Raw genomic sequence first — 128,089 nt, 5'->3', positions numbered from 1 at the left:
TCAAGGGTTTGTCATCTTGGGGGAACCTTCGTCTTGAAGACTAATTATAGATTTGGTAAAGAACTTGACGTTAGGTGAACAATATCAATAAGAATATTGTGGGAAGAGAAACCTCCTCAGTTGGACAATTTACAATTCCAGTGCTGTCGGTGACTCTCTAAGGCATCTAATACGGGAAGTTGGTGTTTGTGAAACAGTACCTACGGCTTTGCTGTTTGCTAGCAAACGTCTCATCTCACTTCCTTGCTAACTAGAAATTAAAGAGAGAAAGGGTGGTGAAAAGCATAGCCACTCTTTGAGTATAAGGAGATGTTATACAATTTCCAGAGCACTCCATGTGTTTATCTGTTTCTTTTGTTCTTTTTTTTTTTTTAAAGTCAAGAGGGAGATGTGATGAGTTCCCATTATCTTTTGAAGGGACAAAATATGGTTGTTTTTTAATCACTTGGAAGAAAATTATAGCTACTCTTCACATTTCAGTAACTTCTTTAACTTGTAAACCAGTCAGGCTGACTCTCTCCGAGAGATGTAATTATGAATGATTGCCTCAAGTGAGAAAAGTAGTTTGAGGGTGTATTTGCACAGGACCTATGTTATATCTATGCCAACTTTTGTTCTTCTCAGATATTTGCAGAATTGAGCTGGGCTTTCCCCACCTCTGAGGAATTAGAGTCTTCTCCCTACCAGGAAGTGTTTAGAAATGGAAACTATAAGTTCTGAGAAGCAGGACGGAATCCTTGATGTTTATCTTTGGGGCCTGGCCAAGGATGATGAATCCCTTTTAAACTTACTGGGAGATTTGCTTGCCTGTGAGAACATGGAGAATGGCTGTTCCCATTCCCAGATACACCCCTGGGAGCGATGACTACATCCCTGTGGAAGCAGGATACTCGTGGTCACAGAAGAAGAATTGCTTCAGGAGTGAACGGGCACATCCTTTATTCAGAATTGAAATGAGCTAAACAGCTATGCAGAAGTCTTAAGTATGTGCGTATTAGTAAATGGAAAATAATGTAATCTGGTCATATACACTGCAATTCAGGGTAATAGCATTTCTGATCAGGCAAACTGTGGATGCAGTGAAAAGAAGCAGTGTTTCAGGGAAGTAAGGAAGCAGGTGAAAGAAAATGGGTTGAGGTCCTAGAGCTGTTCTCATATCATTAGGATGGATATGTTTTTCTGTACATCCGCCAAGCAGATGTCTAACACCAAGACCTTTGGAGTAATAACGATATGTCAATGTTGCTTTGTTCTTGTAACAGGAGCAGGACTCAAGAATAGGAAAAAAAATCTCTTAAGCATTCAGTGAACCCCAAACTTCTTTTAAATAGTTTATTTTTGAAAGCGATGCAATGCTAGAGATCTTATGTAAGGAACAGTGTATAAAATAACAGAAAGTGACTCATACAGTAGGCTTTCTAACACCAGGAGGTAGAAATCAGCCACAGACAGGCAGAAATCCATGTTATGAGTGATGAGATTGATCTTCTTTGGGCCAGGAGATGTGTAACAAGTACCTCGGGGGATGCTTTCCAGGCTCACTCACCATTTATTTCACATGGATCCTGTAGTGCTCGGCATGGGCAGAGTTTTTCAGCATCAATATACCTGCTTTTTGGTAGTCTAGCTAGATTTACTCTGAGGTCCATCTTCCGTAGCTAAGAACCAGTTGCATGGAAATGACCTTCATTTGGGATATAAATGGGAAATACAATATAACATTGAATATGTTATAGATGACTTTCCTCTATCAGTTGTGCAAACGAGAGTGGTTGAGAGAGAAAAGTAAAACTATTCAGAAACAAACGAACCAGCAGACATGTGAAAGCAAAAGTCAGTATGTTTTAGCTGTCCCTTCCTGGCATTTCCATTAGCTGCCTCTGCCCCTTTTGTTGCTCTAAAGAGGTTTAGGTTGGTCTCAGTTAGCTCAATCCCGAGTTACTTCTTCTCTTAGGTAATTATCAGTTCGTGGTCTTACATTTTCTAATGCCCTGAAAACAGTATTACCGATATATCAAGACTGCAGAGTCCAGAAGCGTCCAATAGTATTCAAAAGGAGGAACTTGATATGAAGCCAGATAGAAAATATATAATTATTGTGATAGTCCCTATTGCTGTTATCTTGTTCCTTACTATTGAAACGTCTCAATGTCAGTGCAAACTGCCACTTAATTTCAACATTTCATGATTATCCACAGAACAAAAATATGTGTCGAAATGTGTAAGCCCATTTCAAAAGCAGATATTTTATCTTTTTTAAAGGGGAACGTAAGTATAAGTGGACTGGATGGTTGTTTTCCTAGGAAAATGACCCCCTATGCTGTATTGATGTATGCAACAAGGTCTGAAGAAGCTTGTCAAGAAAGAATAGGAAGACGAACCGCCAGATTTATATATTGTAGCTATTACATAAATGGATCAGATGGTGAGAGCCAAGTTTCACATCAGTGAGAGATAAATTTAAATATGAGAAAAGGCTAGAATGAGCCCAGTGGTGATGGATTAGGTTTGAAGATGTCAGTGAAATTTCATGCTTAGTTGAATGCAGATACACAGAGTCAAAAATGTAAAGATAGTTATTTAGAAACATGTTAACCTAAGTATATTATTATCTCACTTGATATATATACATAGATATTATGTATAAATATATAATATACATATATATATATATTAATAGCAGCATAGCAGTTAGCATATCCTCACATCCTGGCACAGGCTCTCAAATGTCTAATCCTATTTTCTACTTAAAGAACCAGAGAAACAATGGGATCTAGAAGTAGGGGCAGGGAAAGTGTGGGAAAGGTATCTTGCATTGCTGAAAAGAAGGAAAGTGTTAAGTAAAGTTTACCATGTGTCTAAGTCAAGGTTTCTAGTGTTGTGATGAAACACTATGACCAAGAAGCAAGTTGGAGAGGAAAAGGTTTGTTCAGCTTACACTTCCGCATTGCTATTCATCACCAAAGGAATTCCGGACTGGAACTCACACAGGACAGGAACCTGGAGGCAGGAGCAAATGCAGAAGCCATGGAAGGGTGCTGCTTACTGGATTTCTTCCCCTGGTTTTCTTACAGAGCCCAGGACAAACCAGCTCAGGGATGACACTACTCATAGTGGTCTGGTCCCTCGCCCCTTAACTGCTAATTGAGAAAATGTCTTACAGCTGGATCTCATGGAGGCATTCCCTCAAAGGCTCAAAGGAGGCTTCTTTCTCTCTGATAACTAAAGCTTTTGCCAAGTTTACACATAAAACCAGCCAGTAAACAATGTTGATAAAGAATAGCAGTGAGTCATAGAAGATATCGAAACATTTGTCCTACAGCCAACGAGAATATAATTTGACCTATAAAATAAATGACATAGTCCTAGGTTTCAGAACACAGTATAGAAGAAGTATGCACATTAATACGCACTGATCTAAGTTATTCAAGTAATAAACAGAAAGAAGATAAATCGTGTATGATAAGAATTTCAAAAAGTCATATAGGTACTCTGCCAAAAGCATATCTCATCCCTTTCTATGTTTGGGCTGAGTAGATTGCTTTATTCCAAGTACAGTATGGGAAGAACCAAAGGTAGACAAAAACAGCATCATAGTCAGAAGCCATGTACACATGAGATAGGATAAAAATGCAAATTAGTCTCTGCCAAGACTCTTCATGAGAGCATTATTTTTCAAATGCCATTTTAGGTTTACTATGCAAAATTATGTCAAAATAGTAAAAAATGGTCAAAAACAGAATAAAAATCAGAAAGATGGGAATGGCTTTTTTTTTTTTGGTAAAATGCCTGTTGTGGAAACAAGAAGACCTGAGTTTGTTTTCCAGAACACATGCTAGCTGGGAAGGCAGAGACAGGAGGAGTCTGTCCAGATTTTCTGGCAATCATCTAATAGTCTACCTATCCAATATGTCCTAGTCAATTAATCTATTAACTTTGAGGTTCAAGTAAAAAAACCCTGTAACAAAAAAAAAGTGATGTTGCCCCTAGAGGCATTGCACGGATGGCTCCTTTCCTGAGTTACTGTGTCACATGCATATTAATAGAGGCCATAGAGGAGAGAGCCTATGTGTATGCTCAGTGTTCTGACCTATGAGCATCTGGATGATTAGTAGCCTAACATTGCCTGACAAAAGCAAGCTGGCGCCAGGGGTCTCTGACAGTGAGCTAGTCTGAGACAACTACCAGGATAGGATAGGCACCCACGGCAGGGTGGTCTAGAAGAACCCCTAGTGGTGCTACAGGCCCTGGTCCGGAGGAGTGAGCCTCCGGACCACAATCCATTATGTGACCATAGGATCCATGTTAAGGGACATGGACTGTCCAGCATGGGGGAGCTGACTGGACTGAAATGACCTCTGCCTAGTGCCGTAATGAACGAGTGGGGCGTAGCACTCCTAGATGACCAGATATTCGGATCCCAGGTAACAAGAAAGTGGTGGAGAAGTGGAAGAGAAAGAAACTGAAAAATGTGGGCACAAGGAAGAGAGGCAGGGCCGGAGACTTGAGCGTAGTGAAGAACAGTTTGATGTGAGTAGCTGGTTGGTGCCACCTGAGACTATGGTGGGTTGACAACCTGTGCTGCCACCAGGGGTCGCTTCTGGGTACATGGCCTCGCCGCAACAGGGCTGTTACTACTAAAGGCCAAGCAGACATCCTTGGTCTGGGCTGTCAACCAGGGACATGTTGATGACTGACTGCTTTATAAAACTGGCTCCCCCCTTACCTGGGCATTGTGGGAAAGGTGGCCCTGGGGGTATGGGGTCACGAGAGCAGGAGAGTGGTTCAGACTCCTCCCTCAGGAGAGCAGTCCCTGCCCCTTGCCTAGGCAGCAGAGCTATACTGATGGAAAAGAATACCCTGGAGAGATTGAGAGAGGAGGTTTTAAACTAAGGGGAGAGGCATGGAGCTCAGATCTATCTGAAAATGGCCAAAGGACTTGCAGTAAACATGCTAGGTCGGGAGCATGCTTTGAAAGTCCTTGGACGCTAAAGAGCAGAATGATAGACTGTGACAGGAAAGTTAAACAGGATTGACCTTTCAGCACGTGACTAGCATGTTCTTCCTTCATCGGACTGTTTTACTCCCCACTGAATAATGCCTAAGAGCCAGGTGCTAAGAATCACGCTGGAAAGGTTTTTATATTCAGAAGGCCAGTCGTCTCTCTTCCTGTAGATTGCCACAGTGCAAATTCATAGCATGTCTTGAGCAAAATGTAAAGACTTTGGAGTTGTGTATTATATGTCTACTGCTTTCAGGAGGATTTCCTCTACTTAATTATAAAATTATATCTAGAAATGAAAAAAAAAGAAAAGAGGAGGGAACTTTTTCACTTAGTATGCATACTAAGCTTAATTCATTGTACAGAACCCAACTCAAACTCTTTGGTAGTTGGCTCTCCTCAAGCTGCCTGCTCCTCCTCCACCTCTTTGGCTACACGGCAAGCAATTTTTCTTTCGTCTCTGCTGAAACCCATGAACTACTAACCACTGTGGTATTTATTAACACTGAAGTTCATTTCCACTACATTAGGTATTTTTTGTCTCTGCAAATACATCTCTTGAACAATAAATAGAAGAGTATAGTCTCGCTATTAAAGAGAGTCTCTCACTATCAGCAAACACATCTCCACGCTGATTAATTCCAAGCAGAGTTCTAACAGTGCTCCCAGACTGCAAAATAATGTGGCAAATTTATTTTCAGGAAACAAAAAAATTATGTTGATGAAGGCAAGAGAAAACATGTTTTTGGGGGGTCAAGCTTGACCTACACTGAGATCAAAGATTGTAATGACCCAAAATGTTGACAGAATGTCTTTTTTTTTTCAGATCATCAGATAACTAGTTACTGGTGTAATTACTGCTAAGAAACAAGCTGACTGAGGTGGCCATCCACAGTCTATATATGGAGAGGAGAGGAGAGAAGGTTGTGTTGTTTATTTTAACTTATATGGCTGTGTCTTGGCTGAAGAGCCAAGTCAGTTAAATTATAGTTTCCTTGGTTTGTTGGTAGGCCACTTAATAACATCAACATATGTGTATTTTAAGGACCACTTGGCAAAAACTCTAAAGGCTTCAGCTACAATGTCCTTTGAGGATATAATTTAATCTCATGGTTTTAGGTATCATAATTATAGAAATGTTTCCAATTTTTTTATCTTGTTATTGTTCTTTTCTGGGAATAGCACTAAATCTGTAACACAAATTCAGTACCTTTCATACCTTTCACCCCAAAGCACTCTTTCTATGGGGTAGATCGTACTTACAAAATTGCTGTTAGAGCTCTCTTAGGAACTGGCTTAGCTCCTAAGTGGATGCTCTAACTTACCCCAAATTCTTACCACTCACAGGGTTCTTTTTTTTTAATATTTTTTTATTTACATTTCAAATGTTATCCCCTTTCCCCCATCCAACCACCCACCCCTTCTCTCCTCCCCACCCTGAAATTCCCATACACTGGGGTGGGGGGGGTCCAAACTTCACAGGATCAAGGGCTTCTCCTCCCTCTGGTGCCCAACAAGGCCATCCTCTGCTACATATGCAGCTGGAGCCATGGGACTGTCCATGCTTACCACCCACTTTTAATTAGTTAAATTATTAAATCTTTACTTCATCTTTCTAATTTCCCACATTGTGACTTCAGATACCTGGAATTTTAGTGCATCTATATAATATTTAAGATTTTTAAAATCTAGCCTGCAAATTTTAGGATGTTTTTGTTTTTAATAGCTGAGCAGTATTTCACTGTGTAAGTGTACCACATTTTCTTTATCCATTGTTCATTTGAGGGACATCTGGGTTGTTTCCAGTTTCTGGCTATTACAAATAAAGGTGCTATGAACATAAAAAAAGATTTTTAAAATCAATTTCTGTTCATTTTTCTGGAGTTTCCTCAGAATCTCATTGACTATATAGATTGTTTTTGTATGATGCTCAATGTTGCATTATTAATCCTATCAACTTATGCCCTTGGTAGGTCCTTCCCTCTTCTGATATCTTCAGTTTCTTCAATTCTTTAAAGTTGTCATTATACAATCTATGACTTGCTTGGATAGATTTATATCAATATATACTTTTGAGGCTACTCTGAAAGGTAACATTTTCTTAATTTCTTTCTCAATATGATTGTCATTTGCATATACAACTCTTGTAATAGAAAAATTTGGTGTATTAATTTTGTATCCTTCTACTTTGCTTGAAGTAATTATTATCAACTGTAATTTCCTGATGGGTCTTGTGTGAACAAAATAATATCTGCAAATAAAGATATTACTTCTTCTTTTCCTATTTGTATTGTTTTGTTCTCCTATAGTTGTCTTATTACTATTGCAAATATGTCAATTACTCTATTTAATAAGTATGAGAAAATGGACATACCTGTTATATTCTACTGGAAGTGTGCTGTATTTATGTCTATTAAAAATTATATTGCTATAAGTTTGCTACAATAGCCTTCATTATGTTCAGATATGTCCCTTCTATACCTAGTCTTACCAAAATATTAACCTGAAGAGGTATTGGATTTTGTTAAGGGTTTTTTTTTTCCCTAATGACAAAATCATGTGGTTTCTGCTTTTCAGCCTGTTTATGTGTTAGGCTAGATTTGCTGATTTATCTATGTTGAACCATTCTCTTATCTCTGGCATGAAACCAGTCTGATCATAGTGGATAATTTTTCGAATGTGGTTTGTGAATATTTGAGAATTTTCCCATCCGTACTCAGAAGGTTGTTCTATAATTTTCTATGTTATATGTTCTATAATTGTTCTATAATTTTCTTGTTTTGTTGGATCTTTGTATGGCTTTAGTGTCAAGGTCATATTTGCTTCATTAAAGACATAGAAGATGTTCTCATTTCCATTCCCTGGAATAATTTAAGGAGTATTGATGTTGTTCTTTCAATGATACTAGTCTGTATTGAGTCTATCTCGCTTCGGTTTTTATTGGTTGGCAGAATTTTAATTACTGTTTCTATATCAATAGGAGTTATGGGGCTGTTTAAAATGTTTACTTCAACTTGATTTTAATAATGTAGGTCATGTTTATCAATAAATCCATTTATTTTTCTAGAGTTTTTTTAGTTTTGTGGAACATATAATTTTTAAAATATGTTCTTAATATTCTCTGAATTTCCTTAGTGTCTCTTTTAATGTCCCTCCTTTGAGTACTGACTTTATTAATTTGGATCCTTTCTGGGTTTTTTGTTTTTCATTTTTTTTTTGCTAAAGGCTTATCAATTTCATTGAATTCCTTTCAATGAAACAACTCCTCATTTTATGATTCTCTTGTCTGTTTATATTTCATTCATTTAGTGGAATTTAATTATGTATTTTTCATCTTCTTTTGGGTATTATTTCTTCTTGTGCATATAAAGCTTTCAAGTGCAATGTTATCAATAAGGAATCTGCTAGTTTTTGATACAAGTGCGTACGTAGGGTTATGACCTTGCCTCTTATTACTGCCTTGAGTCCCATAGGTTGGGGTATGTTATAGGCTTTCACATTTGTATGTTTTATACAATTTCTGATCTTGTCGATATCTAGCTTTAATCCAAAGTAATAAGAGAACATGCCAGGTACCATTCAATTCTCCTAATTCTACAGTGACTTTCTTTGTCTTTCTATTTATGATGTCTTTTCCTCCATTGGTGAGGCTTTTATTTTGTGGAATAGTTTGGATAATATTGGTATGAGGTCTTCTATGAAGGTTTGATAGAATTCTGCACTAAACCCGTCTGGACCTGGGCTCTTTTTGGTTGGGAGACCTTTAATGACTGCTTCTATTTCCTTAGGAGTTATGGGGTTGTTTAACTGGTTTATCTGTTCCTGATTTAACTTCGGTACCTGGTATTTGTCTAGGAAATTGTCCATTTCCTGTAGATTTTCAAGTTTTGTTGAATATAGGCTTTTATAGTAAGATCTGATGATTTTTTGAATTTCCTCTGAATCTGTAGTTATGTCTAACTTTTCATTTCTGATTTTGTTAATTTGGACACACTCTCTGGGTCCTCTCGTTAGTCTGGCTAAGGGTTTATCTATCTTGTTGATTTTCTCAAAGAATGAACTTTTGGTTCTGTTGATTCTTTCTATGGTTCTTTTTGTTTCTACTTGGTTGATTTCAGCTCTGAGTTTGATTATTTCCTGCCTTCTACTCCTCCTGGGTGTATTTGCTTCTTTTTGCTCTAGAGCTTTTAGGTGTGCTGTCAAGCTGCTGACATATGCTCTTTCCTGTTTCTTTCTGCAGGCACACAGCGCTATGAGTTTTCCTCTTAGCACAGCTTTCATTGTATCCCATAAGTTTGGGTAGGTTGTACCTTCATTTTCATTAAATTCTAAAAAGTTTTTAATTTCTTTCTTTATTTCTTCCTTGACTAGGTTATCATTGAGTAGAGCATTGTTCAATTTCCACGTATATGTGGGCATTCTTCCCTTATTGTTATTGAAGACCAGTTTTAGGCCGTGGTGGTCTGATAGCACGCATGGGATTATTTCTATCTTTCTGTACCTGTTGAGGCCCGTTTTTTGACCAACTATATGGTCAATTTTGGAGAAAGTACCATGAGGAGCTGAGAAGAAGGTATATCCTTTTGCTTTAAGATAGAATGTTCTATAAATATCTGTTAAGTCCATTTGGCTCATGACTTCTCTTAGTCTACGTCTCTGTTTAATTTCTGTTTCCATGATCTGTCCATTGATGAGAGTGGGGTGTTGAAATCTCCCACTATTATTGTGTGAGGTGCAATGTGTGTTTTGAGCTTTAGTAAGGTTTCTTTTACGTATGTAGGTGCCCTTGTATTTGGGGCATAGATATTTAGGATTGAGAGTTCATCTTGGTGGATTTTTCCTTTGATGAATATGAAGTGTCCTTCCTTATCTTTTTTGATGACTTTTAATTGAAAATTGATTTTATTTGATATTAGAATGGCTACTCCAGCTTGCTTCTTCTGACCATTTGCTTGGAAAGTTGTTTTCTAGCCTTTCACTCTGAGGTAGTGTCTGTCTTTGTCTCTGAGGTGTGTTTCCTGAAGGCAGCAGAATGCAGGGTCCTCGTTGCTTATCCAGTTTGTTAATCTATGTCTTTTTATTGGGGAGTTCAGGCCATTGATGTTGAGAGGTATTAAGGAATAGTGATTATTGCTTCCTGTTATATTCATATTTGGATGTGAGGTTATGTTTGTGTGCTTTTCTTCTCTTTGTTTTGTTGCCAAGACGATTAGTTTCTTGCTTCTTCTAGGGTATAGCTTGCCTCCTTATGTTGGGCTTTACCCTTTATTATCCTTTGTAGTGCTGGATTTGTAGAAAGATATTGTGTAAATTTGGTTTTGTCATGGAATATCTTGGTTTCTCCATCTATGTTAATTGAGAGTTTTGCAGGATACAGTAACCTGGGCTAGCATTTGTGTTCTCTTAGGGTCTGTATGACATCTGTCCAGGATCTTCTGGCCTTCATAATTTCTGGCGAAAAGTCTGGTGTGATTCTGATAGGTCTGCCTTTATATGTTACTTGACCTTTTTCCCTTACTGCTTTTAATATTCTTTCTTATTTTGTGCGTTTGGTGTTTTGACTATTATGTGACGGGAAGTGTTTCTTTTCTGGTCCAATCTATTTGGAGTTCTGTAGGCTTCTTGTATGCCTATGGGTAACTCTTTTTTTAGGTTAGGGAAGTTTTCTTCTATGATTTTGTTGAAGATATTTACTGGTCCTTTGAGCTGGGAGTCTTCACTCTCTTCTATACCTATTATCCTTAGGTTTGATCTTCTCATTGAGTCCTGGATTTCCTGTATGTTTTGGACCAGTAGCTTTTTCTGCTTTACATTATCTTTGACAGTTGAGTCAATGATTTCTATGGAATCTTCTGCTCCGGAGATTCTCTCTTCCATCTCTTGTATTCTGTTGGTGAAGCTTGTATCTACAGCTCCTTGTCTCTTCTTTTGATTTTCTATATCCAGGGTTGTTTCCATGTGTTCTTTCTTGATTGCTTCTATTTCCATTTTTAATTCCTTCAACTGTTTGATTGTGTTTTCCTGGAATTCTTTCAGGGATTTTTGTGTCTCCTCTCTATGGGTTTCTACTTGTTTATTTATGTTTTCCTGGAATTCTTTCAGGCATTTTTGCGATTCCTCTCTGTAGGCTTCTACTTGTTCTCTAAGGGAGTTCTTCACGTCTTTCTTGAAGTCCTCCAGCATCATGATCAAATATGATTTTGAAACTAGATCTTGCTTTTCTGGTGTGTTTGGATATTCCATGTTTGTTTTGGTGGGAGAATTGGGCTCCGATGGTGCCATGTAGTCTTGGTTTCTGTTGCTTGGGTTCCTGCGCTTGCCTCTCGCCATCAGATTATCTCTAGTGTTACTTTGTTCTGCTATTTCTGACAGTGGCTAGACTGTCCTATAAGCCTGTGTGTCAGAAGTGCTGTAGACCTGTTTTCCTGTTTTCTTTCAGCCAGTTATGGGGACAGAGTGCTCTGCTTTCGGGCATGTAGTTTTTCCTATCTACAGGTCTTCAGCTGTTCCTGTGGGCCTGTGTCTGGAGTTCACCAGGCAGGTCACTTGCAGCAGAAAAGTTGGTCCTAACTGTGGTCCGGAGGTTCAAGTTTGCTCGTGGGGTACTGCCTAAGTCCTCTCCGCGGCGGCAGCAACCGGGAAGATCTGCGCCGCTCTTTCCGGGAGCCTCCGTGCACCAGGGTTCCAGATGGCGTTTGGTGTTTTCCTCTGGCGTCTGGATGTGCGCAGAGTGCAGTCTCTTCTGGTTTCCCAGGCGTGTCTGCCTCTCTGAAGGTTTAGCTCTCCCTCCCACGGGATTTGGGTGCAGAGAACTGTTTATCCAGTCTGTTTCCTTCAGGTTCCGGAGGTGTCTCAGGCACAGGGGTCCTGCCACTCCTGGGCCCTCCCCTACGGAACCCAGAGGCCTTATGCAGTTTCCTCTGTGGGCAGGGGTGGGCAGTGTTGGTGGTCTCCTCCGCTCTGCAGCCTCAGGAGTGCCCACCTGACCAGGCGGTGAGGTCTCTCTCCCACGGGCTTTGCTCTCTGAGATTTTTTTTTTCAGAGTCTATTCCAATAAAGTTGCTGGCTTCTGAAATATACAAATCGTCTTGGTTGTTCATGTTTGCTCTCATGTTGATAACTAGGCATCTGGGATGACCATCCACTGTTGTGTTTCTTTGTGAAAATACCTGGTTTCACCTTGCTTGAGTTTTGTATATCTTATTTAGATGTTGCTGCCCACTCTGGATCTGAGACAAATATGATGTGGGGTCCCTAGAAAAAAACCAGTTCTTTGTGTGATTTGAAAATCACAAAGGAATAAAGTTGGTTTAGGCAAAGTTTGGAGGAGAGCCTGAAGGAATGGCCATTCAGAGCCTACCCCACCTGGGGATCTAGCCCATATACATACATACAGTCACCCAACCCAGACAGCATTGCTGATGCCCAAGAAGAGCCTGATACAGTTCTTTCCTGAGAGGCTCTGCCAGAACATGACAAATACAGAGGCAAATGCTCACAAACCAACCATTGAACTGAGAATGGGGTTCCCCAATGGGGGAGTTAGAGAATTGGGGGAAGTGAAGGGGATTTAAACTCCATAAGAACAACAATACGAACCAACCAGAACTCCCAGGGACTAAACCACCATCCAAAGAGTACATATGGAAAGACACATGGCTCCAGCTGCATACCTAACAGAGAATGGACTTCTTCTTGGGTGCCAATGGAAGGATAAGCCCTTGGTCTTGCCAAGGCTAGACCCCCCCAGTGTAGGAAAATGTCAGGGTGGGAGGCGGGAAGGGGGTTGTGGTGGCATACTGATTTTGAGCAGAATATACTGCATTGATAGAAGAGTATATTTTATTTTTTGTGAGTCATAATCCAACTAAATGGTACCAAAACCCAGACTACCTCCATTTTTGCAATTTCTAGGTCAAGCATATAACATTTGTGAATAATATGCTGTGAATTTCTGTCAGAAGAAAAGTGATAATGTCTAGTATCTCTGTAAGGCATTGCTGAACACTGACTACTACTTACTAAAAATAACTTTCTCAATGACCTGGTTTAGTATTTTAGGGTTTTCTCTTTTGTGTGAGCAGTTGGGAGAGAATTGAATTTCAGTCAATGAAAAAATCAAACTCTCATTGAGTTTACAAATTAGCCATTGGAGGAAAATACAACATTTTGCAAAGGGATACACATATTGTACCATGTTCAAAACGTGGGGAAAAATGGTATCCATGTCAAATTAGAATGTCATTAGCAAGCATAAAATAGGAAAGTCAAGAAATACTTCTTCAACTCTGAGTTGGGAAGTCAAGAATATATTCTATATTTGGAAAGAATGCCACACGGGGTTGATTATGCTAAATCACTGACTTAAATTTCTGTCTGGATAGTAATTAGTGAGGATTGGTATTCATTATTCCCCTGGCTATGTTAAGAAGATCTGGATGGAAAGAGAGTTTTAATGTCAATGGCTCTTAAGGTCAGCATGAATTGACAGTGCATCCAAGGAGAGGATCATTATAATACAGATGGCTGAACCTTGTCTCCAGAGTCTTGACTCAGTTGGCCTGTAACAGACATCTAGAATTTCAACTTTTAAGGTCATAGGTAATATTTATGGCTTAGTCTCAGAAAATGCATTCTGAAATCCAGGTCCCTTTATTCATGATGGGCTTAAGAGTTTTGAACACTTTAATAATGAAGATATGATGTTGATAAACATTCATTGGAAAATGAAATAAATTATGGGACAGACATTTTTAACATTCCAGATTATTACATTCTCAATTTTTACTCCAAATGGCAGTATTCCTGGACAAAGATAATTTAGGAACCAGTATAGTATAGACACAAAATGTTTAAAAGCTGAAACATATATTGTCCTTTTTTAAAATCTATTCAAAGGCTACTTTGATAGAATCATTGATGGAATGTATAACTATTTATATTTAGCTGCATTTTCAAAATAGTTAAAGATGAAAGAGATCACAAAACATATTAAAAAGTTTCCCTCTGTCCTTTCAAAAACTGAGCAACAAACTAAGATTTTTAAAATACTGCTACAGGCTAGAAGCAACAAGAATTGCTAGAACCAGATTACAGAGCTTGGGGAAGTTTAGTTAACCAAAAGCTGAAGGAGTAAGACTAGAGTTTTCTTTACACTTATACTTATAATTGGGGATTAATTAACATTCCCTAAAAAGCAAAGCTCAAGACTTTCCAATTTTGTGGAATACAGGCTTTTGAAGTAAGACCTTATGATTCTTTGAATTTCCTCAGTGTCTATTGCTATGCCTCCCTTTTCATTTATGATTTTTGTCTGTCTGTCTTTTGGTTAGTTTGGCTAAGGGTTTGTCTATCTTGTTGATTTCCTCAAAGAATTAGCTCTTGGTTTCCTTGATTGTGTGTTTTGTTTTCTATTTTGTAACTGATTTCAGCCCTAATTTAAATTATTTCCTCCCCTCTAATCCTCTTTGGTGTGCCGCCGCCTCCTTTGACTCTTCTTCTTTCCTCCTCTTCCTCCTCCTCCTCCTCCTCCTCCTCCTCCTCCTCCTCCTTTTTTTCTAGAATTTTCAGTTGTACTTTTAAATTGTCACTATGAGAACTTTCTAAATTCTTAATGGGAACACTTGATGCTATGAACTTTCCTCTTAGTACTGTTTGTGTTGTGTCACATAAATTTGAGTACACAATGGAATATTATTCATATACTAAAAAACAAAGATATGGATTTTGCAAGCAAATAGATGGATCTTGGGACTATCAGCCAGTCACAAAAGGACATGCATTGTATACACTTGTAAGACTCATGTTACACCCCACAGACCTGAAGAAACTAAAGAAGAAGGAAAGCCCAAGAGAAGAAGCTTGAATCTCACTTAGAAGGGGGAATAAAATCGTCATAAGAAACAGATGAAGGGAAGGAATGAAGTGAGAGAGGAAATGGGAAAGAGAATTTGGGAGGGGTCACCATGAGATGTGGGGAGGGATAGGAAAGATAGCTAAATAGCCATGAGGGAGGCACTGAAAAATCAATGGGAGTGTCTGTAGCTATGACTCATAGCACTGGGGATATGAACACTGAAGAGTCTATCTCATGTAGCCAGGCAGGAACCCCAATAGTATAATAGGGACACCAAGACACCCACAAAACTTTCAATCCAAAATGTATCCTGTCTACAAGAAAAGCAAGGACGGGATGGAGCAGAGACTGTGGGAATGTCCAACCAATAACCAGCCCAATTTGAGACCCATCCCATGGGCAAACACCAATCCCTGACACTATTAATGATACTCCGTTTTACTTGCAGACAGGAGTCTAGCATGGCTGTTCTCTGAGAGAGTCCATTCACCAGTTAACTAAAACAGATGCAGACACCCAGAGTCAAACACTGAATGGAGCATGAGATTGTCTTAGTTAGGGTTTTACTGCTCAGAACAACACCACGACCAAGGTAACTCTTATAAGGAAATGTAATTGAACTGGCTTACAGGTTCAGAGGTTCAGTCCGTTATCATCAATGCATGGCAGCATCCAGGCAGGCATGGTGCAGGAGGAGCTGAGAGTTCTACATCTTCATCCGAAGGCTGCTAGGAGAACACTGACTTCCGGGCAGCTAGGAGGAGGGTCTTAAACCCCATGTCCACAATGAGGGACAACAACAAGGCCATACCTACTCCAAAAAGGTTGCACCTCCTAACAATGCCACTTCCTGAGGCAAACATATTCAAACCAACAAGGATATCAGGGAAGTATAGAAGAAAAGATCATGCTCATGCAGGGGATAGGAGCTCCATGGGAAGTCCAACAGAGCCAAATTACCTGGATCCTTGGGGATCTCAGACTGAACCATCAACCACCAACTTACAGGTGCAGAACCTAGGCTTCCCTGCACATATGTAACAGATATGCATCTTGGTCGTCAACGACAGTGGTGGGCAATAGGGCTATCCCCAAAGTTATTGCCTATAAGTAGGATATGTTCCTCCAAGTTGGGCTGCTTTGTCTGGCCTCAGTGGGAGAGTATGCACCTAGTCTCACAGATACTTGATGTGCATGGGTGGAGGGTTGCTTAGAGGACAAGGGGGGGTTGGGATGAGGGAAGGATTGTGAAAGGCAGTGACCAGAAGGAGGCAGACAGTGGGATATAAAGTGAATAAGTAAAAGAAAGAAAGAAAGAAAGAAAGAAAGAAAGAAAGAAAGAAAGAAAGAAAGAAAGAAAGAAAGGAAGGAAGGAAGGAAGGAAGGAAGAAAGAAAGAAAGAAAGAAAGAAAGAAAGAAAGAAAGAAAGGAAGGAAGAAAGTTTAAAGATCCAATGAATGATTTTCAGCTTCTCTATGCCTCCAATCCCACTTATCACAATTGAGATCCTATGTCAGAGATAGCTGTTCTTGAAATTCCAGTATGCTCTAATCATGCCCTCGAAGTAGATTTAGTAACAGTGATCACTGCTAATAAATATTCATCATGGGTAGGAACTTACTAACTCTAATTTTAGCCATAGGGATTGGGCTGAGATGAACACATTTCCTTTAGGAGCTTTCCTGAAAGGGGGAGGGAGGAGTTTATATTTCAAGTGAGATACAGTCAGCCAGTGTCTTTGCTGTAAGTATGTAATACTGTAGCATGTAAATGAAGCAAAGAAGAGGTTAAATAGGAGGTGGGCAGAGGTATAAAATCCTGTGTGTTGGGATAAGGCACACTTTAAAGCAACAAACGAATGAATAAATGAATAAATAATCTAGATAACAGGAGGTGAATCTTCTGTATATTGTGAACAAAATACAAGAATTCTTGGAACCCTGGGTATCCAACATAGGTTAAGGGTCATATTTGCCACTTAATATGTAATGAATACATGTTTGGAAACATTTTTGGTGTTTATTCTACCCAGTAAACTGAACTCAGAATTAAGCTTAGAGCACACATTACTGAGTATTCTCAAAGGCTACACATATAGAACATGATGATGCTGGTACAGTGGCACTACACTGCACATACCTTCAGAATTGTGTTCAACTTCCTAGAGAGTTTTGATCCATATAGTATGACTTAAGTTTAGTTAGAAAATCAGAATAAAATGACAAAATGTCTGTATGATTCAAGTTCATAATACTAAATGATTATTCATTTTGTAAGATAAAAAGGATTATCTCCTTTAATTTTCAGTTTTATAAATCGTTTCAAAATGCGGCTAGTAAAGAGACATCACTTAGGATGCCACAATGTAAACATTGTGGCCCGAGTAATAGACTTGTTCTCCTAAGCTGCTCTGATGACTTCAGATGCTTGGTCTAACAGCTTTGGAAGAAAAGCAGAACAATGTTTGTAGAGCAGCAATATCAAGCGGGATAATTATTTTATTTTTATTACATTATTTTTGGAAAAACAAGAAGGAAGAAATTGAAGGCAGAGAGGTGGTAACCCATGTGAGAGTGCCCTACAGCTCATGTTAGAACAAAGGTATAAAAGGAGACTGAGGCACATACATGAAAACAGAGGTATGGGTTATAACCTACGTGAAATGGCTCTTACTTTTCTTAAACATTTGGGATATATAAGTAAAAAGCTGAGTGCTATTAGATACTAGGCCTCTGATGTCAGAAAAGAAATACTACTGCTTTATTGACATCCTTTTAGACTGTTGGTTCCATCAGAATCAATCACTCTCCAAGTTATTTTGCTATTCTAATCCAAGCAAATAGTACAGGAATAAAAGGCAAACAAAAAGACCTCATGGGGAATTCTTACGTCTCTGCTCTGGAGAATACTTCTCAAAGAGTCTAAAGTGAGTTCTACATTTACTCCTAAGTTAGTAAAATGACTCAAGACTGCATTTTGTGAGTCTCCGTTGTCTTCCTTACAGAACAGCAGGGAGTGCATAAGGACCTCGAATCAGATCAAGAGTCAGCTCTTGAGCCTGTAAAGTACTTCAAGAAGCTGTCTTGGTTTTGAAGTGAAAACCTCTTTCTACAAGGTACTCTTAAGCCTTTGCTCCACAAGGCCATTTCTCTAGTATCTCTGAGGGAAGTTGAAAGACATGGGGAACAGAAGAAGTGTATGTATGTGTGCCAAGGTGTGGCCTTGTTCCATAGTCTCGACTTCATCTTATTATCTCTCCCTTTCGCTCCCGTCACGGGACTATTTCTATTCCCTCTCCGGATCTAGTTAACCTCCCTCACCTGGAACTGGGTCAGCCGTAGGTTGTGCTCCCAAAAGACTATTCGGCATCAACATGATTCTATTTCTTATCTCCTGCTCAGGCTGTGTTGAATAATATAGTTTTTCTCTCTGGAATGACTTTCTGTAATAAAACTTATTTTCCTTGGCTCGCTTCCCATGGTCTTAACTCTATTTTTCTCTTTTCTAGGTTTGAGTTTTAAGATTCTTACAAAACTGACGATGTGGCTCAGTGGTTGACTGTTAGTCTAGCAGACATAATAAGGCCACAGGCAGTAAGAGCAAGATACAAAGGATAAGTGTGTGTGTGTATATGTGTCTGTGTGCGTGCGTGTGTGTGTGTGTGTGTGTGTGTGTCTGTGTATCTGTGTATTTGTGTATGTCCTATGTATATAGACTATACTATATGGTCATACTACACACACATATATATATATATATAAAATATATACATAAACTGTATTTGTGTATGTCCTATGTATATAGACTATACTATATGGTCATACTACATATATATATATAAATATATACATAAACTGTATTTGTGTATGTCCGATGTATATAGACTATACTATATGGTCATACTATATATATAAACTGTGTATTTGTGTATGTCCTATATATATAGGCTATACTATATAGTCATACTACACACACACACACACATATATATATATATAGAAACTGTGTATTTGTGTATGTCCTATATATATATATAGACTATACTATATGATCATACTACACACACACACACACACACACACACACATATATATACATATATATATATATAGAAACTGTGTATTTGTGTATGTCCTATGTATATAGACTATACTATATGGTCATACTATATATATATATGTAAACTGTATATTTGTGTGTTTGTCCTATGTATATAGACTATACTATATGGTCAATATATATATACATATGTATACATATGTATATATATCTCAAAATCCCAAAGTCAACTACCAAATGAGTTAACATTAAAAAAAACTACATTATGTAATATTAATATTCTTACCAAGTCCATCAAGGCAGGCCTAGTTCATGTTCCATTCTTCTTTTTTTTTTTCTTTTTTTGTACTGATACCTACAGATATATCTTAGCCTTCCTTCCTAAGCTGAAGGTTCTAAAGTTTTTTATTTTTTATTTGATCTTATTTTTCTGAATGGCTTTCCCTCCAGACCTGACCAATGGAACTTATAATGAAACTCTGTGTTAAAAATCTTCCAGTGGGCCTTTTTCCAAACTAATTTTTTCTTTATTTTATACCGTGGCACACCATCCTTTATTTCAGATGACGAAATGTCTCCACTCTGTAACAGATATAGATGTCAGGTGTAAGGATCAGCCTGCCTGCTAATATAGGAACTTCCAGTGGCCCTCCAGAAGCAGCTGGATAACAAGTATAGAAAAATTACTAGGTTATTACTGAAACCAGCAAACAAAAGAACCAGACACCCGCAATGGGGGCTTAAGAAGGAAAAGCAAGAATGTGTTCAGTGCCTTATCCCTCACCATGTACTCATTTCTATGGCCTTTGCTACAGGCTGCATACTTATCTTCCCAGAATTCATCTGCTGGAATCCTAAATGCCCAGGCCTTTACAAGTCTGGAATTTCAAGATGTAATTGGATTTTGAAGTTGGAAACATCACTATGGGACTTGTGTATTCTAAGAGACTATGGAGATACTGTAGAAATGGCTCAGTGAGGTTCAGAATCAGAAAAGAATGAGTATATTTTGCTCTTCCAAAGGATCTGAGCTCACTTCCCAGCACTTGAATTTACAGCTTGGAAATACCTAGAACAATAACTCAAGAGATCTGGTGCCCCTTTCTGATCATAAGAGGTACCTGCATTTGCTTGTATGTTGAAAAGACCAGTATTGGCAAAAGAGATCACAAGACCAATGCTCAGCCCAAAAGAGATTTTTATGTGCCCCCAGAGAAACAAAAGGCAGAGAAAAGTGACAAAGAAAGGAGAAGGGAACAGAGGACAAGGGGAAGGAAATATTGCCCAGAACGGATAAAGGACTGCCACTAAATAGAGAGAAGACAGGCATGGCCCATAGGCAACTGTCAGTTTATAAACTGAAGAGGAATCCTTGCGTTAGGATGCGATGTTTAATCTTAACAGGGCATTTTAGATACAGAAGGAAAGGTGGCCTTTTCCTTGCAGGACTTCAATGCTTTCATAGCTGGACCTTAGTAGTCAGCCTCAGGAGGACAAAAGAACCAAATAAGGAAGTAGACGTTGGTGGCTGGCTTTGAGAATGTAATCTGTTTGTTTTACAAAGACAGAGGAAATTGGAGAGAGAGGCATGCCTGCCAAATGATGTTTACTATTCCTAGACCAGCTAGAGTCTCTTCATATATACTGTCATACAAGACATAGGCACATATACAGTACTGTTTATGTAGTTAGGAATTTAATATTCTAGTCCTAAACACACACACCAATTAATGAAAGAGGAGGTTCCAAATTTGAGAAAGAGCAAGGAGGGGTTTATTGGAAGGCTCAGGCAACGAAAATGGAAGGGGGATATATTGAGACTATATTATAATCTCAAAAATATGTTTTTTAAAAAAATAGCTAAATCTTTAAAAAGAGAGTAATGCAATAGAATGAGGATATTGATCTTGTCTTCCCTTCCCCCATCGTGTTTCAACATACCAAGGACGATAGCTTTCTTCACAACAGGAAAATGGTACTTCCGAGACCTAAAATCTACAGGTGCTTGGATGTTGAACTTCCCAGTCATTAGATTTAAAGACTAGGCAGAAGCTAGAAAGAACCCAGATGCCCTTCAACAGAGGAATGGATTAAAAAAAAATGTGGTACATCTACACAATGGAATACTACTCGGCTATCAAAAACAATGACTTCATGAAATTCATAGGCAAATGGAATGAACTGGAAAATATCATCCTGAGTGAGGTAACCTGATTACAGGAAAACACGCTTGGTTTGCACTCATTGATAAGTGGATATTAGTCCAAAAGCTGAACTACCCAAGATTCAATCCACAGGAAGCTCAAGAAGAAGGATGACCAAAATGCAGATGCTCCCACTCCTTCTTAAAAGGGGAAAAATATCCATAGGGGGGGATGTGGAAGCAAAGTTTAGAGCTGAGACTGAAGGAACGGCCATTCAGAGCCTGCCCCACATGTGGTCAATATATAGACAGTCACCAAAACTAGATAAGATTGATGAAGCTAAAAAATGCATGCTGAAAGGGCCTGGATATAGATCTCTCCTGAGAGACACATCCAGAGCATGTCCAATATAGAGGTCAATGCTAGCAGCAAACCCCTGAACTGAGAACAAGACCCCTTTGGGGGAATTAGAGGAAGGACTGAAAGAGTTGAAGGAGCTTGCAACCCCAAGAACAACAATGCCAACCAACCAGAGCTCCAGGGACTAAACCACTACCTAAAGACTATACATGGACTGACCCAGGGCTCTAACTAAACATGTAGCAGAGAATAGCCTTGTTGAGGCACCCGTGGAAGGGGAAGCCCTTGGTCCTGCCCAGGTTGGACCCCTCAGTGCAGGGGAATATGGGGGTGGAATAAGGAAGATATATAGGGGAATACCCGTGTCGGGGAGGGGGAGAGGATGGGGAGCTTATAACAGGAAACCGGAAAAGGAAATAACATTTGAAATGTAAGTAAAGAAATATATCTAATAAATAAAAACATAAATCTTTGCTATTTAGAGCACTTTAGTTTTCTAGAGCATCTTTAAGTTTGTTATGAAGATGAAATGAATGGTTAGTTATTAAGAATTCTTACCTTGGAATTGGCAGAGCTTAGGAGTGTTCAAGAAGCTGAGCAGAGTAACCGTGCTGGAAATAAGTGCTTATTGTTACAGAGAACAGTTACTGAGTAAGTCTGAATGTTTGGTTATATTGCCTTTTAGCCATGAGTGTGTCTAAGTGGAAACATTGAATTGAAGGTCATCTGGGATTCAAAGAGACAGGTGCTGAGTGTAAACTAAGTGATCTTCATACATCTTGAAATGACTGCTCTCCTCATGATAAGTCATGAGCCATGCCTGTTGAAGTCACGTAGACCTATGGAAACTGGGAGTTTGGGTGTATGACATTAATAAAATGAACTAAAGAAGAAATATGACGGAGGAAGATGAAACTAGTGAGTCTCGATCATGCAACGTGGAATGTGTATATACATTAAGTTAAGGAAGAAAGGTTTATTTTAGCTCACAGCTCAACAGGCTCTTAGTGGGGGATGAGTGGCAAGTGGGGCTTGAGGCAGCTGTTCACGACAGATCCACATCAGGAACCAGAGCTGAATGGAATGCCCAGCATTCTTTCTCCTTTATACGCTGTCCAGAATGTCAGCTAACATATTTAGCATCTCCTGCATGTAGAATGGGTCTTCTCACCTCAGTTAACTCAATCTAGAAACTCTCACAGACTTGCCCAATGTTTTGTTACTCGGTGATTCTGAGTCCCATCAAACTGATCACAGTATCTTTTCATTTTTATTGATATGATTAAGCACGATCTCAATCACCAGCGATATTTCCCCCATCACTGTATTTGAATCTCTTCATTTTGTTCCTCTCATGTTAATTTACATCACAGTAAGCGATTGTGTTAACCTTGCAATTCCCTAGATTGTAAATTTGTCAAGAGAGGCTGTGTTGTGCATAACTTACCACAGCTAAGAGCAATGCTCGCATTGGCACGTCAGTGACTATCGCATTCATCTGACTGGATTGGATTTGGCCTAAAAGCATGTACTTTTCCAGCCTGCACTGCAGACGCTCTCTTACAGATGAGCCTGCATCATTCACTCATGGTCTTTTATGCCTTTGCTCATCATCGCCACCGCATCCATCAGTCATTAAGGTTGGCTGAATCTTAAAAATGCAAGGCAGGTTCAACACAGTGGATGAGTGTATTTTAATGCACATAATAACGTTTACTGAATGTCATTGACTACAGTGACCAAAATTAAGACGTGGTTGGCAATGCTGGCAACAGACAAGATCTGGAGATGATGTCTTCCCTACTCTGCATATTGATATAATTTACAGGTATGGGTACCACCACACTTCTGTTTGCAAATTTATCTTACTTCTAGTTACTCTGGGATTTTTCCCTGCTCTCTTCTTTACCAGCTGGCATATTGCACAATGCACAGTTGTTTTCATTATTCATGGTAGTTATGTTCAATAAGTAACCAAAAATGCTGAATGAGGAAATAGTGAGCCACTGCTCTGAGTCGTTTCTGCCAATCACTTGTCACAGGATGTTTGACAATTGGTGGGTATGTAAAGCTGGGTGTATGTGTGTCTGCTCAAACATATCTTATTTCAGATGTATGTCTGCCTCATTAATGTGGAACTTGCTGCATGATAACCCTTGCCCGAGGAAATATACCTAGCATTAGTGTTTTCTCCACCCGACATATCGCTATCATCTTGTGCTTAGGTCACTAGACATCATTTCAGTTATATGTTTTTGAACTGGCCTCTCCTAGGAATGTACAAGTTGGACAATTATACTCATTAGCATTCTGTGAATTATTTGAGTGATCACTGAAATGCTGGTGGTGTCATTTCTAACATTATGATTTATCATGCAGATGGATTAACAATTGGGATATATTTATTATGTGAAAAAATCAATCTTAATGAAAATTATTTTCAACAAAAGAAAAACAACAAATACGGAATCTGTGTATAACGTTGAAACCTGTATATAATAAAGATTGGTTATACTAGAAATTCCACTGGAGGCGAACAGAATACATTTTGTTAGTTAATTAACAAGGTTAAATATTGTTTTTAATTTCCTCATTATTCTATCCACTTTTGGTGTGTGTGTGTGTGTGTGTGTGTGTGTGTGTGTGTGTGTTAAGAAACAACTTTCAAACTTTTTAGCAGCTCTGGGAAGTAGCCCAGTGTTTACAAGAATTTACTATTCTTACACAGTAACCTGGTTTAGGTTGCAGCACCCACATAGTGGATAACACATCTTCAATTCCAGTTTCAAGAGAACCAACATTTCACTTTGAGTTTCTACAAGCACCAGGCCTACACATAGGTTGTACACAGACAAATGCAGGCAAAATACATGAATATAGTTTTATTTTTAAAAAGAAAATTTTTAGTATTGCTGCATACAATTGTTATTGTTTACCCTAGACTTCCAAATGCATAGTTTCCTCTCTCTGGGAAGCAACACTCCTGTGTTCTGCATTAATTAATTCACACTTAACCTAAATAAGCTCAACTTAGCATCCTGTCTATCAGCAAGGCTACCCTCTAAGCCTCACTCAACAACCTCTCTCTTTTTTAGTTTATTCTCCTATCTTGGCCCTTGGAATTTAGTCATGTCTGAAATAATAATACCTATATTTATATCTTTGCCATCTTCAGTATGCAGCACAATTTCTAGCCTGTCAAATAGGCAAATGGGATGGACCAAAATAAAATGTGGGCAAGAAATTCATCTCTAACTTGAAGAAGAAAAATATTTAACTCAAACAGGAAGGCAAAGAGCTTGAACAACCTAGAGTTTAGTACAACTAAGTAAGAAATTAAAATAAGCAATAAAGTCCAGAATTGACTTATTTAAGAAAGAAAAACTTCTGTGTGCACAAATTTTAAGGAAGCAATGCTTAAACTTTTCATGTAATAAAAGTTAGATGATTCAGCAGCCTAAAGCAATTATTTTAAAAGCTAAAATCATGCTAGATTTTATTAATAGAAGCTGGTCTAGTTTATCATAATAATCTTGCTTCCATATTTGGCAATAATCAAGCCTTTGCTGAAGAATTTATGTAAGTTGTAGAGAATTGGATTTCATTCATGGAAGAGCAACAAAATGAATATGAAACTATAGAAAGATGAAAGGGAGTCTGGGACACCATGGGGGTCAGAGGTCACCAAAGAGGACCATGGATTAAAAGTTGTCATAGAGTTCAGCCCAATACTTGGCACAAGAATCAGTACAGCATCACTTGATTAATTAAAGTTCTTAAATGAATGTTTAAAGGCCAGAGACTAATAGTCATACCTTATTAGTATACTGGCCAAAACGGTATGAAATAAATTAAAGTTCTAGAAATACATTAGGGGTAATTTAAAAGAGTCTCTTTGCTCTTGCAAATGATAAAATGCTGTAACAAACTTCAGTGATAGAACACGAATTGCATTCCTTTTTAGGAGAGACATTTAGAAAAGATGCTACTTTGAGCTGCATTAGTCCAACCTACCCATGGATATCTGGGTTGCTTGCCCAACTTCTTTCTTTCTTTCCTTCCTTCCTTCCTTCCTTCCTTCCTTCCTTCCTTCCTTCCTCTCTCTCTTTCTTTTCTTCCTTCCTTCTTCCTTCCTTCTTTCTTCCTTCCTTCCTTTCTTCCTCCTTTCTTTCTTTTTTCTTTCTTCCTTCCTTCCTTCCTTCCTTCCTTTCTCTCTCTCTCTCTCTCTCTCTCTCTCTCTCTCTCTCTCTCTCTCTCTCTTTCTTAATGATACAGATTTTTCATTTTTATTTAATCTCTTTTTGTTAATACTCCCGGTTTTATCCCCTTCCTGGTCCACCCTCTGACTGTTCCACAACCCATACCTCCTCCTTCTACCACCACATAATCTCCAAGAGGAGGACCCCCATGCCCCACAACCCCAAGCCCACCAGACCTCCCCACTCCCTAGGGCCTCCAGTCTCTTGAGGGTGAGGTGCAAACTTCTCTGACTGAACCCAGACCCTACAGTCCTCAGCTGTATATTTGTTTGGAGCCTCATATCAGCTGGTTTATGCTGTCTGGTCTGTGGTCCAGTGTCTGTGACATCTCGGGAATCCAGGTTAATTGAGACTGCTAATCCTCCTACATACAGGGTCACCCTCCTCCTCAGCTTCTTCCAGCTTTTCCCTAAGTAACCACGGGTGTCAGTAGCTTCTGCCCATTAGTTGGGTGTAAGTATCTGCATCTGGCTGTTTCAGCTGCTTGTTGGGTCTTTCAGAGAGCAGTCATGATAGGTTTCTTTTTTTGAGCACTCCATAGCCTCAGGATTTGGTGCCTCCTCCTGAACTCGATCAGACCTTGGGCCTGTCACCGGACCGCCTTTTTCTCAGGCTCTTCTCCATTTCTGTCCCTGCAGTTCTTGGATTGTCCTTAACCAGACTTTCAGAGTTTATTGGTTGAGACCTTAGCTACAGTTTTATTTAAATTGTTTAAACTGTGAACATCATAATTATTTTTATATTTCTTACTTTTGCCTCCACACAAAAAGTGTGTCCGTTTAAGATGTTTCATAGGACTTTTGCCTGATGGATTTTTGAACTAAGCTACAAAAAATATTAGAAATAGAGAAGTTGATTCCATTTCTTGAGCCCACAGTAGCACTAACAGTTTCCTAATACCTATTTTTAACCTAAATTACAAGGATGGAGATTTTAAATGTTTAATATCATATACCTCTTCCATTCTTTATTCTCCCACAATTTAAAAAAGAAATGGCTGTTGGCATTTCTTTCACAGATGCACACCATTGCTGCTTGCTGTAATTCACAGGAAGAGAAAGAATGGGAATTCAGGAACATTTCTTCTTACTCACAGATTTTAAATTATTACTCTATTGCATTTATCTAGCCATCTGTTTTTTTTTCTAAAAGGTACTGATTCACATGCCTATTGAGTGCCATGTTTTTCTGTGATACTGGGGCCCAGTTGAGTTTCAAAGGGAGCAAATATGATTTTCTTACAAGGAGCCTGCTGGGAAATGCTCTTGGGAGTAGATTATGGCAATATATAAAAGAAATAGAATTCAGCACTAGGAGGAGCTGAATTATGAGTGAGTAGCAGAAGAGACAATCTCATCAGCCTAGGTCTGAATGTGAATGTCTAAGGTGCACAGGGCTTCGTCAGAGTTGTGCCAGACTGGGGCAGCATGACTTGATATACAGGAAAAGTAATTAACTTGATGAGGCAGATACCTCATATGTGGAAGAGATTCAACTGTGGGCCACAGCTCAAATGCAGTGATGCACACTAATGTGTAAATACCTCATAGTTACTTAATGTTGAAGAAATAGGAGAAGCTATTACATTTTACATTTTTAAAATAATAGATGGTAATATGCATAAGAGAAAACTAAAACAGAGAGAGAGAGAGAGAGAGAGAGAGAGAGAGAGAGAGATCTAAGGTATGAAAACAATTTAAGCAAAGCCTCACAGAGGAGAAGACAGATGAGAAGATGATCCAGGTAACTTTACTGTGAAGGAAATAGACTCACACAAAAAAAAATCCTGAAAAACACTAATAGAACACCTGAGGTATTGCAGAGACTCAAGGCAGGAACCTGGGCAGTGTGGCTAGATCATAGCCTGCAGAGGACAAAAAGACAAGACAGAGAACCCAAAGACATACTAACAGATAGGAAAGCAGATGCTTGCTTCATGGGATCTATAACACATTAAGCATTTTGACATTTCTTCTGAATGAGTTAGAAAGTATTTAAAACTTTTGAGGAGAGGCGTGAATTAGCTGGCAAATGTCCCAGGCTCCTCTTCTGGGCTAAGAACAGACTCTAAGGAGACAAAGGCAAAAATAGGATAAAAGTTAAATTACCAAAACAGTCCAGACAATAATTGGCGTCACTCAGGTGGAATGGGTACACTCAGAGTCGGCTGGAGAGCATTATCAATTAAACTCGCTGACAAGCTTTATCTATTTACTTTCAAGTAGTTTACTATTACAATTTAAACAGAGCATTCTATTCGCCACAGTCTTAGTATAATTTGTTATTTAAGGACACTGCACACTACTGAACAGGCTGTGAAGGTTAAATGAGAAGTGTGGATGAGGTGTAGGCATAAGGATGCCAAGCAAACACTATTTGGCTCCGATAAGATGCCTTCCCCATTTATCAGCATGTTTTGCTCCTTTCTCATCTTCTGTAAGAAAACACATACATTCTCATACTCTTACCAGTCATGTCTAACATGGAGCCTATAGTCTGAATATGTCTCAGAACATCTACAAATGAGCCCAACACCTTGGTAGAAAACAATATCCCGTCAAAAGGCACCTGTGCAAGTCAAATGCAAACACAGCAAAGGAAATTATTTTTATTAAATAGGAAAATACAGTCTCATTAATCAATTGCAATGATATAGGCAAAGGTTTATCGAAAGATACTGCCAACAGCCTTTGACTTTATTATTAATTGGATGTGTCTTCAAGTTCAGAATGAAGCTTCTCACTTGTTGACTCCTGAATCCTTCCAGATATTCTATAAAAGCTGATAACTTACCCGGGTGCGTTTTGAAAATGTGCTCTCTGAAATTTAAAAGTTCCCTTTAAAGAAACATATGCTACCCCAGCTGACTATGTCTAATAAAGCAACCACTGACAGAAGGGAGTAAAAAGAAATGGAATATAGCATTTCAGAGGTGCCTCACACACACACTGAGGACTTTGCCACATGAATGCAGCTGACTATGGTTAACAGGAAAAGTGGGGAAATGAGAGCCTCTACCAATGTGTGCAGGATTCCCGTCTTCTAAGTGCAATACTATTTACAACACATAAGTAGGAAACCAGAGAAGTCATAGGTTGTTAAAGTAAAACAAACTGGGTAGTTTGCAGTTATGGATAAAGCATTGGTAAGAAGTTTTTGTAAGAATTTTCAATGTTTGGTGTCTGTTTTACACAGTTGTTTGTGTGTTATGTAGGATGGTTTTACATGAGTGTTACCTGTTCAAGAACAAAGTTAAAAGTATTACAAAAGTTTGTACTGTTCCCACTTGAAATTTTTTTTTATGTAAGTTCTGAGTGGTCTAAAGTGGTGAAAAAAGAAAAAAGCATCAAACCTATTAATAACTAACAGAGTATTCAAATTGGGTTGGTAACTTAAATAAAACATCTTTTTCATATAACACCTGGTATTATTAATTGTATGATTTACCTTTTAAGATCAGTACGCTTTTAGACACAGATAATTTCCATCTTACTTTGTCATAAATACGACAACCTTAACAGGGCTATTGGGACCCCTAAAATGGAATATAGATTCCTCCACCCTATCTTGTCTTTCTAGACAAACTTCCCTAAACCAGGCAATGTGGGAGTAAGAATATTAAAATTCTAGAAAACTTTACTAAATGTTCCTTTGGCAATCCTCTGCAGAGTTGGTTTAAAATACAGTTTCCTTTGCCATATGTGAACCCTCCCACCTTCTGAGTAGGACCCAGAAATCTCACTTCAGATCTTTGAATGCTATTTTTTTTTACAAAGATAATTCAAAAGCTACAGGAGATAATATAACCTTACATAGGAGATAACATAAACAAATAATTCAAATTATTATCTTTTGCTCTGCTTGCATGCAAATTGTGTGGACTTACATTCCTATCCCTGGGTCGTATTGTGAGGATCATGTTAGAAAAACCTAGATGAAATACGTAAAGATTTGAATCACTATTTTTGACCCATCATTTGTATTTTTTTTCTGGAGTATTTCAAAGGGGAGACAAGACACAGGAAAGTATTTCCAAGAAAGCTGTTCCAATGATATATTGTGACCTTCAGACCCAGTACTCATAACAGTGAAGAAAGAGAAAGGTCAGCATGAAAAAACAAACGAGTAAAGGGTATGAGCGTTTCTGTGAAATCAGAAAAGGTTTAGCGAGGTGACATTACCCACTTGGGAATAAAATGTGTGTGTGTGTGTGTGTGTGTGTGTGTGTGTGTGTGAATGTAAGAGATAAATTACCAAAGAAATAAAAAGCTTTCTCCCCTTGTTCTTTTATACACTTTTATACAGCGCATTTCTTGCTGTCTGGGTCTGGATCCTTATATGAAGAATCCATGTCTCACGAGAAGAACTTGGAAGGTTGGTGCTGGTGAGCAGTTAGAAAGCACATCAGGGAAAAGACAGAGGATGGATGAATACATTAGGTTGTGGGGGCTGAGGAACTTTACATTCTGAGCAGTTGCCAAGGTAGCATTTGTGAGAGACAGGGAGGGTGTCCCATCAAAATTCCAAATGGAACCAGGCCGAAGTTTTCATGATTGCACTCAACCCAGATGACTCCCTTTGCTGGCAAAGGCCCCTGCTCAGGCTACCAGAAGGAAGCAAAGTTCATATGAGTTGGTAAATCCTCTCCAAGTGTCTATTTATAGAAAAACCAGTTCGAATCTGAAGCAGCTTCTTATGTTGAGTGCAGAGGGAACATGAGGGGATGGCTAGGCAGAAGGAGCCACAGAGTGGCAGTGACGAGCTTAGGTCACATTTTATTGTGTTCTGCTTTTGTTTTATTATCTTTGGCTTTTAGACAGAACCTTAAGTTTCACTCCAGAATGGCCTAGAGCTCACTGCTTGGCTGGGAATGGCCTTGAACGTTTGACTGTCCTGCTTCTACCTCCCTAGGGCTGAGATTACAGACAAAGATGATTACTCCAGGCTGCCTTTTCATTCTATAAAGCTGGTTACGACAAAAACCTATGGAGTTTTCAGCAGCAAAGGAAACAGCTCTCGGGGCTCCATTTTCAGTCACCAACTTTTTAACTGGGGTGAAAGACCTGAGTTTCTTTTATGCTTTATCTAGAAAATGGGGTTTGTACTTTTTGCTTCCTAGATGCTTGGGACACAATGCATGTTTAGTTCCCTTGCAAATGACTATAATAGTGCTGATACTTTAATTCAAATTTTATTCCCCCCTTTCAGAGGATTATAGGATGAATCAAAGTGCCATGTACTGGGTGTAGGGGAGGAAGTTATAGTCATGCATCTTCTTGCCCAGCCCCACCTCTCTTGAACCTGAGAGACTTAGGTGGAACAGTGGGAAATTCAAAAACAAGGCAATCAGAAATGGAGAATTTACAAAGTAACTTGGGAGACACAGGGGGTGAGGGCGATGAACAGCAAGGATGTGGGATGTTGAGGGGAGACGAGGATGAAAAGGAAAGAAATGTTTTATTTCTTTGATTTCTATGCAGGTTTTTATTCCACATCACCTCTGCTTCCAAGTGGTTTGGCTGTTGTATGTACTGTTGTTGAAGCCTAGTTTAACCATACCTCAGGGTCTCTCCTTACTCACCAGAAAATTGAGCATGTGAAGGAAGGGTCATAAAAGAACACTAGAGGACCTGGTGAAAGGGCTCAGGAGGTTAATGTGCTGCCCGGTAAGATGCCCGCAGTTCTGATCCCTTAAACCCATGTGGTGGAAGGAAAGGACCCACTCCTTCAGGTTGTGCTTTGACCTACACATACAAGCCATCTCTCTCTCTCTCTCTCTCTCTCTCTCTCTCTCTCTCTCTCTCTCTCTCACACACACACACACACACACACACACACACACACATACATACACACTTACTGTAATAAAATAGTTTTGAAGGCTGAGAGCAAGAGAAATCCATTGTCAATCTAAAGAGTAATAATCACTGAAGGATTATAAAAAGATTCTCGGTTGGGCATTTAGCCCAGAAACTAACATCCAAGTATAAAATTTCACAGCCTTTTCCACAATTAACAAAAAATCGCAGAGTAAAGCCTACTGACGTATCTTTTCTTATATGTACATTTAAGGTTTTAAAGCAAATCAAATGCATTCCTATGGTTTCAGGAAATCGAAAGAAGACCTTAAAATCATGTTCATATTGGGTCTCAAAATTTGTACCCCACCCCACCCCCAAGACCTGAAAGCAGTAGTTAGTGTAAGGTTTATGTGCTAACACCAACTCGATTAAAAAAAAAAAAAAAAAAAAAAAAAAAAAAGCGGCTGTAACTTCTTAGAAAACAGCGCCACCTAGGGGAAATTGACAGACCCCGCATTACATCTGCAATGCACCACCTTCCTACTTAATTCCAAGGACAAATAATAAAGGGGACAAAAGGAAATGATTACCACATTGCAGTCAGTGAGTTCATCTAGAAAGCAATACCGGTAGGGTCTAGAAAGATGATGTGTACACCGTTTTACTTCAATTCCTCTCGTTAGGCTTATGTATAGTTTTTGTATGCAAATTAGGAGTTGAATTCCCATTTATTCTTCGATATCAAGAAAAGCGATTAAAATAGATATTTTTAGAAAGAAGATATATATTGGTACAGGGCTAAAACTTATCTGGGGAAAATTTTGCAATTTAACCACAAAAAAATTTGTGAGTACCCAGAAGGCTCTGAAGTGCTAATGTGTATGAGGGTTTTGTTTTGTTTTGTTTGTTTGTTTTTGTTAAAAAAATTGAGTAAATGAAAGCTTGGAGTTATCTCCTCCTTAAATGCAGAGTCTAGGATTTGTGTGTGTGTGTGTGTGTGTGTGTGTGTGTGTGTGTGTGTGTGTGTAGGTTTCCAAATAATAGCAAGTAAAAGGCAACATAATTTACTTAGGTGTTTAAAATCAGACTATATAACTTTGATTTAGTTTCTAGAGATTTTTTATAACTATTTCAGAGAGTCCTGAGATTTCTGGAAGCATATTAATCATATTTGTATACTAACATTAATGTGATTCCTCCGGTTAAAAAAATTTGAAAGAAATTTACAAAACATTGGGGAAGCTTAAAAATACCTTACCAGATCAAAGTTGAATGCCCTGTTTGAATAAGTTACTAATCTTAAAAGTTGAAGCTTTCTACAAAATCCTAAAGATAATTGTTCATTAAAATCTTATGATTTATAGGTAAGAGTTTTTGGTCAATCACATGGCTGCGAATTTTTCTGTTGTTATATATGTAGGTATGCATGTTCAACTGTATGCACATGTGCATGTGAGGGTAGTATGTGAATGTGGAGGCCTGGTTTCATAATCCAGGTATTTGTCCCAATTGCTCATGAAGATAGCTTTTGACACAGAATATCTTACTGAAACTAGAGCTCACTAAATGAGCAAAGACAAGCTGGCCAAGGAGCTCACACACCTATCTCTGTATGCTCAGCCACAAGGCTATCAACACACACCACATGTGGCATTTTACACAGCTACTGGGAATCTAAACTCAGCTTTCTTATGTTTGTGCCATAAGCACTTTATGGACTAAACCATTGCCACTTTTCTTGGACTCTGAGTTTTCAGTAGTTCAAGAATGTTAGAGTATATGACACATCTCTACTACCCCTGAGCATATACCATAGGATTTTCTAACCCACCGTAGTAGTTTGAATATGCGTGACCCATAGCACTTTTAGGAGGTATGGCCTTGATGGAATAGGTGGCCTTGTTATAGGATATGTATCAATGCATAGGTGGGCTTTGAGGTTCTTGGTGCTCAAACTCTGCCAAGTACAGGAGAGAGAGAGAGCCTCCTCATGGCTGCTTGTGAAAGACAGTCTCCTCCTGGCTGCCTTATAATTAAGATGTAGAACTCCCAGCTCCTCCTCCAGCCTCCCTACCTGCCTGCCTGTTGTCATGCTTCCTGCCATGATGGTAATGGACTGAACCTCTAAAACTGTAAGTTAGCCCCAATTAAATGTTTTCCTTTATAAAAGTTGTTTAGTCATGGTCTCTCTTCATAGCCATGAAACCCTAAAACACCCACTGGCTACTGATACTGCGCTTTCCTGTTAATTATGACTCAGGTCACAACAGGTAGTAGGTAAAGTCAACCAAGATATCTGTCAGCAAAGGAGTAGATAAGGCAAATGCTGTGCCTGTACAAGACGGAATATTACTTGGATGCAAGGAATATGGAATCCAGATAAATGATGTCCCTCAAAAAATATTATACTGAGTGAGATCACCCAGGTTCCTAAATACAAACGTATCATGGTCTTTCTCGTATGTGAATAATATTTTCAAATCTTTTGTATATTTGAAGTGGAATATATGTTGAAGCCAGGAAACTAGAAATGAGCCACTATGCGTTCAGACTTTCATTAAGGAAGAGGAGTTGGCAAAATTAAGCAAAATAAATGTGGAGAAGTAGAATGTACCAGGAGGTGCTGATACTAAGGTCTAGTTCCCCATTTTTTTTTAATTTGGCCAATAAAGGAGGCCCCGAGTCAGGTGCAACTTCCGGGTCCCAAGAGGAAAAGAAAACCCAGAGAAAGAGAAGGGGCTTTTTCAGCCAGGCTTTGGAAGGAGAGGCATACTACCATCATGTAAGATCTTGGGGAGCTAGAACCAGCAGCCTTCAACCATGGGCAAGAGTCTAGGAGGTTGGCGAGGGGGGTGGGGGTGGGGGTGGGGGTGGGGGATAGCTGATATAGGCTAGGAGATACGGGCTAGTTGATAAGTTTAGGACAGGAGATTCTGTGCGTTAACCAGGCAAATTCTAAAATAATAAAGCACGTGATTTTTATCTGTGAATTAAAAAGGGCTGGTAATGGTTGGGGATTTAGCTCAGTGATAGAGCGCTTGCCAAAAAAAAGAAAGAAAGAAAGAAAGAAAGAAAGAAAGAAAGAAAGAAAGAAAGAAAGAAAGAAAGAAAGAAAAGGGCTGATAATGCGACCTCTCCAGGAGCAAAGACAGGTAGGAAACAGAAGTTGGGTCAGTGTTGGTGGCATGGAGGAGCATAGCTAGGAGGAACAAGAGAAAGCAGGGAGAGGATAGAGTATGTGCAACAGCTCACTGGCAAGCCAGGTCAATGCTGATGGCAGCTGATCCAAAACTAAGTTGGGCGGGCCTGGGAGTGCGATCTTGCTCCAGGATGGGGGGCGGGGGTTGTGGTGGGGGGAGGCGGTAGAGATGTTTTGTTTTAAACACATGCCACAGTGAAACTCTGGGGTCAAAACATTACAAACATGGTGGGGATGGGAGAATGGAGAGTTTGGATGAAGAAGTGGTTTGGAATCTACGATCTTTTAACCCAAGAGGAAAATAATTAGGGGCACTATTGGAACACAGAGACATGGAAAGGGAGAATTGTCTATGAGAAACGTTTAAGAGAAAGAGCATGTTACTAGGAGGAAAAGATAGGGATGGGTTGGCCTAAAGTGTATATGAGAAACTTTACAGAAATCCATTTGGTTTTAATATAGTAAAAACATTATACACAAGAGTTTAACTATCTTGGATGGCTAGACAGAGATGCTCCCAGAAGACATGAGTTATTTTATGAAAATCTCAGAGCCAGACAAGCAGTGGCTTCTCTCCTTATTTTGTAGATTGATGTTTCCAAGGTCTTTTAGTCTTGTTTTTAAGCATTTTGATAAATACATGTATTGTGTCTTCTCTAATTTTGTGATTACAGAATTCCTGCAAATATATTCTGATAGGTAGATAGTACATGTATTTAAGTTCATTACACTATTAAAAAGTAATTATGAAGTAGAAAAAAAGTCTAAACGAGGGAAACACAGGTGTGAATTATTGAAAGGAGTGTGACACAGGCATGTTTACTCTCATTAGGTCACATCCACATCCCATGCTGGAAAGGAACTTCATCCTGCTCTAAGGTCTTCCCTACTAAAGGGTAAGCAGCCTATGTCTGTTTATTAATTCATCCACTTCTGTGGTACTGTTTACTCACTGTTCCGAGCATTTTTTGTTCATATTATTAATGGTAAGATGTTCTAGACATAATCCCTAGCTATACCCATAAATTATAAACTAATGCCTATCATTTATTATGGAGCTATGGAGTGTGTGTGTGTGTGTGTGTGTGTGTGTGTGTGTGTATGCATATGTATATGTATATATGTATATTCTATAGTATATATACACTATACTATATAATTCTATATACTATATACATATACTTTGTAACTATATACTACATCTCTATATATACTATATAACTATATATGGATGTATATATGCACTCCTTTCTCTTTCTCATATATGTGAATATATGTGAATCTGTGTGTGTGAGAGTTTGAGAGAGGGGGTGCTTATCTTAATCTATACTGACAGTAGCAAGATTTAAGGTAAGATGTTTAAGACAGAACATAGATATGCTTTTGACTGAAAACTACTTTTAAGAACAGTTTTGAGGCCTGCCAAGAGTAAAACCTGTGTCTCTGGTCGCATCCTTGTATCTGGTCTGATTGTCTGATGGGTCATCTCAATGAACCAGGAAGAAAGGAGCATTATTCAGTTTTAATCCAAAGTTATCTTCTAAGTTAAATCTGTGCTTGAATTTGGATTCTTCCCACTCTGATTCTTTCCACAGGCCAAGCTTACCCATTTATACACTTTGACATTTCTTCATGCTCCTGCTATACCTTTTCCTGGCCTCCTGATAATATATGTTGGATTTTAATTTTTTCCAGCGGTGACCACATGTGGCCTCCCTTAGACTCCTTCCCTCTGGCCGTCAGCAATTCTCCATTTTCGTCCACTTTCATCAGCGGTGGCTGATTCTTAATTTAGACATTAAGGACTACACAGCCACAGTGTTCCATCTCCTTTCACCCTAGAAGACAGGAGAAGGGGCCAGGAAACCTCTCTAATGATGTGCCAGGACAATTTGGCACTCTGCTTTTTTTCTCTCTCTCTTTAAAATATCTCCTCCTATAAATAATTTATCACAAAACCTTTGGACTCCAATTACTGAGACTCAGCACTTTGCAAAGGCAGCATTGCCATGTGCAGTGTGACTAAAACCCCATGGCTTTAAATATTGAATGAAAATTACACCCCTGAATGATCTGAAGTGACTGCAACATTTTATCCACAACCTCCCATCAGAGTGGAACTAATGGCAGCAGCAATAGAGTAGTGGCTTCCCATCTGATATCTACTAGCCATATGGCTGTGACCAAGTCTTTTAGTAGTTGATAGCTTTGGCCTATCCTTTGGTGAGCTTAGAATATATATAAGTAATATAAAGTTCTTCCTAGGACAAGTGTTTGGTAAACGGAACAAAAAAATAAAGTAAGTGTTGATTGAAAGTTCTGAACCAGGACCTTTACATGCATTTTTAATGCATTATGCACAGTAACGTTTCAGTGAGCATTTTCCAAGTGGGTCGTTCTCATGAAGATTCCATGGTCAAGGATCACCAAGACTGTGGAACTGAGAATTGCTCTTTGCATTAACAACTTATTTCTTTTTTAACTTCCCATGAAAATGTCACTTCCAAGGACCATACTAAGAGAAGAGGCTTTGGGATGCCAGAGAGGTGGTGGGTACCCTTGCTACAATTTCCTCTGCTTCTGTACCCTACCGAAGTGGATTTAGTTTACACTGGAGTTAAGTTATTTTGCTCCTTGGTTAGAACTAGCTAATAATTAGCATTCATTTCATATATTTATTTTAGTGTCTCCATTTTCCACAAACACTGATACCATTACAGAATTCTACATTGGAAATAGATGATTCAGTTTTTGCCCTACACACTTTGCTAGAAGGAAGAGAATCATCCACAACTCAGCGTGGCTTACACCGTGAAGTGACCATCCATGCAGTGGAATATGAGGCTCATAGAAAGCTAGTATCTCTTCCTCGAGGGACTCTATGCTACTCACGAGGGCGTTGCTAATGAAGCTGTATGCACAGGGACCCCATCTCTAACCAAGGCAGAGTTCATTCTCTGCCTGCATGTATGCTCTCCTAACACCACCTGGACAGCTACAAAGAGCTGAAAATAGGCGAGGAATAAAAATGTCAATTATTCTGTTTGTCAGACCAGTAACAAACAAGCCAGTTGTTTCGTCCCTTAGAAATGTATTGCTCTAATTGATGGCTGAGACCATTAATAAATTAAATAATGTTCAAGTCCCAGGAGTAGGTCAAGGAATGAGCACATATTTTTAGGTTGTTGTTCTTGGGATTAAGGTATTAAACATTATTTAGCTTAACAATTTGGATTTCGTATTTAAACATATAAATCACAAACTCGTTAACTTTCTTCTGTACTGGCACCATTGAAAGAAAACAAGTACAGTTAGTGAAAACCATAATTAGTGGCTCGCATGTCACAAGGAACTCAGCAGATTCACTGTGAGAATGCTTTTAGATAAAACAAATATTTATTGTAACCACAAAGAAATATGCCCAGAATTCTAAAATACATGTAAATCTAAGGATTTCTTAAACATTTATTTTCCATCTATATCTTAGGGTTATGTATAAAAATCATAGAGAATTCCATAGCAATGCATTCAAATATTATAGTGCTTTTTGCCAATGAAATTATATTCTTACGTGTATGAATGTGCTGTTTTCCTATTTTAGCATTTTCTGAAAGAGATGTTCATTAAATAAAATTGAATGAGACGATGTACAATTCTCGGAAGCTTATACTGTGGCAATTTCTCAAATTCTCGGAAGCTTATGCTGTGGCAATTTCTCATTATCTTTATGTATGGCTAACGAGTTAGTTAGTGGTGACTTTCGGATGCTTAGGGAACACATCCAATCTCAACTGTGCTTTCTGTCATCCGCAGGACACGTGTAACGTGGCCACTAGGGGGCAGCTGTACATTAAGCTGAGTTTCAAGTTTTTCAGAGCATACAGTGAGAGAAAGAAGAGTCAGTTGTATTAAAGTCACTCTCTATTTAAATATTTGTGAGGAAAGTAGTTTGCAACCATGCAACATTTACATGGAAATTTACAAGAAGAGTGGAAATATTAACATTTTAGTATTTTTTTAAAAAAATGAGAATATCAGCTTTAAAAAAGCTGCGAGATGTGCAAAGAGACCGCCGATAGCCATTTTGACTTCATCTCCCAGTTCAAGGCAATTCTACCATCGATAAAAAGTTAACCAAAGTACAAAATTCTTAGCTGCATATGGAGCATTGAGTTGGAAAGTCAACTCAATGGACTTTGGTAGTGTCGGAGGCTATAATGTGATTAAAGCATTTTTGAGAAGTAATGAATAACAGAGGTTAACATTAAGTTAATAGAACCAAAAATATGCGTGACAAGTATAAATATATCAATCGGTAAGAATTATCAGTCATAATTTTCCCAGGGCAAAATGCCCAAGCGTGTCAACATCAATAGAATAAATTGTTCCATACATGAAAATTAACGTCGGTCTGAAATGTATAAAAAAAATATAAAGCTCAAATTGTATATGTTCTAAAAGTATTCGAATTAACTATCCTGGGATATTAAATGCATCCAGTAGTATTTGAAGAAGTTGGAAAAGCACATGTTAGCAATCACATAGCTTGTGTTGCAGGAATTCCTCCCAATTTCCTCTTATAAGGCAAGTGCTACATTACAATTCGTAAAATTGCAATACTGACCACGTACAACATTCACTTAGGAGGAAGTAGCAATATCAAGCCAGCTCGAAAGTAAGCATTCTGATTACGAGATGTGTCTGTGGGAGCCTGGAATCAATGTCTGAAATCTGGAACAATCCATTTCTATAGTTGTTTGCTTGAGAAACTCTTTGCAGCCTTGTGTGCAACAAACTGAAACTCAAAAGCAGCATAAAAAGATTTCAGAGTGTAGAAGCTTAGCTGGATGGTACAGGAGTACATGTAAAAGAAGCAATAGTATACAGAGTTCATGGTGTGCCTGAAAAAGATATTTTGAATCCTTCACCATCTCATCTTATTTAACATATACTCTGTTTTGTTTTCCTATAGAGAAAACTTGGAACAAATTGGTGTACAAAGGACCATTGAATTTATTAAATTATGTGTATGCATGTGTGTGTGTGTGTGTGTGTGTGTGTGTGTGAGACGAGAGAGAGAGAGAGAGAGAGAGAGAGAGAGAGAGAGAGAGGATTGTTATAAACAAACTATTTCACCTTGGGAGCTCATCAATGGCTGGCTGGCTGACTGCGACCTCCAGTTCTCTGCCTCTCTTCACTTCCCCAGTCCTGGGGTTTCAGGTGTGTACCTACGGTGCGGTAGGCACCTGCACTCGGGCCTTCATGTTTATCAGGCAAATGCTTTACTGCCTGAGCCATGTACACCACCCCTGGGATTTCGTTAATGGAAACATGACTATGCATTTCCACAGGTGAGTCCTATCTCTGCAAGTGTCCTTCACATGGAAAATAGCTGGACGTGATTTATGTGAAATATGATCACAGAGGCTTGGGGCTGTGACTTTCCAACTCAAGCATCTGTAAACCTTTGACTTAGGGTCATGTGTGTTGTAAAAATTTACGGTCATGCCTCCATAACTAGAAAGGAAAGTGATCAGTGCTTTCATGGTCTACACACTTGAGGTCAGCTTCTCATTTGGAAGATTTGCTGAGGTAATCATCTACCATGGAGGAAGGGCCCTTGGGCATTACTGAAATGCTTTAGAGGACAACAATTATAAGTCATTGGAGCTAGTGTTCATAGTCACAGAAAGTTGCTATTCTGTAACATTCCATAGCTCTTTACTACCCTAAGAGATCAGGCCTTCATCTTGGACCACCTTCTCAAAGTGCCTTCTTCCCGTTCGATGAATTTGGCTATGTGAGTCTCTTCATGCATGTACCTGTATGTAAATGATATTTCTAAAGTAGTGAACATCTACTTGCTAAATCCTGAATATATTTTGAAGTGAAATCATGTGTCGTTAGATGAGTTCCCAGAAAATACTTATAGTTTGTTCCAGCAATAAATTTGTCTCTATCTAATTGTCGATTGCTACCCACAAAAGCAACAATAAACATCTCTATACCACAGGAATGCAAGTAGAGAAATACAGTTTAACGTTTTTGCCTGTGTCCTGATGATTTCAAATAAATCACCTCTAATTCATTTTGACTGTCTGAGAAATATATCTACTCTAGCAAATCGATACCTGACTAGCAGCCTGGGAAGAGTCACCCTTGCACATGTCATACTACGTTTGTGTATGTGAGCAGAGGGCAGGGGCATCGGCACACCCTCCTTAGGTCCTTTGCTATTGGTCTCGTATTGAAGAGACCATATTTTGCTACCCAGAATGCAGACCAAAATCAGATTACTTCTGAAATGTTTCCTTACCTCCCCCATCAATTTTATTCTTTCTTTCATTTCTTCTCCTCTCTTTTCCCCCTTGTTTATCTTTTATGTTTTAATGCAATCTCATTGTGTGTGTGTGTGTGTGTGTGTGTGTGTGTGTGTGTGTCTGGACTAAAGTTTGCTATATGGATTCCTGATAAAATTCTAAATTTGCTACAGGGAAGTATGTTCAAGTGAGAAAGCATGCCTACAATTCTGAACTAAAAGGAAAGAAACTGAGGAATGGAAACCATTTTTCATTAGAATTTTTCTACACATGTGTCTGGTGTGTAAAATGTACATTGTGAGAGTGGTTATATGGTTAAAATTGATAATGTATGCTAAGAACCTTGCATATACCCAAATGGGTTTTGTAATCTAAAGCACATCTTCCCACAGCCTTATTCTGGATATTGGTATTCTTCAGGATTTTCATTGTATTTTCATTTATAATAAATTTTATTATAGTAAAACATGTAAAAAATTTTCAACTAATAACTTAAAAATGATGTTGTCATATTGCAAAATTCCAAGATTACCCATTAATTCATGAGTATTTAGGTGAAACTTTGTTTTAATTTTTAATGGGAAATAATAAAATTAGACTAATTTACCTTGTTTGTTCTTTTCTACCCTTATTTATTTATTGAAGTATATGTACATAATATATATATATGAACAAGACAACTGAACACATTAACAGCACAGTCTATACTATAATATGTATATATGTGATATATATATATAGTATATAACTACATATTGCTAATGGAATCCATTATCTTGATATAACTCATATAAACCATTAATGAGTATTAATGAAATGATTTCTTCAATTATATTAGCATTTGGAGTATTGCTTCAAATATCTTGGTTTTGAAAAATAAAACATACTAATATCTTATGCTTACTAAAAGGTATAATGGGTAATTTTTAGCACCAATCATGATATAATGTCAGCCCTTAAAGTAAAGGGCACAGCACTGACTGGGAGAAAAGCGAAATTGCACAATAAAGAACAGGAAATATTTGGGGGAAATGGATCCAATTATGGAAATATGAAGGGTTTTTTATTTTGTATTATGGTATATGAAGTTCTGAGCAATACATCTGCCTGAGGTTATACTAGAGAAAGTAAGTCAATCAACCATTCTGTTCATTGACAAATGTTATATTGCTTATCTTAATAAGTGACAAGTACTACCTAGATGCTTTGTAAATACTATGTCAATAGTATCACTTAGTTTGAATAATCTCACTAGATTTCATGAAAATACTAGAAATGAGGAAAACTAAAAGCCAAAATTGTGGTAGCCTCTCTGAGATCACACTAATAGTAAATGACAATTTTTATAAGCTTGAAATATGAAATTCCTCCAAGCTTTCCTTGGGATCCAACTGCAGTTACTCTTCTGTTTGTTCATGAAGTTTACTTTAAAACATCAAAGCACTCGGGATTTTTTTATTTGTATAATTTTACCAAATACTTAAACATGATGTCAAGGTTAAGCATGTTCATGTTTAATTCAGGATGACTGACTACTTGAGTACCATAAGATAGAACAATATTTCCTAAGCTTTATTAATAAATCATTCTGATGTAATGTTCAAAATTCAAGGGTCATTACTTTCACCATGAAATTTAATTCCATACATACTAATAGACAATGGTTTATGGTTCACAGGAAAACTATTAAATCTGGGGGGTATTTATAGTTCATAGTCTCTGTGATAGTGGAGTGTTATCACTACACTATGGAATATAAAAAAAAAAGAGGTGTTATCCCACTTATCAGCACCTATCGTAGAGCACCAGGGCATACACTGAGGAATTCGTACCATGTGTCCAATTCTTTTTCATGTATTAACTAACTTTAATTTTGAACACTTTCTTGTTAATTTTGTAATACATACACAGCCGCTAATAATGAAATAGGTAAGACACAGCCACATTCTGAGTTTGTTTAGGGTATATGAATAAGCCAATACAGTGACTCAGATGTATTAAATACATCTGTAAATTCACTGTGGAATCCTAAAAATTTCCAAATTTTATTTAAGTAAGCCTCTTCCTCAAAGAATACCTCTTTATTTGTGTTTATCATTTCCAAGATTTCTGTGGCTAATATACCTTGAAAAACTTTTGTTTTTTCTGATTTGGATTGAAACCAAATGTGTTGGAAATAATGTCTTCTTTATATTCAGAGGTGTACATTTTTATGAAGTCATATTTAGGGCTCAAAGTTGACTTGTAACAAGTGGATTTACCATTCTCTGAAAGCCAGCATTTCCACAGAAAGAATTTCATATCTCCAGTAGTCTATGGCTAGAAAAGTAAAATACTAGAATACATATGTCTAATTTTTAATGAATATTTTTTTTAAATTAAGAGTTTGATGAGAAGTAACATTAAGGCCAATTTCGCCTCATTGAGCATTTTTTCTCACAAAGTTCATTAGAACCTATATATAATCATGCCATCCAATTGTCATAATATAAAGTATATTAGCTATTTAATGAGTATTCATGGAACATATGTCTGTCTGTCTATCCATCTCAAACAGACAGCAATGATACTTATCAAAACTAGGCCTTCTAAATGTTTTCTGGTATTTTGCCTCTATCCTTGAAAGTGAAGGATAAATGGCAGCTGTAGGCAACCATGACTACCTGATTTATTTTCTGCCATTGTACCTTAACCTCCAAACATATACACTGGGTCTACTTTGAGTCACACTGATGCTCAACTCTTGTGAACCATCCCTCAAGTTCTCTGAAGAGGCTGTGTACAGTTCCTGAATGGAAGGTAAGGAGTAGGTTCAACAACCATGCTAAACAAAACTCAACACACTTCATCGTGTGACAGTGTGTGGCCTGGTATATGAAATGTGTAATGGGGGGTAGATAGTGGTGCCAATTTCTCCACCTCGTTATTTTATTCAGTCTACAGTATCATCACAGTGTCCAGTTACAAAGCAAGCTTAAGGAGGGACTCAACAATGACTATTAAGATTTGCTCATGTCTTTTAAAAGGTACAAATAAACACAGGAACTAAGTAGATAATGACTTTTGCCTACCTCTTTGCTTCTTATTGGCTGCTTCTTGAGATTCTACTTCTTGGTCATTCCTCTGTTCCTTGGTGTCACAAAGCTCCTCCCAGCTGTTGGTTATCTTAGACTCTGTACCCTTCACCCTCACACACATAGGAAATATCCCAGTCTCAACCTAAGGTTTCTTTATGATCTGTGTCTTCTTTAATAGTGTTCCTCCAGACAGAAGGGTTTTGGTGGACCAACACAATTACCCTTGACATTGCTTAGTGAAGAGTAATAAATAACAAATTCTAGTCTAGTTAACTGTTGAATGATAGTCCCTAGAGTAGAATATAAGTTGAACAATTGCTTACATTTCTGTGGTAGTTGGTTAAGAATGGATCCCATAGGCTCATAGATTTGAATAGTCAGCAGAAGTAGCACTATTTGGAAGGATTATAAGATCCAGCAGATGTGGCTTTGTTAGAGGAAGTGGGTCACTGGGGATAAGCTTTTTCAAAAATTTATGGCAGTCTTGGACTCCCTGTGTCTGTGTATCAGGATGCAGCTCTCAACTACTTTTCCAGCATCTTGCCTGTCACCCTCCCTGTCATGATGATAATGGACTAAGCCTCTGAAACTGTCCTGTCATCATGATAATGGACTAAGCCTCTGAAACTGTTACAAGAATTGCTTTGGTCATGGTCTCTGCATAGCAATAGGTCTGTGATGAAGACATCCCTAGTAGTAATGAAAATGCTTTAAATATGGATGAACTTAAAGTTTCAGAAGCCACAAAGTTGGGAAGATATGATGTGTTGGGAGACCCAGGGAGAATGCATTAGGGTAAACATTACCATTGTGTTCATGTATAAAATTCACAGTGAATAAAAAATAAAAGTATCGCTCACAAGAAAAGTGAGAACTGTCCAGGTATGAGATGTGTAAGACCTGCGAACGTAAATAGATATCTTGAATTGAAACCTATATACATTTGACAGTGAATTTTGTATTTTGAGTTTTGGGTGAAGCATGATTGAGTTTTTGATGTGTACAGAATGACCAGGAGCATCAGGTGCAAAAGGTTTTGTTTTCCTTATATATACATACAGTAAGAAGGCATATGATAGCCACTTTTATATAGGACATTTAGAAACTGGATCATACAGAACGTAAAACTTTCTTAGCTTACAATGAAATGTTTGTGATTTACTCTTGTAATTGGTAGTGTCTGGTATGATTTCAGAATGGTACTATTTTTTCATCTTTATCCTGTTGGACCCTAGAATATAGTTGAATAGATTTCTGATATTTAAATATAAATGAGGACAGTTTTAATACTTTTATTACTTAATAGCTTATAGTCCTGAAAGTAAATGTCAATATACAAGAGCGAGAGCAACACAAAAATATTCTGATCAATAAATACTAACTCCTGTTTCAAGTTAAGAAGGGGGGCTGACAACATGTAACTCAGACATTGTCTTCGAATCTTTCATCCAGGATAATTCTGGATGTATGCTATCAAGGGAACTTATGCAACCAGGGAAAATGTGTTTTTCCATCTTAAAATGTTTGAACCCAAATTGGTGTTTGGAATGATGGGTCATCCTTGGGTAATTGCTTAACAAGTTATCAGAGATTATTCACACAGGCTCATACTTACACACCATTTTTACTCTTCATTTTAAAGAAGACAAACTGGGAAACAAAATTAGACATTCCACCCCCCCAAAGGTCAACATTCTTTTCTTTAATCCACTCTGCAAAACTATGTTTCTATTTCCTCTGAACGTATGGAAGGAATATATGCAGGAACAAGGCTTGACAATCTAAGCCATGTGCCGCTGTTTGCAGTTACCTTGGATCTTAACTAGATGTGCAAGTTGACTTCTGACCATGGGGAATCCTCTCCATGCATGGATTATGGATTGCTGAGGCCATGGCAGATAACCAGTTCCACAGAAGCAACTTCATGTTCTTCTGAGGAAGATCCATAGCACTGTGGAACAAGGAATATAAATGAGCGATGCCACAACAGACTGCAAACGGGGTTACCAAAATACAGCCCTCAAAAATGACCTCTGAAGGCAGAACACCTACACCTGCAGAAAAATGCTGTTCTGAAGCACCCTCAGTTACAAGAGCATTGGCAGGGACTGAGCGGCCATCATACATCCTCCTTGAGCATGTGACAATCAGAAACCTGTTGACTTCAAGCTCATAAACCTGTGTAATTCAAATGGTTTCCAACATTGCAAAATTTTTGAACTACAAAATCTCAGTTGTCTGAAGCAAATGAAAATATTCAAACTGTAGTAATAAAATATTTGGCCTTTAATCATTTCCAATAAAATATATCTGCAATCTTCCCTTCCCCCACCCAGAGTCATACACAAACACACCAATGTTTAAATATTTTATAGTGGCCAACCAAGGTGTTTACATTGATGTTTATTAATGGAACTCACTTTTGAATTTGTTTTTAACAAGCTGTTAATCCATATTAGCCTCAAATCAGTTCCATTTTGTTTCTCAGTTCCCTTCCTGATGACTAATGGCTAATGTCCGGTACCATAAATAGATCTGCCTCTGGCACATTGGGAATTATTTGCTCTTGGCTTAAGTAATCATAGTTCATAAAGTTCTCTCTCTCTTCTTCGTCCCCTACTAGGATTGACAAAGGCATTCCCAGAGGCAAGAATTTGTCTTCCTCTCTCTGTTCTCCCTCCTCCAGCCCCGCCTCTTCCGATACATCCTCCTCCTCTTGGTCCTCTTCCCTTTCCTCCCCATTGCCAGCCTCTTCGACTTCCTCCTCATCCACATCTTCATCCTCTGACTCTCCATCCACTTCCTCCTCCTCGCTCTCCTCTTTTTCATCACAAACCTCTTCGTCACACTCATCATCATCAACATTTTTCTCCTCTTCCTCTACCAACCCTGGGGTGGGAGACTGGTTTTGTTGCCCTGGAGCAGGACTAAAGGTTAGAGAGGGATCCTGCATGAAGCCATACAGATCTTCCGGCAACTGCGAATCTTCTTCGGCGCCACTTTGGGGCGCATCATTGGTAGTGGAGTCTCCTGGGGAGATGCCACCGGCCTGGGCTTGATGTGCCCGCAACGCTGCCTGCTGGCGCTCCAGCTTCTCTTGCTGCCTCATGTCTTCATAGACCTGGTTCATGATGAACTGGGTGGTATTCCGTGGCGCTCTCATCCCTGGTGCCCGCCACCCGTACAGGTTGACCGGGCGCAGCATCTTGCTCAGGTCTATTGGTGGATTCCTCGGGAAGGAGCGACGAGGGTGGCGGCGCAGGCCACGACCCCTGCGCCCCCAGCGCTTCTTTCTACCGGGAGGTCTCTCCCAGCCGGGGTTCCAGGGCCCGTTCCAGCAGGAGCAGCAGCAGACACAGAGCGGGTGCAGACCATAGGCCCGGATCATCTGAGCTGGGCACAGGGGGCTCTGGAATGCTACGAGGGGTGGGCGCCAGGGCCCTCCGCAGCGCCCCCAATTGGAGTACAAGGCCCAATAGGGCCCTCTAGGTGGTTGGAACCAAGGACCAGGGATATGCTGTTGCTTGGGTTGTTTCCTGGGAGCCTCATACTCAGTTTTGGGCCCATCACGGTAGCGCCGCTTGGACATCGGAGCGCCCCTCTGCCTTCGATGGTAGGAGGGCCAGGTGCGCAAGGGAATGGAGGATGCCCAGCCGCCACCGCCCAGATTAAGGGGGTCCTCCCTTTCGTTGACCGTCTGGGTCATGGTTCAGGGATCTCCACCAGGTCTCAGTGGTGGCGTCCTAGGAGCAGTCACTTTGGCCTGATCTGGTCAATCGGAAGCGCCGCTTCAGCTGGAGTCCCTAGTGCCACGTGCCTTTGACCGTGACCTCTTCACGAGGATTCCCCCTCTTTCTTCTCCACTTGCTCGCTCTTTCGTCAGAATCACTGTCTTTCGCACCTGGGTTGTCTTGCCCAGGTGGGTTGGGTGGGGTAAGGATGGTGGGGGAGGAAGGTGTTGGTGGGCAATGAGATGTGAGAGCCACTCCCGGGTCCCACACACACCCGCCTCCGCCGAGGCTAGGGCTGGGGACGGGAGAGGCAGTGGTCGCTTGTTACCTTGCTCCTCCCTCTCAACCCAGGTGCTTCACCGTCGCCGTCCTGGCCGGACTGAGTGGGCACCGGTGGTGGCGGTCTTTAAATACTGGCTGGGGGGCCCCCGCGTGCCCCCTGCGTCCTTGGTTGCCCAGGACGACAGCCAATTAGGGTGGACATGGCTCTCTCTGTGAGGAGGAGGGGTTCCTCCCGGAACTAGATAGCCCATGAACATTCGCAAGGGTTCTTATGACGTAGGATTTGAGGCAGAGAGAAGGCTGGGCAATGCTCATACCCCGATAACTTTTAGGGGAGGGGGAGTATTAGAAATTTCTATCTTAAGTCTAGTGGAAGGTATTGGAAGGTCGGGCCTTCGTCTCAACGGGAGTGGAATGGGGAGAAACAATTATATTCCCTACAGCTCTGTGGACAGCTGTGGTAACAGAAATTGGGCCCCATTTTCCCCACCCTACGTTCAAAAGCTAGACTCATGGTACATGAAACATGAGCACAGACATTTATTGTGTGTACCATCTCGAACGAATAATGCCCTGCCTTCTTTATGAGATGGCTACCAGTTTCACAGATTCCGGGACTGAAGTTTCTGTCTGTCTGTCTTTCTTTTCTTTTATATATTCAATGTCCTGGGGACTGATAGACTTTACAGCTAACTAGTCTTTAAACACAGACGTGTTTGACTGTAAAAGAGATAAGCTCACAGCACCACTGAACTAAGAACATACATGAGAAAGCACCTAATTCTAGTATTCTATAGGTGAGTCTGTTGACTTTGGTATTATCATGGACTTGATTTTCAGAATAGGAATATTCTGATTCTCTTTGCTTTGTTCCTACACTGACCCTATGATTCATGCACTGGGTCCATTTAAGTTTCATAGTAAGACATGGTGTTTGACTTAGGTAAGTGACTATGAATTAGATTTATTTTCCTTCATAAGCTCTTAGAGAGTCTGGAGTTCCTCATCCATTCTGTAAGCATGGTTCTGGTTTATGTAGTATGCATTCCCCAGGGTTGGGAAGAAGACTTGATAAAAAACAAATAACAGGTACTCCTAAATGTTCATAACAACCATCATTTTCATATTGACTTCTCATATAGTATATGCAAAAACACTGATCATACCTCTTATGCAACAACACTCATACCCTGAGCCTTGAGCCCACTTTTATAGAATCATCAAGGAAGCTTCCAGGCATCATGATCACACATAGATCCGAAAAAAAATCTTAGAATATTACTCTCACATTTTTGTGGTAAACAGAATTGCAGAAAATAGAACACTCCCTATTGGGAACATCAATCAAGTAAATGCTAGAGCAGCAGCATGTTCAAACTCCCCTCTGAATACTGAGGCCAGAATGAGTCTTCTCGAGTTAGGACTCCAGTTGCCTTGAGAGTATAGGCTCCACAGGCTTCATTCAGCATTGCTTTTTCAGTGGTTTGCTTAGAGCAGTCTACTAAACATAAAACGCAGAATAATGGCTCCTTGGCTCTTCAAGGCATATTCATAAGGTTGGCAGACACTGTAGCCATTTATTCAAAATGGATCTATGCTAACCAAGATCTGTTTCTAAAAGGACTCGGTATGGGCTTTAAGGCTGACAATAGTTTATATTATTTTAGTGAAATCCCCCTCTCCTAAGTTTAAAACAAAGTGTATCTTTTTACCGACAGTCTGCACTCCTGACTTTAGTGAAACAGTATTAGCATTTCTAAGACTTATCGAGTCAGTAACATTTGCCCCATTCTTAAGAAAGCAACAGATTGTAATTGAGGATTTATACAAATTTCTTTTTCTAAATAAATTATTTTATTTTAATTTAAATGTGTTCCTGTGTGAGTATATAACACATGTGAGCACGCACCTGAATCAAAAGGTGTGGGACCATCTGAAGTTTCAATGACAGGTTATTGTAAGCAATGCCATCTAGGTGCTAGGTGCTGAAATTTTGTTCTCTGGAAAAAAGACCAAACACTCTTTTAAAATGTTTTTTTAATTGTATCTATCTGTCTGTCTGTCTGTCTATCTATCTATCTATCTATCTATCTATCTATCTATCTATCATCTATCACCTATCTATCATCTATTTATTTATTTACTTATTCACTTTACATCCCACTCACTGCCCAATCCCAGTCACCCTCTCCCACACTCTGAGTGATCAGGAGAGGGTGATCAAACACTTTTAACCACTGAAACAGCTCTCAAGCCCCTGGGTTTTGATTTTTTAAATAACCTTGGGACTGTAATATAAGTTTTTTAATATACTGGCAGACCAATGCAACTATGGCTTTAGACAGTTTACTGTCACAGTCAACATTACTCCAGGAGCATGATGGGAAGTTTTTAAAAGTTTTTACTTGATTTGTGTACATTACATGTTGACAAATAAAACTCTCCAATTTAAGCTTCAAACAAGACACATTTATGACGTCCATATATATTGCTATAGTTTTTGTCCTTGAATAATCAATTATGGCAAATGAGATTGCTTAAGGCAGCATTTATTGAAATGTCAGCTTCTAACGGTTAGGATCCCAGCAACAGCATAGCCTTCTCTTCACTAAGTATTGACCCAAGCTGGGCAGAAAGGACTGCATTAAATTGTCACCTGAGAACCCAAGCACAAAATTATTTATGTTATTGCAAGAATTCACTCCTTTATAACTATGCTTGGGGTAACTAACAGTTTTCATTGGAAGTTACCTTCATCACTCAAAGGCCACCTGCATAACCCAAGACCTTGGAATCCATGTTACATGACACTGAATCCTTTTGTGCAGTGTCTCAGTCCACTAAAACAGCAAAAACAATCACTGTAGTTCTTTCTAGTAAAACTTCCCTTGTATGGTCTCTCTCTCTCTCTCTCTCTCTCTCTCTCTCTCTCTCTCTCTCTCTCTGTGTGTGTGTGTATGTGTGTGTGTGTGCATGCGCGTGCACACACGCACATGCCTATCTGTTATAATAATGACCATCACATTAGTGGAAACAAAATCACCAATAATTTTGCTTACAAACTGTATTAAGTTTATGTTGGACTAAGTATATTAAGAAAATCCAGAAAAATGTTTTTATCGATTCTCTAGTATTTTTTTTTAGACAGTCTTAATGACACTGCTGACATTTGGAAATTCCAACAGATGCTATGTAGTGAAATAGCTTGATATGGCTTATGCTATATTTTCAGTAGAAAATATATTTCTGAGTTGTAATCCTAACACTTGGTGGCAGTAGTAGTTCATCCAAAATTCATTCAGAATGAACAGAGACTCAAATCTTCTTTTAAGATATATATATATATATATATATATATATATATATATATATATACATTTTAAATCACAGTAAAATCATGACATTTTCCTCTTCTTTTTCTCCCTCTTGCCTTCACATAAACCTACCCTTCAACTCCACAATGACCCCCCTCAAACTGATAGCCTTTTATTTGATTATGATGGTTGTACACATATGTTTACATATGCAGAAATATACAAAAACTACCCGCTGAGTCTGCTTTGTGTGTGTATGTCTCTGTCTGTCTCTCTGTCTCTCTGTCTCTGTTTCTATCTGTCTGTCTCTGTCTCTCTCTGTGTGTCTCTGTCTCTGTCTCTCTCTGTCTCTGTCTCTCTGTCTCTCTCTGTCTCTGCCTCTCTCTCTCTCCACCCCCCCCGTGTCTGTGTGTGTGGGGTGTCTCTCCTCCCCCCCGTGTCTGTGTGTGTGGGGTGTGTGTGTGTGTGTGTGTGTGTGTGTGAGTGTGTGAGTGTGTGTGTGTGAGTGTGTGTGTGTGTCTGGTTTAAGGACGAAAATAATATATTGCATTGAGTGATCGATTGAAGGGGTCAAGCTCGGAAAAGATTAATTCTTCTGTCAAAATCCACTAGTTGGCCATGTTAGGAGTAGATCTGCTACTAAACTATCCGCCTTCACACTACCACCACTACTGGTACTGACATGGTTCTGGTCTTCATTACGTAGCCACGGCACAGTAGGCTTTCTGGTGTTCTGACTCTTACAGCCTTTATATCCCCTCTTCTGTGGTAATCCCAGAAGCTTTTATATACACGTATCCACTGGAGCTGTACTCCCCCGTATCTGTCCATTACTGAATAGTATGCAATTATATTTTTCTTTGATGATTTCTGTGATGGTTTGTATATGTTTAGCCCAGGGAGTGGCACTATTTGGAGGTATGGCCTTAATGGAATAGGTGTGTCACTGTGGGCATGAGCTTTAAGAACCCCCATCTCAGCATCCTGGAAGCCAGTGTTCTGCTAGTAGCCTCAGATGAAGATGTAGAATTCTTAAATCCTCCTCCCTCATCCCTGCCTGGATGCTGCCATCTTCTTGCCTTGATGATAATGCACTGAATCTCTGAACCTATAAATCAGCCCCAATTAAATGTTGTCCTTGTAAGAGTTGATTTGGTCATGGTACCTGTTCACAGCAGTAAAGTCCTAATTAAGACAGAAGTTGGTACTGGGAGTAGAGTATTGCTGTGATAGGCCAGACTATGTTTTTGTTTGGAAGAATGTGGATTTGGGGACTTCAGATTTGGAGAGCCACGGAATGTTTTAAGCAGGACTTAATGAGCCATCCTGCTAGGAAGATGGAAGGCTCTGTTGTTTGGAGTCATTTGAACTATACAGATCTGGCCCAAGAGTTTGCAGAGAATAATTTCAATATGTGGCCAAGAGCCTGTTTTTGTGGTATTTTGGTGAAAAATGTGGTTACTTTTTGACCTTGTCTAAAGAGTCTGCCAGAGATGACTCTAAGGTGAAGAGATTCAAATTAATTGCAGTGACAATGAAAGTCACACACACACACACACACACACACACACACACTCACACACACAACCAGCAGAGAATTTGTTTTCTGGTTGAGTCTCATGAAGAGCATTTTGAACAAGCCTAACAAGCTGAGAAGGGGAAAATATAAAATATAGGTTTGAGTATTAAAAGGGTACCAGAAAGTGAAATGGAAACAAATCCCCCGTTCTAGGAGAAACCAGATAAAGGGAGTGGAACTTTGGGGCAAGATTCTACCCAGCTAAGTTTAGATTCAGGCATGGTGGTAATACCTTTAATCCTGGCATATCTCTGAGTATACGAAGCAGATCTCTGAATTCAAGGCCACTCTGGGACAGAGCAAGTTCTAGATGAAGAAAAGCTGAAGTCCATGCATGGTAGTATATATTTTTAATCCCAGGAGACAGGCATGTGGATCTCTGAGTTCAAGGTCAATCTATAGAGCAAGATCCAGGACAGTCAAACTTAAGACAGTGAAGGAGCTGGAAAACAGAAAGCTAGTGAAAATGTAATAGAACAAGGGGGTGGTGGCCATGTTCCAGCTCCTGCAAGCAACAGCTTCTACCATGTAGCTTTAGAGGGAAAAATAGAAAGGACTACTAGGACAATCGATGCTAGTTAACTGGTGCTAAGAAATTAGCAGTGATTAAGAAGAGACCAGCATCATTCAGGTGAAATCTGGGAAGTGTATTCTGAAGGCACAAAGAAGCTATATTCTAGAGGTAGCCAAGGTTGCATCTCATGCTGCAGCTGAATTTGATAATGTTTAAGGTTACCCAGGTGGTACTGTTTTTGAAGGTCATGAAGAGCAGCTGAGGAATGGCACTGTGAGAGGCCCTAGAAAGCCATTAGTGAAAGTGCGGCCTCTGTTGCAGTTGACAGCCCAGAATTGAAGGGGTCATGAAAAGGATTTGAGGCTTGGCACCAAGACGAGAGCCCATGAGAGGCTATTGGTGAAGCCTAGTTGCAGCAGAAGACTAAATGTATTGGAGATGCCAGTACCATGGGATGATCACCAAGAAGTGCAGCAGCAGTGGAGTGAATCAACCTGAGCTTAGAGTGCTACAGAGGGAAGAGTTGGAGAAGTGACATCAACCCTTTGGAGGAGGCCAGAAGATCATGTGTCTAACCCAAGCAAACGCTGTAACATTGAAGTTGCCTTGGAGACCCCAAGATGTTAGAGATGCTAGAGGCTTGGGATATCTGCTGAGGAGAGCTGCTAACAGGAAGTGGAATCAGCCCAGGGGAAAGAACTTTGTTGCAGTCAACAAAGATGAAAAAGGAGTGGAAATCTGAAGACTGCTTTGACATCACCATGGAGATGCAGCGTTTGGAGACTGCCCAGCTGGTGTCCTGTCTTGCTTTGGGGATTATGGTTAAAGTGATTAGATGAATCTCAAAAGAGACTTTGAACTTTGGGCTTTTAACAATGTTGAGACTGCTGCAGACTATGGGAACTTTGAAATTTGGACTAAATATACTTTTTATTATGCTGTGGTTTGGTATGACCCACATAGACTCATGTTTCTGAACAAGCCTATGGGGGTCAGAGATTTAAATGTGATGGTTTTCCTATGCTTGGCCCAGGGAGTGGCACTATTTGGAGGTGTGGCCTTGTTGGAGTAGGTGTGTCACTGTGGGCATGAGCTTTGAGACCCTCATCTCAGCTGCCTGGAAGCCAGTATTCTGCTAACAGCTTTCAGATGAAGATGTAGAGTCTTAGGTCCTCCTGCATCATAGCTGCCATGTTCCCGCCTTGATTATAGTGGACTGAACCTCTGAACCTGTAAGTCAGCCCCACTTAAAAGTTGCCTCATATAAGAGTTGCCTTGGTCATGGTGTCTGTTCACAACAGTAAAGCCCCAACTAAGACAATCTCCATGTGCTGTAAAGAGAAGTTTCTTTGATGAGGGGTGGTAGCTATGGCCATCTGTAACTATAAGTGTACATGTGCTGTGTAAGCTGTAGATTGTAGGAAGGAATTGTGCTACTCTAGAAGAGCTGTGGTAATAGATTCTCTTCTAGGGTCCCTATCTTAGTCAAGGAGTCTGTTGCTATGGTGAAACACTGGATCAAAAACAAGTGGTGAAGGAAAAGTTTATTTGAATTAAATTTTCACCTCTCAGCCCATCATTGCAGGAAGTTAGGATAGGAACTTATACGTGCAGTGGCAGGAACTCCAAGGCAGGAGCTGGTACCTAAGCCATGGAGGAGTCCTGCCTGCTGGCTTGCTCTCATGGCCTTACACAGTTTGGGCTTTTTTTTTATTCAACCCAGGACCATATACCCAGGGATGTCAAAATCCAAAATAGGGTAAGTCTTCATTATCAATCACTATGTAAGAAAATGCTTTACATAAAAAAGAAAAAAAATAGAAGGAAGAAAATGCCTCACAGGCTTGCCTACAGCCCAGTCTTAAGGAGGTTTCCTTCTCTCAGACGGCTCTAGTTTATGTTATGTTGACATAAAACCAGAGAGCACAACTGACCTTTGTCAACTTTACAAATACACACGATTCTTAGCCCACAAACTTTGTTACATGTTTATTTGCACAACCACACGTTAATATCAACACTATTATAAGCATTCTAAATATTTAATGCCCCCTGGTCTTAAAAATTCAAACACTTAAAAATTCAGTCCTTTAAAAAATTTAGTCTCCTTTAAAATTTAATATCTCTCAACTGCGGACTCCTTTCAAAATAAAAATTAAATTGGTTAAGTGGATTGTTCCTTCAAGAGGGAAGAAGCAGGATACAGTCACAATCTGAACAAAGCAAAAGCAACCTCCCTCCTAAATCACTGAAGAGGAGGGGACAGGAAGAACGCAATGTCCTAAGGTAATGAAAAACTGTAAGGGAACATTGCAGTATCTTCTGTACACAGCAGGGTAGCTGCTCACAAGAACTCACAGTATTTTTAATAGCATGTTCAAACCCTGTGCAAACCCATGCCAGACCAAAGCCCAGTTGGGAGAAGAGATGGACAAAGAATCCTCCCCCAGCCATAGAGTTACTCGCAATTACGATCTTCACAGAGAGGAACATACAGATAGTACTCTCCAAAAGTGTAGCCCTTGGTAGAGTGTGACCCTTGACTCTGCAGTGGTAGACCATCATCCAAGAATCTTTGAGCAGCACGAACTTGTTTTGAAGGATTACAAAAAATACTCATTGTTATTTGGATAGAGAAGGGGTCAGTTGGTCATAGGGAATTGGAAAATACTTTCAGAAAGGGAGATGGGTGGAAATGATAAAAAAGTATGAGTCTCAAAAAACTAATAAAATACATTTTAATTGCTGGCATACAGGTCATTATGAAGGAAGAGATGGAAAAAAATGAGTAGGGGATGGCTTTAATTCAGAAGAGGGAGGAAGGACAGTAGAGAAGGAGACAGAAGCAAGAATCAATAAGGATGTTTAGATATAAGTATAGTTTTTATATACTTAAAATTACACATACACACACACAGACACACAGACACACACACACACTTGCACATATGCATTGACGTTAAGCCACGTGGGAAGATAACATTCTTTCCAAGATCTATAGACTAACAAAAACCCCAGTACCAGGCATACAAAATCTTTCTTCAAATTGTTAGTCAGGGGAGATGAAGAGATTTCCAAAACATCATAGGCTATTGCTGCTAACTTTGGTTATGTCCTAGAACTTCAATGTAGACATTGAAAACACCTATTTCAGACATAGGATTCAAAGAATTCATGTTGGATCTGATGTACCAAACTTCTCTGTTAGAATTAATTTCATAGTACGGGAAGATGCTATGTAAGCTGCAATGACAGGGAAGCAATCAGTAGTACTTCCCAGATGTGGCATTTGTGAACCCCAACAATGTCCAGCATGACAATATATTCTTTTAAATGTAATAGTGGCATTTATAACCTGTTGGTATAGATATAGATAGATATAGATATAGATATAGATGATATAGATATAGATATAGAGATAGATATAGAGATAGAGATAGAGATAGAGATAGAGATAGAGAGATAGAGATAGAGATAGAGATAGAGATAGAGATAGAGATATGTACAGAGGGACATAATAGTTGATGCTGGAAATGAATCAATTAACCATGGCTGGTGATGCCATGGGTCACTTAGAGAAGATTGTACTACCACAGTTTTACAGATAGCTACAACTTTCAAGATATTCAAAATGCAATGAACAATGAACTCAGGGCTACCTGGCCCAAGTTGATACAAGTACAACACAATCTTTATTCCTAAGGTTCAAGGAATATTGAAGATTTCTTGGGAAGATCCAAAGACCCATGAGCCTAGACATATAGCAGGGGAGCTCTACATATGGAAGCTCAACAGTATGACTGTTTAAAAGGACTTGAGTAATGCTAACACCAGTGGACCTCCCAACATCGATGGGGTAAATCTCATGGGGCCCCACCCTAAATAAAGAGCTATAGACCATAATTTCTGAGAGAGGGAGAATCAGTCTTTCTCCCTGCACTGGGTTAACTAAATACCAAGTGGTTAACCCTAAAAACATGAATACATGAATAACTCTAAATGGACTTAGTAGGTCGTATGCATGTTCATATGTATATATCTAACGGAAAAGAAGCTATCCATTTTTTGAGGGAAATCTGGGAAGATACACCACTTTTAAAAATTGGTGAGGTATGGGGAATCTCATCTATGAGCCATTAAGTCATTTTTCTATGATGAAGAAAGGCTTAATTTTCTGTTACGCAGAATGTGTTTCTCTTCCTTGTAAGACAGGAAGGATGTTGGCTTTGAATTTATAGTAGTGTCATATTTAGAGTCTCACTCACTCTCATCTTTAGAAACTGCTATTAGTCATGCAACAACTTGGAAGTTTTCAAAAAAAAATTAAGAAAGCAGAGAGTAGTAATAAGACCAGAAAAATGTGTGCTTTATTTATGCAGGAACTCAGGAGAGGCCAGTGGATGCAGTAACCATGGAGGAAAGGTTTCTTATTCGTCAACTCACTGGCTCCTGCTCCTCAAGTTTTGTTATCTGATTCACACCATCCTGCCTAGAAACCGTGCTATGGTGCTACCTAAAGTGAATTGGATTCTCCCACATGAATTATAAATTTCAAGACAGTTTGTCACAGACATAGCCTTAGGACAGTTAGATCTGGCCAGTGTTTATTTGTGATTACCTCAGATAGGTTGTGTCAAGTTGAACGTGAACACTAACGAGGGCAATATTTACAAAGTAAGAGACACATTAGAAAAATCCTCTTTAATTTGAGTTATATTTATAATGCCTGTGGTATTGGCTTTACAAATGATATGGACAAGAAAAAAATGAGTTATTAGAATATCTTTGAGGAGTGTGGATAAGAACCTACTACAATTATGTTGTTAAATGCACATAGTATCAAGTTACCTCCTAAATGCTTATTTTTTTATACCTAAAGGTTGTTGCAGTTCTCAGCCCTCCACAGAGAAGTTTCTTTTTGCGGCTGACAGAGATATTACAGACCCACAACTGGTCAAAATGAGCAAAAGTGATGGTGAGGTACCCAGCCCTAACCTTGGCATCACACTCCAGCGCCCCCCCCAAAGGCTGAAGGAAATTTATTTAGTACTCTTTAAGGAAATGTCATAACATTAATTAATAACTTAAATGATAATTTACTCAGAATCCTATTTCTATGACATTATCCACAGAGATACTCTCAAGCTTATGGAGTTATCGATTGTCAAACATTGGGCATTTGGACAGTTGTGATATATGTGCAACATTCACATATCCCCAGAAGGAAATGACTTTTCAGGATGCCAGGAGCTGTACTCAGTGGAAATGTCCCCAGGGAATGTTTAAACGTATGCAAGCAATTTTCGGTATACTTAGTATCCTTTGCACTTAAACATAAATATTTATGTGTATACATATGTAATGGTGTTCTGCATATATATCTAACACATTTGACAGACATACATTTCTAAGAAAAGAGAAATTATTTTTACTTTTGGTTCAGAGGAATTTTTCATGTAGTTACATAGTAAATCACTGTGTTGAACTTGGGGTCTTGCATCTGGAAAGAAAACTTTTGCATTCTGTCAGCTTTTAAGCATTTACTTATATTTATTCATTTTGCAAAAGATTTCAAAAGATATATTATATTATTTATAACCTTTCAACAGAGCCGTGGATACAGAAAATGTGGTCCATTTGCACAATGTACTAGTCAGCTATTAAAAACAATGACTTCATGAAATTAGCAGGCAAATGGATGAAACTTGAAAATAATCATCCTGACTTAATGGTCTTAAAAATGATAAATTTTATCAAGAAACTGAATGAATGTGTGTTGCTATTGTATACAGTTACTTGCAAACTATGATTATAAGAAACACTTTTTCACAAGACCACATATTTTTCAAACACATTTAATACTTTCCTTGTGCTCTTAAATGAATCAGGTGGGAAACATATATCAGTGATAATTAAGGTTAAAGAAACTTAATTACATGTCTACATCTTAGCAACGTTTCTAAACTATTCATTTCAACTGTTTTATTTCTTACATATTTATCTTGACATGAACATCTACAATTTTCAAATTGTATGAGATTTGATGACTAGTTCAAATATATACCTAATTTACTGTCTATATCTTTTGTTAATTTATACTTAATCATGTTTAGTTAAGTTATTGAATTCTTATTTTATCTTAACACCCTTACCTTATCGTTTATATAACCATGCCACATTTTTTAACACATCGGAAATATACCGAGTTTGTTTCTGAAGAGAGATATGCTTCACTTGGCTACAGAAAGCATCACAATGCTGATGTTTGCCTAACATTCTAACATTAGATAAAACTACCAATGGGCAAACGAGGTAGACACATGTATGCCTGAGGAGTTTTGCTGAGGTTGATCGGGTTTCCATCCAGTCGAATATCCTCTAGCGCCTTACGAACATAAGTTAAATTTTTAACGTTACAGAAAGTGTCCTCATGCATCTCCAGAATGTCATTATTCTAAAAGAGACAAAAACAGTGAAATGACAAAACATAACACTCCAAGGTGCTGAGTGAAACAGTAGTACATTTTGAGTCACCCCTTTTGATTCTTTTATTTATACCACTAGTCAAAACTGTTTATTCTATCATTATTATATACCAAGCACTGTTTGTTCCATAAGTATGCAATTAGTTAACAAAGCAGACATGTTCTTACCAGTATGGGGGTAAGAACATGGGATATATAATGGATAATGGGATACATGTTAAAAGAATATAAGTGGGTGAGAGGAACTGTTGACCAACTTCCTTTGCCATGTATGTGTAATTATTAATTTAATTTACTTTTTCTCTGTTTCTCAGTAGGACTGTCAAACACAATATTTAATGAGATACTAAGAATAAAGATTCCCCATCTTGTTTCTGAGTTTGGAATGAATATATTGAAGTACCTTTCTGTGGGTTTGGAATGATTGACTTGATGAATGTCCTTCTATTCCTAGTTTTGTTTCTTTAGAGAATTTGTAAGAAAGATATATTGAATTTTCTCAAATGCATTTTCGGTATCTATTTAGACAATGAGGTAGTTTTATTTTCTATTCTGTTACTATGGCATATTGATGTCATTTCATTGATATGGGTTAAATTATTCTTTTATTCTTGAAATAACTACTACGTGCTAATAGCATGTCATTATTTTTACATGTTAGTGGATTTGGAATGTTGCTTGCCATGGTAGATTAGGTTTATAACATGCATTGATCTATAGTTTTTTTTTGATAGATTTGGCTACTTTTGTTACTGAGATAATATTAACTTTTGTTAGCACATACACTTACATTCCATCATTTAGAATTCTTTTTAAAGGATTAAAATGTATGAAGGAAATAATGGTGGTCAGAAAAATTCAAGAGACCCAGAAGTTTGAACAATCCTGAGACCACAGGACAAAATGCCACTTCTGCCCTCCTCTCCCACATCCCTGGCCCAAGAGGAAACTGCATAGTGCCTCTGGGAGGAATATAGGAGCAGGCATGGGCAAGAACCTGCTGGGTCCAGCCTGCACCCAGAACAGAGCTGAATCGGTCACACAGGTCCCTGCACCCAAATCCCATGGGGGAGAGAGCTGGACACTCAGAAGTGCGGACACTCCTGAGAACTCAGAGGAGACTACTCTCTGGCCACATCATTCCCAACACAAGTGGAAATTGCCGTGTGCCATCTGTGTCCCCTGGGTATAGGGACCTAGGAGCAGCCAGGGGCAGGACCTTTCAGTGTCTGTCTGTGCCGAGAGATGATATCCAGTCACTAGGAGTATCTACACACCTGAGAGCAGAGCTCACTGTTCCAAGATCTGGCTGAAAGAAAACAGGTCTACAGGAGTGCTGACACACAGACCTACAAGAGGGACAAGTCACTGTCAGAGACAGGAAGACAAGCTAACACCAGAGACAAACTGATAGCAAGAGGCAAGTGCAGGAACATAAGCAATAGAAACCAAGACTCCTTGGCATCATCAGAGCCTAGCTATCCCAACAAAGCAAACACTGGATATGCAAACACACTGGGAAAGTAGCATTTAGATAGAAAATCACATTTTATGATGATGATGGAGGACTTTAAGAAAGACATAAAGAACTCTCTTAAAGACATGTAGGACACAAGTAAAGAAGTAGAAGCCCTTAAGGAGGAAACACAAAAATCCCTTAAAGAATTACAGGAAAACACAACCAAACAGGTGAAGGAATTGAACAAAACCATCCGGGATTTAAAAATGTAGAGAGAAACAATAAAGAAAGCGCAAAGGGAGACAACCCTGGAGATAGAAAACCTAGGGAAGAAATCAGGAGTCAAAGATGCACGCATCACCAACAGAATACAAGAGATAGAAGAGAGAATCTCAGGGGCAGAAGATACCATAGAAAACATTGACACAGCCATCAAAAAATAGTGTAAAATACAAAAAGCTCCTACCCAAAACATACAGGAAATCCAGGATACAATGACAAGATCAAACCTAAGGATAATAGATATAAAAGAGAATGAAGACTACCAACCTAAAGGGCCAGTAAATATCTTCAACAAATTTGTAGAAGAAAACTTCCCTAACCTAAAGAAAGAGCTGCCTATAAACATACAAAAAGCATACAGAATTCCAAATAGATTGGACCAGAAAAGAAATTCCTCCTGTCACATAATAGTCAAAACACCAAACGCACAAAATAAAGAAAGAATATTAAAAGCAGTAAGGGAAAAAGGTCAAGTAGCATATAAAGGCAGACCTATAAGGATTACACCAGACTTCTCAACAGAGTGTATGAAAGACAGAAGATCCTGGGTAGATGTCAAACAGACCCTAAGAGAACACAAATGCCAGTCCAGGCTACTATATCCAGCAAAACTCTCAATTAACATAGATGGAGAAACCAAGATATTCTATGACAAAACCAAATTTACCCAATATCTTTCTTCAAATCCAGCCTTACAAAGGATAATAAATGGTAAAGCCCAACACAAAGATGGAAAGTACACCATAGAAAAAGCAAGAAAGTGATCTCCTTGCAATGAAACCGAAAGAAGAGAGATACACAAACATAATTCCACCTCTAACAACAAAAATAACAGGAAGCAACAACCACTATTCCTTAATATCTCTTAGCATCAGTGGACTCAAATCCCCAATAAAAAGACATAGACTAACAGACTGGATACTTAAAGAGGACCCTGCATTTTGCTGCCTACAGGAAAACACCTCAGAGACAAAGACAGACACTATCTCAGAGGAAAAGGCTGGAAAACAACTTTCCAAGCAAATGGTCCGAAGAAGCAAGCTGGAGTAGCCATTCTAATATCAAATAAAATCAGCTTTCAACCAAAAGTCATCAAAAAAGATAAGGAAGGACACTTCCTATTCATCAAAGGAAAAATCCACCAAGATAAACTCTCACTCCTAAATATCTATGCTCCAAATTCAAGGGCACCTACATTCATAAAAGAAACCTTACTAAAGCTCAAATCATACATTGCACCTCACATGATAATAGTAGGAGATTTCAACATCCTACTCTCATCAATGGACAGATCATGGGAAGAGAAATTCAAATGAGACATAGAGAAACTAACAGAAGTTATGAACCAAATGGACTTAACAGATATTTATAAAACATTTCATCCTAAAATAAAAAGATATACCTTCTTCTCAGCACCTCATGGTACCTTTTCCAAAATCAACCATATAATCAGTGACAAAACAGACCTCAACACATACAGAAAGATAGAAATAATCCCATGCATCCTATCAGATCACCACAGACTAATAATGGTCTTCAATAACAACAGAAACGACAAAAAGCCCACATATACATGAATGTTGAACAATGCTCTACTCAATGATAACTTGATCAAAGGAGAAATAAAGAAAAAAATTAAAGACTTCTTAGAATTTAATGAAAATGAAGAAACAACAGACCCAAACTTATGGGACACAATGAAAGCTGTGCTAAGAGGAAAACTCACAGCTCTGAGTGCCTGCAAAAAGAAACAGGAAAGAGCATATGTCAGCAGCTTGACAGCACACCTAAAAGCTATAGAATAAAAAGAAGTAAATACACCCAAGAAGATAGAAGGCAGGAAATAAACTCAGGCCTGAAATCAACCAAGTAGAAACAAAAAGGACTATACAAAGTATCAACAAAACCAGGAGCTAGTTCTTTGAAAAAAACAACAAGATAAATAAACCATTAGCCAGACTAACAAGAGGGCACAGAGAGTGTATCCAAATTAACAAACTCAGAAATGAAAAGGAAGACATAACAACAAAATCTTAGGAAATTAAAAAAAAATCATCAGATCCTACAACAAAAGCCTATATTCAACAAAACTGGAAAATCTGGAGGAAATGGACAATTTTCTAGACAAATACTAGGTACCAAAGTTAAATCATTAACAGATAAACCATCTAAACAACCCCATAACTCCTAAAGAAATAGAAGCACTTATCAAAAGTCTCCCAACCAAAAAGACTCCAAGAACAGATGGGTTTAGTGCAGAATTCAATCAGACCTTCATAGAAGACCTCCAAACTATTCCTCAAAATAGAAACACATGGAGCACTACCAAATTCCTTCTATGAAGCCACAGTTATGCTTATAACTAAACCACACAAAGACCCGAAATAGGAAGAGAACCTGAGACCAATTTCCCTTATGAATATCCACGCAAAAATACTCAATAAAATTCTCACAAACAGAATCCAAGAGCCCATCAAAATGATCATCCATCATGGTTAAGTAATCTTCATCCCAGGGATGCAGGGATGGTTCAATATAAGGAGATCCATCAATGTAATCCACTATATAAAGAAACTCAAAGAAAAAAGCACATGATCATTTCATTAGATGCTGAGAAAGCATTTGACAAAATTCAACACTCCTTCATGATAAAAGTCCTGGAAAGAACAAGAATTCAAGGTCCATACCTAAACATAGTAAAAGCAATATACAGCAAACCAGTAGCTAACATTAAACTAAATGGAGAGAAACTTGAAGCAATCCCACTAAAATCAGGGACTAGACAAGGCTGCCCACTCTCTCCCTACTTATTCAACATAGTACTTTAAAGTCCTAGCCAGAGAAATCAGAAAATGAAAGGAGGTCAAAGGGATAGCAATAATGATAAAAACTCCATGGTATTGGTACAAAGACAGGCAGGTAGATCAGTGGAATAGAATTAAAGACCAAAATGAACCCGCATACCTATGGTCACTTGATCTTTGACAAAGGAGCTAAAACCACCCAATGGGGGAAAAATAGCATTTTCAACAAATGGTGCTTTTTCAACTGGAGGTCAGTGTGTAGAAGAATGCAAATCGATCCATTTTTATTGCCCTATTCAAAGCTTATGTCCAAGTGGATTAAGAACCTCCACATTAAACCAGATACACTCAAACTAATAGAAGAAAAAGAGGGGAAGAGTCTTGATCACATGGGCACTGGGGAAAATTTCCTGAACAGAAAACCAATGGCTTTTGCTCTAAGATCAAGAATTGACAAATGGGACTTCATAAAACGGCAAAGCTTCTGTAAGGCAAAGGACACTATCATTAGGACAAAACAACAACCAACAAATTGGGAAAAGAACTTTAACAATCCTACATCTGATAGAGGGCTAATATCCAAAATATACAAAAACTCAAGAAGTTAGACTCCAGAGAACCAAATAACCCTATTAAAAATGGGGGGCAGAGCTAAAAAAAGGATTCTCAGCTGCAGAACATCAAATTGCTAAGAAGTAACTAAAGAAATGTTCAACATCCTTAGTCATCAGGTAAATGCAAATCAAAACAACCCTGAGTTTCCTCACACCAGTCAGAATGGCTAGGATCAAAAACTCAGGTGACAGCAAATGCTGGCGAGGATGTGGGGAAAGAGGAACACTCCTTCATTGTTGGTGGGATTGCAGACTTGTACAACTACCCTGGAAATCAGTCTGGAGGTTCCTCAGAAAATTGAACATTCCACTCCCTGTGGACCCAGCTATACTTCTCCTGGGCATATACCCAAAAGATGCTCCAACATACAACACACTCCACTATGTTCATAACAGCCTTATTTATAATAACCAGAAGCTGGAAAGAACCCAGATGTCCTTCAACAGAGGAATGTATACAGAAAATGTACATCTACACAATGGAGTACTACTCAGCTAGCTTCATGAAATACCTAAGCAAATGTATTGAACTAGAAAATGTCATCCTGTGTGAGGTAACCCAATCACAGAAAAACAAACATTGTATGCACTCACTGATAAGTGGATATTAGCCCAAAAGTTTGAATTACCCAAGATACAATCCACCGACCACATGAATCTCAAGAAGGATGACCAAAATGCGGATGCTTCACTCCGTCTTAAAAGGGAGTACAAAAACATTCATAGGAGGGGTTATGGAGGCAAAGTTTGGAGCACAGACTGAAGGATCGGCCATTCAGAGCCTGCCTCACATGGGTATACAGCCCATGTGTATATATATATATATATATATATATATATATATATATATATATATATATACACACACACACACACACATACATACACATACAGCAACCCAAAACTAAATCAGATTGATGAAGTTAAGAAGCACATGCTGACAGGAACTGGATATAGAAATCTCCTGAGGGACACAACCAGAACATGTCAAAAACAGAGGCGAATGCTAGCAGCAAACCACTGAACTGAGAATGGGACCCCCATTGAAGGAATTAGAGAAAGGATTGAAAGAGCGGAAGGGGCTTGCAACTCCATAAGAACAGCAAAGCCAACCAACCGGAGCTCCCAGGGGCTAAACCACTACCCAAAGATTATACATGGCTCAACTGCATATGTAGCAGAGGATGGCTTTGTTGTGCGCCAGTGGAAGGAGAAGACCTTGGTCCTGCCAAGGTTGGACCCCCAGTGTAGGGGAATGTCGAGGGTGCGGGAAGCAGGTGGATGGGGAGGGGAACACCCTTATGGAAGAAGGAGAAGGGGATGGGATAGGGGGCTTATGTCTAGGAAACCAGGAAAGGGAGTAACATTTGAAATGTAAATCAAAAAATATCCAATAAAAAAAGTAAATGAAAAAAAAATTCAAGAGACAAATTAGCCATATTTCAGATCTACACAGAAATACAACAAAAGTATCAGAATATAAACACTAGCAGGAATAAGAAAATGGAGGTGTAAATAGTAACAATGTACAGAGAAAATCATAGAAACCAGAAATTACTTCTTGCTTGTACTTCAGCAAGTAATGGATATTTTGTCTATTTATTTATTCCACCAAAAAATAGAATATACCTGAGAAGCCTGATTACTGCTGTAAAGTAAGTTATAGCCATGTAGGTATGAAGTAAATTATCTACCATTTTTTCAATAGCTAAAATTTTTCACAGAGCACAGTGTAATCATATGGAAAGCAATGAAATATGCTTAGAAACTAGTAGATCATAATATTCGTGAAAATGTGTTTTTCTTCATTCCCCCAAAATCAGGTTCTGCTTAATGGGAGTAGAAATAACTTTGAAATGTTTTTCTATTGTTGTTTTATTTTGTTTATTGTTTTTGTTTTTCATAAGAGAAGAAGGTAAAAGGGAAAAACTGAACTCTCTTTTACTGAAAACATGGAGACGTCATTTTGTCAGGACATGTGGATGTCTTTGGACTTAACTTACTTCATTATAAAACATGATTTTCTTTTTTAAAAAAGGAATGAAAAAATAAAAAAAATAAAAAAAGGAATGAACCTGAAAAGTTTTTTCTGAAAACTATAAAGCAAGCTAGATTTTTGCCTTCCCTTTATGAACCTTTCAATTTAAAGGGAAATCTTTATTAACTAAATTTTATTTCTAAAAGAATAAAAATAACGACTGAAGATACCATCAATGTAATAGAGTAGACAGAACCGTGAAGATACCAACACTTTATTAGCATGACTAGTAGAGAAACAGAAGCAAGGAAATTGATGCACATTGTCAATAGGTCATGATGGATAAATTTGTTAGTCTTGGCTTCCTTTTATTTGTGTTTGATCATCCTGCAGTGGGGGCTCAATTTACCATGAGAAACCTACCTGGAGGTGAAGAGCCTGCAGATTTTCTGGGAGTGGCAGAGGAATGTGGTCCAAGCTGTTATCCGTTATATAGAGATGGTGTAGATCATACATGTCCTGTAAACAGCCATATGGAAGACTGACTTCCTTCTATATGCAACAAATTTAAGCTAGTATGTCCCTGTCAGGACCCTGGCTCCTAAATTACTAGACAATTCAATCAACCTTGAAAAATTTTGTCGTAAGCACTCTGTCATAGAAATGAAAATTATGGTTTAATCATTTAGAAAAAATTATTACTTTGGATATAATTTCTCAATTTATTCCATTGGATATGTTTTGAAATTAGATCTCAAAAGGGAGATATATATATATATATATATATATATTTTTATAAATTTAGAAAAATGAAAATTTCTTTTAGCCAATGACTAAATGCTTCATAAGAAAAATTGTATTGTGGCAAGACAGAAAACATTTAGACAATAGCTGGTATATACTAGCCAAGTACCCCAGTGAAGCAGTGACTCATCTCCACTCATGCCCTCTCATTTCAACCCTTGCCAATGTGTAGGATGAGATGCCCTAAACTCAGCCACCATTGACTTCGGAACCCTTCAGACGTTCACACTTCCCACCACCAGCTACCTGAGTACAATAATTTTCCCTTCAAAGACCAAGTAAAAACTTACCATTTAACCTATATCTGCAGGAGAGATTCTAATGGAATGGGGGAATGCTAAGAAAACTAGCTAGCTATTGTTCTTGGAATACAGCCATTGTTCCAAGCAGGGCTTCCAAATCCAGACTTGTTTCCTTCAACTTACAAAAGAAATTCCCAAAGGATAACTCAATCTAGACTCTTGTGTCCTTCTATCCTCAAAGCCATACTTCCTTCCTCCCTTCCCAATCACCCAACAACTTTAGATCTCCCCATTTGTGGATCTCTAAGAAAAGTTACATGTTCTGTCTTGTCTTCTGGGAGCTTTTTGCCAACATGTGTCCCAAGTACCATTGACTGCTAATTCAAGCCCCACTTTGCATTCATAGGGCCTGACCACATTCAGAATGAACCAGAATACACTTTATTTTCAGTTTCCACAGATAGTGGAGAGGAGCTTCTTTGAGAAGGTAAAGTTGCTGTTCCATGAAATCATTTTGGAGATGAGCCAAGGCTAGACCATGACAGAAGAGAAAGTAGAAACTGGAAGCTACTCTGTGCAGGTAGCATCAGAAGCTTACTTTAAATGCTTCTTGCTTAATGCCTTTCCTTCCGAGTCTGTTGTTGCTGATATCAATAAATGTCAAAGTGTTTGGCAATTCTGGAAGCTGCTTTATCTTATTGTCTCGCAGGACCAGCTCTTGGAGGCGAGGCAGATTTCGGAATGCATCTTCATCAATCTCTGATATTAAATTGGATGTCAGATCAATCCTTTTTAAATCACCTAGAAGAGAAATATGGCAATAGCTAAACATTCTTGAATATGGTTGACTCAAACAAAACATGAATAAATACATAATAATTATAAATATGAATATTAATCTGTATTATATCTGTGATAAGATAATTATTTTATCAAAGTGCTTTTCAAATGAGATCTGTGCTCATATTCCTAGAGAAAATTATCATTTTACTAAATAAATGGTGTATTATATTTTAAATAGCTCTTCTTTTCTTTACATTTTTCATAATCTTTGTCTGGAATTTTCTCTTTAAAGTGTTTTCCTTGAAAACAAAAGTGCTACATTTTTCCTGACAGTCCAAAATACAGACATTAGAAAGAAATATTTATATTGTTGAAATGCTTTATCAAGACAACTACTAAATTGCTTCTAAGAAAGCAACTATTCTAAAAGTAGAATAAGTTCATATTCTTCAATCATAAGTCAACTGTTCTTTAATGGAAACATATCAAAGAAGCCCAGAACATTTGTTAGTTTAATACCATGTCAGCGCACCCAAAATTACAATGTGAAAATTAGTTGTAGCTTATGAAGTAAGCTATTTATAATTAAAGTTAGTCAAAGTAGCTTGAAAATTAATAGCAATTATGTAATTTTCTTGCCTATGACTATGTGTTCTTCCATTTTACCATTATTGAAACATGCTTTCAAATATTTAAGCAAAATGAGGAACTAATTTTAGAAATTTTTAAGATCAAAGTTTCATTCTAGATACCAACATCTCACATAATTAAAAATTCAGGGATGTCTATTAGGAAAGATGAATCTTTATGTCCATACTTAAACTTGCAAAGTCATTTTTGTTGATCTTTTTAATTCTGTTGAAGCGTGAATAGAAATACGTAGTCTTCTTGGGCAGCGGAGGGATGGCATCAAGTTCATGGTCATCACAGTATACAGTGGTACTTATACAAGTACACAGGAGGCAGGTTGGAAAGTCTGGAACACATGATAAATGACTATACGTCAGTAAAAACTGAAGGGAAGAGAAAGAGGAAAATTGTGTAGAGGTGTTTCCTGAAAGGAAAGGTGAAGAAAAGATGGTCATAACTCAGAGGGAGCTGTGTGTCTTGTAAAGCGATTGATCTAGTTCAATTTCTACAGCTATGATAAAATAAACGGACGAAGAAGGATTTGAGGAACCAAGGGTGTACGGCTGTTCACAATTCTAGGTTACCATGTGTACAGGGAAGTCACAGTGGCAGGAGCTTGGGTAAGCTTGTCACATTTCATCCACAGCCAAGAGGAGAGAGGCATAAATGCATGCATGCTTAGTGCTTACTTTGAATTCTCTACTCCTATCCCGGTCAGGATCCCGAACTGGGCAATAGCATCAGCCACTTCCGTGCTGTATCTTCTACAGTTACTTAAGGTAATCAAGGCAATCTCTACAGATACACTCATGGGAGGACCCTGATCTAGGCAATCCCCTCACTGAGCTTTTCCAGGTGGTCCCAATTTATTTCTAGTTGACAGTTAAAAGCCAACCATCACAATAGGTAATCACAATGGGGGAATTGGAAGAAGACAGCCTCATTGCAGATAAGGAGAGGTTGGTTGCTGAAGGGAAGGTAGAAGCAATTAGACCTTGTTGCACAGTAAAAAAATATACCAACATCTCACAAGTAGGAAGACATGCAGTCTCTCAGTTATCCTAGCAATAAACGAGTGGAGTGCATGATTGTTACGATAGGTGGATTGTGAGTCTGGTCTGGCTGGGAGACTGCGTTTTATCTGTAAAGTAAGGGATTGGATGATGAGGTTCATGGTTAAGAAAAACGATGTAGACAAGAGCAGTGAGGTGTGAGGTGAACTGAAGATATGAATTAGCTTCAGTACAAGGTGTAAGGCTATGAGGTAAAGTGAGTTCTATCAAGACAAGGAGAGGAAATGGTGGTAGTGGGAAGGAACCTGAGGACTGTTCAGTCACGAGTTTGTCTACATTTACCTGGAACTTTTCTGGAATACTCGTACTGTGGCTAAGAGGAATAGTTCATCTCTAGGTTGAGGGTTCCTTTGTCATTTCTGATTAAGAACTAAAATATACCTATTAAGATCTTATTGGTTTCATTTAAAAAGGTATACTACACACAGTAACAACTCTGGGATAAAAATCATTTAGTCAAGAAAGTAAAGAGAGTTCTTTAAGGGGAATCTGCAAGGTATTTAATCTTTGATATGTTCTCTAGTCATTATAATTTCACTATTACCGCTGATAAGTTTTAAGTGAGGGTATTTGATTTTGTACAGTGTTAGTCTTATATTTTAGCATTGATTGCACAGAATAGTTTATACACATTCACTTGGATTGTGATTAATTTTTGTTTTAGTACTCATAGATTGTGACCATTTGAATTGAATTAACTTTGAAAAAGAAAATTTTGAACTTTAATATTCTAAAATTTTCTGAGCTGTTAAACATGCATGAATGTATGCTTCTTTTCTGGAAATTAAAATGTGATTTACATTTTGACTTCATTATATACCCTCAGTTGACTCAGTTATAAAATATAAGATATTTGTTGATATTCTCTCAAAAATTAATTAACCCAAACTTCACAACAAATACTTGAAGGACTGCGCCCAAGCTATGCAGACAGGGTTATGCTTGGGAGACTAGGGAAGGCATGGGGAGGGAAGATCCTGGTCCTGTGCACAGGACACTTGGCTAGTAAATCTAGCCAACTACCCATTATTTTGGACACTAGAGGAGAGCCTACTAAATCTAATACCCTAAAGCGGTAAATTTCTATCTGTATTCTAAATACCCATTTTTTTGTTTCCACACATAAGAGTAGGTCTCACTCAACCTCAAAAAAGTTCCTCTTTGTAATAGACAAAGAATATTATAGAGATCCATATCTGGTCAAAATGCATAGACTGTGAGGTACCCAGCTATGACAGATACATCTACAATATAACTCCTACATCTCAGTCTTGGGTAATATCATGAAAGAGTATATGAAAATGTTTGTAAGGCATAAAGGACTAGAGAAGCTGCTGCAATAGAGAAGACAGGAAAGTGACAATGATCAAATCTCAACAACACAGTTGTCCAAAAAGTACCTGCATAATGAGCATGCTAGTTGACACAGCAACGTGGCTATGGGAAATGTTAGACCATCTGACTCCTAGAATAAGAACTACAGTTAGTCAATGGCTGCTGAGAGAGGTGAAAACAATTTCCTTCAGGAACAAACTTCCAGGGAGCTTATCCATCCCTAAGTGGTCATTCCCAAAGACTTGTGAGCAACATTAAATGGATTTGGGGAGATATGTATACATACATATTCTCTCTCTCTCTCTCTCTCTTTCTCTCTCACTCTCTGTATGTATGTATATGTGTACACACATGAATTTATGTTAGTCAATAATTATTAAAGAAAAATATATATCAAATTGACAAAGACTTGGAGGAGACATAGGAATAGAATGAGTCATGGAAATTGTGTAAATATAGTAATCATAAATAAAATTCTTTAAAAAGCAAATAAATATAAGATTGTGTATTATGTTTCTGTTTCCTCTGCCCCAACTGAATGCCATGGATTTGAGAGAAGTCAAGGAGGCTTGTGTAGATTTGAATGGATGGAAGAGGAGGAAAAAATGATATAGTTTTATTGTAATCTGAAAAAAATCTGTTTGCAGCTTTCTATTACATAGAAATTTAACTATGTGGGAAGAACATGATGTGTTCCTTAAAGAAACTGACTTGATATTTTGTACATGTGTCTGTACTCTATACTCACTAGCTCATTTCGATGACTTTGCACAGATTTACAATATTTGGCATTTATTTTTCCTGTTTATCAAGGAGGTGACAGTTCCTACTCCGAAGGTATGTGGTTTTGCCAGGAGTTGCCATGAATCACTGTCAATGACTGGATAGCAAGGATGAGATTTTACAACTCAATTGTAATACTTTAAAATGTAGACAGGGAGTTGGATGTTGTTTGCCAGGAAACAGGGTAATGTAAAAGGGGAGCTGACATATAAACACGTTGTTATATAGGATAAGTTCTAGAGACCTATTTCCTACAGTGGAGAGATGTGGGAGAGAGGACCAACATTTTCCTACAAATACAGTCTCAAATCTTAATAAATTGGCTTTCAACCCCAAATCAGTATCCTTTTCAATTTAAGACTTTATTATTGAAATGTAAAAGAAAAGTATTATTAACAATCTAGAAAGACTATAAGGGGTAAAAGAAGGCTGCGGTATGCTGTTGGTGTGGTCCACAAACAGAAGGTAACCAATCAGCACAAGACATTGTCTAGTCAGCCTCCATTGTGTAGAACAAGTTTGAACTGTGCTGTGTTGATCTCAGAGGAGGACTCTCCATCCGTTCATCCAGTGCTGTGTTTTGGAAATACATGGCCCAGAAAGATTTCAAGTAAAGATGCCAGGCAAATATTTCCATCCTGAGTCTTTGGTTATTTGATTCTTTCCAGCAGGACAAAGGTGCATTATAAAGGCTATTTGATATCTGAGTACAAAATACACATGTAACTCCACGCTTCAAAGTATATTCCAACATTCTAGATTTTTCTTTTGGTCTTTGGGTTATTCACTTCTTTTCTGGAGTGAGGTTGACAATTGGCAAGTTCTTCTAACTTTAGGTTTCTGTCTTCTTTGAAGATTTCATACATTTATACCATGCATCCTCATCATGTACACCTCGTACTCTGCATAACACCCTCTCTGTCTTCTATCTCATCTCCCTCCTAGCTTCATATGTCTTCATTTGTTTTATTTATTTTGACACATTTAGTTTACTCAGTATGGCCTATGTGCACACAGTTGTGAATCTGTCCCTTGAGGGACTGGGGAGCTATTTGCTCGCTAGCTAGTAGAGGAGGGGTTTCTGTCATCCATGCTGGAATTTTTACTGTCTTGATCACGTGTAGGTAACCAGAGCAGTTATACATTTATCTGTGCATCCTTCCCATCCTCGAGGACCTTCAGTTTTGAGTCCCCTATTTCAAGATCTTTTCTGAGTCCTTGGGTGTGGTAAATACCCCGTTTATGGCTGAGTACTCACAGGTATTTATGATCAGCATTCTATACAGAAATAAGTCTACATTACCATTACCCACTCTAACTCTGACCAAGGTTGGGAATAGCAACAACCTATGGATAAAAGAATAAATATTTACAAGGCTGAATGACAACATAACTGTTTAGCAATACAACACCTGTAAGTCCTCCTCTAGGACTTATGACTTCTTTTGCCATGGGCAAGGTTGACTCCTTGTGGAATGAGTTAAAACTTGATAGTTTTGAGAGATGACCAAGTGAATTTGTTTATAGTTCAATATTAACTTTTCTGACCTTCATTGGTGTGTGGACCCAGAAGTCCTGGGAATTCTGGCTCCTGTGGGGAAGATCCATCGATCAGTCTGGGAGTAGATTCTTCATCCTTGTCTTCATCCTGACTGTCCCCTAGCTGTGGGCCTGGAGTGAGGAGCTCTCTGTTCCCAGAAAGCCTCTCTGCCACTTTCTCAGTCTGAAAACAAACAGAATTTCACAGTAACCTCAATCACCCTCTATGCCCATGGTACAAATATAAAATGTGTCCCTCTGTGCCACAAGATGTCACTACTGTTCTTACAATCAACACAGTGTACCTCCCCCACAAATGTTTCTCAGAAATACAATTATTGTTTTCGAAGGTTGTTTCTCAAATCTTAGGAACTGGTTTCAATGCCCCCCTTTTTGTTGCTATTTCCTTGGGCTTCATTTTTTTTTTCATTTGACAGATTTAAAAATATTTCACTTTTTAAATGATACCATTTAATATATAGTTATTAAAATCACTTTAATCAAAAGTATGCAGAACAAAATTCAAAGGTCTCCTCTTCACTCCTGAGCCCAGTTCACTTTTATCATCCCTCGAAGATAACAATTGAGATGCAGACTAAAATTTCCTTCCTTTAGTGTTTTACTTCAGAAGATCAAATCTTCTCCTCCTCACAATTATTTTGTGGTACCCACAATGGCTCTCCGTTAATTTTTATTGTAAATTAATCTTCCCACTGAGGCAAAACCTACAGTGGCATGAAAACTACATAATTTGATTATGGGTGTCATTTGCTATAGATACCTCCACATGGATACTAAATACTCCAACAATATTTGATTATATTAAAATTGACATTATTGAGACCTTTGGCAATAGGAGCCATTTAAAATGATAAATCGTTAATTTTTTTCAGAATACTTTTTCAAATTTCACATTCTTTTGGCCTTACATTTTTTCTCCTATGAGTTATTGCTTCTAAAGTTATTTAGAAATCCCTCATTTTCAATTCCTTTCCCTTATGCTAGGGTTTATTCCTTTCTATTTCTTGATGAGTGTGTTCTTCTCAGCGACCTTCTAAGCCTCAGATGGAGATCTGCTAAAGACATTTGGAGCAGCAATACCCTGACCCCACTCCTTGTTTCTGCTATTCCCAGGATATCATCAGAAATCTCACATTCGTGATTGATCACACCAGCATGCACCCATCTGCATTTATTTGCACTCATTAGAAAAGCAAAACCACACAAATTACTTTTAATTTATTTATTACCTGAAAGGCAATTTCAAAAACAGGAATATAAATTAGATTAGCTATTTACTGCTTGTCTTATAATAACCATGTGATTTTTAAAGATAGACATATTTTTATACTTTTGATAGAATTGAGTACATTTCATTACTTATTAAAAATAGTATTAATTTAAAAAATTTAGTTTTTCTAGGTCCTCTATTTTAGCCCCTTTCTGCCCTACATGTATGCCCATTGGTTGATTTCATACTCTGGCCTATTTGTAAACACTGAATATACCTCTGTCTTTGTACTTTTATGCTCAAGCATAATAAGCAACTGATAAGATTTATGGAGTATACTCTTTAAAAAAATCCTTGTCTAAGATGCATTTAATTCATATATGCATGTGACTCTAAGAATTTTGTGCCAAGACTCTGTGAATGGGTGGACGCCTGCTTTCAAACATGAATCTAAGAGTAGATTGCTTGATATTGCAGAAGGTGTCCAGAGATGCTAAAAAGGCCTGGCCAGAAATCTCCAGCGGAGAAGCTGGACTGCAACTACAGAAAGACACACGGTTTCCATCAGTGTGGTCATAGTGAGGCAGTTTCAGTGGAATGGCTTTGCAGAGAGACTAAAAGTGGGCTCTAGAAAGAGCGGAAATTGAGACAGATGTTTCAGGGAATAGAGGGGCCTCCGAAAGGGAGGAACACATTCCAGACACATTGCCTCGAGTTTTTAACTCTGTAGGAAAATGTTTGCCCATCTTCCCCCTACCTCCCCGAGATAATTGTTTTTCCACTGATGTGATGTAAAACTGTAAGGTCTTGTTTGTCATTCAATGAGGCCAAACAGCTTTTGGTGCTTTGTTCATGCTTGCTTGCAAATAAATAAGAGCGACTTCTGAAGCAAGGAGAGGCAGGGCCTTTTCATTTCAGCAAAATTGCAGAGCTCTAACCCCACTGTACTGTGCCTGGAGAGCCTTCTGCATGGTAACACATTTATCCTGGTGATTAAATAAAAATTGTTTGGGCTTCCATCTTTTCCCTTTCTCTAACAGTCTTCAAACTGCAATATGAAGTTAGAAGCAATTCAGTTTAAAAAGCGAGGCCAGGGGATTGTGGACACCTGTCTGTCAGAATGATGAACTTTTTTTCCTTATGCTTCAGAAACCTAAATGTGGACCTAAGCACAACCCCCCCTGCCCCCCACAAATACTCCTCAGCTATGACTGGTTTCTCTCTAAGGAAAGTACAATTGAGTCTGTCACGTAAAAAATTCGTTGATGATTTCATATCCGTCTCTATTCTTTTTGCTTTATCTCTTTATTCAGATTTGCTTTCTGTGACTTTATGATATGTGCATTATGTCTCTCCCAGCTTTACAAATATTCCAAAACATAATCACTGTACTTGAAGATAATAACCTAGTGCCGGGGAACAACACAAACTATATCATTTTTTTCTTTTTTGGTTGGTTGGTTTAATTTTGGCTTCGCGGTAACTTGTGTATCCCTGGTACCTCGATTCCTAACCTTGAACTACAATATTTGTCATGGTAGACTGTGTTTGGGAGTATATTTTATTTCTACAGAAGAGTAGATACCAGAAATGACAGCTCAGACACGGCATCACGGGTTTGGGAGAACTCAGCAGCTGTTGCCATGGGAGATGGGAGAGGAAACTCTCAAGTTCATAAGGATATCCTCAGTGTCATTCACTGTCAGCGCCCTACACAGCTGGAAGTCCAGGTGTTCATCTTAGCACACACTGCTGTCTCAGGGCTGGACCGATGAGACGCTAACATGTGTCTGTAAGCATCTGCTCCCTGAAGGAATCTTCTTAAAAAACTAAATGCAATCCTGTATTTTTTATATCAAAGAGTACTGGGATTTATACAAATATGCATATTGATATGAATAATCTTAGAAAATATTTAAGATTCGCAAGTCTGGTAGTACTGTTTCTATATGGAAAAGCCTTGTTGTAAAAGTATGTTGTGCTATTTTAAGTGACGATCATTTGTTAAAATTATTTTGAGCAACTATAGGTTTATCTTGAGAAACCACATCTGACTGATCTGTGCAATTATACTAATAGTTGTAAAACTGTGTGTGATTTATTTGGCTTAAATATGGGGGATAATATGAAAAATTCTAGGTTGTTTTTCTTGGTAGAGTCTTTCTAATATTCTTTTAAAACACCCTCCCCCTGAAAAAAATAAAGAAAAACTAAACATACAACTTCCATATGGGCGGAGGCTCTGAAAGGAATGGAGGAAGGGGAAACTGGGATAGGGAAGTGATGCATGAGAGAATTAAAAAAGAAAACAGAATAAAAAGTGAAAAATAAACCTGAAAAGATGTAATGAAGAAATAGAAGGAAAGCTTGCCCTGCCCCCTACCACACAATACTGAGCAAACTGAAGAGACAAGGAGGACATGGGTGTATCAAAGGGATGGGTCTAGGAAAAAGCCATAATGAACTGTCCTACCACAGAAGCCAAGCCAATAGAATTATATTTGTAGGGACAGTAAATTACCTGTGATATAAAAAGAGAAGGACATGGAGTTTAAATAATTCATTAGGAGTGAGGTAGAGAGATAGCAAGGCAAAGAGTTAGAAGAAGATGGGCTAATGCAAACCAAGGATGTAAGAAAAGCCTTATGAAAATCCATTAGGTAGTAAATTCATTTCAGAATACAAAGTTTTAAAGAGAAGCATTTGAATGGATGTGTCCTACATTACTGGCACTTCCAGAGCACATGGGTATTAGATCAAAATCACAGCTCAAAGCATAGCCTACTCGCAAAAATGAAAGACCCCAGAGGTCTGCAGAACAACAGAGGCCATTGTGATTGCATTTAGTTTCCCACCAAAGCTACAATGGAAGACCTCCTTGCTCACTTGCTGAGGACAAAACACATCTTATACCCTCTGTCTGCCAAGCCAATTTGGAAATCTTTTCCCTCCTGGCTAGTTTTCATTGTACAGAAAGCGACTATATAGGTTGCTGAGGGGAAAAGACCTGTGTGGTTTTACCCTGTCCTGGACCCAGCAAGCCACACTATCAGCCTCCCAGGGTAAATGTTCCCTTTGGGTCCATAGTGGCAGGCCTGTTATGAGGTAACCAACTGTATTCTTGTAGATGAATGTTCCACAAGAAGTCTCATGATTTGAGATTTTAATAGTGTCTGAAGCCTATGCCAAGCAGGTCATAGAGCTTAGAGTAGAATTTGCTATTTTCTTGTTTACCTAAGTGTTCGTGCTGTCAAATTACTTTCTAAATATTTACATTTATAACAACAGGTGTGGGATCCTGTTGAAGTTGATCAGAAAGGCTTCCTTTATGGTGGGCAACAGTTAATGGAAAGATGCATATGTGGTCATACTTAGAACAGGAGACAGCATGCTCAGGTATAAATGGGTCTTGCTTATCACAGCCCCTCAGTTAAGGCTCAAGAAACATTGCGGAAGACAGAGTGGAAAGATCTGGAGGATGAGAAAGAATGTTGGAATATGCTGTCTACTGGACATGATATGGCTATCAACTTTTAGAATTCCCCCAAGTTGTGTTTCCTACCAGAGGTGATTGCTCTCTGACTTCTACCCCTTACTAGGCAGTTGTGAGCAGTTGCTAGATGCTGGGAGAGGGGGAATCATTTTTTTGAGGGTGTGGCCACAGATATGAGCATCACAGATTAGATATAATGAATTATCCAAATTAAAAATGCAGACATGGAGAGGAGAAAGAGGTATTTGGGGGAAGGACAGAGGTGGAGCGTGAGGGAGGGAAATAAGGGGTGGATACAATTATAGTCTATTTGAATTCTCAAAGGAGAAAAAGATTATGTATGAAAGTAATTTAAAAGTACAATGCAAATCCCCTTGGCAAAAAAGACAATAAAAGTACCTCAACATGGAACCCAAATTCATTTGCCAACACATTGAGTTCAGTGTTGTGAGTGTATCTTCCACACTGGGCAATTTTAAAGCTATAAAAGTCATTCAGGCCTGACCAGATGGGTTACTTAGTAAATGACTTATTATACAAGTAGGGTACCTGAGTTGGAATTTCAAAAGCCCATTAAAAAAACTACACATTTAGGAGTATCTCTAATCTTGGAGCTTATACTGGGAGATGTCCATGAACCAGCTAAGCCCATAACTGCAGTAGAAAACAAAAACAGAAATGAGACCCTGTCTTAACCAAGTAAAAAATGAGAGTTGATACCCCAGTTAGTCCTCTAACCTCCCCATGTGTGCACCTATGTTCACACACACACACACACACACACACACACACACACACACACAAAGAAAGGGGATAGAGGGATAGACACAGAGAGAGAGAGAGAGAGAGACAGAGACAGACAGAGAGACAGAGAGACAGAGAGGAAGAGACAGAGAGAAAGAGACAGATAGAAAGAGACAGAGAGACAGAGAGAGAGACAGAGGGGGAGAAAGTGACAGAGAGACAGAGACAGAGACAGACAGTGAGACAGAGAGAGGGAGACAGAGAGAGAGAGAATGAATTCAAATGTTAAATCAGATAAGAGAATCAGAGAATCCCTGTCCCAGAGAAGCGTTTTCTCAAATGTAACAGGTGTAACAGCAGGCAGGAAGGTTAATTCAATCCTGGGCAGTTGAACGGCTGAGGTAGAGTTTGGCTTTCACTACTCAACCAAAGCTTTATGAAATAGCTATAGAAGCTTCCATTGAAGAATACGCTGAGGTTAGTTCCTCAACTAAAACTAGAGGAAGTGCAAGTCACTGGCAAACACTTCCAGAAGCCACACTGTGTGAGTTTCATGGAAGGATGGGAGGGGGGAAGTGATGGATAGCTTCTTCAAGGGTATTCATCCTTGAAACCTATTAGAAAAATCCTTCATGTCACCTAAGAGTGGCATTTGATAGAACACACACTTGGTACAACATCAAGTATAATAAACACAAGGTTTGGGTGGAAAATGGGAATGTCAATTCAACAAATCAGCAGAAAGTAAAATGAACTTCAAACAAGTGCTGGTGCTTGAGCTTGCCAGCCAGTGTGCCACTAAGCAGAGAGAGGGGGGAAATTGCTTTGGCTAGGGTATGAGTTTCTTCCAAGTTCTTTACAATGACCTTGAATGAAGGTTACTAGAAACTTCACCACAGTTTCTGATTCCTTGGAGGCATACAGGTCTTTCCTATCTTTGCTTCAGTGTGTGTCTTTGTGTGGATCTTTTCAAATGGGTTCTGGTGCCTGCGGAAACCAGACACATCATATCCCTCTGGAGCTGGAGTTACAAGTTGTTGTGAGGCTCCTGAAGTGGGTTCTGGGACTGAACTGAGCCCTACTGCAAGAAGAGTACACACTCATAAACTGCTGGGCTGTCTTTCATTACATTCATTTATGTAAATGACCTGAGACACTGATCAGATTCATGATGATAAGGAATTCATGGAGAAATTATGTGCATTTTGTGAATAGAATCATACAAATTTACATCTCACTCCTGCAATGCACTCATATGTTTTCCTTTCCTCTGGTGTGTTTACATTGTTTATTTATAAGTCTACTCTTTTTTAATTGGATATTTTTAATTTACATTTAAAATTTTATCCCCTTTCCTGGTTTCCCATTCATAACTCCCCTATCCCATCCCCCTCCCCTGTCTTCTATTAGGTAATCACCCACCCTTCCTACTCTCCGCCCTGACATTCCCCTACATTTGGGGGTGAGGGGTCCAGCCTTGGCAGGACCAAGAGCTTTTCCTCCCATTGGAGACTACCAAGGCCATCCTTTTCTACATATGCAGCTGGGGCCATGGGTTTGTCCATATGTACTCCTTGTTTTAGTCCCTGGGAGCTCTGGTTGGTTGGTATTGTTGTTCTTAGGAGGTTGCAAATCCCTTTACCTCCTTCAATTCTTTCTCTAACCCCTCCAATGGGGACCCTGTTCTCAGTTCAATGGTTAACTGTGAGCATTAGCCTCTGTATTTTTCATGCTCTGACTGAGCCTCTCAGGACACAGCTATATCAGCCTCCTATCAGCATGCACTTCTTGGCATCAGCAATATTTTCTGGGTTTGGTGGCTGTATGTATATGGGATGGATGCCCAGGTAGAACAGTCTCTGAAAGGCCATTCCTTCAAGCTCTGCTCTAAACTTTGTCTCCATAACTCTTCCTCTGAATATTTTTGTTCCCGCTTCTAAGAAGGACTAAAGCATCCATACTTTGGTCTTCCTTCTTGAGCTTCAAATGGCCTGTTTGTATCATGGGTATTCTGAGGTTTTGGGATAATATTCACTTATCAGTGAGTGTAGATACCATGTGTGTTCTTTTGTGACTGGGTTACCTCACTCAGGATGATGTTTTCTAATTCCATCCATTTGCCTAAGAACTTCATGAAGTCATTGCTTTTAATAGCTGAGTAGTATTCCTTTGTGTAGATGTACCATATTTTGTGTATCCATTCCTTTGTTGAAGGGCATCTGGGTAATTTCCAGCTTCTGGCTATTATAAATAAGGCTGCTATGAACATAGTGGATCATGTGCCCTTGTTATATGTTGGGGCATCTTTCGGGTATATGCCCAGGAGAGGTATAGCTGGGTCCTCAGGGAGTACTACGTCCAATTTTCTGAAGAACCTCCTGACTGACTTCCAGATAAGTGTTGAGCAACAGAAAGGGTGGCCTGATCAATATGTGCTCAAAGCACAGTGGAGGTTAGCACTAACTGTTACTCAAGGTCCATCCTTCCCATGAGGAATCTGTCATGATCGTATTCTTAGAAGTTTCAGTAGAGTTTCTTTGAATAAGCCCATTATAAAACTAACTGCATTTATTAGATGTGCTTTATGTCCAAGGCTCCACCTTAAACAATTATCATGTTTATTTTACCCAATTGTCAAAAGACATACTAGGAGTAGAGATTGAGACAGATGTAAAGACTTTGCCTAAAGTCATATAATTGGTAGGACAAGTACACACCCAATTTCTAGGCAATCTCACTCCTATTATTGCACACGGTGACAGAGTGCCTCCTGGGTACAGAAATGGGTTTATAGTGGATAAGATCTCCTGCCACCTTCAGAGTATACATGTTCAGTCTAACACCCCAGGAACACAGATTCAGAAACAAAACCATTTAACTGTGTAGTTATTTACCTTGCCTTCGTGCTTTGTCAGTTCCTAACTAGTAAGCCTTGGTCCTCAGCAATCTTATTTAGTATATGGATTTCCCTTCTTTTCATTCTCAGAAAAAGTGTTTGGAAATAAATGTCATTTGGAGATTTACTCCATCACTGATGGTTTTATTGATAAAAATGGATCCATGAATTTACCTGTCTCCCCAAATATATCTCATCGTTGAGCAAATAACTTTTGGCACTACCTAATAGCCACTATGTCAACGACTGAATTCCTCGGTGTTAAAAGGCCCTGAGCTTTCAGCCTATGATGCTAATGATGTATTCAGATGAATTTGACACACTGGCATGAAGATATGCTTGGCAATGTGTAATTTTACTTTAAACCTAATATAGTAATCTATATTAATTATTTAGAAGTGGTGATTGTGAACACCTGACAGGAAAAGCTGTGCTTTCCTCTGTCTACCTTGGAACGGAGTAAGAGAGAAGTGTGTGGCAAGCCCTTCCTCGAATTTCCATGAACTGAATTTAGGTCAGAAAGATACATTTTCTCCTCGTTTGAGCTTTTAACAACATTGACTCTCATTGTGATACTGCACCAATTGTAATCACTTGAGAGCTGTTATTTTTCTAATGACTTAATTTCACAGGACATAAAGCACTATTTGGACATAGTTAAAAGAACTGAAGTATGGAGATCAAGCTGAAAAGTAACAGAGGTGGTTAGTGCCAATGGCAAGGAAAGAATCCAGCTTAAATGTCACTCTGAAACTTTCTGGGTAAATAACCTTGAGCAAAACTCTAGTCTTTAGTTACTATATTTATGCAGTACAATAGTATCTTATTGTCATGAATAGGCTGAATCAATTTATGTGTATAATCTCATAAAAATATAAGACAGACAAAAGGAAATTATTGACAATGTTTATCAATATACTTTCCCATTGAGACACCGGGAATCTGACATTTCCTGGCATTTCATTTGTACAGTTTTATTGCATCTTAAAATAAGAATTAGATTGTTCAAAACTCTATAAAATAAATTTTCAGAGTATTGATCAGAATAATTCATTGTAAGCTCATCTATGAAACACTCCCCGTCCCCTTCAACCAGAGGCACTATAGGGAAAAGGTAAGTTCACTTTTATTTTTCATCAAACCTAGAAAAGAATGTTTAACTCAGGCTGATGAGTTAGAATCTCTCTTTTAATAGAAACGCGTTGCTCATGAAATCCTCATGTTTAAAATGCTGATGTGCACTGTAAACTTGGCCCAAATGTAGCAGTAGTAATGAAACATAAGGATTAAATCAAAGCATATATTCTGCTACCCAGTGAAATGACCAGTAATAGTAACACTAATCTAAATATTATCAGAAAAGCTGAAGAATATTTCAATACAAAATAACCTAAATAAAGAGCTACAGGCAAGTAATGCTGAGGGAATTGAAGTTCCCCGTTTCCAAGGTTGAGTGACCTGATTCACTATCTAATATGAAGTGGTCAGCCCTAGAATTATATGTACAGAAATCAGTTGCACATAAACAACAGAAATGGCAGACTTGGCAGGCTGCATTTCCATGTCTGTGTATCTAGTTGTAAGAATGACAATATAAGAAAATTTATAATTTGAGGAGATGATGGGAAACAGCAACTCTGGAGTGGCTGGAGAGAGTATAGGGAGGGAAGGAAATGATGTAATTGTATTCCAGTTAAATGTATTAGATAAAAAGGCTGTTGATTAATTTTCAGTTTTGAAAATTGAATGTAACTTTTACTGTCTAAAGTGAAATTTCATTTCTATAAAGAGAGCAGAAATACTCTGACGTCTAAAGGCTGGATCTTGGGTCACTGCGCATAAGCATCTGTCCTTAGATCACTGAGTGACATGCTATGATCATGACAGGAGAACAAAAGCCTCCTTTCCATTGTTAGCTAATAAAGTTGCTCTCCTGGCCTTCCCCATCCCTACAGCCTCACTGAAATAATTTCACTCCTTCCAAGAATCTTACAGCTTCATCATCTCTAAATGTCATTCTCAGACTTAATTTATTTAAAGCTTGAAACAACTTTGTAAGAACAAAATCATCCCGATACATATTTTTCCTGTGTTCGTTGTTTGTTCATCTTTTAATGACTTTTCTGAGATGCTCGGTGATGCTATCAACTGTGTTTTGTTTGGAGATGATGGTAGAAGTGAACATTTGAAAGATTCACCTAACTTTTCTACAAGTATTTTTCAAAAAGTCAATGCATGGCAGAATCAAACCATTTACAAATAAGTCACTCATCCAAAGTGAAGCTAGACAATGGGTCTTAGGGTACAGTGTCAGAAAATTCATTGATGAGGCTTCAGATTCTACAACACAATTAATATCTGCAGTGAGACATACTGAACATCTCTAGACTAGCAATGAATATTATCTGTAGCTCTCTTAAACCCTTACTAAAATACTTCTGCCCTTTGTACTGTGTATCTATGTCAAGGTGGACTTTTTCAGAATCCAACCAAAACATCCTAACACACTGAAAACCAAAGCAGCTACAGAGAGAGGCTTTGTTATATTAGACTAAATACTAAAGGGATTTACAAAAGCACAAAACAGTGCCATTGTTCCACTGTTACTACTTGAGTTTTGTCTTGAAAACTCATGGCCTTTTCATTAAAAAATATGTAACTTATATTTAAACATGCTAGATGAACTGAGCTATTAAATTCATACACTAAATAAGCATGAAATATTCATTAAAGGAAACAAAACACACATTTAAAAATTCATGGCAAAAAAGACTGTCCTCAGCACTGAAGGAGAAAAGCAAAAAGATCATTCCTAAGAAGGAAATTTTGCCTACATTTCTTTCTGTTGCTGTTTTCTTAGTATTTATATATGATCGCACATTTCAGACATTGTAAAAGGCAATGTATAATTTAAAACAATGTATAATGAGGTTTCCAAAAATCTGCACAATGACTTTGGACAACTGGAAAATAAAGATAAAGGAAGTTACAAGAAACTAAGGAAGAAGACAAAAATCTAGTTCCAGAATTGTGAGCAGGCAAAACAAACTAACAGAAACACTCATTTTAATGGTTTATGGTTTAGCAAAGGAGCAAAGTCACACCAATCAAAATGGCTATGATCAAAAACTCAGATGACAGCCCACGTTAGTGAGGATGTGGAGAAAAGGGAACACTCCTCCATTTCTGGTGGGATTGCAAATTGGTACAACCACTCTGGAAATCAATCTAGAGGTTCTTCAGAAAATTGGAAATAGATCTACCTGAAGACACAACTATACCACTCTTGGGCATATAGCCAAAAGATAGCCCATCATACCACAGAGGCATGTACTCCACTATGTTCATAGTGGCCTTCTCTGTGATAGCCAAAAGCTGGAAACAACCCAGATGTCCCAAAATGAAAGAATAGATACAGAAAATGTGGTTCATTTACACAATGGAATACTATTTAGCTATGAAGAATGAGGACATAATGAGTTTTACAGGCAAATGGATGGAACTCGATAATATAATCCTGGGTGAGGTAACTCAGAACCAAAAGCACATGCATGGTATGTACACACTAATAAGGGGATATTAGCCAAAAAGGGACAGAATACTCAGGATACAATCTACAGAACTCAAGAAGTTTAACAGGCAGAAGGGCCCAAGTGAGGATGCTTCAATCCCAGTTGGGAGGGAAAAGAAAGCAATCATGGGAGGCAGAGGTAGGGAGGAATCTGAGTGGGAGAGGGGAGGCAGAGGGGAAAGGGGGAACATGATCAGGTATTGGGGAGGGAACAGGACAGAAGCCCTGAGGACCAGCGGAGTGAATGGAAATAAGCAACCTCAGGGGGAGGAAGGAGTTTGGGAGGACCCTCTAGAATTTACCAGAGACCTGAGAGGAGACAGACTCTCAGGACTCTCAGGTAGGGTACCTTAGATGAAATGCCCAACTGTGGAGAGAGGGAACTTGTGGAGTCCATTTCAAGTAAAAGATAGGGCATCAAGTGGAGGGATGAGGTTGCCATCTCACAATCAAAATCTCTGATCCAGAATTATTTCTGTCTAAAATAACTGCAGGGAAAAATGGAGAAGAGACTGAGTTAAAGGAGGTCCAATGACCTCCTTAGGATCCAATGGCCCAACTTGGGATCCATATCAAGGGAAGGCTCCAAGATCTGACACTATTATTGATGCTGTGGTGTGCTTACAGACAGAAGCCTAGCATGACTGCCCTCCTTCAAGAAGCCCAACAAGCAACTGACTAAAACAGATATAGATATTTATACCCAACCTAATGGACTGAATTTGGCAACCCCTGTGGTTAAATTAGGGAAAAGTTGAAAGAAACTGAGGAGGAGGGTGACCCAATAGAAAGACTAGCAGTCTCAACTAACCTTGACCCCTGAGATCTCTCAGACACTGGATCACCAACCAGGTGGAAAATACTATCTGTTATAAGACCCCAACATATATACAGCAGAGGACTGCCTGGTCTGGCCTCAGTGAGAAAAGATACACTGAATCCTAGAGAGACTTGAGCCCCAGGGAGTGGGAGGGGGGTCATGGGAAGGGTGGGAGGTGGGTGGGGACATCCTCTTGGACACAAGGGGGAGCAGGAATAGGATGTGGAACTGTGGGGGGGCAGACCGGGAGAAGGGTAATGACTGGACTGTAAAAAAAAATAAAAGTAATAAAACATTTCAATTCCTATGACTGAGACTGGAAAGATGGTTGTCCTATGAAGAACCCATTAAGATTTATATATTCATAAGAACACCATGTGTCATCGTTTGTTGTGTGTTTGCCCCAGAGTTATCTGTATTTTGAAGCTAATTCCACTCCCTCAAGAACAGTTGCCTTGTCACATACTCAGGACTCAGGTGACTTCACCGGAACCTTCTCCCCAATGAATTTGTAAAATACAGCTGAGGGGCAGGTTCAGGATAGAAGGAGGCCTGTCATTGAATGAAAGGAAGGATGGGTGGGAGAGAAGTTTGAAGGAAGAGGAGGAGACTGGAATGGAAAGGAGGAAGAGACAGGAGAGAGAGGGAGAGAAGTCATGGCAGGTGACGTCATGATTCCACTCTGTGTATTTACAGGTTGTTATTAATGTTCTTAAGGGATGGACGGTACTGGGCTTTGTATGTTTAGGTGGGCAATTATATCTTACCAGTTGGATCTAAGGTTATTGTGTTGTGTGTTCTTTCATGTGTAGATTTAAGTGTAATAGACTGTGGGGCAACTGGTCTGGGCTGCCACGGAATTGGAATGTGTGCTTCTGGCAAGATATCCAGCAGATATCTTGGGGCACCACCATGTCAGACCTAGTGGGGATAAAAGACAACCATTTTTTTTAATTTTTTTATAATTTTACGACAACAATCATTGACATTTCACAGCAACTATAGCAACAACCCCTCTTGAATTCTCTAGGACAATGTTTCTTCTTATTGGAGACCTGGGATCCAGGCAGATCATATAAGAAAAGTTAAATGCATAGGACTAAGTAATCTATTTGGGTGGAGCCTTATAGATTGCTGATGAAGGATGGAAATGCCTCCAGCACCACAGTTGCTATGGAATATATTCCTAGAAATAGATATCACTCACAGGTCAGCATTCTCTTTAAGACAATTTGGAGTTCCCTTTACCATAAGAGAGATAAACTACCCATAACCTAAAATTTAGACAGAAAACATTTAATAACCATGGTCATTGGAAATAGTTAAGCTACACAAAGACTATCAGATTCAAATGCTACACTCTTTGATGAATCATCTAGGCAAGTACAAAAAAGTTTTTTCCTAAGAACCACAGGAGATATATGTTACCTATGTGATAGAAACATAATATGACATCGCATGTAAATATATGCTCATGTTTATGTGTTTAGGCTGTCCTCGAGAGCATTCTACAATTCATACATTGTAGAATGTCTATGCTCAGTCATTCCTTATAGTCCTGAGACATTCTTTTGTAGAGAAATGGGTTTATAGCCAATGCTATCTACAACATAGGTGAATCCCTTTTGGGCACTTTTAGTGATGTCGGAGCATTTGGAATCCAGTTCAGTTAAAATCAATATCAAGTCAAACAAATACTTTGGAAAAATGTAGGAAGCAAGGAGAGGAATTGATTGATGGAATTTGTGGTTGTTGTTTTAAGGTAATATTGTTTGTAGATGCAGCCTTGCCATTAAATCTTAGGCAAGTTCTTTAAAGGCTTTGTCTTTAAAGTTACATCTGTCCAATGGAAGTTGTTAGGGCTTTTCAAAATTTCCTTGAGGAATGAAATGAGCTTTAAAATAAAATTCTATCACAGAGCAGGGATATTAGCGTGAGGCAATAGTTGAGGCATTTACCACATGGTAGGCATGTGGGAATTTGTTCATTGAGAGGAGGTTGTATGCAAGTCATCTTTATACAGGCATATCCTTAAACGACTTGACAACAGGAGATACTCCACTTACTTCCCTGAATATCTGGGGGAGTTGGGACAGTGTGCAGGATTCTGACAGCGATGACTAGTTTTAAATTTTATATAGAGACTGTTATCTCCAAAAAAATATTTTTCACAGTCTTACCTGAAAGACTCAGAACTAAATAAGTATTTCTTACACCATGCATTGGGTTCTTCTGAAAGAAATGGACAAAGTTCTTACTCTACTCCTCAGAAATACTCAAACAGAATTCTTTGGTGATAATAGTTAAATGTTTAGTCCCTGGGTTCCTTTCTTTTCTATTTTAAAATATGCAATGAATCAAACATATCTGAGCTAAAATGTTTATCTTGGCAGATAACTGCTAAGAGACTAAAACTTTATTAAAAACAGAAGAAAAATGAGATAAAATATGGGAAGAAAGTTAGGCTGAGATTGTAAGAGAGAAATGTGAATGTTTTGTTTTAAGTTCTGATTCTTATTTCATAGAGCAACATGAATTGTATCATATTTTGGCATCTTAAATTTTATATAAGTTAAATGTCTCATCTTGTCCTGATAGTTCGTAGTCATGGCCATAAAAAGCAACAATTCAAGGATTTACACTCGAAACAGAGTTTAAAATTTACAATAATCCTTTAAGGCTAATCTGATTTTCTTCCTTATTTATTTATATCTACATTTTTGCCAATGTTGCAGATTAATCATCCTTCAAGGTCTGTTTGCTTTCTGACTCATGAGAACTAGCCTGTATCCTTTAGTTATGTGAAAGTGTAAGGGAGCCCAGCCTTTAATTAGAAACATGTCATATTAAATTTATGTAACAGACTGTAACCTTGCCAAAGCCTCTTCTACTTGTGGGGAGAGAAATTAACCACTCAGAAAGGCACATTTCCTTCTGGTACCCAGCACAGTTCTAAACAAGAATGCTCTCTTTCTTTTTCTTTTTGCCAGCTTTTGTTTTTCTTCTTGTGCGTCTTAACCTCACATATTTCCTTCATATTTTCCTCAGCATTGCTGATTACATTTTTAAAATGTACCTGTTGTAACTAATAGAAAACGCTGTTGGTTTTATTGGGTTAAGGAGATGGCTAAACATAGAAAGGCCCGCAGTTACCTGAGTTTGGTCACCAAAACCCACATGGTGGAAGCAGACAGACAACTTTCCCAAATTTTTCTCTCTCTCACACACACACACACACACACACACACACACACACACACACACACACAAACGGTGCCATTTTTGTTGTTGTTGGAAGCCAAAACACTGTCCCCTAATTCACATTGGAAAAGTTGCACATGCGGTATCCAAATATTTATGGGAAATTGAGATCCAACCTTTGTTTAGAAGTAAGCAAAATCTATTGCTAAAAAGTAACTGATTAAATAAATACATTTTACAAATAAAAAATGTAATATTTGACAGTAAAAAAAAGCTTTTATCAGTGATCAAGCAATGGATTTAAAAACCTCAAGTATGAGATGTCATTACCTCTACTTGGTTGTCAGGTATGTGTTCATAGTTATAAAAGGTCCCCGTGTCCTCCAAGATGGCATCGTACACTTCTGAGTCATAGTTAAAGAGCTCTGTGGTTGGTGCAGCCAATGTAGCATCAATGATGATAAGTACCAGGACAATTCTTGCTGCCATTCTCATCTTTTGAGATTTCTTAAACAGAAAATGTAAAAGACAAAACATGATATCTCAGAAATAGTTTGTAGTAAATAGAAATGATTGATCAATGTCGGAATTAAGAAAACTCAAGCTGGTATCTTTCTTTAAAGCATAATTTAAAAAACAACACATGCAAATTGGTAATTTCAAGGAGCCAAATGTTCCATTCACACGCATCTTCATATTTCTATAATGTAAACTACAGTGAAAAATGCCTCACGCTATTCATGGGGAAGAATGTGCTAGGATGTGAAATGTTTGCAATGCACTGATTCCCAAAGCCTTTGGTTAGCTGATAATTATAAGCATTAGAGCTCTCTGTACCATGTAAGAAGCCCTAGAACTCTCACTGACTTTGGGGTACAGATGTGTGATGAGGGTGTTGATGAAGATGGAGATTGACCATCTTGCCATTGTATAGATGAGGAGACTCAGAGGTCATTACTGAGCTACTGATACACTTCCTGTGCACCCAAGCCTAAGGCTTTTCCTTTTCAAACAAATTAATGAAGGCTACTTCTCCTATCGGTCCTTTGTTGACATGGAAATCTGAATGCATATACAATTTGATATATTTCAAAATTAATATTTTATGCAGTAATTTCTGATGTTTTAGCAGAGTATATAATGTCACTTTCATGTCATGGTATTTTGTTTTAATTATCTATAACCGAGATGTTGACTTAGAAACAACAATGATACATGTCAGAAAGGCAATAGTTGCCAATTTCCCTCTATGAGGGGGTTTGCACACACATAAAAGGGACTCAGTATTTCTTTCGTAATTGTTGAGAAAGCATAATTTGTTTCTCGTTATACTATAAGACTTTGGAATGCCTCCAATACAGTCTTAGCATAATTGCTTCAAATGTTTTTGTTCTGTGTGTTTATATCCCTTAGATTATAGAATTTTAAGAATAAAAGAATAAAAATAATAGAAATTTAAGAATAAAAGATAAATAACTCCTCATGCTTAATTTTGAGTGTTTACATTGGTAATATCAAGAATATTCACTAATGATCAATGCTTACATTGGTAATATCAAGAATATTCACTAATAATCAATTGTTCACCATGCAAGACAGTAGATTTTCTTGCTCAATGGGAAATATGAAAAGATTTTATGATCTGAGACTCATTTTCTAGTTTAAGGACAGTGTCTGTGGTGTTACTGCCTCTGAGCGCACTTGCAGAAGGGGATCTATCACTTTTGAGACTTAAATGCGCATTCAGTTACTTGAAACAAGCTTCTGTGTAGCTCACATAAGCAGGATGATCTTTGATTCCTCCGAGAACAAGATCAGGACAAATAGTTCCTTACTCCCAGCTCCCATGCTTTCTCTAAAGATTTTGTAAAATTCACACTGGTTGAACTTGGCTCTATTTCAGTTGCCTTTGTATGTAGCTTTACAGGTTGAGGATTTAGAATCCTCACGAGCCATAGCCAACAGTCATGCTTAGTAGGACAGCACGATTCACGAATCCTCTATGAACCGTGTTCTCCCACTCTGGTGTGACGTATCAGCATGGCTATCACAGAAAAGAATGTCCCCTGCACATTTCTAACACATTTCATCATTTAAAGAAAACTTGCACTTACTAATACTGTTTCTCTCTTTACATTCCTTTTGTAATTCGAATGTCTGCATGTGAGTGTTTAATAGCATTTAGTTAGCCTTTGCAGAAAATCTATCAGGACAAGGACAGGCAGCTTGTGTGAAGTACAATTGTTAAGATTATCTAAGTATGTTTTGTCGCAAAGATGTTTCTTTGTTCATACATTTATATTTGTATTTCATGTAGTTGAATATTTCAGGTTTTCTTGGCTCACTTTGCATCATATTAAAATAGTCTGGAAACATCAACTTCATTAAAACTTTAAAATGTTTATCACAAAAGGACATTCCACATGTAAAGTGCCATATAATGATCAATACATTTTAAACAGATGAAATACTACCATTTTCTCCTTCTGCATACTATTTCAATCAATATCAATCAAGATTGTCTTTCTGCTGTCAAAGGCTATGGTTAGTGTAAGGGATATTGATTGAAGGCATATATTGCAAACCACTATAATTTTATTCCCATCTGTTACAACTATTAAGATTAACTCTCTTGCCCAATGTTATTAATTCCTAAGCTAATCCACAATTTTGGATTTTCCAAGAGTAATATCAATCAACAGTCCGCAGCAAAATTAAAACAAACCCACTGTATCGATCAAAGCCAGCAGGAGACCTTAAAGCATGTTGAATTATTTTTTTAAAGGCTGTTATACTAGGGGGAGAAAGAAGAAAGCATGTGTAAAAACTTACCTTTGGCTCCGACTTGACGAAGTGGCACAGGGTGACTGAGCATACAGAGTCCTTGGTATTTACCTCTGACCAATGGATATGAATTCTGGTCTGTGGGAGGTGTAATTTATAACACTCAACTTTCTGTTCGCAAAACCTACCCTGAAGAATGCTTCTCTGTCTTTAAAAACCACGCATTATTTTATAGTCACACAAGCTTTGCTGCATAATCCAAATTACACAGCACACGAAGCTTGCAATGATGCTAATTAGTTGTAATCGCCAACATGTCACCTTAAAATATTTAAGTAGAGCAAGGCTGGTTTTCATATGTCTCTTCTATAACGAATTCGCCGGGTAGGAAAAGAAGGGAATGGGCATGAGGTTATTGTAGGCGAGGGTTTCTTAAGTAAATAGACTAAGAAGGAATAATTCCCCCTCACTTTGCATATCTTGGATTACATGGTTCCCTTTTCACTAATGTTAACTGAAATCTCGAATGTTACAAAAGACTTAACTGTCTCCCTTTGTGTAAGAAACGATAGCCAAAATTATTCAGATTGCCTGGAATGCTTTGATAACAATGAACAATGAGCCCTTTGCACGAACAATTTTAAAAGGAGTATTTCTAGAAATAATATATAAATATGATCTGAGTGTTCTTTCTATAAAAGCTCATTTTTCCCTCTTTTATCTAACAGAGCCCAAGAAATCAAATTACATAAGAACAAGATATTCCCCAACCCCCCCAAAAAATTTTTTAAACTTTTCTTAAAGGAAGTGGTTTATAAAATTGAGTTTCATTACAGACAGGGAGGAAAAATTATGTTTGTAGGTTTTATATTCCTTAGTATCAGAACTATGAAAGTCCTAGAGAAAATAAAAGTGGCATGTTTTACTCTATTCTATTTTATAGACTTCTAGAAGCCTGACTTGTATGCATCAAGAATCTTTTATATATGACCAATGTAAATAGATGTATTGCATTCCTAAAGCCAATTGGGTTCTGGCAAAGCAGATAATGAAGGTCTGTTCTCAGGACCTTCCCCTTCTCTTTATAGCACTTTCCCAAACTCCTCTGCCCTTAAAATGTCTTTCTTCACCTATGCTGTTAAGAGCTCTTAATCCATCATTTTCACCACCCAGCTGCTTCTAATTTCTTTGCTTAATTCATAGTATATTCCTTTTGTTGCTACCACTTTTATTTAGACTGGAAGTGGTGATAATAAGTATGGTAGGAAGTTGTGAATATCATTCAAAAAATAGAGGCCACCCTGCAGCAGGACCTTTTCCTGATCCTTCATGTGGAGACAACTTTTGGTTATGGCTTGAAAGGTCAAATCTTGCTTCAGGTACCAGTTCTGTTTAGCAGAAATGTCCTGCACCGAGTCAGTCATTCCATAAACTCTTTATTCTTCCAAGGCACTCAGATGCTGTATGATTATTACTACCCACAGATGGGGATATTGAAGTCAGATATTAATTATCCAACATTATATGTAGAACACGAAAGAGAAAGCCAATTATATTTCCCCTGATTTCCAGATTCTGCATGATACTGAGCTTGTCTGAGGGGCTTCAGGAGATGAAGAAAATAATAGCTCTCACCTCCTTAGATTTTATTTTAAGACCTGTATTATTATTGGTATTTTTAAGGCTCTTGATTTCTTTAGAATAATAAATAGGTTGATAAAAATCCAGGAAATATATAACATTTCTTTTTATTCTCTTATTATTTAGGTTTCATGTATACATTGCCACACAACGGAAGCATGAGATAGACATAGTCTATCAGAGCTTCCTCGAGAGTTCTGGATGAATTTTTAAAATTAGTTTCAGAACTGATACTTCTGTAATGTCCATTATTAAGCCAGTGATTAAACGATGCCTTACTTTTATCACAATTTAAAAGCCAAGACTTGATGAGAATGTTGGTAGAGTGCTTACCTAATATACGCATAATTCTGGGTTTAAGTGCCAGCATCTGACAATCAGCACTCAATGATCCATGCCTAAAATCTCAAAAATTGGGTAGTCAGGAAGGAGAGTCAGAATCAGGCCACCTTCTGATTCATGGGTTTGAAGCCAGATAGTATATATGAGCTTCTGTTTAAGTAGATGATAGGTAGGTAGATGGATGGATAGATAGATAGATAGATAGATAGATAGATAGATAGATAGATAGATAGATAGATAGATAGATAGATAGATAAATAGATAGATAGATAGATAGATAGATAGATAGATAGATAGATAGATAGATAGATAGATAGATAGATAGATGGATGGATGGTTAGATGGATGATTAGATGTATGTATGTATGGATGGATGGGTAGATGGATGGATGGACGGTTAGATGGATGATTAGATGACGAATGGAAGGATGGATGGATGGTTAGATGGATGATTAGATGGATGATGGATGGATGGACAGACAGATAAAGCTACTTGTCTTAGTATAAAATTAGAGCAAAAATATAATTCCTCAAACTTCTCTGTTCTCTGTTTTCAAATTAATAGCACTTCTATTTCTTCCTGTAAAAATGGATAATTTCTTGAGTCGTTCCCTTTATTTTGACTTGGTCTTCTTGAAATTTTCAAAATCTATCTTGAACTGTTGGTTCTCAAGTTTGTAAGACTCCCGAGGACATAATCAACACTGAACAGTGAGGAAGGATTAATTACCAGTTCCAGGCTGCTTTATTCTTAGTAAACATCTTTTGGTCTCCTGATAATTTTCTTAATAGAGGCTAAGCCTGTTTATCAGAAACCCCAGGGAATCAGCTATTATGACAAGTTGCATTAGCTCATAACTGGGGTTTTATGGAGCCTTTTCTCCTCTTCCAAAACATTTCACAAAGACTTTTGGCTAGAACTCTTTACAGAATTAAAAACTAGGCTGATTGCTTTAACAGCATTAGTGTTTTTTTAAAAAGGTCTTTCTATTCTATAGCAAAAATGAGCCCAAACCAGCAGTAACTCTGAGGATAATCTTTGTTAGCCTACCTTTGGATTCTAAGGGATCACATAACTGTTACAAGGTGGGACATATATATTCCACCCACTGATGTTAATCGATGAAAATATTGCTTACATTGTTCAGCTGTCGTCTTATAATGAGCTATCTACCATGAATCTCCCCCCACTGCCTTGCAAGGTTTTACACACTAGTAGGAGCAAAACCCTAGTTAAACCATTACCCAAACAGACTGTGTTGCCTGCACGCACAATCCTATACAGTTTTCCGGTAGGCTTTTCCAAGACTGTTCTCCAATCTATAAACACACGTGCTCTGGTTTTGATGGAGATTTCCCTTCCTTTACTTTATTATGCAACTATAACTCCGGACAGAGGTTTTCTCTGGCAGCCATTCACAAACATAGCTGAATGATGGGAGAATTCATTCCCAATACTTTATCTCCCAAAAGATTTTGTCTTGTTGCTCAGGGAATAGGTTTATCTGTTCTGGACTTCACTTCTTTTTGTACTAAAATTCTTCACTTAATTACCCACAACATCTCCCCTTGACTTACTGGTTGGGGTTTTGGATTCAACTTTGTTCCTGGATCTCCCTACCCTCCACACATACCCATGCCATCATTCCCAGTGACATGATTCTCCAAGCACATGTTTCATTTGTCTTGGTGGCACATTACTGTGTTTTCTCATCATTTACTAGAAAGACCACCACATTGCTATCCACTTAGCAACTGCCATCTTCCAACTGTCATCCCTAGTCACTTCATCCTCTCACTCTGTACTCTTGAATGTGCCTCATTTCCTCTGAGAGCTTCATTGAAAGGCTCCATCACCTTTTCCATACCTTCTTTTCCTTCTTACACTCATGTCAGATAAATAATTACTATAATCCTTTAGAGTTGAACACATGTTTTTTTCTTCTCCTCCCATCTATTGTGAGAAGTTACAACTACTGCTATTGAAAATTACACAAAAAGAATGGCTGTTACAATTGTAAATCCACTCAGAGACAATAGTTTTAGGATGATTGTATTACTAACACTAAGAGGGCTATGTTACAAGATGTATTTTGTCACAATAATCCCTATATCAGTGGTTCTTATCCTGTGGGTCATGACACTCTCAGAAGTTCAAATGATCCTTTCACAGGGGTCTCCTAAGATCATTTGAAAATAAAGACATTTACATTCAGATTCTTTGCAGTAGCAAAAATTACATAGTTATGAATTAATATTAGAACTAATTAAGGGTTAAAGGTCACCACAACAAGAAGGGTCATAAAGGGTCCCAGCATTAGGAAGGTCGTGAAGCACTGTCCTATACACTTTGTCTCATTACCAAAAGGAGCTAAACATCAAGTGTTTAGTCCTTAGTCTTCAGATCCACCTGCACTCATTGTACATCATTGCCTTCCCTTCTGCGCCTGTCCAAGGATCTGTACGTGTATTCTCCACCTAATGCCTGGGATTCCATTCATCCTTTTTCATTTTCTCACAAACTTGTTCTTCTTATCCTGCTCCCTATTACTGCCTGCTTCACTCATCGCCCTTCTGTTTACGTGCATGTAGCTCCGGCAGGTTGCATCTGAGACATTTGTGCCCATTCTCCTTGCTGCTTCATCCTGTCTTTCTTTCTTTTTTTTTTTTTGTTGTTGTTCTTTTTTTCGGAGCTGGGGACCGAACCCAGGGCCTTGCGCTTCCTAGGCAAGCGCTCTACCACTGAGCTAAATCCCCAACCCCCATCCTGTCTTTCAAATTACAGTTTTTATAGGATGTAGAAGCTAGGATATATAAAGCTTATAAACTTCATAACATAAAAATTACTAGTCAGAGTCACAGTTACATTTTCAGTGTCTAAGAGAGCCCTTAATCCACAACCTATGCCAGTGTTCATCTCTATTTTTATGTGTAAATGTATAATATATGTTCATGCCTGTATACGAGTGTGTGTGTGTGTGTGTGTGTGAGAGAGAGAGAGAGAGAGAGAGAGAGAGAGAGAGAGAGAGAGAGAGAGAGAGAGATTGTGTGTGCGCGCATGTCTATGGGGTTACCTATATAATGTGTCTTCCTCTATTGCTCTCTATCTTAGTTTCAAAGAGATGTTTGAAATTCAATCTCATAGATTCAGCTAATCTCATTGACCAACCATCATCAGGCTACTCTGTCTCTGTTTCACCAGACTTGGATTATAGACACCTGCCGCCATTTTCAGCTTTTTATATTGATTTCTGGGATCTCTTGATCACGTCTTTACATTTGAGTGGCAGACATTTTAGCAACTGAGCAATCCCCCTAGGTTCTCCACACCTCATTGTTCTTTTAATTAATTAAATCATCACTTAATAGCTGTCCAGATTTCTTTGGGTTATTCTAATAGTTACAGTAGTATTGGTGCTGATGACAAATTCTAATTCTTCACAAAGCTCATAAATTAATTACAGTTTCTATGTTGTTTTAATTAGTTTTTTTTTTTTGCTATTTTGTTGAGGCGAATCAAAATGCCATCCAAACGTGATTTCCAAGCTGTTACCTATGAGTTTCTTGAAGTAGGCTTTACTTTTCTTTTGCTGAGAAGTCTGCCTACTGTCGTGTACTGAAAGATGAGGCATGGACTCATGCTAAGGCACTTGCGTTTCTCTACCATTTATTTTTATTTCTGGTCAAAAATTTAGAACACAAGACATCAAACTGACCCAGGACAGGATGGAATTCACTGTATTAACTAACTGAGAGAGGGTGTTACTCCTCCTAGGGCTCTTCATTAAGCACGGAAGTGGAGGAGTTGGTAATGCCTCCTCCGTATGCCTTATCTTTTTGTTTTAAGTCATTAAAGAGAGAGACCAAAAATATCTTCCTAGTTACTAGTTACTATCAAACGCACCTATACCTGTAACTTAAAAAGTTTTGAAAAATGTTTGCTTTTTCTTGAGAAAGAGAATTTCATGCTGCAATTGCTGGCTACTCATTTCACTCTAAGATCTATTCAAAGAAACCTCAGTTCCTCAGTGTCTGCCCATTCTACTTAAATTAAGTAATTTCCCCAATAATTGTTAAAATACAATTTATTATGCATATTATTAGTAAATATAGCCCCTTTTATGGAAAGCTAGTCCCATAAAATATTATTTAATTGATATTTTTGGTTGGTATATTTTCAGCCAATAAGAGACAATAGGCATTTGATGAATACCCATTATCCAATAATCTAAGGAACTAAGTTAGACAATGGGCCAAAATCCTTCCCTTAAATATTGGGTGGCCTGAAAGGGAAAGGGAGATGATGAGACTCATAAAAGAAGAAGGAAAAATTCTTGAATAAGAGAAGTCATTGAATATCAGCAGAGACACATTCTGAAAGCTTTTTTGGCAGATTTCAAGTTTCTTTCTCTAAATGGATGATTCTTATCTGTCTTCTAAGTGAATTGGATACAAGATGCCAAAAGTAATGGGCAGTGTGTGGTGTTTGCGAAGTTCTGCTTTGTGCTTAGCTTAGGACATATTGCATATTCCATATAAAAATTCATATTTCTCATGATCAATTAATCATTAAAATAAAAAATTAGATGGGTGTCACACACCTGTAACCCTAGGCTGGTGGGAGACAGGTGAGAAATTTGAGGATAGCCTGGGCTACTAAGGAGCACAAGTCAATTTAGTAAGACTTTGTCTTATAATAAAAGTTTTAAAAAGCCTAGATAAACGTTTCAGCAGTAGAATGCTTGTACAGTAATATAAAGCGTAGACTCAATCCTTAGCATGGCAGATATATATATATATATATATATATATATATATATATATATATATATATATATATATATATATATATATAACAAATAGAAGCTAATGTCTTCAGACACCATTAATTCATTGAATTATTGAAATTTGATTCAAATTGTTTGCAATATCACTTTATGTTGTAATTCTTTTAAAAGATTACTATAGAGCTGGAAAAATGACAGAAAGACTGAGAATGCTTGTTTCTTGCTCTTTAAAAGGACCCTATATTTGTCAGGAGCCTCTCAGGAGACAGCTATATCAGGCGCCTGTCATATTGTACTTCTTGGCTCTGTAATATTGTCTGGATTTGGTGTTTGTATATGAGATCAATTCCCCCAGGCGGGGCAATCTCTGGATGTCCTTTCTTTCAGTCTCTGTTCCATACTTTGTCTCCATATTTCCTCCTGGGAGTATTTTGTTCTCCTTTCTAAGAAGGACTGAAGCATCCACATTTTGGTCTTCCTTCTTCTTGAGCTTCAAGTGGTCTGTAAATTGTGTCTTGGGTATTCTGAGCTTTTCGGATAATATCTACTTATCAGTGAGGGTATATACCATGTGTGTTCTTTTGTGATTGGGCTACCTCACTCAGGATTATATTTTGTATTTAAATCCATTTGCCTAAGAATTTCATGAAGTCATTGTTTTTAATAGCTAAGCAATACTCTATTGTGTATATGTAGCACTTTTCTGTATCCATTTCTCTGTTGAGGGACATCTGGGTTCTTTCCAGCTTCTGGCTATTATGGATAAGGCTGCTATGAATATAGTGGAGCATGTGTCTTTGTTATATGTTAGAGCATCTTTTGGGTATATGCCCAGGAGAGGTATAGCTGGGTCCTCAGGTAGTGCAATGTCCAGTTTTCTGAGGAACCTCCAGACTGATTTCCAGAGTGATTATACTAGTTTGTAAACCTACCAACAATGGAGGAGTGTTCCTCTTTCTCCACATCCTCACCAGCATCTGTTGTCACCTGAATTTTTGATCTTAGCCATTCTGACTGGTGTGAGGTGGAATCTCAGGGTTGTTTTGATTTGCATTTCCCTGATGACTAAGGATGTTGAGCATTTCTTTAGGTGCTTCTCAGCCATTCGATATTCCTCAGCTGAGAATTCTTTGTTTAGCCCTGTACCCCATTTTTAGTAGGGTTATTTGGTTCTCTGGAGTGTAACTTCTTGAGTTCTTTGTATATATATTAATATTAGCTCTTTATGGAATGTAGGATTGTTAAAATCTTTTCCCAATCTGTTGTTTGCCATTTTGTCTTATTGACAGTGAGAGTACACTTGGAGCGACCCATGCCTCTGTCGCATATGTAGCAGAGGATGGCCTGGTTGGGCATTAATGGGAGGAGAGGACCTCGGTCCTGTGAATGCTTGATACCCCAGGGTACGGGAATGCTAGGGCAAGGACACAGAAGGGAATGGTTGGGTAAGTGGGGGAGCACCATCATAGAAGCATAGGGAGGGGGATGGGATGGGGGTTTTTGGAGGGCAAACCTGGAAAGGGGATAATATTCGAAATGTAAATAAAGAAGATATCCAATAAAAGAAAAGAAAAAACAAACAAACCAAAAAGGGCTGGAACATTTTTTAACAGCACCTATGCTGGGCAGCTTCAAGCTCCTATGACACACTCCAGGGGATCTGTCATCCTGTTCTAGCTTCCTTCATGTCATACCTGCATGCAAGTGCACACACACACACACACACACACACACACACACACACACACACACACCATCTTCCTTAAAAATTTAGTTTTACTACAATATACTAACAAGTACTAAAATAATATTTTAAAGTATATTATAATAGTATAAACAATATATTAAACTAAAATATTATAATATTTTATTTAAAATATTATAGTAATTGTTAGTATATTGTTTTAGTATAAAACAATAGTATATATTGTCATCATAAGGTTCAATGGTTATAAATATTTTGGGAAAATAAAAACAAAGCACAAATATTTCTCACTGAGAGCACCACTATGTTTGTGCATGTCCAGAAGAAAAGATGCATAATGCCAATAGATTAATTTTACAAGATTTCATAGAATACCATGTGTTATTTCATTTAAAACATTTAGCTCTACTTATATGAAATTTAAAAAGAAATTGCCAGAGTTGAAGGAACTGATGAAAAACAGATTTCATGGCCAGAAATACTAGTTCACATTAAACATTTAGTATACATCTCAGTGCAGTCTTTGTTTGCATTAACATATTTTAAAAGGTTCTAATGTTCCACTCAATCTTCACAGCAACCTTACAAAATAATCACTATTACAGTTTCCCCCAAACTAAATGCTTCAGAATGAAACTTAATTTGTTCAGACCAGTCAGACCATTCACTTTGTCCTATTATGAATAGTTGACCGTAGATACTGTATTAAATATTTTCATGTCTACTGGACACAGGGTAAATGAAGTTAAAATACCACAGGCAAACACAGTAGCCTACAGAAATGGGATACGGGGTATCTAACAGCACTACATATTTATTAAAACCCATAAGATCATATAATAAAACCAGAAATTTTTAATAAAAGTTATCTATGAACCTTAGCTAGTGATTATGTATTAACCCTGATCTATTACTTTAATGAATGTTTCATCATAGCACAGACACTACTGAAAGGGGAAATGTGTGGTGGGGTAAATCGCCTGGACCTCTGCACTACCAACTTGGGTTTTCTGTTAAAAAAAAATAACAAAATCTTGGAGTTTAAATTTCCAGTCCTGCACTTTTATACCAATGACATGAGATAATATTTTTGTTTATTTACATATTTATCTGATTTTTTTTTAAAAAAGATGATTTTTCTTGACTGTATGCTTGGGGCCTGAACTATGTAGAAATTCCCACTCACTAGTGAGAATATATGTTTTAACCTGCAACTCTTGATTCTGCATAGACCATGCCTTGAAGAGATTCTTTTTCTTAGTAAGTTACTCCTGTCAAACACTTGCATGAATGTCTTCTAGTGTGGACTGGATTCCTTCAGTCATCGTTGAGGTAACCACACACTATGCACATTATATATAAGCTCAATAAATTTCGTCTTCTTTAGTAAATATATTTTACTGAGGAAAACATTTGCAATCAATAGATTCTTTTACTAGAGCAAGAAAACCATACACAGCACATTCATGGGCTTCTTGCTAAAACTCATCCCTGCCTCAAATGTAAGAAGTTCTGTAGGAGCCTGTTATGTTAGCCGTCTTAATGTCTGGCTCCTGTATTCCTCACTGTGAGGTTTATCATGATTCAGTGAGTCTTCTTCTGGCTGCAGTTGCTTTATGCTTGCCTAACTTGTTTAACTCAGTTGGCCCAAATCAAAATACATTAATTCATGGACTTATTTACAAAATGGTATACTTTGCACCTTGGCTTTCATAGGTAGGACATATGAATAGGCTTTTGATTTGGAGCCCACACAACATCCTCCAAGATCTTTGCTTCAGTGATTAATGTTCTCCTGCTCTTGGCAGCAAAAGGTGTCGTTCAGCCCAGTTTTAAAAGTTGCCACTGTTTGCTTTCTCCTAACTTTATGGTTTCTGTAATTTCAGATATGATGTTTTAAAGACATGTTTTAATAATCATGTCATGATTATTAATGCAAAAGGAACTTTAATAATATAAAGAAATTTCATAATTTCTATAAGGTACTTTATATAATTTATATAAGGTACAGTAAGATAAAAGTTTGGAAGTTTTATTAACTTTATTATTATTTGAAAAGCTATTTTAGGTCTTACTTTATGTGTTATTTTGGTCATATACAGTCAATGCAGAGGTTAGTTTTTGTCCCACCTTCTTGTTATAATGTGGATTACTTTGTGACGACCACATTCTGTTTGCAATAATTAAGAAATCTACTGTGGAAATTCAGGCTTAGGTGAAATTATGTAGTTGGAAATATGGGGTGTGTTTTGATTTTTCTGGTATGCTTTACTTTGATTTCTATTATTCTCCCGATAACAAGTATCTGCAGCTAGCTGTGGTTTGTTGAAAATATAGGGTTTAGGTAGCTATTCCCTGTTACTCTTCTCTAGTCTCTGCCTATTGCAATCTTCTCACCTGGAGCCTTAAGGTCCTGTAATGTAATCTAGATACCGCATTTCTGTCTGTGCTTGCAAAAACCCTTACTCTCTGCAGTTTGATAATTTGTGAACTTCTGTGTTAATTACTGTCTACTGCACACACACAAAAAAATCTCTGATAAGGTCTGAGAGCTGCACCAATAAACTGATATCAAGATGTAAATGTAGAGGTCAGCTTTATACAATCTCCATCTAGCAAAATATTAAAGGTAGGTCTGTCCAACCCAGGGGCTTGAAGAACTCCAACCTTGGGTTGTCAACTGTGTGTGTGTGTGTGTGTGTGTGTGTGTGTGTGTGTGTGCATGCATGTGTATGTGTAGTAAAATTCTCCAAAATAACATCATTTAGTTTTTAAGTGTCCATGGGAAATATTGATACTTTTATTCATTAGCCAGTCATAAAAGTTTTACACGTTTGCAAGTTCTTTAAAAAACATTTTAATAATTTAGTTAATTTTGCTTAATACTTATCTGGGTTGTGTATGCATGTGTATGCACACATAATAATCATTATGCAGTTGATAATTATGCAGAAATGTCTGAGGTAGTAAATACTGGTACTTTCATTATATTCATTATCAAATTATGGTAAAAAGTGTTAAATTTTAAGTTACCATATGTGTTACTAAAAAATAAGGCTGATAAAATAAAATAAGCCCATTTTTAAAATTTTCTCATGCTAAATATAGACATTATCCCACATTCTTCGGCATACTTTTTTTGGAGGTAACAAGAAGGATGGGAATCCACTTTGTAAAGTGTACAAGGAATATTAAGTAGGAAAGGAAAATAAATGTTCCAAAGAGTTTAAACTTATTGTTTAGAAGAAAGATGATTGTAGTCATGGGCTCCCATAAACAAACAAACAAAAAACATACACAAGACATACCTGTAACGAGAGAACTTGATCCTGAGACTAAACTCAACTATGGCAACAGTTGTGAATGGGCAAATAAAGAGATCTTTGTCCATGTGTGATTTAATTTTGGGAAAAACAAGATGGAGAGGCACATTAAATGGGCAATCATGGAGAACAACAATTGTGCGTTTTCCCAGGTACATATTCTTCATATGGCTGTATTCTGACTGCCAGTTTCTGAGCTCAATATTTTTGGAGAAGTAAAAGCTCATAAACTTCTCACACATGCCAACTTAGTTCATAAAAACATTTCCCACCAGCTTGGAATATAACACTGGCTTATTCTTTGGCAAATTTCTCTTTAAACATTAGGCTTTTATACAAAACATTAGATATCAAAGTAGAGGTGAACTGAAGCCAACTACGGTATCACGTAACTCTGACTTGCCCAGGAAAATTCAAACCTCTTATTCTATTCCCTGAAAAAATGTCTCAGATTCAAAAGGTACAAGACTTAAAAATAGAAAATTAAATACATCTCTTGTTGTCTTTAAGTTGGAGGCACAAAAAAAATAACCAACAACAGACAACAAATCAACAAATAAAACCTGAAAAATATAGGAAGACCATGTTTCCTAAGACAATGCATACTAGGAATCTCATGAAGCAAATGTAAAAAGGTGATAGATTCCATCAAAACTAACAAATGTTTTCCTAAGTAACCCACAGATCAGCAAAAATATTGGAATAAAATAGAAAACCATTTTCATTCAAATCAATAGCAATGCCTTTCCAAGTACATTAGTTGTAAACTTAGTCACAGAGGTATATTAGTAGAATGAATAATCTGAAGGCATGATAAATTAATCATGATTTTAAAAAACTCAATTTAAAGCATCTAAGAATAAGAAAGGAAAATCAGCTGAAATAATGAAAAGATAATGAAGTTATAATATTAAATTTAGTATAATAAATTAGAAAATAAAATGCATACTACCAAGAAAATTAAATCGAGCATTTGGAAAAGACAGGCTGGGAAGATATCTCAGCAGCTAATGGCACTCACTGTCAAATCATTCAACTGACGCTGAAAACCTGGAGCCGAAACGATGGAAAGTGATAGTTGACTTTTACAGCTCTGTCTCTGATCCAAATGCACCAACACATACACCCACACATTCACAAGCACATGCAAACACATGAACACACACACACGTACAACCCTACACACAGCCACACACATGCACACATAACCCACATGAACATAAAGTAAAAATGAACTAAATTGGTAAAAAAAAAAAAGCTTTTAAAGAACTTGCAAAAGTGATAAAAACCTTTATGACTGGCCAATAAATAAAAGTGCCAATATTTTCCATGGACACATAAAAACTAAATAGCACTATTTTGGAGGGATTTATGCAAATGAGTTTCAGTCATGAGTAATTCACTGAGCTCAATAATCAGTGGATTGTTATATTCCTATGAGAATATTTTAAAGAGAATTGAAGCAGTCAACCTAATAAGGTGATAATAGCTAATATTTACTGAATGATAATCTTATTGGTCAAAAGTTTCCCGAATATTTTGATCAATCTGATAGTTCACCTTTGCTGTCTATATGACAAAATGGAAGGACAACTTGAGAATTGGTAAGACTCACTTCAGAGCGTGTCTGTGTGTGTTTCTGGTTCCAGACCAAAGAACTGAGAGGGAAGAGCCACTCTGGATGTAGCTAGTTCTGTCACTACATCAGGGATCTAAGCAGAACAAAGAGCTGACAGACTGGAAAGATAAGATGCGGCATTAATCCTTGACTGGATGCATGCTTTTGTTTCCGCCACTGTCAGGGAATAAGATTTCAATCTCTTCAGCCATTGAATATGGACTCATACTCATGTCTCCATGGAACATTTAAGCTCTGGACCTCAGGCTAGAGATCATCATTGCCTCAGATACTCTGAGGCTTCCAACCTCTTGGACGGAGCATATAATTTAGTTTCCAGTATTTGAATAGGTTTTATGGAGTTTCTGGTCCTACAGGTCAGGCTAATAAACTCCATCATATTGCTTTAAGTACATCTTATGCATTTGTTTATTGAGACAAACCTAACAGTTGCCACAAGTACCATTTGACTCACTCTAAGGAGAGAAAGCTCATGATTCCTGCTTGAAAAATAAGACAACTCAAACACTGACAGAATTCAAGTATTTGAAAATTAGTATTTTCCTCCAACAGAGACACGGTTGTGCATGGAAGAGCAAGACAAGCAAATGTAATGTGATGTGTCAGGAGCTTGCAAAACGAGAAGCCACCCAAATACACACAATACGTTGGCTATGCACGGCATGCAACTAAAAGAAGATGCTGTAATCCAAAGAGGAGGCAGAGAGGGGTGGATAATTTGAGAATTAACATATCAATTGATTCCATAAAATGAGACTGAATTGTCAACGGAATTGGATGAGTTAAGAATATTTCTGTTACCTATAAAAACAAATATCTCTCTCATATGCTGTAAAAAACAACAACAATGAATATCTTCACCTTGCAATTTCTATTTTATGAGTCAAAAGAAGGTGGGAACAACCAAACAATGGATACAATGTCTATATCAATGCATTGAAATATATTGTGGAATCTTTTGTAGGCATTCACTTATGTCAGTCAGTGCTAACTTGTCATTAACGATATCATAGCTGAACTGCAAGCCAGCAAAATGTAGTTTTGCGGGTCTGGGGTAGGGGCACAGTTGTGGTATTTTTATAACATAAATTTGTTTAGATGAGGACATTATAACAAAACCCTCATGATTTTGTTAGTGTGTAAGCAGAGACATAATTATAAGACAGTGTTTAAAATTAATCACATGGATGTCACATGATATTAACTTGGTCAAATGCACCCGTAGATTTGGTAAAGTCAAGAGCCAAAGAACCCAAGTATAGTTCTGAAACTATACAAAAAGAACACCTTTATGAATTCACTCTAAAGAAAAAAACTAGCTAGAATCAGCAGAGTGTGATCTATAAACAGGACACTTGTTCATTTTGCTTTTCATTCTTTGAAAGTTTTAAATGAAATTATGCCTTAAATTCTCAAAAAGGCTTTTCCTGTTTCGAAATATGAACAGAAACCTATGTAAATGTATTTGTTAGACAGATTGGCTAGTGTCACAAGTTACTTTTCTTAAATTGTAAAATAAGGGAGAGAGATTAGCAAGATACAGTGATGATCATAAGTAGAAAACCTATCAGCCTAAGAGTGACCTTTGAGACTCTCAGGACAGTAGAGATAACTTTGAACTGAGGCAGACATTGAAATGCAACATTCCTTTTTCACTTCTCCTTTGTAGAAAGGCTGATATGTTAAGCTGACAGGAGAATTTCCAAGCCTTCGATTTAAGAAAGCAAATGGCAGAAATGCTACTGCTGTTGAATGGTACAAAGTTAAAAGCACCCAGGGTACTATTTCTAGCAACAGTTTGATAGGTCGGCTGCCATTGCTGCATGAAGTTGAGGACCATGAAGGAGCTCAGACACGTGCGCAAAGAAGAGGAAGTGGGATATGCCTTTATGAATTTCAGGAAAAGACTGTGTTTGTACAAGTGTTTGTAATAGGTAGGTCCATCTGCCTTATCTCATACAGAAAGGAATGAAGAATCCAACTTCAGGAAATAGAATTTCATTTTAGATTAATGGGAAACCTTTAGGATTGCTAAATATTAAGTTTAGCATTCTCATCTCAAAGCTGACTCTGTTGAGTTGTAGGCATAGATAGGAAAAGAACATTTTATTTTGGAAGGATTTGTTTGCTGTGACTTGATATCCAATCATGCATGCTTCAATCACACTGTAAATATTTGTAGGCATGAAGTTAATTTTATGAGTTGGGATTATATTTTGTATTAGAAGCAGATAATTAAGTATTTTGCTGTTTCTAATTAGTTTATCTGTGTATTATTCATCTGCTGTGCTATGCAAGTCAATATGCTCAAAATATTAACACATTTAACAGATGTTAATTGTTTGACTCAAATATTAGCATATTTTGCTTTGAAAAGTAAAGTATGAATTTCTAAATCCATTCCTAAGTAGATAGTGGTTCGTAACAGAGACACCATTTTGAATAACAATTAATAAATCAAAAATATTAAGCTGGAATCCTTTCATTGTATGCAAGTAACTATGGTCAGGTCACAGACTGAAGCAATTGATCTTTAGCTACTAGAAAGTTCGTCTTATCTTGATCTCATTTTTATTAGTTCTTTGAGAATTTCAAACAGAATGTTTTGAACATATTCATTCCCTTTCCATCACATCCAAACTCCTCTTTACTCATGCAATCTAAGTCAACTTTTTCCCTTCTATCCTCAAAATCAATACGGTTTGTACTTCCCATATACTTGTGGATGTCTGGCCTTCCCCTAGTGAATGGTCTACCTACCAAGAGCCATATCATTAAGGTAAACCAGCCTCTATGCATTCCCAATAAGTCTTTTGGCGGAAATGGAATTCCATACTCGCCTACATTATCCATACTGAGATTTTTACTGGCTTGAACATGTGCACATCTTGTGTATGCTATCATGTTGTGAATTCCATCAGGGATGTTTCTAGCAGTGTCTGGAAGATATTGATACCTTGTAGTCATCAACCGCCTTTGGCATTTATGAACTTTCTTCCATACTATCCCCTGGCTTTGTGGGAGGTGGTTCGATATAGCTGTTCCATTTAAGAATGAGAACTACTTACTCTTTTATTCTTCACGCCTTGACAAGTTGTGGGTCTCTCTGTTAAGAGGAATATACTACAAAAAGAAGCTTCTCTGATTAGGGTGGAGAGATTCACTTCTTCATAGATGTAAGTCAGTAGGACTAATACTATGGCCATTTAGATGAATAATGGTAGAGCCTTCTCCACTAGAGACTATGACCACAAGTACATGGCTCAAATAACTGTGTCAAGTATGGGTTTCATTATGTAGAGTAGGACTTACATTCAGTCAGAGAGTGAAGTGTACTCCATGATATCTGTGCCACTCTTGGGTCGATGAACATCTCTTTGCCAGTCTGGACATAGTCGTAACTCACAGAGTTCACAATTTTTTTTCCACAAGCCTCAGCACTATGAAATGTAGCCTATAGGGATAAAACTTCCTAGTGGGTAGCAACTTGATTTCTGGATGATCTATGCCAAAAGTAGGTGATACCTAAAGCAACAGGAATTAACTATCAAGTTCTGAAGGGTAACCAAGAGCGACAGCAATAGCCAATGATGCTTGGTAAGGTCTATGGGACCCATTATCCTACCACTCCAAAAGGTAACCCTTCCTAGCACTGTGATTTTAACATGCTAGTCTATGGTATTTAATTCGATCAGTTGAGCCCCACTATAGTGCAACTCCATTAAACTCTTTGTATATGCATATGGGCGTGCACATACTTAAGAAATTATACATTTTTATTTTCAGTATATTTTTACTATTTTAAAATTAAATTTAAATACTCTAATCAGATATTCTTCCCCTCTTCAAAGCCCTTCCATATCCTTTCCCCTCCCTATCCACCTAACCTTAATTTCTTCCTCAAAAAATAAAAGAGAAATCAATACAACGACAACAAAAACAAGAAAACCCTAAATAAAGAAAACAAAACAACATGAAAAAGGAAACAGAAGACAACACCAAAAACATATAAAACAAAACCTGCCAGGTGACAGAAATTCATATGAGTGCTTTGAAAACTCAGAAACTCAGCCAAAAACCTAATTATATATTCATATTCCTCTTTTGATCTAATTAAATATTAAGCCTCATCAAGTATATCACCAGTAATTACAAAATGACACTATATTATTCTATTTGTCACTCAATTAAAATTAAGATATTACTCTTTTAGATAGAGACTGAGAAAACAATGATAAGCTTGTGATCACAAGCAATAGCTATTTAACTAGATATGACAGGTATATTACAAGAAGAAATCTCATTAGAGCATCACCGGCAGTGTTATTATCCATAGTTCTTTGTTTCAATGTGCTTCTACCCATGGCTGCCAATTTCTAAAGGGCAACTAAAGGCTGCATTTGAGGGCAGTGTAACTAACAAGCTATAAGACGCCCCATGAAAAATGTTCTGGATCACAGAAAAACTATTCTTTCGGTCTCTGTTAGAAATAAAGTTGACCTCTTTTGCTTTTATTTTAAACCTGTAAGACTTTCCACAATTTTGTTGGAATAGAAGACCTTAACTATGAATAACTTGACCATGCCCAGTAAAGTTGGGTTACTGCCCTTTCTTCCATTGCATAGTTTGAATATTGGTGCAGTGATGTGACCTAAAGTGCCACATCCGCTAAAGTCAGAGACTTCTTTGTGGTTATTGTCTTGGATCTGTTACAATATTTATTCTTTTCTACCTATATCTCTAATGTGAAATGTGACTGGAAAACTGTCAGGTTTGTTCTGATTCATGATGTGGGGGGGGAGGAGAGAGAGAGAGAGAGAGAGAGAGAGAGAGAGAGAGAGAGAGAGAGAGAGAAAGGAAGGGAAAAAGCAACATGGAGAATACAGAGCTCTCACTGTCCCCTTCTTAGGTTTTGCTGAGGATGAATGAGGCTCTGGCATTCCACTTAACCTTCAAAATTCAAGCCCCATGATTATCTGAAATGCCTCCTTCAGGACTTCCTTGGCCTTCATGTAAGCACTTGGCTTCAAACTGCTTTCTCAGTGTCTGTCTTATTTTGTCTTAATTTTTTTAGAGGCTTGCTTGTGTTGTGCATGGAGAGGAATTGGGAGAGGGTGTACTGTAATCAACATATATTGTGTGGAAAAATCCATTTTTAATAAAATGAAAAATAATATAAAACTTATTCAACATTAAAGAATGCAGTGTAAATGAAAAAGTAGATCAAGTAAAGAACTTTTAGGGATGAGAAGTTTAATTGAGGCACGTTGAGGTTTTGGTACAAAAACAGCAGGCCAGGATGTTCCGACTAAAGCTGTGGCAGGTAGATTCAATTCTGAGAGAAGGCTGGATTCAGAGCTGAAACTACAGGTTGCAGATGTGATTAGTATCATCGAGAGATAATTAAATATGCAAAAATAAACGCTGTCAGAAACCTCTTAAAATACCACTGTTTGCTTTGGTCGCAGGCCTACTGACCTCAAACTGTCAGAGACTTTATCTCAAACTCAGGCGTTAGAACCTGAAAAGGAGATCTGGACTATATAAAACACAAGTATCTGTGGAAAAATGATTAGTTGTGTCACCGAAGGCTGATAGCCTAACCAGATGTGCTCCAGCTCTTTCATTTTTTTCTTCATAAGTGAACTTCCTGCTCTTTAAAATGGAGATTTCTCTCTCCAAAGATTCTTTATCTCCTGCTCTCATGATTAACATCTGCCATCAATTCTAGAAGCGTTTGGGAAGCAGTTTTTATCTTGAGGGTTACGGGAGGATCTGGTTTGTCCGAGATTGAATTTTTATTACTTACACATGGTGCCATTCTTTCCCGTTTTCCCCTTCTCCACAACTCAAGATTGAAACACTGACAAACTTCTTTCCAAATGCTGAGGAAAACGTTACTGGTGCTGTGTCCACTGTAACGAAGACTTGTCAGTTTTTCCCAGTTGCTTTAGCAGACACTTTCATTTCTCCTATGGGGAGATTTTGTTTAGACTTGTTAATTATTCATTTTCCAGATGGTTTTATAACATTGTTTTGTCTTTAATGAAAAGGGTTAACATGCCACAAGAGATTTTTTTTTTTTTTTAGGTTCTGATGAAGCAGCGAGAATGAGCGAATTTATTGTAGCACAAAATACATTTAATTAAGTACCCAGGGAGTTCGGAATTGAAAAAAAAAAGAGATACTTGTGATGATTAAAAATTATTCTTTTGCAGATGACAAATCTCAGGGTGGAGGCAGAAACTTGCCCCCTTTGCTCTCATCTAACGGGGTCAGGATTAGGTAATATCCACACACTACAATTGTGTTCTCTACTTTGCAGTCCCATGAACAAGCACAGGTGGTAAATCATGATGCCTTACATATGGCGGGCAAGCCACCTACTACTGACCTGCATCTTAGTCTCCTATTATTTTCAGTGTTTCCCAAACCAGAATCATCATATTATATGCACACCCACCCCCGAGATGGCCCCACAGCCCAGTACATATGTTAACATGATTTAAGTTTCAAACTTTATGAAAAATTTCAGTGGCTTTTAATACAGGCATATCTAGCTATCCATTTTATAGAGAAGAAGAGAAAAAATGATCAGTCAGAGTGGAAAGAGCTTTCAATAAAGAAACTGTTTTCTTACTTAAAATGGAATTTTCATATGGTGTGCCATTTAGTCTCCCAGATTCCAAGAATGGTCTCATCCCCATCATCTGCTATTATCATGACACTATCCTTTCCTGACTTTTCTGCCTCAGTTCTTTAATTCCTTCCTAGTGTAACTTCTAAGAAACACTCATTCCCAAATGCTTGTCTCAAAATCTCTTGTGTGGATAGTTGAAATAGCAACAAAGTGGGAACTAGACAGTGCCTCAGTCTTTTTTTTTTTATCTTTATTAACATGGATGATTCTTATTTACATTTCGATTGTTATTCCCTTTCCCAGTTTCCGGGCCAACATCCCCCTAATCCCTCCCCCTCCCCTTTTACATGGGCTTCCCCTCCCCATCCTTCCCCCCCATTACCACCCTCCCCCCAACAATCCCATTCACTGGGGGTTCAGTCTTGGCAGGACCCAGGGCTTCCCCTTCCACTGGTGCTCTTACTAGGATATTCATTGCTACCTATGAGGTAGAGTCCAGGGTCAGTCCATGTATAGTCTTTAGGTAGTGGCTTAGTCCCTAGAAGCTCTGGTTGCTTGGCATTGTTGTTCCTCAGTCTTTTAGGGTGAAGCTTATTATAGGAAGTTATCTATTCCTGCTTTAGAAGTAGTTTAATCTTGATTTTTTTTTTAGACTAACAAAACTTAGTCTAGAGATGGCCAGAAATCATACATAAAGTCAGCAGGGCGGCTGTCATCTGACCTTTCAGCAACCACGTTGAGTGAGACCACAATGCTTCTGTGTGGATTAAGCTAGAAAGAGGAATTGTGATGAATGCTTCCCTTGACTTATTCGGAAGTCTTTTTCTCTGCTTTTCAGACTGAAAATAATACATCTGTTGTTTAGGTGGTCATGATTTTTTCAGGTTGCATGTACACAGTAAGTGCTACTCAAATACCTACGATTCACCCTCAGCAATTAAAAAGCAGATGTCCTTGTGCTTTCTAACTGCAGTTTTCTTCTTGGTCTTTCCTATAACCTTAAAGACTAGAATATCTGCCTGCCTAAGAGTTCCAAAACAGAACTGCTATCTAGGTTCAGATTTCTTATTCTAGAAGTTACCCTGTTCTGTATAATACAAATAAAGAATACAAATTGACATCTCTATTTCAAAATAGGCTAATTGGTTTCTCTATCTCAGATGTGCTGCTTGTACTTTATAGATAGGTATTCCATATTCTTCCACGTTCCCTAGAGTAACTACATAGCCCAATAAATGCTTGCTTAAGCGCTGTAAGAAAGGCTCCCTTCTCGCTTAGAAATGGAGGTTAGCTATCTCTGAATCTTTATTGCTTTCCAAGAATACTGCTAGATGTCATTCTAGAAACTAACCGTCATCGCCCTAAATAAAAGAAAGAGTGGGGAGAGTAAAGTAGGAACTCCAGAACCATTTTGCTTTTGTTTTGCCAAAGTTTTATAGTTCTGGGAGTTGTGTGACTTTTGATAGATGATACTATTTAATATATTCCATCTGGAATCAAAATGCTTGTTGTTTAGTAAGGCAGATGAGGAGGAACATTTGGACATCTTTACAGTATTGTTGTAGAATAAGCAATCTTAGGATTGTAACAAATGATACATAGAAAGAAATTGCCAACTTTCCCTTGCATGCATGCATAAAATATGAGAAATTAAATGTAAAGCAATTTTTCTTGCAAACTTTTCCTTTGGGTTTGCTAATAAAGAGATGACATAATTGATTCCAGGTTTGTATTGCTTCTATGATTCCGTGTGTGTGTGTGTGTGTGTGTGTGTGTGTGTGTGTGCGTATGTGCATGCGTGTGTGTGTACATGTGTGTGCATGCATATGTGTGAGTGTATGTGTATGTGCATGCGTGCATGCATGCATGCATGTATGCATGTGTGCATGTGTGCATGTGCATGTGTGCATGCATGTATGTGTGTGTGCATGTACGTGCATGTGTGTGCATGTGTGTGCATGTGTGTGTGTGTGTGTGTGAGAGAGAGAGAGAGAGAGAGAGAGAGAGAGAGAGAGCGTGTGTTCTGTATGTGTATAGAAGAGAGCATGCTAAATGGGAAAAATTTAGAATAATCATTTTCATTTACCACTCTGCACAATTTAAATTTAGCAGAACTGCAACATAGTTTTGGCATGGAGTCACAGAACTAATTATGTAGCATTTAATTACAAAACTCATTTTTGCATGGCATCTGTAAAGGTCATTTTAGATAGATATGAGCTTATTATATTTTTGTGAGCATTCTCAATTTCATAACTTTTTAGAATAGCTGAATATTAATTCATTGCCCTCAGTAAACTTCATCACAGCTGCATTTTACAGTTGCCAGCGCTTTGATGTGGCAGCCCTCATTCTATTCTGCTGAGATCTTTTAGCCAACACTTCGAATTATTTCTTAGAACCAAATGATTCTGTCAAATGACTTAGAAATTATTGATCTTTGTCATTTAGTTTTTCTGAGAATTGGGATGATCACTCATTCTTTTAAAGTTCATTTGCTGAGATCCTTCCCCCCCCCAAAACGTGCCATCTTCTGAGCAGTGCAGTAATAGAAACAACCCTTCACTCATTGATTTCATTTACAGCTGAAATTATACTTTCTAAAGCTTTGCATATTTTTAAGTCGAATGACTAAGGGCTGAAAACTACAGAGGGGGTAGGTTTCTTTTTGTCTAAGATGTCTTGCATCCAAACCCTTTTCAAAAACCAGTTGAATTAGCCTTAAAGCTACAACAAACCAATTCCATCAAAGTATGGCCAAAAAGCCCCATGAAATCCTAAACTTCCAGAATAAGTATCGATAGTTAGTAGACGAATGGTTGGGTTGCCCAACAGGAAAGGATATACACATGCAACCTACAATTGTACACATTTATTTAACAGTAAAAACTGTAAGAAAACAAGACAATTGCATCTTCAGATTTTTCTTTTGCTTCCCATAACAAAGTATCTATGACTGAGCAATTCTTTAAACAAACAAAAGATTTCTTTTTACAGTCTCTGTGGCTGTGAGGTGCTAGCTAATGGCATCTATTCTTTGTGCATCTAAACATACTTGTTGTTTTGTTATTCATAGGGTCAGACTCACAATTGTTTAATATCTGCTGCATGAGATGGATAATACTGTATATAGCCTCTTTATAAAAATCTTACATCCTATTACTAGAGAAAAATTTCATGGTTTCCTGTAGCGGAATGTTAATCCAGGCACACTGTTGTTCTGGCAAGGAATTGCACTGAAAGCTATGATTCTGCTGGAAGGTAGACATGCCCTGGATTGCAATAAGATAAAATACAGATGTGTCCTTAGTACACACCTGCAATCCTTACCAACAAAGGTAAGGTTAGTTTATAAAGTGAGTAGCTATGTTCAAAGTGGCATCTAATTGAGTGGCAGACAAAGTGATGAACCAGAGAATGATTTGATAGATTAATGTAGGAGTCAGAGATAAGTTATGTCCAACTCACAGGAGAACAGTAGAGGAAGAGGGGCAACTTAAGAGCAGCAAGAGAGAAAAGAAGATGGTGTGTGTGTGTGTGTGTGTGTGTGTGTGTGTGTGTGTGTGTGTGACAGAGAGGGAGAGAGAGAGAGAGAGAGAGAGAGAGAGAGAGAGAGAGAGAGAGACCTCGGTTTATAAATATCCCAATTTCTCTTATGGTCAATGACCTCAGATAAATGGCCAACTGGACTTTGAGTATCCCTGCCTGACCTTCTCTCAGCCTAGCTTGATGCTGTACCATATGAACCACCAACTAAAGCTCTCCTCACCTTAATGGTTCCTCAGGCAACGCTTCTTTCTGCTTATGGTTCATGCAGTGTCCTTGCAGAAGGTTTCAATCAGCCTGAGTTATGAGTGTGGTAACAAAGAACAGGAAAGATGATTTGTGTCATATTCCTCTCAATCTGCCATTGAAATCCTTTATAAATAAAGTTTGCAAAACAACCATTATGAGAAACAGAATTATAGATGAAGTCATCTATGGGAAACAGGTATTTCCATCTTTTACCACAATATGATGATAAGGATGAGGATGAGGATGAGGATGAGGATGAGGAAAAGGATGAAGAAGATGATGATGGTGGTGATGATGATGGGGATGAGGATGATGAGGATAAAGAAGAAGAGAGCGGGAAGATGTGATGAGGATAGCGATGATGATGAGGATGATGAAGAATGATGATGGTGGTGATGGGGATGATGCGGATGATGGTGATGATGGTGATGGAAACAAACTGGAAGTATATTAAGTGCTGAAGCAAAGTGACATGCTACTATTCATTATCTACCAAAAGATGGTTCTAGTCATTTTTCTGTTGCTGAGATAAACATACCTTCTACATGGTAGAATTTATTTGGGTTTATTGCAGGAAATGGCTAAGGGTCTGTACTCACAGGTTTTGTGTCAATATGACACAAGCCTGGAGTTACCACAGGGAAAGGAGCCTCCCTTGAGGAAATGCCTCCATGAGATCCAGCTGTAAGGCATTTTCTCAATTAGTGATCAAGGATGGGAGGGCACATTGTGGTAGTACTGGGTTCTATAAGAGCAAGCTGAGCAAGCCAGGGGAAGTAAGCCAGTCAGCACAGTAAGCAGCACACCCCACGCCATGGCCTCTGCATCGGCTCCTGCCTCCAAGTTTCTGCCCTGTGTGATTTCCTTTCCTGACTTCCTTTGGTGATAAACAGCAATATGTAAGTATAAGCTGAATAAAACCTCTCCTCCCCAGCTTGCTTCTTGGTCATGATGTTTTGTGAAGGAATAGAAACCCTGACTAGGATAGGGTCCATCATGATGGGGAAGCTTAACAACAAGCTGTAGCATTGTGGCGAGAGGGAAGCTGAGCGACATCAGCTAGAATGGAGCAGACACAACAAGTAGACTGAGCTATTGCTCTTTACTTTCAAAGCTTGCCCCCAGAAACACACCTTCAGCAAGGTTTCTGCGCCCAACCTCTCCACACAGTGCCACAAATGAGGGCCAAGTTCAAATGCCACAGCCTAGGGGAGAAGTTTCTCACTCAGAGAATCACATGTCTATGGAAAATGGGAAGCCCGAGTTTACTTGAACTTTGGAGAGTGTATATTAATATTCTTGTTACACACCAAAATAGTCTTTCCTTTTATGTTTTTTTCCATGTTTCTTTTGACATTTCTAAGTGAACATATTACAAAAGTTTAAAATCACACACACACACACACACACAAACACACACTATATTTGTGGATGTATGTTATTTCTGTTTTAATATAGCATTTAATTAATTGTTTTGAAAATCTTTTACAATGTAACATGATCATATATCTTATATCTCCCAACAAACTCCTCCTAATTTATTTCCAACCTCTCAAGATCCTTCCAATAAATACTCATATTTAAAAATTAGCTTGCAGAAAATGTGTAGAAAGCAGAGTTGATTCTTTAAGATAGTATAGATATGTACATGTATGAACATAAAAACAAATATATATCTGATAGACAACGGCGAGGTGGAGGGTAGGGTTAGATAGCCATTGGCTTACGTCAATTTTATTTAAAAAAATGCAATGTAAAGCTGTTCAAATTAGAGCTATGAGCATAAGTATTTAATTGTTCAAAGTTTATTAAGTAAAAAGGGTAATTGTTATAAGATACAATAAAATGGTAATGTATGTTACATATTATAATATATTATAATATGCAATGTATATTACATATTAAATGTATGCTATAGGATAGTCCCTAACAGAATTTAAGTAAATTCTTTAAAATTTCTAAATTAAGAAAAAAAATCAATGAAAGCATTTTGCTAAACATATAGAAAAAATAAAGAAACATAAAGCCAGGAAATATTTAAAGTAAATATTTAAAGCTGTTTTTAGATTCTCTGAAGATTAACACTGTTTTTGTTCCCATGGGGAGATTCTCCTACATGTTCGAATTTTACCAAGCATATGTATTATTTACAGAAATCTAAATTGCAAATCTCACAACATTATGTGGCTCTCCCTGGATGATTTGAATTTTATTAATTTATTACATTGAGAAGATACATTGAATATAAATAAATTATTCATAATAAGCTATTATGCTGTAATTGCAATGCTAAAAATTTCACCAACAAGCCAAATGTTTCTATATCCTTCATTGGATCATCTGTGCCCTGTATCTCCCTTCATAGTGTCAAATCAATGTGATGGCAGCTCCCTGGCAGGGTAAATCCTGACCCATCAAGATCCCTTCCTCCCAAGAACTACAAACCCATGGCGTGGAATTGGTATCTGGTGATGCCATCCTTTTCTCCACAGCCAGAACCTCACTTATGTTTTCTAGATGAAAATGATAATTTTTTATACTTCTGAAACAGAGGATCCTGGCCAATTCTGTAGAAATCAGTAAATCTGTATTTAAAGCTGCTGGGTTATTTCATGTGTATCTGATGCTGCACTCTAAGGCTCTTCCTGACATCCCTCTCCATCTTCAATTTAAAGTAAGTCAACTTAATTTTCATGCTTTTTTTTCCAGACTAATTTAATGAGTAATATAGGTATGAATTATCAGAGGAGGAAGACATCCTGTTGACTTGTCTTTGCCCACTGCCACTTGCACCTATAGAGATGAAAAACTTTAAATTGTTAGTCTGAATACATGCAACGGGCCTGAAAACAGAACACAGGGCAGGATTTCTCTCATTGGAAACAAACTCTGACACCCTGCTGTATATCGTCTATAACTTTTCTGATGGCTTTTGCAAAGCAAAAAAAAAATTCCTATAACAGTAATAATAATTCCTTCTACTCATTTTACTGCTCTTGTCTTTCTCCAGGAAATTTTCAACTTGTCTTTGGAAACCTTTATGAACTCAAAGAGTTATTTTCTGTACTTAGATTTTGCCTGCTCAGCTAGATGTCACTAAAAATTATATTTTATAGCTATAACAATAAACAGAAATTTAAACAAAAATACTTGTGCTTCATAATACTCAATTAAGCTTGCTTGTGTGTGTGTGTGAGTGTGTGTGTGTGTGTGTGTGTGTGTGTGTATGTGTGTGTGTGCATGTGTTTAATACAGAGTCTCACTCTGTAGCCTTGGATACCCCAAAATCATTGTGATGGCATCCTTTGGTTGTCAACTTGACTACATCTGGAATTAACTGAAACCCAAAAGTATCGGGCACTCCTGTGAGGGATTTTTGCTTAATTTGAAGTAGGAATATTCCTTTTCATCTGGATCTTAAAATAGGAAGATGAGCCTTTAATCCCGATCATATGACCTAGGAAAACACACTTCGTGAATGCTGCTGTTGAGTTGGGAAGACATACCTATAACCCAGATCGTCTGAGCTTGGAAAACCCACATCTAATCTGGGCCATTTTCTTCTGGAAATCTATATAAGAACAGGAAAGAAGGAAGCCTTTGCCCTTTCCCTACTTGCCCCCATCTTGCTAGTAAGTCCATTCCCTCACTGACATCAGAGCCTATTTCTTCAGGATTCAAAGATCAACTTTGTGATATCCAGCCTTGTGGACTGAGAAATTACTGGATTCTTGCAGTTTCATTAGATTAGCTAGTCTGGAGCCTATAGGTCATTCCAACAAATCCTTTTTCTATACATACAGAGAGATACATCCTATATGTTCTGTTACTCTAGAGAATTCTAACTAATACAGTCAGAAATTCATCAGACTCCTGAGTACTGAAATTAAAAGTCTTGTGATATCACATCCAGAATTGTAGTGTTATTAATTTATTATTTTTGTTTTATCAAAATAAGATTGTTGTTACCAATATATCTTACTTTCTAAGATGCATAAAGAATACATTATTAGAGAGATTTTGATAAATAAAACAAATTGCTATTTTAGTAAATCACAAATAACTTCCAATATATGCAATGATTTAAATATTTTATAAAATTGATCAAAAGTTTAAACTAATATTTTAACAATCTGTTGTGAATACATGTTACTTTAGAGTAATTATGTATGTTTGTTCCTTTCTTTGTGCTTACGTTAATATATTTATTAGTTGGATAATTTTAGATTAAGAAGATTCAATATTATCCCATAACTTAACTCCAATAGATTGTGCTGGCTGCATTTTTATTTAATCTAATGCCCTCAAATTAAATACTAGTATAATTAGCATAATACATTAGTCACAAACTTGTAGGACTTTTAAACATATTTTTATTTATTCTTTGAAAATTTCATACAATTCATTTTGACCATCTTTATTTTTGACTGCTTCCCTAATCACTTTTAGATCTTTGCACCCTCCTGATCTTGTCTTTTCATGATTTTATATAAATCAACCAGTCCAGTTGTGAGTTTCTGTATGTGGTGGTTTGAATATACTTGGTCCAAGGTATGGCCTTGTTGGAGGAAGTGTTCCTCTGTAGTGCTGGCCTTAGAGGCCCTCCTCCTAGTTGCCTGGAAGATAGCAGTTTGCTCCTCAATTCTTTCGCATGAAGATGTAGAACTCTCAGTTCCTCTCATGCCATGCTTGCCTTGATCTTGCTGTGCTCCTGCCTTGGTGATAATGGACTGAATCTCTGAATCTACAAGTTGGTCCCAATTCAATGGTGTCTCAATATATGAGTTGCCTTGGTCATGTTGTCATTTCGCAGCAATGAAAACCCCAAGTAAGACCCTGTATTAATTATTGCCTACTTTATAATAAAAATCTCTGATGAAGGCTCAGAGATGTACTAATCTATGGGTGTAGATATAGGAGTTTAGAGGACAGTTTGACAATACGGTCTAGTTAGGATACTAATAGTAGTAGTCAATCCTGAGATCTATGAGCATACAACAATAGATTTGACCTCTTGTGGAATGGTCCATAAATCCAAACAGAAAGTTCTAAGTTGCTACTCTACCATTGGAACCACTATCGTATCCAAGGCCATGTCTTTCTACCCTGGTCATTATCATAGCTCACACGGTTCACAACAGGTAAGACTGTTGATGACAGTTTTTCTTCTAGAAGAGTATACAACACATATTGGTATTATGAAAGCTAGTTGTCATGGAGGAAGCTCCCTGGTCAGTATCAACTTGATTTCTCCAGGTCTTACTGTTTCGGTCAGAATCTACTGTGGTGAAGTGACACCATGACAATGACAACTTGTATAAAGTAAAGCATTTAATTGATTCTTACAATTTCAGAGAATTAGTCCATTTTCACATGGCAGGAAGCACAGTGGCCCACAGGAAGACTTGGTGCTGGAGAAGTAGCTGAGAATTCTACATCTGGATATACAAGTAGTTAGGAAGAAGGAGCCAATGGGCTTGGCTTGGGCTCTTGAGACCTCAAAGCCCACTCTCAGTGACATACTTCCCTCAACAAGGCCATACCTCCTAATCCTTTTAAATAGTGTCAGTTCCTAGTGACCAAATATTTAAATCTATGAGGTTATGGGAGTTTTATCATTCAATGAGAAACTTATGGATTTATTTTTAGTGAGTTCAGAAAAAAAGTTCTTTCCTATGAGTTCTGACAGGCAACCCAAAATACTGTCAATATCTTGCATTGTTATGGGACTCTGGGAACAAACACCCTGAAAAACGAATCTAGGGAAGATCACCACAGTTGTCCTTGGGCTTTCATTTGGCCACGAGGCAGTTTCTGGAAGAAAGCTTTGTTTTGTTCTGTTTTGTTTTGCTTTGCCTTGTTTTTTAATGGATGATAGTGTTTTATTCGAAGATATATCAAGACTCTGGAAGTTTAGTTTTTCTGATCTCCTTTTCATTGCTCAGCCTTAAGACTTTGTAAATTATAACACATAAGGCTCAAATAACTTCCATTTAACCTGTAGGTACTACATCCCTTCAACCTGTATTTATTCCATTGGGCTCTCAGTCTTTTATTTCCAAATAATCTGTTCTCTGCTAAATGAATTTATTTCATGAATCAACATAACATTGCCCTTCAGCCCTACATCATCACTCTTGTCTTCCCTTCATCAAGACTTCAAACCTTGAATTTCAATCAGTTCAATCATTTATTTTCCCCCCTTTCTTGCTTTGTACATTGGTCTTCTTTGGAAAGGAAAATCCTTAAAATTTCATGTCTGAGTGCCATCTAATAATAAAATTCTAACTTATTCTTTATTGGGTACTTTCCACACATCAGGTGATAAAAGATCACCATCTGTTCTTTCAATCTTTAAGATGGACTGCTCTGCTGTTTTATAGATGAGAAGCCAGTGCCTAGAATCAGGGAGGTACTTGACAAAGTTGAGAGCAGTGGTAAACAGCACTGGATGATTAGAAATAGGATCTTTTTTCTCCAAAGCAATTTATACCCACTATGCCACATGCTTAATGAGATGGAAGGCTTCTGATGCATTGCTACGGTTTTTGTCCTATGCTCCTTGGTGGTTCCATAAATACTCCAATCTCATTTTTTTCCTCCACATTAGTTTGGCAGCTATACAATGCTACAAGTAACTTTGGAAAAATTAAATGTGTTCATAGGTTGATATTCTTTCTACTCCCAGATACAGTGGATCTCTTAGAACTTTTAAAGTTAAAGTATGAACCTATGTATGTATCTATCAATGAAACATCTATATTTGACTATGATATCTATGCTGACCACTGTCTCTAGTCTCTGGCCTTTGGAGATGAGTACCCTAAGATGAACTTTTGGTCTTACAGTTGATATTTGAACCTGGTTACTGTCAGAGATTTTAAATCCCTCAAAATTGTCTTTGTAAAACATATCATATTTCTTTCTAAATGGATAATCCTAGTGGCTTTGGCATGGGAGCTGGTTGATAAGCAGACTGGTTTTGTGATTAATGTGTTGAGCTTCTTTTGATTCTCTTACTCTTACTGGTACTAAAGACATATACCAACACACCTGTCTTAGAAGCCTATATTATTTAACCTCATCATTATTATATTAACTTCTATTATTATGTCTTTCTTTTTGTTATTTGTTAGTGCCTTTGCTTCTCATATACTTGTTCTAAGCTCATGTTATTTACAGAAGACCATAGAGCACAGTGATGTATTTTATTTTGTGTTTAAAATTATAAAATAAATAAGCATTTTGTAGTGGTTCGAATATGCATGGTCCAGGGAATGACACTATTAGGAGGTATGGTCTTGTTGGAATAGGTGTGGCCTTGTTGGAAGAAGTGTATTACTGTAGAGGTGGGCTTTGAAACTCTCCTTAACTGCCTGGGAGCCAGTCTTCTCCTGTTTGCCTTGAAACAAGATGGAGAACTCTCACATCCTCCAGCATCATGCTTGCCTGGATGCTGCCATGCTCTCACCTTGACGATAGTGGACTGAACCTCTGAACTTGTAAGCCAACCTCAATTAAATTTTGACCTTGATAAGAGCTGCCTCGGTCATGGTGTCTCTTCACAACAATGGAAACCATAACTAATACACATTTTTAAAGAACTTTAGTATCAAAACAGTTTGAGGTAATTTCTTAGTTAATACTCTTAATTTTTTCCATTGTTGTCACATATGTGACATCAGAAATATGACCACCATATAGTCTAATTGTGTATGTGAATACGGACACTTTTACCTTTATTGATGGCAGTAAAATTATTCAACCTACCATGGATTTGTTTACCATTACTTGAATAACACCTACATATTCAGCATCTGGCCCCAACCAGTAATACTCTATAAATATTTCAATTCAGAGTGACTCCCAAAATCATTGGATATATTAACAACAATCTAGAAAGTGTCAACACCTATCTACCTATCCAGATGATTTCTTACATAAATGTAGTTACATTTATGTGTTAAAAGCATTTTCCAGCTTCTTTTTAAAAATTATATTATTATTTATTTATTTATTTATTTATTTATTTATTTTATGACCCCACATCAGTCCTTCTCCTCCCAGTACCCCTCACACAAGTCCTCTCACCTTTCTCTTTAAGCCCCTCTCTGGGTGTTGCCCCCACCCCAAACCCACTCCTCACTCATCAAGTCTCTACTGAACTTGGTTCATCCTCTCCCACTGAGACCAGACAAGTCAGTCTACTCTCCACTGAAGCCAGACAAAGCATTCTATGTAGAGGTTGGGATCCACAGGCAGGCAGGCAACAGGCACCCGGATAGTCCCTGCCTTAGTTGTTAGGGAACCCACATGAAAACCGAGCTACTCATCTGCTACATATTAGCAGTGGGCCTAGGTCTAGCTCATGCTTTCTCTTTGGTTGGCAATTGAGTCTATGGGAGACCACAAGGGTCCATGTTAGTTGACTTTGTTGGTCTTCCTGTGGAGACCCTTGTCTTTTAGGGTCCTTCAATCCTGCCAAGTCTTCCGTAAGACCCACTGAACTCCATCTAATGTTTGGGTGTGAGTCTCGGCATCTCTTTCCATTGACTGCTAGGCGGAGCTCTCAGAGGACTGTTATGCTGGTTTCCTGTTTGCAAGCATAAAGGACTATCATTAATAGGGTTAAAGATTGGCACTTGCCCATGGGATGGGTCTCAGGTTGGGGCAGTGATTGGTTGACTCTTCCCTCAGTCTCTGAGTGTCTACGGGCCGAGCGACTCTAGCTGAGACTCCTTCCAGTGGGAGATATCGATCCTGAATTGGCCACTTTCTGTAGCCAGGCAGGACTCCAAGTGGAGGGATAAGGACACCGACCCGTTGATGAAACCTTCAACCCAAAATATGTCCTGCGTCCAAAATGTGCAGAGGCAAAACTGATCTTTGAATGTTTCCCTCTGGGTAAATGTGTTGTCATGAACCTTGTTAACTGAGAGAAAAATGTTAACATCCTTCTCGATCCATGTTCCCTCTGTATTAGTCAACACCAAATCCTAACAATTTTGCCTCCAACTGTCCTCAAATCTGTAAGATGCTATTTCTAACATCACTGCCAGTCTTTTATATTCCAAATCATGTTTGCCTGTTTTAATTCAAATCAGTGTATAGGACTGAGATGCCAGCTGGTTTTCTGATATGTGATTTTAGATTTCCCTCCAAGTTATTATGCCTGTTGCCCATAAGGAACACATGTATACATCCAATAACAATAGTACTGAAAAATCACATAGCATTTACCATGCACCAGGGGCTTGTTGAGACTCTTCCAATGTTTACCCTCCCTTAACCCTCCTCATAATTGGGTATTATTACGTGTCCCTATTATCCAGGTGAAGAGAAACTGAAAAATGGAAAGTTTTGCCCAAAGAAAAATGAAAAATTTGAAATGTGAACTCAGAGATTTTAGCTTTATCCTTTATCTTCTTCGCCACTACAATGTGCTACCCCTCTTGAACATAACACTTCCCTTATTAAAATTCTTCTCCAATTCCAGAATTCTTCCAAGTCTTCAAATTGTACCTGAAATATTCTCCCCCACTCATGTTATTGAATACTTTCATTCTTAATGTATTTCCTTATTCTTTACTTCTTTAGAAAACTTTCTCATCAAATTAGTATTACTAATTATTTTATAGAATGCAAACATTTGTTAAACGGAAATAAAATTATTCATGTTTTTGATATTACACTAATCTGTGTGTCATACACTATAATACAAACTGAACAAAAACTTGATCTTACCTATGTAACGCAGTCTAACACATGGGTATCTTCACATATACCACATGCAAATGCACATGCACACATGTGCACACACAGACTACACATTAAATGCTTGAAACAAACTCAAAAAGATAATACAGGATGGAGGGCAGAAAGGGAGGAATTGGAATCAACAGGGGAGATTGAGGGTGGGGATAAGAAAAGAGGGATAAGAGTGAAAGGGAGGGAGGGGAGAAAGAAGCAGGGAAAGAAAGGAAAAAGTTTCAAATACCTGGCAGGAACATTTCACAAAAATTCTGCAGATTGTGAATGCTTTTATATTATCCCGTCTCTGTTTAAATAGGACTAACTACCTCAAGATGAATCACTGGACAGATCTGAATGTGTATGTATTCACTTATTGTCTGTGTTTGATGTATTTCCCATAGTGGGTAGCTGAAACTGTTGACAGAACTAAACTATAAGTATGCTTTGCTCTCTTATCACATGCATGCCTGGCCCTGAATTGAGTTCATAAGTTAACCCAAGGATGAGATTCACAGTAGTGACCAATGAAGAAGAATAATAATAAGAGCAGTCTATGGTAATAAGTTATTTAGTATTCCTTTCTCAAAATATCATACTGCATGCTTTCCTGTGGCAACAGCTAAAGATGATGGAATGTCTACATGATGGAATGAAACGAAGGATGCAAGCCTTGTGTCTCACACATTGAGTATTTGATCAGGAACATCACGATATTGTGACACAAGTCGCTTAAGTCAGATAACTTCTGAGTGACTGGGTAGGGTTTACACCATGGAGACACTGCAGAAAGGAAGATCTCTCATCCTGACTGGGGTGCAGCAGGACAGTGAGAGCATTCATGACCATTCTCAAAAAGATGTGTAACTTAAAACGTATGATGTCTTTAATTCTGGAATATTCCTTTTAGTAGTTTCAGACTTTTGTGAACACTTGTTATGGAAACTGCACAAAACTAGTTTGTGGGTAATGGGAGATTGTCATTGTAGAGATGCTGCCTTTGTGTAGAATGTAATTCCTTAAAAATTTCACCCATCTGGATCATTTTTTTCTTACTTTTGAATTTCCTAAAATATATTTTTAACATAATACGTCAAATATTTATAGATATTATATTTTCTCTGTGTATGGTTTTTCTAGGTCCAGTAATTGCTAATATCCAATATCTTATGACATAATTGTATATGACATAATTTTTACAATGTATGTGCCTTAAAAATAATACTTAGATTTTATTTTATGCCAATTAATTTAATTTCCTGACTTAGAAATATTTTATTTGGCCTCTCATTTTAAATAAATTGGAATATGAAAATAAATAGAGAATACTTTACATCATGTTTTCTTCAAGAGAATTCATGTAGGAAAGATGATAAGTTTTTGAAAGACTTTGAAGTATAGACATCTTTTTGAAGTATA

General features: G+C 38.0%; 2 protein-coding genes and 1 pseudogene across 6 annotated transcripts; 1 reads left to right on the top strand and 2 right to left on the bottom strand.

Annotated features, from left to right (window-relative positions):
• The first annotated feature begins 3,979 nt into the window (after positions 1–3,979).
• On the top strand, positions 3,980–4,124 carry LOC120093993 (small nucleolar RNA SNORA17; annotated as a pseudogene).
• A 2,301-nt stretch (positions 4,125–6,425) lies between these two features.
• On the bottom strand, positions 6,426–48,329 carry Ccer1 (coiled-coil glutamate-rich protein 1). Of its 4 annotated transcripts, XM_039079740.2 has the most exons (3): positions 46,498–48,329; positions 45,888–46,028; positions 27,588–27,747 (listed from the first exon to the last, which is right to left on the bottom strand). In XM_039079740.2, exon 1 carries the CDS (start codon positions 47,781–47,783, stop codon positions 46,581–46,583), a length of 1,203 nt encoding a protein of 400 aa, XP_038935668.1. In that variant the 5' UTR covers positions 47,784–48,329; the 3' UTR covers positions 27,588–27,747; positions 45,888–46,028; positions 46,498–46,580. The 4 variants fall into 4 exon arrangements, with proteins under 4 accessions (XP_063120169.1, XP_038935668.1, XP_038935667.1 ...); XM_063264099.1 differs by lacking the exons at positions 27,588–27,747; positions 46,498–48,329 and adding an exon at positions 6,426–12,256 and having other exon boundaries at positions 45,888–46,027; XM_039079739.2 differs by lacking the exon at positions 27,588–27,747 and having other exon boundaries at positions 45,683–46,028.
• A 10,889-nt stretch (positions 48,330–59,218) lies between these two features.
• On the bottom strand, positions 59,219–96,732 carry Epyc (epiphycan). Of its 2 annotated transcripts, NM_001108088.1 has the most exon segments (8): positions 59,219–59,951; positions 67,543–67,638; positions 68,764–68,966; positions 69,766–69,924; positions 74,318–74,492; positions 90,595–90,771; positions 93,097–93,186; positions 96,704–96,732. In NM_001108088.1, coding segments are annotated over 8 exon segments (1,080 nt in total). In that variant the 5' UTR covers positions 96,713–96,732; the 3' UTR covers positions 59,219–59,780.
• Positions 96,733–128,089: the final 31,357 nt, after the last annotated feature.

The sequence above is a fragment of the Rattus norvegicus genome, chromosome 7, assembly GCF_036323735.1.
Source record: "Rattus norvegicus strain BN/NHsdMcwi chromosome 7, GRCr8, whole genome shotgun sequence".
Taxonomy (NCBI): Eukaryota; Metazoa; Chordata; class Mammalia; order Rodentia; family Muridae; genus Rattus; species Rattus norvegicus.
This window is presented reverse-complemented; position numbering and strand designations above follow the sequence as displayed.

Coding starts and splice junctions, on each gene's coding strand:
- Epyc (XM_006241286.5), bottom strand. CDS start 90,759: ATGAGAATGGCAGCAAGAATTGTCCTGGTACTTATCATCATTGATGCT. Junction 68,967..69,765: donor AAATGACTTTGCAAGTTTAA/GTATGGACATAA, acceptor TTTCTCTTCTAG/GTGATTTAAAAAGGATTGAT. Junction 67,639..68,763: donor TTAAGCAAGAAGCATTTAAA/GTAAGCTTCTGA, acceptor GGCTGTTTACAG/GACATGTATGATCTACACCA.
- Ccer1 (XM_039079740.2), bottom strand. CDS start 47,783: ATGACCCAGACGGTCAACGAAAGGGAGGACCCCCTTAATCTGGGCGGT.